General features: G+C 40.8%; 2 protein-coding genes across 2 annotated transcripts; both read right to left on the bottom strand.

Moving 5' to 3' along the window:
* Window positions 1-33,324: 33,324 nt before the first annotated feature.
* On the bottom strand, window positions 33,325-33,853 carry LOC129406764 (60S ribosomal protein L21-like). Its single transcript, XM_055145251.1, has one exon. The coding sequence runs from the start codon at window positions 33,812-33,814 to the stop codon at window positions 33,332-33,334; it is 483 nt and encodes a 160-aa protein (XP_055001226.1). The 5' UTR covers window positions 33,815-33,853; the 3' UTR covers window positions 33,325-33,331.
* Window positions 33,854-38,879: 5,026 nt separating this feature from the next.
* On the bottom strand, window positions 38,880-113,906 carry SLC28A3 (solute carrier family 28 member 3). Its single transcript, XM_055125893.1, has 18 exons — window positions 113,847-113,906; window positions 79,538-79,633; window positions 74,831-74,892; window positions 69,054-69,145; window positions 67,242-67,431; window positions 64,160-64,304; window positions 62,673-62,786; window positions 62,073-62,150; window positions 59,080-59,160; window positions 57,820-57,900; window positions 52,607-52,732; window positions 50,188-50,318; window positions 46,633-46,801; window positions 46,046-46,243; window positions 41,175-41,256; window positions 40,409-40,507; window positions 40,063-40,183; window positions 38,880-39,006 (listed from the first exon to the last, which is right to left on the bottom strand). Exons 1-18 carry the CDS (start codon window positions 113,904-113,906, stop codon window positions 38,880-38,882), a joined length of 2,052 nt encoding a protein of 683 aa, XP_054981868.1.
* Between the last annotated feature and the right edge of the window lie 30,273 nt (window positions 113,907-144,179).

Raw genomic sequence — 144,179 nt, 5'->3', positions numbered from 1 at the left:
CATCGTTGGGTGTGACCCAAAAAGCAAAAAAAAAGAAAAGAAAAGAAGAAATAAAGTATAGTCATAGAGGGAAGAAAGAAATGTGGTAGTTATAAATGTAGAGTATTTTCCCATGACACCTGGTACAAATAGTTATATATGAAATTATTTGCAATTGAATCACTGTGACTGACAAAGTTATTCATGATTGAGTTTCAGGCATAAAATGTCCAGGACCAATCCCTTTACCAATGTTCACTTTCCTCCCCCTATGATACTCTCCAGATCCATCCACATATCAGCAAGTTGCATAGATTTCATCTTTTCTAGTGGCTGTGTCGTATTCCATTGTGTATATGTATCATAGTTCTTTATCCAGTATCTGTAATCAGGCACTCAGGTCTTTTCCAGGTTCTGACTATTGTGAACTGTGCTGCAATGAACATAGGAGTGCAGATGGTATTTCTTCTGTGTGTTTGGGGGTTCTTGGGGTATATTCCCAAAAGTTGAATAGCTGAATCATATTGATGCTCAATTCCTAGGTTTTTGAGGAATGTCCATACTGTCTTCCAAAAAGGCTGGATTACTGATAATCCGAAGCACTGAATGAGAATCCCTCCTCCTCCCCCTTCCCATACACTGGTGGTGGTTGTTCTTGTAATGAGTGCCAGTTTTTTCTGGTGTAAGGTGATTTCCCATTCTTCTTTTGATTTGCATTTCTCTGATAATTACTGATATAAGGCATTTTTTCATATGCCTTTTGACCATTTGTATTTTTTCTTTAAGGAAGGTACTTTTCATTGTTTCTCCCCATTTTCTTTTTGTTTGTTTTTATTTTGGGCCACAACTGGAAGTGCTCAGGGCTACTTCTGTCACAATACTCAGGTATTACTCTGGTGGTGCTCAGGGGACCATGTGGGAAAATAGGGATTGACCCATTGTTGACTGTGTGCAAGGAAAGTGTCCTACTCACTGTACTGTCACTCTAACCCCATAGGAAACTACTTTGTTAGGATACATTCTATACGAGCTTTCATAAAAAGAGGTAGTGTAAATAAAATTTTGAGAGCCTATCTACAAAACATTTCCTCCATTTTGTTTTATGATTTAACATAGAGTTCTAGATGAACTTATACCTGAAATTTGTTTTTATTTAGAATTTTGAAATTGATGTTATTCTATGACTTAATCTTTGTATATGAATCATTATTTTTGTCTTTAGGTTTTGAAATTCCATTTTTATAATTGTTTCACTTATTATGTGGTGAATTTTTTATTAGTGAATCACCATGAGGTACAGTTACAGACTTACAAACTTTTGTGCCAGCATTTCACTCATACAATGGTCGAGTGCCCATCCCTCCACCAATGCCCATTTTCCATATGTGGTAAATTTTTAATTGGCAATATATTACCATTATTGTCATGATTATTCATAATTGTTTTCTGTTCTTTCTCCCATTGTTTTTGTAGAGTTTCAATTCACTGATTGTACTTTTTGTGTTGATTTCTTGAGCACTTATCTTTTCCTCTTAATAATTTGTATGTGTGTGTGTGTGTGTCTTTCTGGTTCTCTGGAAAAATTTCTTGACTCCAAATTATAACATTTCTAATCATTTATTTATATTTTTATGCTCTAGTTTTGTTAGTATGTGAGTGATGCGAAAGGCAGTCTATTGAATCTCCCATCAATAGACTATGTGTCCTATGGCTTGACTGTTTATAAGAAGGGATATAAGTTTAGCAAGATTTGACCAATTTAATTATGAGGCAGAGAGGCAGATGGGGTTGGGGGCTGGCAATGAATTCTTGGGAAGTATTAAAGCCAAGATGTGATTCAAAGAAATTATTCTCTCAAAAGCCCTAGAGTAATTATTAAAGCGTAATGGCCCAATCTCATTTATGGACACACGGTCATTAGAAACTCTGAGCTATAAAGTAGCAGCAACTGGGGAAAAAAACTGAAAAGTTCTAAGATAAGTTGGAGGAAACTTCTGGAAGGCAACAGAATATGGAAAAAATATCTAAAAAGAAGTGAACAGCAAACCATAGAAACATGTAATGAGCTCAAGGGTAACAGTGTAAGAATAGTTTGAGTCGGGCGGCCGGAGCGATAGCACAGCGGGTAGGGCGTTTGCCTTGCACGCGGCCGACCCGGGTTTGATCCCCGGCATCTCATATGGTCCCCCAAGCACCGCCAGGAGTAATTCCTGAGTGCAAAGCCAGAAGTAACCCCTGAGCATCGCTGGGTGTGACCCAAAAAAGCAAAAAAAAAAAAGAATAGTTTGAGTCTCTAAGGACCAGAAAGTCAAATTTGATGGCAATCCAATAGTTAAAGAAATCATATCAGAGTTTCCCAGGGTTGAAGAATATAAGCAACCACGTACAAGAGGTGAAGGGTCCCTGTGCAAATAGATTCAACTTGGACAACGTCAAGACACACTGTGCGCAGAATGACAAAAACAAAGTTAGAGACAGAATATGGAAAACAGCAAGATTTAATTAAAAAGTACAAAGGAAAGCTCATAAGATTCACAGTAAGATCAAACGAGACACTCCAAGTCAGAAGAAAAAGAAAGAGTATAGTACAAAAACGCATTGAAATGACCACCTCACTAAGAGTATATTCAGCTACTTAGATTTGGACATGGAAAAGAAATAACTTAGGGGATTCATAGCCTTGAAAGCAGTTTTGCAAGAAGTGTTAAAGGAGCTTCATAAAAAACAGGATAAACTTCCCAGCACATGGCATTGAGTGTTGCACTCACACATTGTATGTTTCTTCCTACTTCGTTACAGAATTTTGCACATTTTCTTTTTCTTTCTTTCTTTCTTTCTTTCTTTCTTTCTTTCTTTCTTTCTTTCTTTCTTTCTTTCTTTCTTTCTTTCTTTCTTTCTTTCTTTCTTTCTTTCTTTCTTTCTTTCTTTCTTTCTTTCTTTCTTTCTTTCTTTCTTTCTTTCTTTCTTTCTTTCTTTCTTTCTTTCTTTCTTTGCTTTTTTTTGTCACACCCAGCAATGCATAGGGTTACTCCTGGCTTTGCACTCAGGAATTACTCCTGGCCTTGCTTGGGGGTCCATATGGGATGCTGGGAATCAAACCCATGTAGCCTCATGCAAGGCAAACACCCTACTCTCTGTACTATTGCTCCAGCCCTGAATTTTATGCATTTTCAATAACAACTTAATGTCCCATTTATATGGAATGTTTTATATTTGCTAAGCTTTTTAAAATATCTAAAAATATTTTTTTACAATTTTTTACTTTATGCAGACACTTAAGAAGTATCTATAATAAAGTATTTCATAATATGAAACCAATATTTGCGGTTTTTTTTTTTTTGGCTTTTTGGGTCACACCTGGCGATGTACAGGGGTTATTCCTGGCTTTGCACTTAGGAATTACTCCTGGCGGTGCTCGGAGGACCATATGGGATGCTGGAAATCAAATCTGGGTCGGCCACGTGCCAGGCAAACACCTTACCGCTGTAAGAAGAATTGAATATATTTTTGAATATATTCAATTCAAAAATAATTGAAGCAAGTATTGTTCCAGCTTCAATACTTGCTTTCTTTTTTTTTTTTTTTTTGGTTTTTGGGTCACACCCGGCGATGCACAGGGGTTACTCCTGGCTCCTACACTCAGGAATTACCCCTGGCGGTGCTCAGGGGACCATATGGGATGCTGGGATTAGAACCGGGTCGGCCGCGTGCAAGGCAAATGCCCCACCCGCTGTGCTATCGCTCCAGCCCCAATACTTGCTTTCTTAAGGTAAAACACACTATACTTTTATATTCTTATTCAAATTTTCTTCTTAAGTTTTTTAAAATTCTCTTTACTCTTACTAAATTTTAGATTTGTAGAATTTACCTATTTTATGTAGACTCTAAAATGCATTAGCACAGAATTATCCACAATATTAACTCTTTAAATTTATATATCTATAAAAAAGATTTAGTTTTTGAAAAAAATATTATATCAACCTATCATTTATTTAGAATTTTGTAAAAGTTCAGGAAATTACTTCTATTAATCTATTTGTGTGTAGGTATCACCTACATGGACTTGTATTTGTATGTGATCACATACACACACACACACACACACCTCTATCCCCCCTCCCATATGTGGAAAAAGAAAAAAATATAATAAGAGAACAATATAATAAGAGTCCAAGTCATTGGAACTGAATATTTTGTCTATCAAGCAGATCTTCCAATGGTCAGAGGAGTTGGCAGGGCCTTGGACACTGGTGGAGAGATGTGAGCTCCTTGAGGGTGAGTTTGGTGTTGGAATGATGGATGCACAAAAAGTTTGATGAGCAGTACTGAAAATCCTGTTATCTCCATAAAAATGACATTTTAAAAAGAAAATTTTGGTGATTGAAAGACCCCCAGAAGAGAAATGTAATGTGAATCATGTATACAATTTTAAAATGTCATAGTAGTCAAAAGAAAAAAAAAACAGGAGACATTAATCCTGGTAATATGTTGCTTTTAACAGGATTTAACAATAACTATGTGGTAGGAAGAATAATGGCTTCTGCAAATATGCATGGACAATTTTAGCACCCGTGGTATGTTGCCCTTCTTGGCCAAAGGGACTTTGAAGATATATTAAGATAGGGAGATGGAGAAACAGTTCTGAATTATCAGGGCCCAATCTAATCACAAGGATCCCTAAAAGCAGAAAGCCTTTCCTGTCTATGACCAGAGTACAATATGAGTGGAAAGTTGAAATGATGGAACATTACCTGCTTTGAAGATGCAAGATGGGGCTATTAGTTGAGGAACATGAGCAACTTCTAGAAGCTTCCCCAAACAAGGAAACAGCTTGTCCCACTGAGCATTCATAAGGAACGCTGCCCTACTAACATCTTAATTTTAGCTCAGAGGGACACATTTTGATATTTTGAACTTCAGGGCTGTCAACTTCAGTAATAATTTGTTACACTTGCAATAAAAAGTTATACAACAAACCTCTCTCTCTCTCTCTCTCTCTCTCTCTCTCTCTCTCTCTCTCTCTCTCTCTCTCTCTCTCTCTCTCTCTCTGCCACACCTGCTCAGGGTTACTCCTGGCTCTGCACTCAGGGATCACTCCTGTCAGTGCTCTGGTGACCGTGTGGGATACCTGACATTGAATCTGGGTCAGCTATGTACAAGGCAAGTGCCCTATCCACTGTACTACCTCTTTGGCCCCACAACAAATATATTCTTATTTCAACATTTGATCATAGTTATTAAGAAGTAATTTTTTTATTTCTTACTTAGTCTCTCGAGTCTTGTGTAATTATGCTTAGTTAGACCATAGCTCAGTTCTCAATTCTAGTTAGCCCCATTTTAACTGCTCAGTAACTCCATGTAAAAAGTGGCAAACACAAAGGAACTTAAGCCTTTTGTGTCCCCGAATGCTGTGAAATCAAAGCATTCTTCTACGATAGTCCTGTTTGCAGAGCATAATTCCTGCTAGTGGCAGTTTGCAAAAGTTGATGTGTGTATGTGTGTGTGCACATGTCCATTTGTACTTGTGTGTATAAAAATTACTTCTGTGAGTATTTATGTTGCATCTGTGTGGGGTGGTACAGGACCAACAGCCTTGCATGCTTCAGATGAAAGGGATACTCTTTGCGGGTGTAAGGTGCCCTTTGAGCAGGAATCAGCTTGCAAGTAGAACTGTGCAAGATCCCTTGTCACTGCCCCTAGTCCTGTCAGTTGCATTAGCAGCTGTTTCTGATTCTTTGCAGAAGTCACTATTGACTTGTGGAGAATCAACAATACTTTCTAAAAGAACTGTGGCTTTGCGGTTGAGCAATAATATAGAGTACAGCAAGTAGGGGGCTTGCCTTGCATGTATGCAGGGCATTCTATATGGTCACCCTGAGCCTGCTAGGAGTGGTTCATGAGTACAGAGCCAGGAGTAGCCTCTGAGCACTGCCAGGTATGGCCCCAAAACAAACAAACAGAAATTCTCACTTTATGGTGATATAATTGACATATGTGTAAGTCACATATTATAGACATATTGTTGCAGAGTTAACATTGTGTGATTTAAAATGGTTTAGTCTATCTATCTTCTTACCACAATAGAATAGAACAGTCAACACTTCCTTTTGTTGGTGGTTGAAAATGTTTATGCGTTTGTTGGGGATCATGTTGTGCAGTGGGAACATTAAAGCTGTACTCTCACTGCAATCTTCAGGCACATCAATGGCATTGTTAACTTGACTCTCACATTCAGTTTTGCTCTGCCTCCTGTTACACCTGGGTCTGAACCCTTCCCAGAATAGCTTTGCCATGGCGGGTGGGGTGTGTGTGTGTGTGTGTGTGTGTGTGTGTGTGTGTGTGTGTGTGTGTGTGTGTGTGTGTGTGTGTGTGTGACAGCTTGTGAATAGCAAGGAAAGAGGAATGGCAAGAGGATTAGGTTTCACTGAGACAGGAAGGGTTCTAGGAACACATCTTTACTGCACCTGGGATTGAATTTTCTGGGTCTTTTCTTCTACTGTTTCCTTAGGTTCTAAGGCAGCACCACTTGTGGTTGAAACTGTAGAGGACAGAGATGGCTGTGTGCAAGCTCGATTTGATGTGTCAGTGCCTGTTTGAACTGAGCGTTCTTATCTGGTCTCCTGGCACCACTCAGAGAATGGTTTGCAAAATTCACAACGATCAGGTTCCAGTAGAAGGGGCCAACCCGGCTTGCGAATGCATCTCTTTGATTCACAGGCATATTCTCTCTGGCAGGAGTTAAGCTGAAAGGACAGTAGCCCCTGTGCTCTTAATTTCTCCTATGATGACTCTGTGTTGTCTGAGGTGTGCAGGAAGGTCACCAGGAATACTTGCTAACTCTTGTGCTGGAGTCACACAAAGAAGCAAATAAATAAATAAATACAAAACTGAAAAAACAACAACAAAAAAACCATCCACCCACCTTCGAAAAAGAATATGTTATTCTTGCCTCTGATTTGATTTCCTAATTGCCCATCACCTGGGCAAATAATCTTTGGCAAATATCACTATGTTCTATTTTTAGCTTGCCAGGAAAATATAGGTCAGTCTCCCCTAAATTTTGAGTGTGTGTGTGTGTGTGTGTGTGTGTATGATTGATTAGAGAGATAGAAGCTATGTTGATAGAATAAAAAAGTGAGATCATGCAGTGCTTTCACTATGTATTTTACCCCTCATTGTTTGTGAGTTTCCAGGAAAACCGTGGAGGCATGCAGGACGCGAGCATTGGGCAGCTGAGAACTGTTCCCCTAGCTGGCCCACGATGAAGGATGGACAAAGGACCAGAGGAATGGAGGACAGGGCCCCAGGCTGGTCACTAGTCTGTTTATTTCTCTCTTGTCCCTAGCATAGTTTTATCTCTCCCTTTACAGCACAATCATAATCGTAGCTTTGGTTGTAGTCCCAGTCATCATAGTTCCATCATCCTAGTCTCCTTCTAGACCTCAAAGTCCTCTACTCCTCCTACACCTTACAGCACAGTTATATAGAAATCATGAAGGGTGGGGGTACACACAGGAGGGGTTGAACATTATCATAACAACAAACAGATGTAAAGAACTTCAGAGGAAGTTCTAAGGGATTAACTCAAGGACAAAATCTCATTTGAGGGCCCAACACTCCAGATAACTAGGAGATATGCTCAAGAGATGAATTCTATCCAGGGTGTATTGCTTTTTCCTTTCTTCAGCTAGTAATCCATTTAAACAATCATAGTGAATTACGTTTTATAATATTTCTAGTCATTTTGTATGAACACTGTAAGATATATTAAGCTTAAAGTTTGGCTCTTCCTGGGGACATCTCACTATATATCGCAGACTACAGTCCTCAGGCCAGGTTAGTCTTTCCTAACCCCGGCAGGGTCCTTATTTAGTTACTTTTTTTGGTTTTGGGTCATGACAGAGTTTGTCCCATGATCATGATCTTAACTTATTAACTTATGGTGCTTATCTTGTTCCCTTTCAATGCCAGGTAGTTTACAGCTTGCCCTGGGTCCATCCAGTCCCTTCTTTGGGACCCTCTTTAGGGGGTGTTAGGAAGTAAGGGCACTGAGGCTTAATTCAGGTAAATATGATGAATGCCCAGGAGTAAATATTATCTGGAGTCAATAAACTCCCATGTTATAAAGTTGAGCATCAACTGTCTTCCTGTGTCTATACAAATAGGACACTGCTAAACTATGCAAATGACATGAAGGAAAGAGAAAAGCAATATAGCACTATTTGTGCCTGATGAAACTGGGTGTGCCTCGGGTGCACTGTGTTGGGAGTAGCTCAATAAATCTAAGCTCCCTACAGTAGGAGGAAAGACAATCGAATGTTATCCAACAATGTTAATCGGAAGAAGATGTTGTGGTGACAATATTTAGAGACAAAAACACCAGGCCTTTTCAAATACTGATGCGTGACTGTAAGGCGACAGGTGAGCTTCCTCTGAGAATGATGCTATGCTTGAGACTAGGATGACTGACGGGTGAGCCCTGTAAGGTGGGGTTGCTGTTGGTGGCCCCCATGAGTGACTTATGTGAAGTGGGGAGGAGAAAGACCGTCACTTTTTCCCCCAACCGCCTCTACCATCCAGGACCCAGGATTACTGGGTTCTTGTCTCACTTGCAGAAAAGAATTTCAGGAGTAGACAAGCATTGAAGTTAACAGATTTTATTTAGAAGTTTTTGAGGGAAGGAGGAAGGGATAAGTGGGCAAGTGAAGAGTAAGAGTAATGCGCTCAAGAGAACGCGGGTTTCTCCAAGGGTGGAGAGAGCCCCTACACACATCTGAGCTTTAGACACAAAAGCATGAAAGTTCACACCTCAAGAGGGGAGATGTGGGCGAAACATGTGCTCGGGCACCACATGTGCTCAGCCACGTGGGCACAAGCAGCACCAGGGTTCAGGCAGCATATGCCCTTCTTTGTTCAAGGTGTCTTTTACACAGTTTCTTCAACCTTTCCCCCACATGAGGCTTCTTTCCAGGTAAAAGTCCGTTGCTAAGGAGGTTACCAGGGAGGTTGGGAGTGGCAATGATCTTCTTCAGCCGAATTAATCAGATTAAGGGAGAGTTTGAGGAACTTCCTGGGGAGGGGTCCATTATCCTCAAGGTCTGCCAATGGTCTTATCTGGTCTTTTTGTTTTCTGAATTCACAATGTGGATCAGTCTTAAGATTCTCCTCCCCAGAGTCTTTGTTAATCTGTTTCATTGTCCAGGGCCTTTCCCCATCTATCTGCCTACATCAAGGTCAGTGAGTTTTCCAGCATGTGAACACATGCTCAGAACAGCGTGGGGCTGCTTGTAGGCCTACTAACAGTTCCGTCCCTCCCTGCCCCCTGACGCCTGTTATTTCAAGCTCTTCCTGTGACCCTACTCCTTGCCTTGCAGTCAGAATCCTACATAGAAGACTCTGGACCCACATTTTTTTCTATAAGCAATTTGCTGCTCTTCCTCTTCCTTTACCCAGTTCTTCAGACCAACTTGGAGCTTCTAATTGTATGGAGCTTCTTTCTGCACACAGACTGCACACTTCCCACCCATGCCTCGGCTCGCACGTGCTGTTTCACAATGCCTTTTCTTTTCTCTCTCCGAGGGATGGACATCTACATCCAGGTTTAATCCGTAGGTTACCTTCCTGTCATCTGAGTTACGCCTTTCTCTCTTACAATAAACCTCTTGCTTTCTTTGGTTATTTATTTATGTTCACATCTCATTTCTCCTGTTACATTTCCTTTTTTCTTTTCTTCCCTTCTCTTCTCTCTCTCTCTCTCTCTCTCTCTCTCTCTCTCTCTCTCTCTTTTTTTTTTTTTTTTTGTGGAGGGGAGGTGAGGCGCTATAGCCAGCAGTTCTCATGGGCTAGTCCTGGTACTAAGGAACTTGCCTAGTGGTGTTTAGAGAACTCTGTGGTACTGGGATTGAGTACGGGGATCCTGCATAAAGAAATGTGCTAGAGTCCTTTGAGATATCTCTCCAGCAACTAGACCATTTCTTGATAATAGTCCATATGAAATGCTTCTATTCATAAAGTGATGTTTTACACATAGTAGCTTGAATAATAATGTTGAGTAAATGAATGAAAAGTTACTAATATGAAGGCTACAGAGAGAGCACAGGAGTTAAACAGGTTGCCTTGCATGTGGGTGACCTTGGGTTGATACCCAATGCCAACCATGGTCTCCTAACCATTTCCAGGAATGACCCCTGAGCAGAGTCAGGACTAAGCTCTGAGCACCAATGGGTGTGGCTCTACACCCCTACACCATGGCTATTTACTGGACAGTGTTTGCCCAGATGAGCTCTAAGAACCATTAACCTGGGAGTGGGGATAGGAGGTTGTAGAAAATGCAGATTCCTGAAGGACGAGAGAGAGAGAGAGAGAGAGAGTAAATCAGGTAGTGTTTGCCTTGCAATATCATTCTATTTCAGTGATATAATGAAGAAGGTATCTGATTGTTTCCCAACTTGGAAGGGCTAGTGGATATGGATTTTGATATGATTTTTTTGGCATCTTGCAAGATAGTAAAGCAGGTAGAGTGCAATCTATTCAGGCTTGATCCCCAGTATCCCATACAGTCTCCCAAGAACTGCCTGAGTGCAGAGGCTGTAGTAACCCCTGAGCAGTGCTGGGGGAGGTCCAAGCCTCCGCTCTCCCCCGCCCAATGCAAATTCATGGACCTTACTAAGACTTCCTGTATTAGAGTTTGTGAATCAAAAGGTCTGGAATCTGCTTTAAATAAGATCCCCCAAGATGTTTGATTTACAAGAGGGATTTGTTCAGCTGAGTCAGGGGTAGTTCCCATTATGATAATATCTGCAAGCGTTGCCTAGTGATGTGGTAGAGAAGGTGTTTGACTGTTTTACAACTTAGAAAGGCTAGTAAAGGTGGATTTTTTAATGATTTGTTTGGCGTCCACCTTCTAATGCAGAGAATTCTCCTAACTCAGATGCAGAGCAGACAGCTGAATTTGTGTGTATGCTCTACAGTGAAAGAGTTGTAAAGGATTGGCTTCAACAGAGAAAGAGAAAAAATATTAAAGATAACTGGTTTGCTGAGCAAAACTGGGTGCTTATTAATTTTAAAAATCATTTTAAGTATGTAAAGCAACTGAGGGAAGTCAGCCAGACTCCAGGGTGAATATGACACTCAGTTGGGATAGAAAAGAAAAAGCATGATATTCAAGTGAATATTTTAAATGTGTATAAAATTTCAATAGAAATGGTGAAATAAATCTCTATGGATTTTAGTTGCCAAGGCTAGTAGGTAACAAAGGAAATACTCCATTCTTTTCTGTTGATTTTTCTAGGTGATTTTAACCAAGTATGGAAGTCATTAATTAAAAAAAAAGTGGCATCCCTTAGTTACACAGGGAGAAAAGTAAGTAAGTGGAAAACCACTTTACTTTTTACATAAAAAGCCTTTTCCAGAAGAAAATTACTGTAGAGGTTGGGGGTGTCAATATGGCAAAGAGGGACAAATAGTTTTAAAATGATGGTGCAACTGCGATGCTGCTAATATTGAGAAGGCCAGAGAATTATAGGGGTTAGGCTGCTGAGAAACCGGCTGAGGGGTGTGCAGGGGGTGTGTTCTATTCTCAGCTTTTCACAGGTCAGAGTCGGCTAATGAGCGCTGCGGGCAGGGTGCCACAGCTTCCCGCTGAACTGGCCAGACAAGCTTCTTGCACTAAGAGCGCAAAGCACAGTCTTTCCAGAGAAAGCAGCCCATGAAAAGCCTCTAGAGCCCATTTGTTGAAATATGGTGTTCTTTTTCCCTTTAATTTTCAACTTGCTGTCCATTAGGATAAAATGTACCTGGCTGGGTCATTTAGACAGAAGTTACCATGGTTCCATTTGGCCAAAGGCTGTTTATCTAACTGAGCACTCAGGAACTGCAGGCTGATGTTTGTCAGATGACCCAGGAAACCTTTCCATTCTTATTTCTTTATGGCAGGGAAGGTGGGATGGCTTAGGAGAAGTGCCTGAAGAGTCTCACTTGTTTGCTTAATCAAGACAAAACCTGGTATTTAAAAAGAAAAGAGTTTCACTGGGATTGCTGTGTCTATTGTTTGCTTGAGGTTCAACTGTGCATGTGTGAGTGTGCTTATGTGTATATGTGTGTGGAAGGAGTGTCTCTGGGGGTATTTGATATTTATTTTTATTCCTTCTGAAGAGACAAACATCTGAATTCTCTTCCATCCTCCAGTCCTGCTTGTTTATAAAATCGATAAGCTCAGGTTTTTCCTGCTGTCTTTTTTCTTTTTCTTTTATTTTTAGGAAGGGCTGTTGGGGTCATTTCAGGTTCCCATTCTGGGGATACTCAAGCTCAGTGTTTAGGAAGTCAGTCTCAAGCAATGCGTCAGGAACCACTCTATGTGCTCTGGCCCTTTAAGTCATCTCCCCGGCCCCTTCTCTGCTTACCGAAATATTGTGCCACTCTCAACTTGGAAAAAAAAGAAAAAAAAGTTATACAACATGCGCACATGTCATAAAACATGTGCATTCAATTCAACATGTGTGATGCATGACTAGTGGGATCACTGCTCCACCTCTGGGTCTCTGCCCCAGATGGAGGGAGCCTGAGGGTCCATTCATCAGGGAAGATCCTGTTTCTGTTTGATGTCCCCCGTCTACCAGCTTCTTTAGCTCAGCTAACAACAGCAGGGGGAGATTGTCACAGGGACAGAAATGAGAGTAGAGCAGGCAGGGGGGAAAGGAAATCTGTGTGTACTGTTGCCTCTCGTTGCTCTGACAGTGCTCAGCCCCTGGGGAGTGCTGTCCCTCAGCACAGGCCTGAGTGTGTTTGTGTGTGTGTGTGTGGGGGGAAGGGGTTAAAGTCAGTTTTGGAGGAATTTGCACGTTTGAGAGTGGAATTGTCACTTTGCCAATAAGTGTGAACAGAGAAATCAGAATCCAGGATGATCTCCTGGGAAGATCTCTCCAGGAAAAAAACAGACCCCAGTGCTGACTTTACAGGTTGTTTGATTTCACCCACATCCCTGGGGGATGTGAGCTTACTCCCAGCTCTCTTCAAGTCTGTTAGTGACTTTGGAGAGGGAAGGCTCTGTGAAGCCTAGGACTCTGTCCTCCTCCCCCTTCCAGGTCAAACACCAAACACACAGATCTCTCTTGTTCCCATGTACTTAGTTTTCTCCTGGCTCTTGGTCTCAAGCTTTGTTCTTTTCTATTTACTTATGTTCTTAAGATCTCTCTCTCTCTCTCTCTCTCTCTCTCTCTCTCTCTCTCCCCTACGCACTCATAGTTTCTGCATATAACACTGTAGCACTGTTGTCCCGTTGTTCATCGATTTGCTCGAGCAGGCACCAGTAACGTCTCCATTGTGAGACTTGTTACTGTTTTTGGCATATCGAATATGCCATGGGTAGCTTGCCAGGCTCTGCTGTGTGGGCGGGATACTCTCAGTAGCTTGCCGGGCTCTCTGAGAGGGACAGAGGAATTGAACCTGGATCGGTGCATGCAAGGTAATTGCCCTACCTGCTGTGCTATTGCTCCAGTCCAGTTTCTGCATATACACACATATATTTATATGCATACATATGTGTATATGCTTATTCATATGTATACTTACATGTTCATACATATGTCTATTCAGGGAAAATCACTGTAACTGTCATCCCATTGCTCATCTATTTGTTCGAGCGGGCACCAGTAACATCTCTCATTGTGAGACTCATTGTTACTGTGTTTGACATATCCAATACATCACGGGTAGCTTGCCAGGCTCTGCCGTGCGGGCGTGATACTCTCAGTAGCTTACTGGGCTCTCCGAGAGGGGCGGAAGAATCAAACACAGGTCTGCCTCATACGTGAACGCCCTACTGCTGCGCTATCGCTCCAGCCCTCAGAGAAAATATGAAGATATAAACATAATTGTTAACTGTGGTAACCTTTGAGTATAAGAATTTTAATTTATCTTTATTCCCCTTAATTGACATTTCCCAATTTTTCTAGCTCGATATATCAATAATTATAAACAGTTGACATATAATATTGGTGAACAAGATCATGATTTAATACACATATTTACTGAATTATTCTACTAAGTTATTTATTTTATCGAATCACTGTGAATTATGAAGTCACGAAGTTATTCATGATTGGGTTTCAGGCATACAGTGTTCCAATCCCCTCACCTGTGTCCCAGTCTCCCCCCTGTTCCCAGCCTGCTTCTATGGCAGGAAATTTTTTTTTTCCCCCTGTGTGCACTGTAGTTTATAATACTGTTCCTGATAGGGAACTGTGGACATAATTTTACCTGCTTTCAGCACCCAGTCCTTGTCCAGAGTGACCACTTCTTTCTGTCATGGTTCTAGTGGCTTCTTCCCTGACCTCTTCCACCTCCCCCAGTGGCAAGCTTCCTAGTAAGGACCAGTTCTCTTGTTCTTTGTTTCTATTGCCTTTGGATATTAGTTATTCCTCTACTATGTTTCTTTAGATCCCACATATGAGTGAGATAATTCTATGTCTGTCCTTTTCCTTCTGACCAATTTCACTCACCATAATACTTTCCAGATCCATCTATCAACAAATGGCATGACTTCATATTTTCTTACAATACACCTTTTTTTTTTTTGCTTTTTGGGTCACACCCAGCGATGCTCAGGGGTTATTCCTGGCTTTGCACTCAGGAATTACTCCTGGCGGTGCTTGGGGGACCATATGGGATGCCGGGGATCGAACCTGGGTCGGCCGCGTGCAAGGCAAACACCCTACCCACTGTGCTATCACTCCGGCCCCACAATACACATTTTTGTAAAGTATTATGATATCCCTTTTTTTTTTTTTTGCTGGGGATTGAACCCATGAGAGCCATCTGATCTAGCATCAAGCTACATCCCCAATCTAAAGCAGTTTCTTCTCCTTTGTTGTTCTTGCAAAGACTATGGGTTGCACACATGTGGTTGTGTTGCAAAGGATCACACAGTATTTTGGCTCCCAGGATTACTGACCACATCCCTGTGTCTCCAATGCAGTTCTTTAATATTGAAAAAATACTGCTTTTGTACTCACAAAAGGCTGCTTGTAAAAGAAACAGTCACCTTCCCAGCAACATAACAAAAGGGACCTGGAAGCTGTTTATGGACTAACACAAAAAGGCTGCAGAATACCTCCCTGCTGGCCTGGAACTTACCAGGAACACACAGCTGAAATCATGATCCTAGAGTTGGGTGAAGTAGAGTACGAAAGAGTAACTTGGTTGAAGCAAAACGATTAAGAACTAAAATGAAGAAGCTGTTAATTTGAAGTTACTAGCACTCAGTAGTGAGACATATATGTTTTTGACAGACTTCAGAAAGGTTTGTCTTTTTCACTAGATGAAGCATCTGGTTCAATTTAAAAGTCACAGGAGACATCGGCTCAATGATTATATGCAACTTGCTTTTATCCCCATATGTTATATACCTTAGTTCTCCATCTTATTTCCAAGAGTTGATTCTGGCAAGGTTTCCAAGAAATAACTACTTTCACATGACAAAGACTTACACCCATGATAGGTACTTGGCAGAACATTCTGCAGTTCTGAAAGCAAGTTGCCAATCAGTTAATATCTGAGCTCCTATAGCTACTCTGGCATAATCAAGCAGCTTCCAAAGTGATGGTTTTGGAAGACAGTGCTCACTTAGTAAATTCAGAGTGTGTCTCTTTTAAAATCAGGCACATTACTTCACAGGCACACATTGTGTGACAGGGCTCAGGATCTCCAGAGAACGGGGAGAGGCATTTTGTGATTCTGCCTGACATTGTATTTACTCTCAGGTCCCATATGAGTGGCTGTGCCTGACCTGGCAGGTTCTTCTTTCTTCTTCTTCCTTCTTCTCTTTCTTTCTTCTTCTTTTCGTTCTCTCTTTCTTTCCTGCTTTCTCTCTTTCTTTCCTTCCTTTTTTCTTTCTTTCTTTCTTTCTTTCTTTCTTTCTTTCTTTCTTTCTTTCTTTCTTTCTTTCTTTCTTTCTTTCTTTCTTTCTTTCTTTCTTTCTTTCTTTCTTCCTTCCTTCCTTCCTTCCTTCCTTCCTTCCTTCCTTTCTTTCTTTCTTTCTTTCTTTCTTTCTTTCTTTCTTTCTTTCTTTCTTTCTTTCTTTCTTTCCTTCCTTCCTTCCTTCCTTCCTTCCTTCCTTCCTTCTTTCTTTCTTTCTTTCTTTCTTTCTTTCTTTCTTTCTTTCTTTCTTTCTTTCTTCTTCTTCTTCTTCTTCTTCTTCTTCTTCTTCTTTCTCCTCTTCCTCCTCCTCCTCCTCCTTCTTCTTCCTTCTTCTTCTTCTTCTTCTTCTTCTTCTTCTTCTTCTTCTTCTTCTTCTTCTTCTTCTTCTTCTTCTTCTTCTTCTTCTTCTTCTTCTTCTTCTTTCTCCTCCTCCTCTTCCTCCTCCTCTTCCTCCTCCTCCTCCTCCTCCTCCTTCTTCTTCATTTTTATTTCTTTTTTTATTATTTCTTTTACAGTTACAAACTTATGAACTTTCATGTTTGCATTTGGTTTACATTCCTCCACCAGTGCCCATTCTCCCCCACCAATGTTTCCAGTATCCCTCCCACCACCCCCACCCCAACCCCCACCACCCCGGGCTGCCTCTGCGGTAGGGCATTCCCTTTTGTTCTCTCTCCTGTTCGGTTTGCAACAGAGGTATTGAGTGGCCATCATGTTCGGTCTATAGTCTACTTTTGGTATGCAGCTTTCAACCTGAGTGGGTCCTCCCAAAATTCTCTACTAGGTGTTCGCTTCTCTATCTGTGCTGCCTTTTCCCCAGCATGTGAGGCCAATTTTCAAGCTGTGGGGCAGACCTCCTGGTTCTTATCTCTACTACTCCTGGTGTTAATATCCCATTCTGCTACTTTATATTCCAAATATGACTGCGATCTTTCTATGTCTGTTTCTTTCTTTCTGACTCATTTCACTCAACATGATACTTTCCATGTTGATCCACTTATATGCAAATTTCATGACTTAGTCTTATTTTTTAATTTTAATTTTTTTATTATGAGTCACCGTGAGGGTACAGTTACAGAGTTTTGTGCCTGTGTTACAGTCATACAATACTCGAGTACCCATCCCTCCACCAGTGCCTGTTCTCCTCCATTGATGGCCCCAGGGTCCCTCCCTCCCCCCGTGCTATCCCCCCCATCCCCCCCTCTCTATGACAGAGAATTCCTTAGTGTTCTCTCTCTTCTTTTGAGTGTTATGGTTTGAATGGAGATACTGGGTAGCTATCACGTTCAACCTATAGTCTGCTTTCAACCCACCTCTCCTATCCTGAGTGGATCCTCCACTGCACTTTTTTTTTTAATTTAAATTTTATTGAATCACCATGTGGAGGGTTACATAGTTCTCAGGATTATGTCAGTTATACAATACTCAAACACTCTTCCCTTCACCCGTGCCCATATTCCATCACCAACCACCCCATTAAACCTCCCGCCCCCTCCCGCCCCCCCAGTCCCCGCCCTTGTAAATGATAAGTTTCACTTCGTTTATGCTTTATCTTGGTTACAGTCCATGTTTCAACACATAACTCACTATTGTTGCTAGGGTTTCCCCAAAAAAAGAAAAGACAGTCCCACTGTCAAGGAAGCATTTGATGGCTCTCCATTGCTGAGAATGTAGAGATATTAAGTCCCGCTGTTTGTTACATAACTTTTCAATTTTTTTCCCCCCTCGTCCCATGCCACCGAGATCACGCCTGTTTAGTAATCACCACGCTGCCTGACAAAGGGAAAACAAACCAAAAAAGATGGTTATTTCCCATCATCAGCCGGCGTGGGGCTCTGGCTTAGTTGATAGCCTGGTAGAATGTCTGCAAGCAGTTTCTGGAATCAAAGGTAATACGCTGGTATCGGCCCCGGCTCAAGATTCCACCAGCGTCCCACTGTTCCAAGTACATAATAATTTATTCCCTTGTATCCCATTCCCACACCACCAGGTCCGTGTCAGCTTAATGGAAATCATACTATGGTTAACGCCACGCCGCGTTTCTTTCCGAGAAAGAAGGATATTTCTTCTCAGCCAGCATGGGGATATGGCTTAGTTCAGTCTATAGAGATGGCTACCACTTTGGTAGCCTTCAATATTTCAGCAAAAGACATACTATTCTTGTTAGGATTTCCCACCAAAGTCCGACCCGTTAAGAAGGAACCATTTCAGATTGGTGATGATTAAATGACAATAGGTTGCGCGGCCATGGCAGCGGCCTCGCGGCTTTGAATTTCTGTATAAAGTCCAGGGAAAGTACAGCCAGAAATTACACGTCGCTACAAACTTTAACCCTATTATGGTCCTCCCAAAGTCCAACCCATTACAAAGGAACCATTTCATATTGCTGATGATTAGATGACATTAGGCTGCCGAGGCTGCGCGGTTTTGGGTTTCTATATAAAGACCAGGGAAAATGCTGCCTAAAATTCTATCGTTACAATCTTTTACCCTTCAACAAAAAACTCAGTACTATTGTTTGGGGTTTCCCCCCACGGTAAGCCCTGCCAAAAAGGAACATTTACACGTTGCTGACAATCAAAAGATATTAGCTACCGCAGCCGTGCGGTTTTGGATTTCTATATGAAGTCCAGGGAAAATTCTTTTGGTAATTGCATCACTCCGGGCACACAGTTTGGAGGCATTTTGGGGGCGCCGCTCGTGTCCAAAAGTGGTTCAGTTGCCTCCGGGGTCGATCTCGCGCAGGGCCGGAAAGGAGCGTCCCCACATGGCTCTGTGCTTAAATGTCGGCCGGCACAGGGTGGATCCGGAAGTCCCACCCCGTCGGCTTTCCCGGACTTCCTGCATAGTCTAAAAACCAGCTATTGCCTCGCTGCATTCCAAAAGAAAGAGTTGAGAGAGAAAAGAGCATACCCCGCTGGCAGCGCCTGGGCCAGAAGCTCCGGGCACACAGTTTGGAGGCATTTTGGGGGCGCCGCTCGTGTCCAAAGTGGTTCAGTTGCCTCCGGGGTCGATCTCGCGCAGGGCCGGAAAGGCTCCACTGCACTTTTGTTGTTGTTTCCTTCTCCGTCTGAGCTGCCCTCTCCCCCAGCATGTGAGGTCAGCTTCCAAGCTGTGGAACAGGCCACCCGGTACTATTGCTACTATTCTATTTTATATTCCACAAATGAGTGCGATTTTTCTGTGTCTGTCTCTTTCTTTCCGACTCATTTGATTTAGCATGATACTTTCCATGTTGATCCATTTATATGCAAAGTTCATGACTTCATCCTTTCTGACAGATGCATAGTATTCCATTATGTAGATGTACCAAAGTTTCTTTAACCATGACTTTATATTTTCTAACAGCTGCATAATATTCCATTGTGTAGATGTACCTTCTTTGTCTTTACTCTTCCTCCTCCTCCTCCTCCTCCTCCTCCTCCTTCTCCTTCTTCTTCTTCTATCTATTAGAGCTTTTATTGATTGGTATTTGGACTTTTTGACTTTAGTAATCACGAAGCTAAGCTTCTCAGATAGTTTTTGCCCTAACCGCTACTGAATTTCTAATACTGAACTGTCATAATCACACATTATGAAACTAGACTCATATTTTACGTTCTTGGTAGAGGTTTTCTATTCTGTAAAGTACAGGAAAAGCATGACATTTCTGACATTGTTAAATTAAAGGACAAAATGAATTCAATCTGCTCTGAAAGTCAGGTGATGAAGTTTAGTTCTCAGTTCTGAGATGACTTGCTATTGAGGCAAAAGAGTGAGCTCTGGCAGTACTTCTTTCTTCTTTGGGAAATTGAGGACATTCCAGTACATTCTGAATCTCTGAATCTAAAACATCTGAATCTAAAACAACATGAGTTCATGTGAACATAGGTTATTATTAAAATTATTCTGTTTTCCCTAAACATCTATTTTTTATAGAGTGAAAGGAAGAAGTTTACAAAAAAAGAAAGTTGGTAGGAAAATGCAGCTTTAAAATACTGCTTATGATAATTTGAGTTTTACACATGTAATTAGATGTGCTTACTTATTATACATGCTTTCACCTTTGTAAGAAAATATTGTATATAAAGGGATTATGGAGATTCTCAGAGTTTCCCCGCACATAAAGCGTCACAAATCCATTAAACATTTGAAAATTGGGATTTGAGCAATTGTTTGAATCAATTAATTCACGGCCACCCTGAGGTTACTTTTATTACGTGAAGAGAGATGAGCTGCCCGTTTGTCTCGAATAGGTGCAGAGCACCTAGGCAGGAAAGATCATTTCAGAATGTCAGGTGTTCCTTAGGTTTGGGGCTGATATTGAAGGGACTCTTAGTCTGCTGTCTGATACATCAGTGCCGGTCCTGGCCTGATGCTTCTGGGGGTGGGCGGAAGCCTCCTTCTGCCGACGCCCTGCCCCTAGTGGTCGCGAGCTGCTCCTCGCCCGGGTTTCGGGGTGCAGAAGGCTCTGGACTAGGCCTGAAAGCCCAAGAAATCGCCCGTGGATTATGGTTATCGGCGGTCGATTCTGCTGCTGATCACCGAACGCTGACGTGGCACCTCAGCCTCAAAGGAGAGTGTGGGCTCCTTTCACGCTTGCTGAGCACTCGCGCGACTGGGGAGCGCGGTCAGGGCTGGACCTGTCCGACCAGGGCTCGGCGCCTGGACCGGTTGTTGTCCAGGCGAGCCCAGTTCGGGCTCAGGGGCCAGATTCCTCATGGTTGTGCGAGGTTAACTGCTCGTTCTCGAGAAGGCTTCCTCATGGCTCTGTGCCCTGCTGTCCCTTACCCAAGCTGCCACGCCTGTCGCTGGGCATCACAGCAGCTCTGTGGAGGGTGATACCGGAGGTTTACTGAGTTTCCCAGCCGGAGGCACTGAACCAAAGGCCCTCGGGCGGTCCCTGATGGAGCTGAGATCTAATGCTCACAGGCACACAACTCTTCCCCTCTCCAGGCTCTGTTCTGTGCAATGAAACAAAAGCACTTTAGGCACACGGAGTAATTCTAAGACCAAAGGGGATTATTATACAAATGAAGGGATTATGCAATATGAATATCTACAATGTTGAATGAAAAAGACCTAAATCTTGATTGACATTTAAAAAATTGTCACTATTCCTGCAATGAATTCTATTGAGATCATTGTTAATAGCAGGTAAAAACTCCCATTTTATAAATGGAAGAGAAGGATGACTTCTTAGAGACAAATATCTAGGTTGTATTAGAATTATTTGCATGTGCTACTGATGATACATTTTAATCTTCTCATTTCCTCATGTGCTGCAGTTTTAAATAAAGTTGATCCTAATTAGAGGTTCCAAGTGTGGGACAGTGGATATGATTGTGGATTTAATATACAAATGAAAAGGTAGCTTTCCATCATTGGGGGAAGACAATACCAGTGTGATAAAGTTCCGAGTTTTTGGGTTCTTTTGCGTAGTGGATGTATCACTGTATCACTGTCACTGTCATCCCATTGTTCATCGATTTACTCGAGCGGGTGCCAGTAATGTCTTCATTCATCCCAGCCCTGAGATTTTAGCAGCCTCTCCTTATTCGTTTTTCCCAACGATTGGAGGCTCTTTCAGGGTCAGGGGAATGAGACCTATTATTGTTACTGTATTTGGCATATTGAATATGCCATGGGGAGCTTGCCAGGCTCTGCCATGCGGGTGGGATACTCTCGGTAGCTTGATGGCTCTTTGAGAGGTATATATACATATATATATATATATATATATATTTGAGAGGTATATATATATATATATATATTTCTCTTCATGATGATGTGTTGTGTGGCTGCATTGCGGCTGCACGTTCCAGGAATATGTTCACACATGCATGAGGCTCGGCCCAAGCATGCGGAATGAGGCCTAGAGCATGGCAGCAGTTGGGTAGTGGAGGTCGGCTGCCAGGGTTGGGTCCTTGGGGCAGGGAGGGCTCTCATCCGCCCCTCTCTGGGGAGCCCTGAGTGAAAACAGCCTGCGTGGAGTTTGATTCTAATAAATTACTAGTGATAAACCAGGGTATTTTACTTAGTCTATATCCGTATGAGCAAAACACCCACAAAATGCATCAAGAAGCACTGAAAAAAGAAATCCATCTTATTTAACATGCTGCAAATAAAATTTTAAAGTGTTTATAAAATCGTCAGATAAAGTTGATGGGTAGATATAAGTTTTCATCATCATCATCATCATCATCATCATCATCATCATCATCATCATCATCCCATTGATCGTCGAATTTCTCGAGCAGTCTCAGTAACGTCTCCATTCATTCTAGCCCTGAGATTTAGAAGCCTCTCCTTACTCGTCCTTCCCAATGATGCCTCATTGGAGGCTCTTTCAGGGTGAGGGGAATGAGACCCAGCATTGTTACTGGTTTTGGCATATTAATACACTATGGGGAGCTTGCCAGGCTCTCCCATATGGATGGGCAGGAAACTCTCGGTAGCTTGCAGGTTCTCCCAGAAGGAGAACTAGGCTACAAGATGTCTCAAGGTTACTTTGCATTCTGGGAGCTTGCTTTTAAGTCTCTGGATGTTGGTCGTTGATGGGATTACAGGGCGCTGGGGGGCAGTCCCTGGGTGTGACCACCTAGCTACTGGAAAATGGGAAATCTGGGTGGAAGAGGCCCAGTCCCGATCTGAGCAGGCTTGGAGGTCTCAGCCCTGGGTCCCACACACCTGGGTTCCTCTGCCGGTACCTTCATGCTTGAGGCTCGTCCAAACTTGTGGAGAGGGGCCTTGAGCATGGCTGTGGCCAAGGCTCTGGAGGTCTTTGGCCATGGGAGCGCTGCTCAGGGCGGGGAGGGAAGCTGGAGCCCATCCCCTCCGAGGGGCCCTGGGGAAGACAGCCAGGTGTGCGGGCCAGAGATTCTCTATAAGTTTTCATAGACTTAAGAAAATACCCTGTTGTTCTGGTGAAGTAGCTTTAGGAAATGGTGCCATCACTGTGCATCTTCCCATGTACTCCAGATTATATGTGAGACCTGGAGGTTCAGCTCCCCTGGGAATTGCTGCCAGTCATGGAGCACAGATACAGTGCAGGTGGGGTCAGATCTGAATGCTGGAATTAGAGTCTACACTCACATGACATAGACTGTGTCTAGGTTCCATGTATTTGGGCCAGAATTGGGCCTTACCTGACACTGCACAGGGTTTGCACACTGTATGCCTAATGTGTTTGTCTCTGCACTAGGATCAGAACTCTGGCCCAGTAGATTATGTGCTGGAGACTTTTCACTGGGTCTTTCTAAGCATCTAACAGGACTGGGATTCTTCCGTGATGACCACCAAGATCAAGGTCCTGAGGCTCATGGTCATCTTTTGGACACTGTTGTACACTGGGCAGATCAGGTTTAGTGGCTCCTGGCCAGGCCAACCATCCAGGAAGGTCACACAGGCAGAAGCATCTTCCTTGTCCCTATACAAACTCATCATAGTGAGAATCAACATTCTAACAACTACCTGTATACTTACGAATAAAGCTGCTACAGGTGAAGGAACATTCATCTTTGGTAAGTGTGTGAAAAAAATCTCGAAATTTGATTGACCTTGGATTGACCGAACCAAGTCAGAATTGATTGTGACAATTACACTTTTTGTTGGTCCCAGGCAAACAGTGGGAGAACAGGAGCACAGGGACATGGAGGGTCATGTGTCTACAGGGTAGAGGCCCTGTGGGGGTGGGTTGGTCATCAGAGACCCGGGGCATGGGGACTTTCCTCCCCAGCTGCTGTTTCTCCCTGAGCAATTCCTGTTTTCTGAGAGCTTCTCAGCATGTTTCCTGTGCTAGAGGAAGAGGCCGCCTCCCTTCCCCTCCCGGTTCTGACACAGCCTCTGGGAGAGGCCTGAGTGCTCTGAGCCACAGTCAGCACCTCAGCCCAGGGGAGCCCACACACCAGCCTTCTCTGGGTCCCTTCCTTTCTCTACAGAGGCTCCCCTCCATGCAAATCTGCACCGGGAACCAGAATCAAAATAATGTTCACACTCACCCCAACTCGGGTTCCCTCTCCCCCTGACACGGTGTCTGAGATCATGGACCTCGTGGGCAGAATGGATGAATAGTTAACTTATATTGAAGTGGGAGGGAGAATAGACGTTCAACCATTATCTTTAGAAAATAATGTTGTGTTCATTTTTAGTGGGATTTGACCTACTTGGCATGAATGGGCGTCCTGAAAATAGAAACTTATCTCTCTTCTGATACCAGGGCCACGTTTGCATCACAAAAAGAACTAATGCTGGGACTATTAAACGAATCAGACAGAAAGCAATGCATCACCTTTTTCTCAAGGCAAATGTTGGGATATGAAGAAATATATGTCAATCAAGTCGAATCATAAAGTATACAGGGAATAATGTATGCAAAATATATAACTGTTTTAGTAGCACATGCGACACTCATTCTCCTGCACGTTGAAGGAAACACAGGTGTGAGCAGCAAATCTTTGGAGGCAAGATCCTGCCAGAAATGATATGGAATCCCTGAACAACTATGAGGATTGATCAATCTTTAAGTGCCTCATTATAGGTTTTGAAAATGTATTCCAAAAGAAAAAAAAGTGTATTCCTATTCCTTCAGGGTTTCTGTGCTCGCTGCCTGTAGCAAAGAAATGATGTGTTGAAAGCCATTTTGTGGGGATCCTAAATGGTAAAAAATTTGGCTTCTACTGGTTACTTGTTGTTTTGTCATGAGTTTTTGACAGCATATAGCATCACAAGAGCAGGATATTTCAAACTTCAATCTGCCATTGATCTTAGGGATATATATATATATATGCATATATACACATTTGTATACATATGTGTGTGTGTATTACTCCACAGTTTAATATTTAAATGCTGTGGTTCACAATGTTGTTCATGATGCATTCGTTACAGGTATTCAATATTCCAACACCAGTCCGACCACTACTGTCACCTTCCCTATACACACTGTCCCATTTTCACCAACTACTCTTTAAGTCTGTTGCTATTGCAGAGACGTAGACAGATAGGGAAAGGTCCGTATGGCAATGGAATTCCTAAGAAGTAGTAAAACCAATAGGGCCAAGGCTGCAAACACTGGAACCAAGACCTGATAAGATACTCACCTGGTGCCAGCAACAGACCCAGAGAAGGCTGGATCTCTCTTTGAGAGAAGCCCCAGGAGAAACAAAAGGCCTGGAAAGGAATTTCATAGAAGGCCATCAACCACTCCCAACTCTGCTGCTCTTGGCAACCATCCTAGCAACAGACCTAGCTGAAAAGAACCACTAGGGGGCAGGTTGGAGAAACCCTATAGAAGCCTCCTTGAACAAAGGAAGGGTGCGCATATGCTGCTCCAGCCCATGTGCTGCTTGTGCCCGCATGGCCAAACACTTGTGGTGCCCACATCCCCCCTCTTGAGATGTGTACTCTCATGGCCTTCGTATTAATCCTGGGGTGTGTGTAGGGGTTCTTTCCAGCTCTGGAGAAACCTTTGTTCTTTCTTGAGTGTGTTACTCTGTCTCATTTTCTCTCCCTCCTTCCCCTTCCTAAAAACCCTTCAAATAAAGTCTGGTTTTACCTCACTGCTATTCTACTCCTAAAATTCTTTTCTGCGAGGCAAGAAAAGTACCCCATAACCCTGCGTAAGGCCTAGGACTGACTTTCCTTTCCTGCAAAGAACAAATCCTGGTTCCAACTGAGTCCGTGGCTCCCCAAGAAATTGGTGGTGGGGATCAACTCCTGTACTGAGAAGACCAAGCAGACATCAGGTGTGACTTGACGGTCTCCTGGTGGGGCTGACAGGGGCTCTGGTCCATGCTGTGCTGTGCAAGGGCTCAGTGCATATTTTAGAAGTCCTAGACTTCCTAGCCAGTCCCAGGATGGCAGAGGTGGATTGGGATAAAGTGACCGACTCTCTACTCTCTGCTTCATTTAAGTCATCTGTGGGGTCCTACTGATGTCAGCAGGCCCATATAAATGTCTAGTGGAATTATCAAAAAATATTTCAGTAAAAGAAAATTAGTGAAAATTGCTGTATCTCACCATGGGAACATTAAGTCCTTATCTGAAGGTTTACTGAGCTGTTTTTGGTTCTTATGTGTTAATATTTTTGTTAATTGAGCTTAGTTAGCTTCTATGTTACATTCCCTTCCAATCTGGTGTGCTCCTACTGGGATATTAGTATTGTAGAGTTTGTAGATGTTGCGTGGCTGCAAATGTGACTTTGTGCTATTAGGGAAATTGAAGTTGCAAATACCCAGGTTGTCTACCAGAGATTCTGATTTGACAGCACTTTGACAAATTCTGGACTAGAAGTTAAACAAATTCTGAAATCATTACCCAAAGTTAAATGTCTCTAAATGGAATGACTCAAGGAACAGGGATAAGATTTAACTATTAAAAAGGAACATTCTTGGGACCAGAGCGATAGTACAGCTGGTAGGGCGTTTGCTTTGCATGCGACCGACCAGGGTTGGATCCCTGGGATCCCGTATGGCCGCCCCAGCACTGCTAGGAGGAGGAGTTCCTGAGTGCAGAGCCAGAAGTAACCCCAGTGCATTGCTGGGTGTGACCCAAAAAGCAAAAACAAACAAACAAACAAAAACAAAACAAAAAAGAGGAACATTCTTTGAATATTTAACTGTCTTTTTTTTTTTCAAAGACTAAATGGTTCTTTTCCACTGCCTGATTTCTTTTCTGAAGCTTGGCACTCATATCAATTGTATGCAGTTGAGTGCTTGCCTCTATGTTAATGATTCCAAAGGATCTATTAGCTCTTTGACAACTTTGACCACCTGACACATCAGGCACCAATGGCTATCGAAATTCCTTTTCACCTGGCAACCAGAGCATTGGTCAATTCTGACAATTTCTTGGCAGGTGCCTCTAAAACGTTACCTGAGTTGTAGCAACCAGAGAAGGCAAAGTTGACTGGCTCTCCAAATGCCCTGATAACACGGTTTGAATTTTAGTTCTCAATTTTCCCTCTATATAGTTTCTTTGCTGAGAAGCAGTTTGGACTCTGGGAGTTGTCCCGGATAGAGAATGGGAGAGGGGGAATGAACAATACTGGTGGCATATGTGCATAAATTAGAGTGGACAACTGGACCAGCAGGAAATAAGAAGTATGAACAAATCTCAGGGAAAGGAGTGAGTCTCACAAGAAAAGTTCAAAAATTAGGCCAGAAATAAATTTCAAGTTGATGCTCAGGGGTTACTTCTGGCTCTGCACTCAGAAATTACTCCTGGAAAAGCCGTATATCACAAGCCTATGGCAAGCATCATCCTCAATGGGGAAAAACTAAGAGCCTTCCCTCTAAGAACAGGGATAAAACAAGGATGCCCACTCTCTCCACTTCTGTTCAATATTGTACTGGAAGTACTCGCAATAGTGATTAGGCAAGAAAAAGATATTAAGGGCATTCAGGTAGGAAAGGAAGAAATCAAGCTCTCACTATTCTCAGATGATATGATACTATACTTAGAGAACCCTAAAACCTCTACCAAGAAACTCCTAGAAACAATAGACTCATATAGTAAAGTTGCAGGCTATAAAATCAATACCCAAAAGTCCATGGCTTTCCTATATGCAAATAATGAGAGAGAAGAAAGTGACATGATAAAAGCAATCCCATTTACAATTGTGCCTTAAAAAAATCAAGTACCTCAGAATCAGCTTAACTAAGGAGGTAAGGGATTTATATAATGAAAACTACAAAATACTACTTCAGGAAGTAAAAGAGGACACGAGGAAATGGAAAGACATCCCCTGCTCATGGATTGGAAGAATTAATATTGTCAAAATGGCAATACTCCCCAAAGCATTGTACAAATTCAATGCGATCCCTATAGGGATATCCTTGACATTCTTCAAAGAAATGGAGTAAGCGCTCCTGAAATTCATATGAAACAATAAGCCCCCACGAATAGCTAAAGCAATTCTTGGGAAAAAGAAAATGGGAAGAATCAACCTCCCCAACTTCAAACTCTACTACGAAGCGGTAGTAATTAAAACAGCATGGTACTGGAACAAAGGCAGAGCCATAGACCAATGGAACAGGGTTGGATACTCTGACACACACCCCAAATATATGATCATCTAATCTTTGATAAGGGAGAAAGAAATGTGAAGTGGAGCAAGGAAAGCATGTTTAACAAATTGTGTTTGCAAAACTGGACAGCTACATGCTAAAAAAATGGGCTTAGGTCTCCACCTATGACCATGTACAAAAGTCAGATCAGAATGGATTAAAGACCTCAACATCAGACCAGAATCCCTAAGGTACATTGAAGACAAGGCCAGCAAAACCCTCCACGACATTGAAGCCAACGGTATCTTCAAAGATGACACGCCACTGGTCAAGCAAGTGAAAATGAGATAAATAAATGGGACTATCTCAAACTAAGAAGCTTCTGAACCTCAAAAGAAACAGTGACCAAAGACAATCTAGAGAATGGGAAAGAATATTTACCCAGTACCCATCCAATAAAGGGTTGATGATATCAAGGATATACAAGACACTGGTTGAACTCCACAAGAAGAAAACTGCCGACCCAATAAAAAAATGGTGTGATGAAATGAACAGAAACTTTCCCAAAGAAGAAATCTGAATGGCTGAGAGGCACATGAGAAAATGTTCAGCATCACTAATCATCAGGGGGATGCAGAACAAAGAAACAATGAGATATCATCTCACACCACAGAGACTGGCCCACATCCCCCAAAACAAAAGCAACTGGTGTTGGTGTGGATGTGGGGACAAAGGGACTCTCCTTCACTGCTGGTGGGAATGCCGAGTGGTTCAACCGATTTTTGGAAAACAATATGGACGATTCTCAAAAAATTAGAAACTGAGCTTCCATTTGACCCAGCAATACCACTCCTGGGAATATATTCTGGAGAGGCAAAAAGGTATAGTAGAGATGACATCTGCATTTCCATGTTCATTGCTGCTCTGTTTACAATAGCCACAATATGGAAAAAACCAGAGTGCTCAAAAACAGATGACTGGTTAAAGAAGCTCTGGTACATCTACAGAACGGAATACTATGTAGCTGTCAGAAAACATGAAGTCATGAAATTTGCATATAAGTGGATCAACATGGAAAGTATCATGTTGAGTGAAATGAGTCAGAAAGAAAGAGACATACATAGAAAGATTGCACTCATATATGAAACATAAAGTAGCTGAGAGGTACAAGCTTGCAATATGCAATTTCTTGCAGATATTTCTCTGGACTTAGTTACTAAAATACTAAAATATAGAAACCCAAAACCATGCGACCGCTATTGCGGCCGCTCAACCTCATATCTCTTTATTCTCAGCAATGGAAAACAAATTATCAAATTCTTCCTTTTCAGCAGGTCCAACTTTGGGGGAGAAACTCCAAACAATAATAGTGAGTTTTTTGTTGAAATATTGAATGTAATCAAAGTAAAGTGAAAGTGAAGTGAAATTTATCAGTTACACAAGTAGGGTGGGGGGCTGGGGAGGTGGGGGGGTGGGGGAGGTATACTGTGATTCTTGGTGGTGGAATATATGCACTGGTGAAGGGATGGATGTTTGAGCTTTGTATACCTGAGACTTAAACCTGAAAGCTTTGTAACTTTCCACATGGTGATTCAATAAAAGAATAAATTAAAAAGAAGAAATTACTACTGGCGATGCTCAGGGGACCATATGGGTTGCCAGGGATTGAACTTGGGTTGGCCACCTGCAAGGCAAACACCCTACCTGCTACACTATGGCTCTGGCCCATCATTCTGTTTCTTAATCACTTCTGCTTTTCCTAACTCAACAGTACCTTTATGTTGGACCACTAATAATAACTTGGCCTGGTTGTTTTTATTTTTCTTCTCTCCTCTCCCCTCCTCCTCTCTTCCCTTTCTCTCCCCTTCCCTCCTCTCTCATCTCTCTTCTCTTCCTTTTCTTTTCCACCAGGTAGTACTTAGGGCTTACACCTGGCTCTGTGTTCAGGGATCACTCCTTGTGGGGATTAGGGGAACATGTATGGTACTATGGATCGAATCTTGGTTGGCTACATGCAAGGCAAGCGACCAGCCTACTGTACTATTTCTTCAGCCCTAGCGTGGTTGTTTCTTTATCCAGGTAATTCAAGATGGTTTTGAAATACTACATCCCCACTTCTTTTCCTTTTAAAATTCTGGATCTTCCCACTGGACTGAATGCAGAGCTCGGGTACATAGGCTGCTGCTCCCTTGGCCCAGCTGACTCTGCCAGGCATCTTAATCAGGCTCTTCCTCCACAGCCTTTAAAGAGTGATGATCTTCTGTTTGTGAAGGATTACTGTGGGAAGCCTGAAGTTTCAAGGGTTTGCTCATCTCCCTAGGGTTAACAACACATTTCTGTCTACCACACTTTCTGGTTTGATCTTCACAGCCCTCTGGAAACCATGAAACATGGAACTCCATGAATATTATGCATGTACCATTGATTTTTTGGACTGGAGCAATAGCACAGCGGGTAGGGCCTTTGCCTTGCACACAGCCGATCCAGATTCGATTCCTCCGTCCCTCTCGGAGAGCCTAGTAAGCTCCCCGTGGTGTATTTGATATGCCAAAAACATTGTGAGACAAAAAGTCTGACAATGGAGACATTACTGGTACCTGCTCGAGCAAATCTATGAACAATGGGATGACAGGACAGACAGTGTTTGCTCTATGGGAAACATTAAGATCCAAGGAAAATCAACCATTCTTTGTATATCTGTGGTATTGTGGTAAAATAACCTAGAATGGGGAAGGATGGATGCCTTAAATTTCCTCCCAAATTTTATAATAAGCTTTAAAATTGGAAAGAATTACCTTTTTCTCCCACCTCTTTCCTTTCCTTTTTGTGCTGCTGCTGTCTCTGTGGTGACCAGGAGTCACACACTCTTAGTTGTGGTACTCACATTTGTGGTTGCAGTGTGACCTTGGGATTGCATGTGCTTCGTTGCAGTGCTCACAGATCAACCTTGTGCTCTCCAGGGGCTGCATACTTTAATCTAGTGCTTTCTGGGGCGGGGGTCTCTTCAGTCTGTTAGTTGTAGGGCCTGCACACACTCTGCTTGTAGAGCTGCAGAGCTTGTCATAGGCCACCCAGATGCTCACATGTGCAATGGCTGCAATGTGTTCATACACTCTAGTTGAGCTGCTCACTTACAGTGGCCGTGGTGTGGCCAGAATCTACTTGCAGGGGTCACAGAGCAGCAGACCTACTAGGCACAAAGAGTAAAGTAACCAGGATTGCCGTGGTGTTGGGGATTAAACTCCTTTCTTCATACTTGCAAGGAGTTGCAAAGGACACACACATGTCTGGATCCTGTATTTGGTGATTAAATTTATGTCTCTCCCTTGAGTGAATGAACTAACACAGGCCCTTAATAGAAGAGTTGGTGGGTATCTTACTTACATCTTGGTTCTTTGCGGACTACGATGTCTCTTCTCTCGGACGGTGTTAAGGGTGGTTGTGTGCTCACATTCAAATTTCTGTTTTACTCATACTCTATGACTGTGTTGGCAGTAACAGTTTACTTAATAAATTGAACTATCACTTTCAGTTTCACTTTGGAACTAGAAAAATTAATATGAAGTCATCTGAAGATGAATCTAAAGATGACCTGGCAAGACATTTTACTAAGGACTTTTACAGGGGCTAGAGCAATAGCACAACGGGTAGGGCATTTGCCTTTTACGCGGCCAATCCGGGTTTGATTCCCAGAATCCCATATGGTCACCCAAGCCAGGAGTGATTCCTGAGTGCAAAGCCAGGAGTGACACCTGAGCATTGCTGGGTGTGACACAAAAAGAAAAAAAAAGGACTTTTACAAAGCAGATGTGGCTGTTAAATAAAGGCCCTGTTAAATAAAGGCCCACATAAATCCAGACTTGCTGTCATCTTTTAATTACCTGCTTGATTTTCAGGACTGGAGAGATAGCACAGTGGCTAGGGTGTTTGCCTTGCACATGGGCAACCCGGGTTTGCTTCCTCTGTCCCTCTCGGAGAGCCCAGCAAGCTACCAAAAGTATTTTGCCTGCACAGCAGAGCCTGGCAAGCTACTCGTGGCGTATTCAATATGCCAAAAACAGTAACAGCAAGTCTCACAATGGAGATGTTACTAGTGCCCACGTGAGCAAATTGATGAACAACGGGATGACAGTGCTACAGTGCCACAGTGCTTGATTTTCAGAACAATTTAAGATTTTGATTCCAGATAGACTCACTTTGTACTGGAAAGATGTTGTTCATTCAACAATTGATCATTTGACTTTTCCCTGAAGCTCAGCATAAGATGGGAAACCTTTCTTGGGTGATAAATTTGCAAAGCTTTGACCAAAACTTTTAATTATTGGAGATGTGCTCATAATCACACAAAAGTGGTAAGATTCAGGGCTGGAGAGATAGTACAGTGAGTAGGGTATTTGCCTTGCATGCTGCTGACTATCTCCAGCACCCCAAATGGTCCCCTGAGCACCGTAAGGAGTAATTCTTGAGTGTATAGCCAGGAGTAATCTCTGAGCATTGCTAGATATGAACCCCCCTCCAAAAAGTGGTAAGATTCATAATGGCCAACAACAGGAGATAGATTAAATTGTGTTACAGATATACAATGTTCTGTAGTCATTTAAAATTGCTAATGTCAATGAATTCTAGCAACATGCAAAGTATTTATGACTCTAAGAGTGGGGGAGGGGCTGATATCAATACAGATCACTGTAGCTATCTCCTTGTAAGTGTCCACTAAGGAATGCATACCACAGATCATTAGCATTCACCATTATTTTTGGTCTGGTGGATGTGGATGTTACTTTCCTAAAATATATATATATATATTTTGCTTTTTGGGTCACACCTGGCGATGCACAGGGGTTACTCCTGGCTCTTCACTCAGGAATTATTACTGGTGGTGCTCAGGGGACCATATGGGATGCTGGGATTCGAACCCGGGTCAGCTGTGTGCAAGGCAAATGCCCTACCTGCTGTGCTATCACTCCAGCCCCAAATAAAAAATATTTTAAATCACAATTATGATTGCTTACTTATCAATAGAACACCTTATAAAAGTTATGAAGAGAAGGGTAGAGGTAATGCCTTTGAGTGTCCATCTCGATGCAGGCACAGGATCCAAGGCAAGAAACCAACGTGTGAACCACCTTCCTAGGGTCCAGGTCTCTATCTTGTCCTGATCCATGAAAACTCAACCATGTTCCTTGCTGTTGATATATGGGCAAGGTCTATGCTATCCACCTAAACAGTTGCTTTTGTAAAAGTATGTGACTTCAATAAAATTCACTCTCTTGACATATTTCTGTAAGAGGCAGGATAAAGCATTTAAAAATTTCATTTTATCTGTATGTTGTTTAGAAGACCACTCCCTACTAATTGTAGATAAAATTTGGATTGATTTTTTTCTGACTACTTCAGTATTATAGATTTTTTTTTTTATATCCAGGAGTCTCTTTATTTTTAAACACTTCTCATGCCATGAATTCATAGGGGATGGGCTCCAGCAGCTCAGGTTCCTTTCCATTGGTTCTTACAAAGTGGGCTTCTCTAGGTGGAGCAGGCTGGCGCTTCAGTTGAACCCAAGTCCCTTTCTCTTTGGCTTCCTTCTTTTTTTGATTATTTTCCTTCACCTGTTTCAGGAAGCTGTCTCGACTCTTAGAGTGCTTAATATGCTCAATGCGGACATTAATTCTCTTGGCAAGAATCTTGCCCTTGACTTGTTTGTTAACGACAATGCCAACAGCATGCTGGGTAACATTGTAGACTCTTCCAGTTTTGCCATGATAACACTTGTGGGGCATTCCTTTTTGGACTGTGCCCATTCCCTTTATGTCTACAATATCACCTTTCTTGTATATACGCATGTATGTGGCCAAAGGAACAACTCCATGTTTTCTGAAAGGTCTAGAGAACATATAGCGAGTCCCCCTCCGCTTTCCCTTTGTGTTGGTCATTTTGGCGATTTACTGGGCGCTGGCGGTTCCGGCCGAAAGGCTATAGATTTTTTTTTTAAAGAAAAACATTATTGAAATCTAGACTTCCTCTGAGCTCACTGTGCTGGTTTGAGAGCTCTGGAGTAGCTATGGAAATAGTAACATGTCAACAAGAGGACCACTTCTGAGGCCCCAAGAACATATTGTCCTTTTCTGTTTTGTTCTCTTGGGCTTGGAAACCCTGACTTTCTGAATAACCTGTTTTCCAAGGCAAGACATTGATGAATGAATGATCAAAAAACAACAAATAATTCTCAGCTACTTGAGACATTTAAGAAAGAGCAGGCTGAATTTTGAGGGGTGAATTTAAATGAGATTTAGAATCTTTTTAATTTTTTTCTGTTTTGCTTTTTGGGTCACACCCGGCAATGCAGAGGTACTCCTGCCTCTGCACTCAGTAATTACTCCTGGCAGTGCACCGGGGACCATATGGGATGCTGGGGATCTAATCTGGGTCAGTCGCATCCAAGGCAAATGCCCTGCCTGCTGTGCTACCTCTCCAGCCCCTAGAATTGTTGTTTCATACAGTTGTTTTTAGAAATGTCCAACCTGTTCTGTAAATAGTATTAAGTTTATTAGTACTCCCAACAAACAAGGGATTTTTACTTGAGGGATGCTTCAAGGCTAAATTTATTTGAATACCTTGGGAACAAATTTTTCAACTGAGGACCAAATGCATGTGCTGTTCATAAAGTAGCATGCACAAACATCAGGCATTCCTAAAACACTTTAAAATTACAACAACTTTTTCCTCATTTCTTATAGATTTAAAAAACACTGATGTTCTTCAACCACAGGGCAGATGCTAATGTAACTGACTTTTTACTGGAGACTTAGAAATGTTAGTTGATTTTCACAACATGCAGTACAGTGAAAGTATGATTATATGATGTGCAGGAGGTGGCTAATCAACATTCTATTCAACTAAGGCTCATCTCATGATGCTCTAGCGTCCTCGTGATTCCCTGATAAAGCTCTGTCATGACTGATTTTCCAATTTTTGACCAGAAGCTAAGAACCATGAATATCCCAGTGAGCAGGAAGATTGTAACAGAAAGGGAAGAAGCAAAGTTCTCTGTGGGTTAACCAAATATTTTTTAATTACCAATTTATACTTTTGAAATTTAAAATATTTCAAAAACCTAAATAAACTTTTAAAAATTAAAATTGCATTTGCCATTGGTTTATAATAATATATAAAGTTCGGAGTCATAGCTTCACACTTCTATATATATGCATATCATATTGCACCCGTCACCAAAGTGTCATTCCTATTATTTTATAACCTGTAAAAATAGATTTTTTAGTGCTATACGGTTCAATAACAACATATGGTACACATGAAGCAAATACTTTTCTTCTCTAGCTTCTAAACTACTGGATGTTTAGATTGAGAATAATAACTTACCCTTAGTCATTCTAGAACATTTATAATATTTTGATCCTTTGAAACACATTGTGTTTTCCTTTATAGTCATGCTTGATTTTAGAATTGTTCTGTAACTGGAAGTCAGCTTCTATGGACACATATTAGGTGATTAAAAGTACCACACAAGTCAAATTAAATGACAGAGATATAAATGCAATTAGGTCATTTGCAAAATAAGTGCCTGCTAGCAGTGAGTAAGGGTGTTTGCCTTGCATGCAGCCAACCCAAGGTTTGACTCTATGGCCTCTGAGCCTGTCAGAGGTGACCCTTGAGTGCAGAGCCAGGAGTAAAACCTGAGCACTGCTGGGTTTCCCCTACCCTGCAGCCCCCCCTCCCCATAGTGGCAGAGACCTTCTTACTCAGACCAAATTGCTTGGATGTACTGGATAGACTTCAGCTTAGGAAAAACCTTAGCAGCGTGGAGATGGGCGTAGAGAGAAGGCTGAGCACATTGCATTTAATGAGTCAAATATATTAAGTATAGAATTCTTCAAGATAGATGTCACAATTTGACTTGAATCAGGGTCAGGAGCACAGACTGTCAGTAGTCTGGAGTCAGCACCGAGTGAATGCAGACAAGTGAGCACAAGCAGGAAATGCAGATGGTCCATAAAGGTGATCTTCTAAGACACAGGTGGGCCTTCATTGACCACCATCCCAAAGATGAGATACCAATAATGGATACTTTTGGCTATCCAGTGGATAATGTATATTGGAATAGACTTGAGAGCCCAAAAATGAACTCATACATGTGGACAGTTAATTTACAATATAGGAGCAAAAAACATACAGTGGAAAAAGGGAGTCTCTCCCCCAAAAGGAGAGACTAGACAACCATAAGCAAAAGAAAATAAAGAGACCACTATTTTCATACTATGCACAAAAATATTTCAAAATGCATAAAGAATACAAGACTTGACATCATAACCTTATATGGAAGAAAGAGGCAATGTGCCTCCTGGCACTGTCTCAGTGATACCCTTGGAGACCTGACCCTCACAGCAAGGGAAACAGAAGCAAAGGAAAGCAAAAATAATGAGTGTTGTTGTATTTGGAGGTATAGTCAGTCAGAAGGAAATGGACAGATACAAAATGATCTCTCTCATATGTGGAACTTAAAAATACACAGCAAGGTAGTGACAAAGGGCCCAAGACAATATGATGGGAGAACTAATCCACACAGTTAAGTTGTGAGAGATTTGGAGGGAGGGATGTTGTGATATTGAGAGAGGTACGTTGGTGATGGGTGTGGTGTTGAAATTATGTGCATGGGAAACCATTATTGATAGCATTTTAAATTACAAAAATCTCAATTAAAAATTAAAAACTAGAAACAACCCTTACAGATATTGGGAATACATTGAACTAAAGAAACTACCTTTGTTTAATTTTATTACATTAGTTGAGGGAGCGAGAGAGAGAATGGGGTGAAGCACTTGCTTCACATGCAGCTGACCAGGATTCGATCCCCAGCAGCCTATATGGTCCTCTGAGATCCAACATGAGTGATCCCTGAGCACAGCTAGGTGGGCCCCACAAAACAAACAAACAAATAAGAGAAAATTTTATTTAAATTTCTTTATGAATATATAATAATTATTATAGTTTAGGTAATAAGGTTATAATAGCATTCAAGCTTTTGGGGTAATGATGCACACCATGCCCATTGTGTGCACACCATGTGCACATAATGTGCACACCATGCACACCACTGCACACCACCATGCCCCTCTCCCAACCCCTATGTCATCTGTGATCCAAAGTTTCTGTCCTCACCTGAGGTTTACTAGTTAATATTGTTCATAATGTGAATAAAAGTACAGAAAACTACACACCCATTTATTTAATTTGGGTTGCCAGTGTGTGGCTGCCTCAGTGCTGGGAGAGATGTGTTTACATCTCTATGTGTTTACATAGAGAATGAAATGTCTAACTTCCCTTTCCTCCAGAATATGCATATATGATCTCTTTCATATAGAATCACACAGAGTTCTACATATAGCTTAGTGAAAGAAATATGTTCCGAGAAATACATCATTAGGAAATTTGTTGCATAAACATTAGATTGTTATTATACAAACAAATGAAGAATATATAGCCTTTTCACTCTCTCTTTACTTTTGGGCATGGTGGTTTTCTATACAATTACCGAGAGGTCATCATGGTTGGTCCTTAGCCTACTTTCAGCACACCTCCCATCCTGAGAGATCCCTCCAACCATCACTGACTACGTGATCCCTTCTCTTTCCCAACTTCCTTCTCCCCCTACACATGAGACAGGCTTCCAACCATGGAACAATCCTCCTGACCCTTGTCTCTACTGCTCTTGGGTGTTAGTCTCACACTGTGTTATTGTATATTCCACAAATGAGAGCAGTCCTTCTATGTCTGTCCCGCTCTTTCTGACTCATTTCATTTAGCATGATACTCTCCATGTCCATCCACTTACAAGCAAATTTCATGACTTTATCTTTCCTAATAGCTGCATAGTATTCCATTGTGTAAACGTACCACAGTTTCTTTAACCAGCTGTCTGTTCTTGGGGAAATTGTTGCTTAAAGGCCTGAAAATCTCCATTCTTCCACCTGGGTCCCTTTTGGAGAATATCCCTAACACGTATTTCCCATGCACCAGCACAATCTCTCCCTGTGTTCCTGTGGCACTTAGGGAAGCCCGCTGCTCATCACTGCCCAGGGCAGACTGGTGAGCTCTGCCGAGCAGCACAGTGCAGGGGGTTATGATTGAAGGTTCCTGAGGGCACAGGAGAGGTGGGAACTCCAGAGCCATGCACCAGACCCCTAGCACTGGACCAAAGCAGAGGAAGGCAGTTGCAGTGTGCTTGGGTCCTCCCAGACTTTCTTTTCCCTCTCTCACAACCATCACACCTTGCATATGGGCTGCTCCTTAGTCTGGGTCCTAGAAATGAGGACAGCATGCAACGCATCCCAAACTGACCCTCTTGAAACATTTAATATAAGTGAAAAATAAGCATGCAAGTCACCAACGTTTTGAGGTACTCATTGATGCAGTTACCTGGCATGATTCTCCAAGCACAAGGAATATGAAATCTGGTTTGCAAGAACTCCTCTTGGTTTGTGTAGTACTTCCTCAGGATAGGCAGTGCGTGGGTGATTGATGACTGGCCCTTCCCCATAAGAGATTCAAGTGCAGGGTATATGGGGTCAGCTGAGATAAATGGAGAGTGACATGTTTTAAAATGAGATGTTTTTAACCAAGTGGTTCTGAATGATTAAGAGATTCATGCTAAGTGGGTGTGGTTCAGTCATAGCCATCACTGTTGTAAGTCATCATTTGTAACCTGTATTCTGGTTCAGTGTCCTGAAATGCTAAGGTCAGAAGACATTTTTAAGACTGAAAACATCTCATTTTGGCACTTTGCATAGTTCTTAGTTGGGCAAGGGTTGGGGAGTGGAGGAAGATGCAGTAGATGTCCAATGTTCACTACTGTTTTTCTTCTTTCCGATTAAAGCTGATTTAGTGATGAAATAACAACATAAGGAGAGTAGCTTTTGTTCTTTTCAGAAATCAGAAAATTTATTATTTGTACTTAAGGGCTCCATTGAGAAGCAAGAAAATTCAAAATACATTTGGAATCCAAGTGCAGTTCAGTGTTGAAGGATTCAACAAAGTGCAGCAGCCTTTCAGCGCATCCAGACTCTGGTTCCCTCCAAGGATGAGCTCACCAGGACCCTTGATAACAGTGCTGGAGAAAGCGGAATGAAATGGTTAGTTGGGTGTTGGAAGACTAAACAGTAGACAGTATGTTAAAAATAGCACGTGGCTTGAAGCTGGCTTCCTCCCTCCCATTCTGGTTAGAGTGAGGTAAGGACAGAGACAATAAGGAACTGGTTTTATTCTCAAATCTTCCATTATTTCCTTCAGAATAAACAAAAGACTTAACCCTTGAAAGGGATTAAGGTTAAGTCTTTTAACTTAACCTTGGGGTATCCCGAGGGTGACTAGCATGGTTTGCTGAACCCTTCGTACCCACAGTGCCCTTTAGCCATCACTAGGTTGTCAGGACAGCCTGCATTGTCCAGTGCCCTTGAAAGGGAGGTGGTTCCTAATCACCAGTAAAAATGTACTAGTGAAAAGCATGGGGGCCTCAGTGGGTGGGAAGTTCTCAAGCTTGTGCCTTATCTGTGCAATTTTGCTTGGGTGACAATTTCTCTTTGTCAACTTTATCAAATGACAAAAAAGTGGATAACTTATTCTGTTGATGTTTTAATGTTTAATAATGTACACAGAGTGCTTACATGTGGAGCTGAGAGACGGTAAATGCTTAGTGCAGCACTAGCTAATTATAGAGTTCCTAGTCTTAGCTGAGAAAAGTCAATATAAAAGGTGGTTGGAATGGCTTCATAAGTTCTTATTTTATTTGTTTATTTAGTTTTTTGTTTTTTGGATCACAGCAGGCAGTGCTCAGGGACTACTCCTGAGTGCAGAGAACTCACTCTGGGGACAATCTGAGACACCAGAGAGCAAACCCATGTAGACCACGTGCAAGGCAATCACACCTTTCCTACTGTACTATCTCTCTGGGCCCATGTGTTTCTATTTTAAATTAACCATTATAAAGTCACAAAATAAGGGCATAGGAACTGGAGAGCTAGTACAGCAGATAGGGCATTTTCCTTGAATGCGGCCAACCTGGGTTTGATCCCCTGAATCCCATATGGTCCCCTGAGCACTGCCAGGAGTAATTCTGATTTCTTTATTAACGGCAAGTATGTAAAAGTTATAATTGAGAACACAATACCTGCTCAAAAGACTTTGGCAGCACAACACCACACTGCTTGTGTTCCTAGATAAACTGGAGTTGAAAGCACGTTCGAAAATGTGATGGCAGTCGTTGTCTATAGGAGTGCTGGAGAGCATGCCTGGGAAAGGAGCAGGGTGCAATCAGTTTCACTAATAACAGAAACATTGGTCTTTATCGTTCTTCGCTTCTCTACCACGCCACACACATTTTATTCAACAATGCCCCACAGCAGTTCTGCCACTCAGCTTTCCATGGAAGCATGTGCTGTGCCTGCAAGTGGGAGGTTCTGCCTTCTGAGGGCCCCGACTCCTGTGGCACGGGACCCTACGGGGGCTCGAAGTACCTGCGATGCAGGCTGTCATGAAGCAGGCAATGGTGCCAGCAATCAGAGCTCGCATTGCTCCCGAGGCGATGTCACGCTTTCTGGAAGGAGCCATGGATGCTGGGAAATGGGCAAGCAAATATGAGACATTAATATTGAGGGTGTTGATTAGAATAGACCAAAGTGCTAGTTTCTGAGAATTGTTCTAGGACGGAAGTCTCAGGTCAGAGGATTAAACAACAACAACAACAGCAACAACAAAAAACAAATAGCTTGATCATTCAAGATTCAGAGGTTTCTGTTCTCTACAGAAGAAATTACTCCTAAGTTTCATCTAAAGGACCGATAGTATGTTACAGACTTGGCAAAGCAAATGGAAGGAAGGAGTTTTGCAAGGCAGGATTCCAAATATTTGCAAGTCATTTGTCACCATCAATTTTTATGCCATGGCAGACCTCATTAATGAGTCACAGCATATTGCCACTGGACTTCTGTCTCATTATCTGGTGGTTATTATAAATCTATTAGAGGTGTCAGACAAAAAAAAATTAGTGTGCTATCTTTGGGTGAAAGTGCACCTGTACAGTCATGCAAATTATTTTTGCAGTTACAGTGAGCATACATAGGAAAACTGTATTGCCGACCACGGGTCAAAAAAAGCAACGGATTTGCTGTTGTTTCAGGCCCTTTTTGCCTCTGCGACATGGATAACAGAGAAAGTTACAGAGATGGAGACCTAAAGCAAGTGTACATCACATCTGTTGTCAAATAGTAGTCTTCCACTTACAGAGTCCGCCGATCACCATTCCTAAGGAGCCAAAATTGGCAAAGCCACAGAGGGCATATGTGGCAATTGTCTCAGAACGAATCTGTAAATAAGCATAAACACACAGATGTATCCAGAGTGTGATCTCTCAGCAAATATGACTTCCTCACAGGGCTCACTGTTCTGATCATGGCATCAATTTGTGTGTGTGTGTGTGTGTGTGTGTGTGTGTGTATTGGGGTAGCTTTGTGGGGGAGCAGTTCTAGCAGTGCTAGATCCTAGCATGCTGAGGGTGACCAGGACTATACCTAGCAGTGCAGGGTGGGAAGAGAGCAAGAAGTGCTGGAGACTGAATCCAGGACCTCACTTGTGTGGGGGATATGCTGTACCACTTAAGCCACATCCCTGACTAAGAATTAATTTTGAGAAATAAATGTAAAGTGCATGGAAGCAAATACCCATTGTATCTGAGGCTTTCCCCCCATATCTCCCCTTAAACTGAGTAAAGGAAAGAGACTGTGTGGATTTAGAGACTCTCTACAAGTACTTAGAACAGACCACCTGGGCTTATACAGATACTAATTTCAGCTCAGTGATAAACTTTTTGCACTTGATCATAGCCAAAAGGCTGAAAAGTGATCAATAACTTCCAATAGCCAACGTGACTTGGCATCTGCTATGATGTACCAGGGATACACAATTTCCTAGGCATGCAACATTGGTCTCAGATAATAATCACATTCTAGTTATGTGAACTTGTTCAGAATGTCTAAATAATTGCTATGATTCAATGATAAGTCAGTTGCACAATAGACACTTCAAAAAGACAAACAAATGGCCAAAAAGTACAGGAGGAGGGCATTATTCACCACGAAAAGGCTGATGAAATAATGAGCTTCCAGTAAGTATATAAAATGACTTTAAAAAGATGGTTAGTATTAAGTTTACAAGGATGTAGAACAACTCAAACTCCTGTACTTTACTGGTGGGAAATATTAACTCACATAACCAGACACAAATATTAGATTCTTATCTAGTCCATATACTCCCCATATGTCCCAACAACTTTCCTCTAGAACTTTTTATAGGAGAAATGAAAACTATGCTCATAGTGAGATTGAATATAAATACTTATGGAAATTTCATTTATAATAAACTTAAGCTAGAAATAACCAAGCTGTTAAGCAGATAGATATTCATTCAATAGAATACTATTCTACAATAAAAAAGAAATAGTTAATAATACAAGGACATGAATGCTAAGTGGGGCTCATTTATATGAAAATTTAGAACAATAAATTATAAACTACAAAGATTATTGGTCGCCTTTGAATGAGTGGGCTGTGGGTTATTTTGTAGATGTGATTGAAATAAATGTTCTCTTTTCCTTTTAATTAGTTAGCAAATATTTGTTGAATGCTTCTTAAGAATAAAGAGCTATACAAAGTAGTGTTTTGTGCAAATGTTTAATAGCATGGTAATGTCCATGATATATTATTTAAAATGAAGCCATATGCATTTATTTACCCGACACACATTCTTAAAGAGGGTTCAGTGTCAGATACTAGGGAATATAATGAAAAGCCAAATTAATTTCTGACTGCCAACTTGGTTGTAGCCATGGTTAACTAGGAAGCACACTAGTCAAAACTCTTATGTAAACAAAATGGACCCTTTTGAAGACATGTGAATTATTCTTCAGTAAAAGGCAGCAATGAAAGAGGAATACAAAGTGAAAGAAAGCTAACACAGGCATTTCTTTCAATCTGACCTTGGTGTATGCTTGCTTTCCTGGATTCTTCAGCTCTGACTGTCCATGGGAACTTTAGGTGCACGTTTGAAAAAGGGAGGATGAATAGTCCTTTGAGAGGCCAGTAAGAAGATGGGAGGGGGATTTCTCCCACGGCCCGCTCGGCCCATCATCGCGGTCTCCACAGAGGAGCTTCAGACCAAGGGATGACTACAGAGGAGGCCCAGCTGACTCAGACTCAGAGGGGTTTTGTTGTTCACCAGAAGCAGAATCAATCTGGCAAAGCACCCAAACAACTGAGGCAGTGATTTCCTTTTATAAAATCTTAAAAAAGGAATTAAGAAAAGCACAGAGGAAAAAAAGAAAAAATTTGGTTCATAGAATAAACCAGGCAAACACTGCATTCCAAAGTGGTGATGCTTTTATTTTTCTTTTGCTAAGCTAACATTCAAGACTCAAGAGCTCTTGGCTGCTTTTTCATTTGCTGATTATAAGATCCCTCACCTTTTTTTTTGTTGTTGTTGTTTCCAAGAATGCCTTTGTTGATAATTTCAATTAGCCTGTGTATACTAGGCAAGAAAAATATATTTCAAGTATTTGAGCCGCGCACTCTTCCTGGAAAAAAGGCTCATGCTCATTCTCTACCTTCCTAGTGCTTTTCATTTAGCTAAACTGACTTAAAAAAAACAGAGAAAATTATTAAGAGACCATGAGGAAGAAAAGCATAGACATTCAAGATTCTTCCTTTGCTGTTCTGGACATCCATGCAAACAGGGTACATAGATGTGGCCAAGTGGGACTTTATAATAAGTGGAAAGGGAGGCCTGGGTTCCACTTGACCTTTGTCCACTCAGTCTACTTTGTCTACTCTTTGTGCAAGAGTAGGTTGATAGAAAAAGCTGGACCACTTTAGAAAACTGATCATACTTTATACAACTCTCCTTGCAGATGGAAAGAGATGCCATTTGTACAAAGAAAGTCACTGTGGTACTTATTTATTTTTTCCCTCTTGGGATTGCTCCCAGCAGCATTTGGAGGGTTTATTCTCAATAGTGTTTAGAGTACCACGTGGTGCTCTTGACTGACCTCACGCTGGGCTCCTGCAGACAGAGCACGCACTCCAGCCCTTGGAGTCCTGGCCGGTACAAATCATTTTTAGAAAAAAAAATAACGGAACCAAAGCTTCTCAACAAGGTACAGATTCAGATATCAGTAAATTACGATGTGCTCAGACAATGGAATACATTGTCACAGATATTGTTTCTGGGAACAAAATGCACTGCTGGCCGCCTGCACTTTCTGGCCTTTTATCCTTCGTGGCAGCCAACGATATGCATAATTCAATGGATAACATTGGATTTTTGGCCTCATGGATCCAGGTAATATTCCTTTTCTTTTCTTTTTTTTTTCATTTTGGTTTTGGGGCCACATGCGGCAGTGTTCAGGGTTTACTCCTGGCTCTGCACTCAGGGATAACTCCTGGAGGGGAACCAGATGGGATGCTAGGAATTGAACCCCAGTTGGTTGTATGCAAGGCAAGGGCCTACCCGCTCTACTCTTCCCCTTCAGGTCTTATTTTTTCAGTAGATGTTGGGAAACTTAAGGACATGTTAGGACCCCCGTTCCCAGATATTTTACTGATAAACAGAAATTATAAGGACTTGACATTTTGTTGATGGGAAATAAGAAATAAACACTAGCCAAATATTTTTCCTGTCATAATTTAATAGTAGTCAAAGCCAAGGAGCTCATATTTCCAAATGTCATTTGTGTACCTGCTTCTAGTTGTACTCACCACCCACCCACAAGCCAAATCAACTTTACCGTTCTCTCTCTACTTTCTTTATAACCTGTTAAAAAAAACCTGCTCAGTACTGCCAGAACTCTGAGTTTTTCATGCTTATTAACAACACTATTTTTTCTTGGCAATTGGCAGTTGGAAATGGAAAATATTTCAGTTAATTTAGCCTGCCATTTACTTTTGGCAGGGATGCAAGCTAGTTTGTGGTGGTATCCAAATAATGGGGATGCTTGGCCAAGTACCACTGCATGATCAGTTGAAGAATGAGTACTTGAGAAGCAGGAAGCTGGAGAACTAATGTTCAGATCAGACGTATGGGTCAGAATGACCGTAACTATACAATGTGAATCAGCAGTCTCCCGGGGTAAACTGTTATATTTGTGAGTGGTATGTGGGAGTAAATTAGAATGCCCTTGGAAAGCTGGATTAATGAAGGTGGTATCCAGGAGAGGGAAATCTAATTTAGAAATCTGGGGACTTTGCTTTCCCTCCCCTTCATTTTAAAGTCAAATATGTGCCTATAACATTTCTTCCTATGACATTGCTTTGTTAGAATGAATAATGGTGGTGGTCAGAAATGTTCACTGTTTTCCTAAGAGTTTCCATATGTGGAAATTATGCTCTATAGGAAAATAAGTTGGAAACTCAACTGCCAATATGGCTTCATTTATGACCTCACCTGATTTCCCTTATCCCATCCAAGGTAAGCATGTCATTGCAGGACCATTAGTACCTGAACTCCTAATATAGTTATCAAGTGCCTATTTCAAAGGCACTTACTAAGTCTTTTGTTCTCTTCTTTCATTCGCTTAGAGAACAGTTATCTTTGTTCTTGCTATTTTCTAAGTATCGAGACACTACATTTAGGAACTTTTTTATTTAGGCATTTAAGTCCTTAGAATACTTAAGGAGTGAGGCAGATGATCATTAATGAAATGACATGTCCCATGAAGGTAGCAGTCTCGATGATGCTTCAGTGCTATGCCCTCAAAATCACCACATTTCTCACAGAAGACAATAAATATTTTTATTGTTCTATATTGTAAAACAATATTCTGTATTGTAGTCTATACATCCTTGGGTTTGTGCCCATTGTGGTCAAAAGTAAGTAATCATATGATAAGTTTAGCTTTGTTTCTTTATACACACACACTCACACACACACACACTGATTAATTCAACATAAATGAAAATTAGAAGATGTTATGTACAAGAGATCTGGGATTCTGGATCTTTTTGTTCTCTGATATGAAATTCATGTTTCCTAACACACAGAGGCATCAATAACTGGTGAATGTATGTGATAAAGATATGTTTTGACTAACCAAAATTTTTACCTACCGACATATATTGCTGCACACCATTCACAAATTTGGGTCCAGCCTTTTTTCTTAAATTGATCAGTTTTGAGAGGTGCTCATATGCCACAAATTCATTGAAGAATGTCTTATAACCTATGAGTTTAGCGACCATAAAGCTGTCATGCCAGTCGACTCCCATCATGAATGAAAAGGGCATAAAAATGTAGGAGCATATTATCTACGAAAAAAAAAGGTTTTTACTGGATTAATGATTTTCTTTCTTGATGAGCAATCCTGATGAGATTGCCCCTGGCCCTCTGAGTTTTTCTAAGGTATAGAAAGTCTGTCTTGTCCCATTTTTTATTCATTAGGAGTCAAGTTTGGAACTGGGTCATTAGAAGTAACTTGAATTCTTGGGGTTAGGAGAGAATGATGGCATTTTTGGGTAAAGAGAACTACAGGAGTCAGAGGTGTGGTGGGCAGGGGGTGAGGGAAGACAGAGGGTCACGCTAGTAGAATGTGCAAACTGACATACCAGGCAGTTGGAAAAGGCTGCTGAGGAATCTGTTTAATTTTCAGGAAGAGGCTACCTGAACAAAATGTAGGAGAGATAGAATAGAGTTATACCTCAAAGCTCAGTTGTGGGTAGTCAAACATGTTTCCAAACCAGGATAGAGCTGAGTTCACAAATGACAACAGGGCCAGGAAGGCGATCAGATTCACAGCGATGTTTGCCACCAAGGAGATGGATGATGATGCTCCTTGGGAAGCTGCTTCAAGAATATTCCTAGAGTCACTTCAAAAATAGCAATAACAGAGTTATCAAGGAGAATTTAGGGAACTGAACATCACAGGTATTGAGAAAGCATAATCAGAGTTCATTCAAGAGAGATATAGGCCCATTTCTTGGTCAAGCTAATGACCTGAATTCATGAAACAATGGAATGTATGCTTGTTAACTATAGGTGGCAGACATATGGGTGTCTAAGTATTAAACTTTTCTAAATTTAAGAGCATTTTTTAAGAGAATTTTTAATGAAAGCATTTTTTTGTTTTAGTAATAAAAACCTTGAGAAAGATTAAAACTTAGGTTTGAAAGTTATATTAAAAATAGCTACCAGAAAGGGCTGGAGCGATAGCACAGCCGGTGGGGTTTTTGCCTTGTACACGGCCAACCCGGGTTCAAATCCCAGCATCCCATATGGTCCCCTGAGCACCGCCAGGGGTAATTCCTGAGTGCAGAGCCAGGAGTGACCCCTGAGCATCGTTGGGTGTGACCCAAAAAGCAAAAAAAAAAAAAGCTACCAGAAAATATTTATAAAATATTTATTGTGTAAGGATTATTCAGGTAAGGTCTGAATATACATCTCCTCATTTGAGAAATGGAATTCCACCATCATCTTTGCATCCCTTCCCTTCCTCCTGCTGTCCTTCATCTATTATTTCTTAGTTACTATTAACTTCATTTTCCTGAGTACCCAACTTCCTAGATGTTGTTTATCAGCATCCTTTTTATTTTCAATTTTTCTTCATATATGTATCCTTAAATAATATATTGTATAAATTTATACATTTGCTAACTTTATAAATAAAATCACATATATTCCATATGTAATCTTTGGTAACTTGTTTTTTTATTCATGGTTGTAACTAACTAGATACAAAAATGAATAATCCTCAGAAACATGCTGGTTGATGCATTATGTTATTTATGAAAATAAACATTTTCAATATTTGATCTCTTTGTTTCTTTCATATATATATATATATTTTCTGTTATTGTTATGTTTGGTGTTATTAGAATGATGTCATCAGCGAAGCAGAGGTGGTGTAGTTGCTGACTTCTATCTTCACTCCCATTCCTTCCTATTCCAGTCATCACATGACATTCTTGAGGATGGTACTTAAGAGTTTTGGTGAAATGGTATCACCCTGCCAAACCCCTCTCTTTACATTGATGATCACTTCCTTGTAGAATAGTGAGATCCTGGTGGTGAATCCACAACACAACTCATAGAGGATCCTGATGTCTGAGTTTGAACACCCAGTTTGGCTAGGGCTTTGATAACTGCTTCAACCACAACAGAATCAAAGGCCTTCTTTAAATTGATGAACATTAGACAGAGTGGCATCTTGAACTTTCGCGAAACCTCAATGAACTTGGTCACTGTGTGGATATGGTTGATAGTGCTGAATCTTTTCAGAACCCTGCTTGCTTGCATGGTTGTACTTCCTCTAGTGTTCTGCCAATCCTGTTCAGGATGACTCGAGTGAATAACTTGTAGACAACAGACAACAGGCAGATTGGGCTATCGTTGCCAATGTCATGGATGTCTCCCTTCTTGTACAACAGAACGGTTCTGCTGGTTTTCCATTGGGATGGAACCTTGCATTCAGACAGGTAGCATGTGAAGAGCTAAGCCAATGTATTAACAAGCACTGGCAGCAGATTCTTCAGGTGTTCAAGTCTGATCTTCTCTGGACCGGGTGCTGTACGTGGCTCCTGGCTCTGCACTCAGGAATTACTCCTGGTGGTGCCCGGGGTACCATATGAGATGCTGGGAATCAAACCTGGGTTGGCCACATGCAAGACAAACTCCCTACCCACTGTGCTATCACTCCAGCCCCATGGTTTAATCTTTATTAGAACTAATATGGGTATTTTCCCAGAAAATTATGAATATTTCCCCATAAAATTATGAATATTACCCAGAAATACAATCTATCGGCATCTTTACCCAATAACACAAAAACATTAATTCAAAAAGGACATATGTACACTAATGTGCATTGCAGTGTTTAGTATAATAGACAAGTACAATAGCCAAATGCCCAAGTATGGATGAATGGATCAAGAAATTGTGGTATGACTAAAAAGGGAGATACAGGGAGATTGGGTAAGGCACTTGTCTTGCACATAGCGACCTAGTCTGCATATTTTTATTGAAATAAAATAGAAGTACCACCCCAGCACTCCCCATTGATCCTCTGAGTACTGCCAGGAATGATCCTTGAGCACAGAGTGAGAAGCAATCCCTTTTCACCACTGGATGTGACCCACCCCCAAAGAAGTTGTGGTATACACAGTGGAATATCATTCATCTGTACGAAATAAATTTGCTGCTACATAGATGGAACTAGAGAGTTTCAACACGCTAGAGAGTGAAGTGAGTCAGAAGGAAAGGGATAGATACAGAATAATCTCCCTCAGATCTGAGATTTAAAAATAATGGTAAGGGAGCAACAAATAGCCAAAGGCAACATATGTAGAGAGTTCACGCACAGAACTGACTTTATGAGGGAGGGGGCATTATAATGGGAGGAACCATTGGAACTATTGTGGAGGGAAGTGGGTACTTTAGTGGCAAGTGTGATGTTGAAATGATGTAGACACGAAACTATCATTAGCAGTATTGTAAATCACAGTGCCTCAATAAAGATTTTTTAAAAAATAACTTTTGACATCTTCTCTTCCTTATAAGAGAAACATCCATAAATTGTTATCCTGTAATTTTCCAAATCTTAAACCAAGACTCAATGAAGAAATGCAGTTAGGATAGAGAAGGGACCACTATGACAATGGTAGTTGGAAATGATCACTCTGGACAAGAACTGAGTGCTGAAAGGTGAAGTTATGATAACCTTTCAGTATTTGTATTGAAGTACTTATATTGCAAAGGCAGGATTACCTTTCAGTACTTGTATTGCAAACCATAATGTCAAAAAGGGGGGGGGGGTTGAGAGAGAGAGAAAGAGAGAGAGAAAGTGCCTGCCATAGAGGCAGGCTGGGGTGGGGATTGGGAAACTGGGGATATTGGTGGTGGGAAATGTACACTGGTGAAGTGATGGGTGTTGAAACATTGTGTGACTGAAACTAAATCATGAATAACTGCGTATTTCACAGTGATTAAAAAAAAAAAGGACTCAATGAGGACTTTACCATATTTTAAAATGAAGTACCCATATAAAATAATCAAGGAAAGGTTTCTCACAAGTGTTTAAATAATATTATTTTTGGTGAAGTTTAAATAGTCACCAAGAAATTAAATTCACTTGAAAACCACAATGTACTGTATTTTGAATTTAAACTCCAGCTTCTGCCTTCACTGTGCCATCTCCTGCTACTGCCCCAGCTTGTACACGCACAGTCATCAACTCAGCAAATGTCGATGTAACACTTACCCATGTTCCATTTTCATGGCATTCTTGAGAGTTATTTTAGGTTTTTCTGTCTCAGGCCAAAAGAGTTTAGCCACAGCCAGTGAGGCAGGTGCAGACATAACTGAAGCAGTTAACAAGTGAGAGGAGGAGACCTGTAATTTTGGACAAAAAAAGGTCAATTTAGGGTCAGTGTCTTTGTAGTATTCAGAAGGAGTAGCCTTACAAAGGAAGAGATAGAAATTCATTCTAAGTCAGGAAAAAATAACCGCAGAGGCTTAGGAGAGTTCAATAAGTCACGTTGAGGCTGTCACCTTGAAAGGGGAAGAAAGGATGAATTTTGTTGATGATCATGTTTGGGAAGAGCACAAAACCAGAATGCAATCATTTCTGAAGACAGCTCTGTTTCAGGAACTTTCAAGGAGTTCTCTTTTACTGTTATATTGTTAAAATAGTTCCTAAAATTTCTATTCTGCTGCATAGTAAATTTAAATAAGAAATATCTGAAGCATACAGGTTTATACACAGCCCTCTCCACTTCCTTTTGCTCTCTTTAAGTCATTTGTGCCTTTATTTGATACTTCTTTATCCAGAGTGCCTTTAATCTACAAATAAGTCATTTCCTCAGCTGCAAGTCTTCTTAAATTTCTTCCTCATTTCCCCTAACATTTTTCTTTTGTTTCTGGATACTCTTTTTTACATTTTTACAATTTTGAACTCAGCTTTCCCCCCCTTTCACTAGCACACGGCTACCCATGATATGGTGGCCGATTGGATCACCTGGGAACTCAGATTGCAAAGGGTGGAAATACTATGCAGCTGTTAGGAGAGATGAAGTCATGAAATTTTCTTATAAATGGATAAACATAGAGAGTATCATGCTAAGTGAAATGAGTCAGAAAGAGAGGGACAGACATAGAGGGACTGCACTCATTTGTGGAGTGTAGGCTAGCATCACATGAGGCTGACACCCAAGGACGGTAGATACAACGGCCAGGGGAATTGCCCCATAGCTGGAAGACTGCTTCATGAGCAAAGGGGAGAAGGAAGATGGAATAGAGAAGGGATCACTAAGAAAATGATGGCTGGAGGAACCAGTTGGGATGGGAGATGCATGCCGACAGTAGATAATGGAACAAACATGATGACCTCTCAGTGTCTGTGTTGCAAGCTATAATGCCCAAAAGTAGAGAGAGAGTATGGGGAATATTGTCTGCCATGGAGGCAGGGGGAGGGTGGAAAAGGGGTGGTATACCCGGGATATTGGTGGATATTGGTGGTGGGGAATGTGCACTGGTGGTGTTTGATCATTGTGAGATTGTAACCCAAACATGAAAGCTTGTAACTATCTCACAGTGATTCAATAAAATTTAAAAAATTTTAAAAAAAAGATTACTAAGGGTTCCTTCACTTCTCTTTTCTCCCTTTTCCTACTGATAGATTTTTTGAGGCCCAGATAAGAGTCCTGGGATGAAAAGGTTAGGGGGCAGAAAGAAAATACTTCCTGCTTTTCAGGCACAACTAATCAACTAGTCAACTCTAATGTGAAAGCTGTTATACAGACAAAAAGGATAGCTGGTTTGTAAAAAAAAAAAAAAACCTTCTGTTATGTAAATAGGAAGGGAACTAGGAAGGGAGCTAGGTTTAGCTCATGGGCACTCCGCATTGATTCCTGGTCTGGACTGCATTTATTGAAGCTGGTAGGAGTAGGGCTGGAGAGATAGTTCAGGGCTTAACGTGCATCCTGTTGACCCTGGTTTGATTCTCTAGCACCACTTAGGATCTCCCTACCATATTCGGGCTTTGTTTCTGAGCCCCTAAACACTGTCAGGTCTGGCCCTAAAACAAAACAAAACAAAACAAAACAAAACAAAACAAAACAAAGCAAGACAAAACCAAAGAAAAACATGAGGTTTTTTTGGGTTTGTTTTGTTTTACATATTAAATTTATCAGCTAACTAACAAGTTATGATTTCATTCTGCTATACTTGGATATAACTCACATTTAGGTAATGGGGATATAAAGCAAAACCCTAAAACTTCCTGGATTTACACCATTCAGATTCCAAGAGAATTGTCACCAACCATCTACTAAGAAGTCCTCACTTTTTGCTACCTTAGTCAGTAGCAATAGTAAAGAGAGATAGCTCAATGGGTGAGCACATGCTCTGCGTAAGGGAAGACAGGGTTGAATGGTCTGATCACCAGCACCAAGTGGTTTCTTCCCTGCCCCCTCCCCCAAACACACCCAGAACTTACTGCCCAGATGAGCCCTAAGGAGAACAGAGTCAGGAGAAGCCCCTGGACACTGCCTCCCCACAAACAAACAAACAAACAAACAAACAAACAAACAAACAAAAAAACCCAACAAAGTAACCATAATAAACAAATAAATGAATAAAAAACTGTTTTTTTTCATAAATTAGTCCCAGAATATTCTCACCCCAAAAGAAATGTATGCGCCTAAGACGCTTCCAGCAATGGTTGAGAACCCGGCAGTCATGATCGCATGAAGTTCAGACTTGGTGATATGTGGTAAATACGGTCGGACCATAAGTGGAGATTCTGTCTGGAAATAAAGAGGGACCATATCAAGACTCTTTCGCAGTTTGCTGCCATATAGATAGAACTGGAGGACACTGTATTAAGTAGAATATGTCAGAGGGAGAAGGACAAATACTCCATGATCTCACTACTTTGTGGAATATAGAGAAAAATCAAAGGAAGAACAGAGCTGAACAATGACAAAGCCTTAGCTCTGCATTACAAAACTGATTAACAAATCAAGTGGGGAAGGCTGGGAAGTAAGAAAGATCAAACGACATGGGATGTAGGGAGAGATTGAAGGATCGGGCACTTGGTGGTGGAAGGCTGCTGTAACTTTGTGCATCAAAATCATCAATAGTAACATATTTTATTTTATATTTTGACTACAGGGGGCAGTGCTACGGCTTACTCCTGGCTCTGTGCCCAGGAATTACTCCTGGTGGTGCTTGGGAACCCATATGGACAGACACTTCTCTGAAGAAGATAGGCAGATGGCCAATAGGTAGATGAAAAAGTGCTCATAACTACTTATTATCAGGGAAATCCAAATAAAGATGACAGTAACACATCATTTAGCACCAGTGGGAACAGCACATTAAAACATAACAGGGCACAATCTTCACTGGGGGGGATGTAATGGAAAAGTGACTACCACTGCGGGTAATGCTGTCTAGTTCAACTCTGAAGGAAAGCAGCATGGAGATTTCTCAGAAGAGCAAGGACAGAGCTGCCATATGACGCAGCAATTATACTTATTGGCATTTACCTCTAGGACACAAAAACATTCAAAAGCACATATGTTCATTACAGCACAGGAGCTAGGATATGGAATGTGGTATATATCACTGTCACTGTCATCCTTTTCTCATTGATTTTCTCGAGGGGACACCAGCAATGTCTCCATTGTGAGACTTGTTGTTACTGTTTTTGGCATATTGAATATGCCACGAGTAGCTTGCCAGGCTCTGCCATATGGGCAAGATTATATTTATATATTTATGTATATATATGTATTACTGTGCCTCTGAAAGGAGCAATAAAACCATGGATTCTCTGTACTTAGATGGCACTACAACTGTTATGATAAGTGAAGTAAGTCAGAAGAAGGAAGAATATCAGGTGATCTCACTTATCTGTTTTATATAGAGTAACAGGATGAGGGAATATGAGGTATCAAGGGGGAGATGCCTAGATTACCCTTAACCCTGGATTATAGAAATGAGGACAGGTAAGGAGAGAAATTGAGGAGGGAAAGTAATAGATATTATTTTAACAAAATAATATAAAATATTAACAATAATTAATAAAATAATATATAATTTATAAAACATATTAATATTATATTTATCAAGTTAAAATACGATTGTCAAACTTAAACTTAACATAAAAATGTGCTTGTCAAGGGTCATTGAGGTAGTTCGGTGGATAAGGCTCTTGCTTTGAACCTGACCCAGCAGTAATCTCCAGCACTACATATGGTCCCCTGAGTCCAGCAGGAGTAAGCACGAAGCACCACCAAGTGTATTAAAAAAGAAATGTTTGCCAAGGAGGCAGACTGTGGATAGGTGAAGGGAGACTGGGTACACTGATGGAGGGAAGTTGATACTGGTGGTGAGGTTGGTGTTAGAACATTATACACCTGAAAATCAGCTTTGAGAAACTTTATAAACCATGGTGCCTTAATAAAAATTAATTAAAAATATTCTTTAAAAAAATTTACAAAAGTGCATGCCAATTTCTTCAACATTATATTCTTTATAGTAGTTTCATCTATGACTGGGCCCTCAAGAGGTCCAACAGCATCAGCCTGGATCTCCTGAAAAATTCTAATTCTCAGACTCACTAAATTAGATACTCTGACTTGGGACCAGAAATCTGTATTTATCTGAGTGGGGAATGCCCAGGCACACTCAAGGGACCCCTGCAATATCCAACCACAAGATGGGGTGATTAGTTTCTCAGGTAGGGATGTGGCACTTCTCAGGCTGGTGGCACTCACGGGCTCTCAGGCCACACCTGGTAATGCAGATCCACCAACCTGTGTTTTAATAAGTCTTCTGGGTCAAGAATCTTTGATTTCTGAGCAGTGAAGAATCCAGGCCAGCGGACACCACACACTGCACTGGAGAATGCTCCGGACCCCAAACTGGGCTGTTAACACCGGGTGCCCCAGATGGATTCTGCTTTCTCCAGATGGAATCCTGGTGACACTGAGCTTCTACTAAAATGGCTCCGGTATGTGGGGACCAGGACTATTTCTCCATATCAGGACCTTTCTTGACATACAAAAAAAGTTCAGTTGCAGCTCCTTCGCCCCTGAACGGCCATGATCCCAGAGGCACCCAAACTAATCTCGGAATGCAGCAGCTGTTGGCAGAAATGCTCCTGGATTGTGAACTAAATTATGGCCTGGTGCCGCCCTGGGAGGGGAAGGGTTTTTGTTCCTCGGCCTTTCCCCCTTGTGGCAGCATGGCGACCGCCACCTTCCAGAGCCAATTGGACAGAGAGGTAGGAGCTTGCAGTGATGGGGTGCTCGGGAAATTTCGCCATGGTGTGGGGGGGCATTGGGGGGGCGGAACCGGCCCTGCTCCCCGCCCAAACGGAACCCCAAGCAGCCGCCCATGAACGGCTTCTCTGCTCCTGAATAGCCATGATCCGGGAGGCACACAAACCAATCTCAAAATGCAGTGGCTGCTGGCATAAATACCTCTGGACTTAATTACTAAAATACCAGAATTCTGAAACTGGGTGGCCACTGTCACTGCTGTGCAACATACTATGCTCTTCATTATCAGCAATAGAAAACAAATGATTTAATGATGACTTTTCAGCAGGTCTGATTTTTGGGGGAATATCCCAAATAATAATAATGGGTTTTCTGTTGAAAATTGAATGTAAACAAAGCAAAGAGAGAGTAAAGTGAAAATCATCTGCCACACAGGCAAGGCGGGGGGGTGGTATACTGGGGTTCTTGGTGGTGGAACATGTGTACTGGTGAAGGGATGGGTGTTTGATTATTGTGTGACTGAGACTTAAACCTGAAAGCTTTGCAACTGCTCTCACAGTGATTCAATTAAAAAAAAAAAGACTTAAAAAAATAAAATAATCTTTGATTTCTTGATCAGTGTGCATGGAGGTCACATGGAAATTTTGCATTGTTTATAAGGCTGCTTTACGTAAGGTCCCCTGCCTCCCCTGGGGTAGTGCACTCTGCTCACACTCATGATCTCTAGCCAGTGGCCCACCCTGGAGAACTGGTGATTCTCAAACCCCTATAACTTAATCTGGACAGACCATAAACCACTCTGCTGCCTAAGATCAGAAATACAAGTTCAAACAATAGCAGCTGAAATAAGGCAGTATCCCTAGGCCCTTTCTTAATTGAGAGTCAGAACCCTTCTCGGGGAAGCAATCAGAGTGTGGTTATAAAGACTTGCACTTGTTCAGGAGCACAGGCAGACTGCAGTGTGGGATTCTATGTAAATAATAGCTGTACTTTGAGCAAATTAAGTATTAAATTGAGCACCACAGAAGCATGTGCGCAATTTTGCAATTTTCCCCTCATTATTTTTAATTGTTCTGTAAGATTGAATATATTGGGCTTCAATTTATAGACAAAGTAGAAGCTCAGTATAAGAGCCCTCCTACTCTGTAGCCCAGAGAAATCAACTCAAGATGGTGCCCTACTTAGTCCAAAGATATTTTATGACTATGATAATAAAAATTTCAACTTCTAGGGAAGGAAGCATGTGTCCTACTTCAAAGACTATGCTTCAGACCAGCCAGATTAGCCTATCAGTAGGAAAGCCTGCCTCTGGTATTTATAATCCTATAATATCTTTCTGAATAACTTGATTTTTGCTTCAGAAATTAATTTTTTTTGGGAAGCTGCGCCAATCAGTGTTCACTCTTGGCTTTCTTAGTGTGTGATACCATTCTGCCAAAAGCTATATATATATTGAGTGAGGATTAGGTTATCAGCATTCACCCACTCCTTAGGAGTGCATTTCTCTTATTTGGATTTTAGACCATACCGTATAGTGCTCAAGGGCTATTCTTGGCTCTGTGCTGGGAACCACTCTTGGTGCTAGAGATTGAACCAGGATCACATCCTTTCCTCCTTTGCTATCTCTCCGGCCTCAAGAAGTGCTGCCCTTTTGAGGGATGCCCCTTAGCTCATATTTATTTGCTAAAAAGAAAAGTATTTATTTATCCAGCGGTGCAAAGATTTATCCATTTATTGGAGAAGGTGAACGTTCATTAATGTTTTCCTCCAGGTTCAGCAAACACAGTTGACTACGTTTCTACTGCCAACTCAAAGAGTGAGTTCAAGCAAGGTTGTTGGTAGAGTATTTTTTTGGGTATCTTCCATTGCCACAAGCATTACACAGAAGAATGTGAATCTGCCTGTTACTTGTTTGTGGCAGCTTCTACAAAGGTGGTTGCACTTTATATGAGTCTTGTACTGTATGTCTCTGAGGGTGGGCTAGAGAAATCTACAATTCGATAAATTCAAGGATGGCAGAGAGAGCACAGGTGATAAAGTATTGCCTTGCATGTGGCAGAACAGTTGAATTCCTGGCATCACATATGGTTCCCTGAGCACTGCCAGAAGTGATGGCTGTGCACAGTGCCAGGAGCAAGCCTCCAGCACCACCAGGTGCAGTCCCCAAACTAATAATAATAATAATAAATGCCAACACAGTGAAAAAAAATTAAAATTGGACAAATTTAGAAAAAGTTTTTATATTTTATATATGCTATATGTGCTTTGTAGATATAAATATATATTTATAATATACATCTGTACTTTAGTAGCCCTGTGCTTTGATGAAATGATTCACTCTTTTTTCCTATGAACATTCAAATGCTCAAAATTCAGGCTAGTTCACTGAAACTCTGAAGGGATCCTCTCTGCTCCTCTCTGCCCATATCATCTCCCACCTCCCTACCTTCTGTGAAATGGGACACAGTCAAGATGGAAGGTTTCTTCTGACCTGTAGTCCCCATGATAGAAGAGACAATACCGTCTTTTTTGTTATGCTTTCTTGGAAGAATATCCATTTCAGGAGGTGCTTTATTTCATTTTGATTATACAATACAACTCACCTGTCCAATGAATATATTGCCAGCTGCAACAACAGACTCAACTGGGGATGACCCCATAGTAACAAGCATTAGCCACCCAACCTAAAAGGGTAAAAGGGACAATATCAGTAAAAAATTGTATATCCAAAGATTTAGAGTAAAGATAAATCTTTGTAAATAGAAGAAAACTGAGAAAATGGAGAAGACTTCACCAAATGTTGGCAGTCAGCTCTGGCACTACTAGGGAAGTCTCCTTTTCTAGCCCATAGAGCAGATGATTAAATCCTCCTATGGAAGATCTAGGTCCGGTACAATGTGTCTACTCTGAATATTACTTAAAATAATTTCTATTGTTGCATACAAATATAAATTGTTTTGCTAATGATCTCAGAGGACTTTATTGCAGTTCAGGCAGGCTTTTAAGCTTTGGGCTTGGGTAATACATCTAATGTTTACATTAGCGATTTCAGGAAGACCTATAATTATGCCAATTTTATAGAAGTAAAATCTGAGGCATCACTTGTATTACTTGATCTTCGATTTGCTCAAGCGGGATGTCAAGTAATACAAGTGATGCCTCAGTTTTTACTTCTGAGGCATAGACTACTTTTATCAATGATTATCAAGCTAATAAGTAGAATAAAGTAGTTGAGATTTGTCTTTTCATATCTACATAACTCTCAAACAAACATGTGTATGGTCTCCCTACGGTGGTCCTTTCAACTAGACTGTGGTAACGTCCCAGTATGAGAACTTTCTGTCCCTTTTTGCTAAAACACAAACACAGTAACACACCATGCTTAAATAAATGATGAGAAAACCATAGGCTCTATTTATCTTGAATTTCTATATATTGTGGTATTCTGGTCCTCCCTATTTCTATCTCTCTTACTTATCCTCTAAGTGGCTTTACCTGTATAAACTGTCCTGTGCACTCATACCATATTAGCTTACACAAAATGATCAATAAATTACTAGGTCTTGTGGACAGGTCAGATATCTGCCATCTGCTTGTTCTGCACAGTGAGGTTCTGGCCTGTCCTAGTACTTATTTGGCTAATTGCAAAGAATTCATAAAAATACATTCTAGCTTGTAAGTCTACATTCCTTTTATGGCTACATGTAGGAAACAGGTTTGAATCTAATAACTTAGATGGCACAGATGAATTTTGGAGCAGAGATAAAGGTACTTTGTAAGAACCTGAATTAAAGGGAGTTGAGAGTCTGTCGTTAAAATAACGAGCACTGTACTCTGTCACCTTGTTCATGACAGTCTCATACCTTCCTAATGACCCATTGCATCAACCCCAGGTAGTACAGCATCGACATCACAGTGCTGAAGAAAACCACGATGGGCAGGACCTGGATGTGGGGAGGGAGGAACCAAAATATTGTGTTACTGTTTTATTTCTTTCATTTTTTTTTTACTTGAGTTACTGTGAGATTTACAGCTACACAGTTATTTGTGATTGAGTTTCGATAATACAATGTTCCAACCCCAATACACACTTCCCACCACCAATCATTGTGTTATTGTTGGCCCAGTTATTAGTCGACCCCACCTGTGGTCTCCTTTTTCATCTGTTCCTCCATCCTAAACATTAATGCTTGAACTAAATAGCACTTGTTTTCACTAGGTAGCTTTCCACTTCAGTCTAATTCTAATTTGATCTGGATTAGCTTGCATACATATTTAGAAGAATAGACAGTGTTGGAGAGATAGTGAAGGAGGTAAAGCACTTGTCCAACATATGATCAACCCTAGTTTGATCCCTAGCAACATGTTTGGTCCTCCAAGCACTTCCAGGACTGATCCCTGAAAGAGAGCCAGAAGTAAGCCCTGACCACAGCTCTGTGGTCCCATAGCAATAAACAAACAAACAAACAAACAAATAAATAAATTGTTGGGAGTAGACCCAGTGGGATCTGGGGGTTGTCAGGGTCACACCCAGAAGTTGTTGGCGGGGGATGGGGGGTGGTGGAAGGCAGCACCCAGGAGACACACATGGAAATATGTTCATATCTATTCAAATCCTGGCCTCCTGACATTTAAAACGTGTTAGGATGAGCTCTTTTTTAATTTCTCAGAGATTGCATGAAGCTTGGGGAACTTATAATGAGTAGATCCACTCTGTGAAGGCTAGGAGCAAATTCTCTCGTTGTTCTAATATTGAGCATGCATGAGCCTCAGGACTCACCAGCACAAGAACCTGGATCTGTGAGAAACAGCACTTCTCTATTGCTCGCATCTCCTGCAGAAACGCAGCTACACAGGCATGTGCTAACACATGTTACCGCTACATTGTAAATCCTTGTTCATCTAGCTTGTAAGTCATGATTTATAGATTTTCTTATTTTTATTAATAAAAGATTTCCTAATATATCTAACATTAAAATTTGGATTGAAGTGGTATAATGGTTTCTACCATTATGAAGTAGGTGACCTTATCAATCAGCTTCTCTATCTGCATTTGATCCCAGTACAAGTTGGAGGTGAGGCGTTGCCTCTGCAGCGCTGCGCAGCTGGTCTGGCTCATAGCGTCCCTCTATTGTGGAGCTCAGCCTGTGAATGCAGAACCCTGGATGACGGGACCGGGATATGTGACTTTAAGTGGACCCAGCCCTGCAAGTCCATGTTCTCTAAAACAACTCCATTACATATGCTCACTGCCAGTCTGTTTTCCTTTCAGGGCCTCTTTCACTCTTTTACCCACCCCACTCTCCACTTGCTTTCTGGAAACTACTAGTTCACTATTCACAGGAACTGTCTATTTCCAGATAATATCTTTCAGATATTCTTTGGGAGCTTTCAGCACAACCTATACATCTACAGGGGGAAGTTCCAACCCTGGGTACCTCCCTCCCTTACTCCTCTCCACTCTTTCCCTCTGGCCAGAACAGTCAGGAACAAACCTGATGAGAGGGATGACTGATGGTAATAATTTGTGTAGTATCTAAATAAAAAACAGCTATTCATATATTATAAAAGACATTTTGTGCCATCATTTATGTGTAAGCATTTGTTGACTTTAATGATCAGGTAAAGCGCCTTAAGGCTGTTTGAAGTTAAAGGGGCTCATCTCTTGAATGTTCCCAGGGAAATTCTACTCTGACAGAAAGGATGGAGATAGCAGGGTTGATGACACTGGTACAATCTGGGCAATAAGTTACATATCTTCCTTGTGACTTGATTTCCTTCCATTTGGAATTTATCATAGGAACATACCGCTTTCTCCATTTTGTATGTCCTGGGCCTTTCAGAGAAGGCTTAGTTATTTCAGCACCAAATCAGCAACTGAAACATTCATCAGGGGCCAGAGAAATGATGCAAGGAGCTGTGAGCATGCGCCACATGCCCGAGAATCAGGTTCAACTCCTGGCACTGATTGGTCCCCTGAGTCAGGAGTGGCAAGTGAGTAACTTCAGCTATGACCCCCCCGCCCCACCACCACAAACAAAATACAAACAAAAAAAAAATCACCAATCAGTTTTAAAAAGGATTCAATGTAATACTTGATCTAACTGAAGCCAGGGTAATTTGGAGGTAAATTTGAAGTCTTTACATGAGAAAATTACTTAAAAGTGTAGTAAAGAAGATACTTTAAGCAAAAGCCCAGAGCACCTTTCCATAACAACGGTATGTGTGGGCAATTCCCAGAGGAAGCTGCACTTGGGGCTCCAAGAAGGAACCTATAGAGCCAGCTAGACCTGTGGCCAGGTTGTCTTGCCTGTAAATGACGTTCCCCTCATTTGATCAGAAGGCTCCCCCTACTGGCCTGCTGAGGCATCGGTGGTGCTGAAGAGAAAAAAAAGGTTTAAATACGGGGTTGGCTCTGGAAGGGCAAGGTTTGGTGTGAGAGAACAGCTGCTCCTGCCGACCTGAACGCAGGGGCTCCCGCAACGCAGAGCTGCCCCAGCCCAGGACCTGGAAGCGACTCCTGGACACGTGTCTCTCTTCATTGCCAAATCCCCAGTCTTTCCCCTTAAGTCTCAGATACTGTTACCACATATGATTTTCTAAGTACAGTTTCTTAGGCAACGTTGCAAGCCCTTCCCAACTGCTTGAAAATTTATAATTTTCTCTAGATGTCTCCCTTAATGCTCTAAAGTTACAAAATAAAGTGTTGGTGTATATAAAATTATATTGAACAAGGATAGTGCTGTGTGTTGCTCCAGTAGCATATCTGGTCAGTTTGGCTTTAGTTGAATATTTGCAAAGACCAAGAAGTTATTGAAAAGAAAGTGATCATCTATAAAAAGTAGTCTGGTTTTACCTTAAATGCGAAGAAGTGGTCTGTGTATTTCTCACCAAAGACGAAAGAAGAGCCTGCATTAGTATACTCCAAGAACGTCTGAGTTAAAGAAAGGACAAGAATAAATGATGACAGTGACTCTGGGCCACGGGACCCACCAGGCTCTGCAGTGTGCGGGAGCCCAACAGACTTGTTTCATAGACTTGGAAAATTGGTTTGTTCCCCGCCTCCGCTCCCCTCACCCTCGTTTTTTTTCTTCTTCTCCAGTAGATGGCATCAAGTCTATTTTTGAACTCTATCTTCATATAGATATCCTCTCATTCCTCAGAGTGTGACTCGAGGATGCTAAATAATGAAACATGGTCATCAATAGATGCAAAGAAAGCCTATTTCTCCATGAGAACATCTTAGAAGTGTGACCCTCCCTAGGCATGAGGAGAGGACAAAATCTCATAGAGGAGTGACTTAAGAGATGAAATAGGAAAGGGACAACCACAGTTGGAGTAAAACATTTGGGGTAATTAATGCAGAACAAAAACAGCCTATTTGTTACATCCTGAGTTTAATATCTTGACATTAACAATATCACAAAAATAAGGTGTTCTTTTGAACCAAACATACCTGGACCTGTGTGCCCAACCAATCAAAAGCCATAAATCCAGGGTTTGTCCTTAGAATTAAGAGTCCAAGAAAAAACTGTAACCCAATTCCCCAAAAGACAGGCCTCCAGTACACCTAGAAAGATGAAAAAAAAACTTACTAGAAATAAATGGTGACTCAGCATAAATACCCAGAGCCTCTCCGTTGCCTTAGATACATCTTAAGTATAGCCAAATATTTTCTTTTTCTTTTAAGTTTAGTTTACTGAATCATTGTAAGATACAGTTACAAGCTTCCATGTTTGAGTTACAATCATACAACTTCAAACACCCATCCCTCCACAAGTGGCCAAATTTTCTTTAGGTGGCCAAAATAGTCTTTGGTAGATAATCTCCTGATAGGATTATATTAAAAATCTCAACTTTGTATTTCCTCTTCTTAAACCTGAGATGATAAAGCATTTTTCAAGGGGTTATATTATTATGTCATGACAAAATAATTTAGACACAAAGGGTCTTTTTCATGACCTTAAGTGGATTAATAGAAAAGGGAGAATCTATCTGACTTTTGTAGTCATGCTGCCAATATTAGATACCCCAAACTATTTCCCGTCTGGAAAATAAAAAGTAGAAAACAACCACTTGGTGTGGTCAAGGTTTGTTGATTTGATAATCAACAAAGGTTTGTTGTAATTGGATTAAGTAAAATTCCACCCTCTTCAGGGGCTCGCATTTCACTGTAAAAGGAACCAATGAACTCTAACAAAGACCCAGGAATGCAGCAATAGTGGACAATAATCTAGATTCCTTTATGGCCTTCAAAAAGCCATAAGATTGTAAGTATAGAAAAGGCAGAAATGTTCAAACCACAGAAACAAACAAACAAAAAAGGATCTTATTAGGTTGGTGGCTTTGGTTTCTGATGATTGTTTTTTCTGAGTCACCTTTGATATGGTTTTTTATGAAGTTCAGACAAACTTCTAGAGTTTATCACCTTGGGACAAGTGTGAAAACTTTGATATCTCAGTATTGCCAATGTAATAGAGGATGGTAGAATAAGGATGAGAATTGAATTCAAAATAAACAAAACTCTTTAAGGGAAAATAACTGGAATGAAATAGCCAAAATTGTGAATTATCAAACAGAATTTGATAAATTACAGAATACAATGGCAGAAAGAATGAGATTATTAACTGGTCAGAAGAAATATATATCAAAATGACTTTTCTTTGTGTGTGGTGATTTGGGGTCAGTAATTGCATGTATAAGATAGAAAACGAACAATACAAAAAAGACGTCTCACTGGTTATGTACATGGAAAATTACAGAGTGAAAAATGAGAGAGTAACGTACAAGAAAAGCTCACGAAGATGGTACGTCAGTCTTTTGAAATATCATAGTAAGGTAAGATAAACATTAAATAACAGTTCAGTTCTCTTCTCACTAAGTTTGTACTTTACATGTGAGAAAAAAGAGAGAAAACTCCAAAATGTTTGATTCCATACTTACTTTGGTTGGGTGCTTGGAAAATAGAAATACCAGAACAATATACATTATAAGTCCCCCAAATGACACCAGCTGCTGTTGGCCCAATTTGGCAGTGTCCAAGGCTAGCCATAAAATAACAACAAGGATCAGTGCACTCCAAATAATCCTAAAAGAATGAAAAAGAAGGCATTGGCACCATTTGCTGTGCTAAATTAAAAATCATAATTAGACTTAAATAAGTAAAACTATTAATAAGAATAACACACACTGGCACCAGTAAGTTGTGCTTCTAGAAATTTCAACAGATTGGAGAAACTTTGGCCACAAGAATAATAAATAAGCCATGTGTTTTCATTCTTTTACAACTTTAGGGCTTTTATATCCTTCTGGTTTAAGGGTCAAAGAAGAAAAATCATGACTGAAGAGGGAAGTTTAGTGATTTCCTTATGAGATCCATAATTTGTTATCTCTGTTTTTAGAGATGAGTAAGGTATTTGGTACCTGGTTCTTAACGTGTTCATTGCAGTGGAGACACTTGCTGGTGCCTATAGAGTTAAAATAGACTTTATATTGAGTCTTGACTCCCTGAGGAAACTAGGGAGTCTGACAGGCTAACTTGTGATTTGAATGAACTGAAAAAGGTATCGTGCTGAGATTGAATGATCTTGGTTTATAAGGTCAAGTTTCTGTGATGGTTTCTGGTGGGTCTCCTGAAGGTTATGGTAGTATGAACTGGTCCTGAGTCCTACCTAGGGGGACCACCTGGAGGGAGAAGAGGACCCATGGAGAGACTGAGAGAAAAGCTTTTAATGGTCACATGTAGAACAAACCATTTATAGTAAATTCTTCCACATGATGTGTGATCATGATATAATTTTGTTCTTTTGCAAAGAGCTGTCCGGTTTCCTAATACTTTTTATTTAAGACACTTTCTTTTCTTGACTCCTTTGTTGTATTTATGGCTATCAATTGTATTTTATTCATCTATCCACTTTTACTCCAACATCACATTATTGAATACTATAGCTTTGTAGTATGGTTTAAAGTCAGGGAGCATCATGTTTCCATATTAGAATTGTTTTGATTATTTGGGATATTTTATGGTTTCATACTAATTTCAACAATATTTCTGCTAATTCTTTGAGCTTACATGGGGGTTGTGGGGTGAGTGATTGATAGAGGTTCTTGGGACACTGGAGGAGGGATGTGGGCTCTCTGATGGTGGGTGTGGTGTTGGAATGAAGTAGCCATGAAAAGTATAAATTGTAACTATATTTTGTAAACCTCAGTACCAAAATGAAAATGGGTTTAAAAATTTAAAATTGGCTTGCTCTTTGACCCCATTCCTCTCTTGCTATGTTTCTTTGCTCTCTTATTTCTACTCTGAGCAAGTCTGTGTTCTTTCTACAACACATACTTTTCTCTTTCCCTTCACATCTTTCTAAATAAGTTTCAATAAAAACTACCTTCTTTCACCAATAAAGTAAAAACTGAATATATTTCTTCTAACTCCTTGAAGAATGAAAATGTAATTTCTTTGTCCTGATTTTGCTTTTGGACCATACCCATCCCTGACTAGGGGCTAGTCTGGCTAGGTGCTCATGAACCACACCTATTATTGCTCACAGGACCATATGTGATACAGGGATTCAAACTGCCTTAGTCACATACAAAGCATTAGCTCAGCCCAGTGAATTATCTCCCTGGCCCTGACAGTGAGATTTTGATAGGGACTGCACTGAATCTATAAAATGCTTTAGATAGCACGAGCATTTTAACACTGTAAATTCTTTCATTCTATGAACATGAACTATTTCAACTATAACATGAACATGAACATGACTCTATTTCTCAATTTCCTGATGTCTTCTAGATCTTTTAACAGTATCTTATTATTGTCAACATATGATGTGCAAATCTTTCACTTCTATTGTTAAATTGATTATTAGGTACTTAATTTATTTTTGTGTGATTGTAAATACAATTGCTTTCTTTATTTATCCAGGTGAGTCATGATTTTTAAAAATATACTTATTTTTAAGCACTAAAAATTAATTCAACACAAGATCTCACATATATAAGGCACATGCTCTACTGCTCAGCCACATACATGGCCTCCACAAATCATGATTTGAACATGTTGGTTATAAAAAAAGGTGTTCGCTGATCTTTAAAATCAAAGAAAAATTTAAAACCCAGTGTTTTTAGCAAGTAAAAGAATGAAGAGGAATTAGGGGAAAATAAATTTTAAAAGTATTTGACCTCACTAGTCAATAATGATGAATTGTCAACTGGCATAATTTAATAAGAGATGGATATAATGATTTATCTTCAAATTAATACTTAGAATGACAGAAATTTGTAAGTAAATTAAGTGGTCAACAAGAGAGGTCAAATGCAAAATAAGATCGTATTCTGTTATCTTTATTTTGCAAACAATGGTTTATGATATACAATTTACAACTCTCACAAATATAAGTTAGGGAGGAAAATTAAGCCAAAACATTTTCTCTTTTGAAGATTTTTAAGAAATTTCAATAATTTTGCACATATAAATAACTTTTCACAAATAAATATGGATATTAGGTGACATAAGTGCTGCTGTTTTCTCCTGTGCTAAGCTCAACATTAGTGATCTATCATGGTGCCAAGAGAGTTAAATTCATGCTAACACAATGACTAGACTCTTGTGTATCTCACTGAGTCAATAAAAACATCAACATCAACAAAACAAAATAAAAAACTATGACTAAGTCCTCACACTATCCCATATTCCTGTGTCTTAATATGTAGCTATAAAGGTATCTCTCTAATGAAGCACGTAAAAATGCTACCTAGTCAGTATTTTTTGGACAGTATTTCACAATTTAAGGGTATTTGAAATTAAGGCAATTTGTAGAGACACTAGGATACATTGTGAATGAGCTATTGCCTTAGTTAGACTTTGATTTTTTTCTTTGTAAAATGAAGGGATTTTAGTAGATTATTACCCAAGTTGTTTCTAACTTCAACATCCCATTAAATGAAGAGACAACCTCAGAGTCAATTTTTGGGACAGTGCAGGAAAAGACTTCAATTGCAATGAAAGAAGCAACTACATCACCACTTCAGCCAGAACCAGTGGTTGTCCACCAATCTTCGCCCAGGGGATAGGCACTCAATAACTCGCGGTTCATATTTGGCCATAAAGTGATCCCAGGTTACAAAGAAGATGACAGCCACAGTTAACACAAAGAGAGGGAGGGCTCTGTGAAAGTTGATCACACATGCTGCAATCACCGCAGCAAGATAACCTGTACAGGAAGCAAACACAGCAAGCGTCACCATTACCTTTGGTGGTGATCACCAATCTGGCCCAGTGAAGCTCAGGCTTAATAAAAAACTTCAGATGATATGACCATTGCCCCACCCCTGACTGTAACAACCATCACCGAATCAGAAAAAAAATCTTCCTTATGGTCTGGAAGTGAGAGACAGTTTTCAACCCCTGTCTATGTAGGGGTTGCAGGGTCTGTTTTCAATGTGTATGTAGACAGTCATGCACAATTCTTCTTTTCATCATGCAAATTTCTTTGTTTTGTCTTTTCCTTCCAGATTTATTACTCTTTTATTTTTATTTCCCCGAGATAGCACAGCGGTTGGGCTTTCGCCTTTCACACAGCTGACCTGAGTTCGATTCTTCCACCCCTCTCGGAGAGCCCGGCAAGCTACCGAGAGTATCGAGCCCTCATGGCAGAGCCTGGCAAGCTACCTGTGTGTATTGCATATGCCAAAAACAGTAACAATAAGTCTCTCAATGAGAGACGTTACTGGTGCCTGCTCGAACAAATCGATGAGCAATGGGATGACAGTATAAAAACAACATAACCTTATTGGAACGACCAGATTATAAGGCCTTTATTCTCTGTATGGGCTTCTGTGCATACATGGTATTGATCTTTTCTATAGTTAATGTTTTTTGTATTAATTTAACTATTTTTCCAGTTAGAGGGATACAGAAAGGTAGAGAATGTGTATCCTCATTCCCAACTGGGTGATTACCAACGTTGCTAATTAGGAAGAAAAGATTTTAGTAATGACAACATTTCCTAGAGAAAGGCCAGCTTGCATGGGCTGTTTTAGAAGGTGATAACTACAATTGTGTTGTATCTCAACTTTTGCAATTTGTGGGTTAACTTTTGTAGGAACACAGCCATGTCCATCTGTTAGCTTTCATACTGCAATGGTAGAGATATATGGTTTCATCATGTAGTCTGTAGTCTAAAATGGCAGAGAGGAGACTATAGTCCTGCTCTGGCTGTCTGAGCACCTTCTGAACACTAATTCTATGGAAATGACAGTCTTGGACCTCAGTGGGGGAGTTTTCACATTTTATAGACTGTACTGTTTGTTAAAATGAATCACAGAGATTCTTGCTTTGGAGGGATTAAAATTAGGAAACACCTCAATTATGTGGACCTAACACCTTGCCCTGCCTTCACGGAAGAGGAGTGGGCTGTGACTTAGGTTCCACTTGTGTTTTTGCATACGAATGAAGTTGGTACATAAACACAGGAAGAGTTTTCATAAAGCGAAATTTTTGCATGTCATTAATTGCTTATGTTGCTCCCTGCAGTGAGGCTTCTGCCTGTTTTTTTTTTGTGATTGTTTTCTAGTTATTTGTATTTGTGTTGCCCATTCCTCAGATCTATGGCTCAATAGCAAAGACTACAAGAGTAAGTGACCTTAAAAATGAGCTACTTGTCTACATGAACCAGCCATATGGAGAAACAAATTGAGTCACGGGCTTCTTGCTTTACCTCTCTGGATAACTAGTGCAGTACTGGGAAGGAGGTTTATTTTCTTTCCAAAAAAAGATTAATATTTGAGGGATCCTTAAAGAGACACTGGTATCCCATTCTTTTTTACTACTTACCTGCTAATAAAACACCCCAGAAGATGTAGTGAAAAATGATTTTGTGTCTCTTACAAAAATTACAAATTCTGCTACATTTCTTTTCCAGAAACCTATAGCAATACAAAAACAAAAATGTAGGCAGAGGTGAACATATGTTGAAAAGAAAGTGAAAATTCCAAAAAGGAGATGATTGTGTTAAGCCCACCAGATAAGACTCACCCAGCTGCAGTTTCCCTTTCCAGTCTTACTTGGTTAGGGTGGGATCTTACGGTCAGTACCAGTAAAGCAGTGACTTTCCCTGTTTTCCAAAGGCCTTTTTATTCCACAGAGGTGGGCTACTTTAGCCTAAAATAATTCCCTCTTGGTGTGGGTGAGAGTCCTCCCTGCCCCAAGGAATCCAGACCTGGCAGCCGACCTCCACAATCCAACCATTGCCACGCTCTGGGCTGCTCTCCACCCGCTCGGGCTGAGCCTTACATATGAGTGAACATACTCCTGGACACATCATAAGACACTCCCTACCCATTCTCCACAATTATCACACCATATTTGATGGGTTTCAGACAATAGGCAGCAAGTAATAGAGGGAATATAAATATATATGCATATATATGCATTATACTTATTTTCAGATGTATATACCAAAGCTCACATCACCCAAACTTTTACAGCATGTTAGTGATATCCTATAGAATGTCTTAATGGCTCCTGCCAAAATAGAACAGTCTTCGCACTGTTTCCTAGATGGACACATTTTTGTAAGCATGTTCAGCAGTTCATCATAACAGACAATACAAAATATATTCTTTTGGTTGTGTTTGGAAAGGGATTGGGGTTTGTGATGGAAACATCTCAAATTTGGTGGTGGGAAGGTGTAATGGTGGTAGGATTGGAGTTTGAATTTTAAATGTAATCAAATATTGTGAACTGACTTATAAAATAAAAAAATAAAATAATTCCCTCTTACTTTGTCTTGGCTTCGTTCTGCTTATATCATCCCTCATATTGTATAACTTTTTGGAGATTTCTTCTACTTGCTAGATAGGATGTTGCCTGATTCACCTATCATTTAATAAAGTTTATTAAGTATTTAAAACAATTTGATTTGTTTTGTGTTATTTAGCACATGAAATTGGCATTCTCAGGCAAGATGAGGCTTCCTAAAACAAACAAACAAAAATGTATAAAGGTATATGTCCTACAATATAGAACTGGAAAGTTCATTTAATTTTACACTAAATTAAGTTATATCTTGGCTAACTTGCTGACTACACTAGAGGGATTATAAAGCTACAGAAAACTTCTTAGAAGCTGAACAAGAAAAATGAGAAAAAATATCAAAAGCTGAAAATACATCACTGGGAAAGAGTGTTTTTCACTTGCCCAAGGAGGTCTACTATCATTAGCTTTTTAGCCATAATGTGTAATTTTGATTGAAAAAATAATCCAGGGCTAAAGAGATATTACAGGAGGTAAGGCATTTGCTTTGCATGCAGCCAGCCCTTGTGACATTCCCAGTGCTGCAGTTCTAAGTACTACCCGGAGGGACCCCTGAACACAGCAAGAAGTAGCACCTACGCACTGCTGGGTGTAGCTAAAATATGCCAAGTGAAATAAAATAAGCAGGTATTTTTTAAAAATCCAGTAAACTCTAATCTCTTCTGGTTCCACAGTTTTGAGTAAGTCTGGGTTCTCTGTCTGCCATCAATTTTACCTTTAAAGTGAGACTGACCAAGTTCACTAGGGATGGAAACAGGAGAAAGGACAACAGAGTTTTTGGGTCTTTTAACCAGTGGGTGGTAAGAAACCTATACCAGAAACATCTTGGATTGTTGCGCATGTCTCTTTTTGTTCAGACCATTGTCATGGGGTGTGGATAGCCAGTGCACAATTAGTGCTTCTGGTCACTACTTCAGGGAAAATGATGTCCACCTGTGAGTGAGATACAGAGGCCGCAGGACTGACGCCTATAAGGACTGCCCTTTACTTCTAGGGTCCCCAGGCTGCCCCTTCAACCAGCTCTGAGAACATAATAGTTGCCACGATTAGGCTATTGGAAAGCATTTCTAAAACCACAGCCTCTCTCCTAGTTAAGGATGATTTCATTTTCTTCAAGACCTCCAGGGCCTTAGAGGATTTATCCCCTCCAGGCACCACCCCTCTACTTGTTGACTCTTCCACGTCCCTTCCTCGTAGCAGTCACTCTGCGTCTCCAAGTCTTAGCTACTCTGCAAGTTTCTTAGCACAGCACACAGCTCCCGGGCCTCCTCTGGCCAACCCTTCTCGCATAGCTTCAGAAGTTTCCTCTGCATTTTACTCCTGCTGGCTTTGTTCTCTGTGTGTTCCCCCCTCCCCACCATGAAGTGAGTGTATATTGCCTAACAGGAATGGTCTTTTACCACTGTGTATGGGGGGCCTATGAGAGGGTTATGCAGCTAGACTGTGCATGGGAACAATCTTTATTTTTTTTAATTTATTTTTATTTTTTTTTTGCTTTTTGGGTCACACCCAGCAATGCTTAGGGGTTACTCCTGGCTTTGCACTCAGGAATTACTCCTGGCAATGCTTGGGGGACCATATGGGATGCCGGGGATCGAACCCGGGTCGGCCGCGTGCAAGGCAAACGCCCTACCCGCTGTGCTATCGCTCCAGCCCCGGGAACAATCTTTAAAACAAAAGAAAGAGTGCCCCATATGGTGCTTGCCTTGCATGTGACCCACCCTTGTCCCATCCCCAGCATTCCCTATGGTCTCCTGACACTACCAGGAACAATTTCTGAGCACAGAGCCAGGAGTTACCCCGACTATCACTAGGTGTGGTCGCAAACCAAAACCAACCAAAAAAAAATTAAAACAAAAGGTCAGCTTAGAGTATATCACACATAAGAATATAATCTCTGTCACTGTCACTGTCACCCCGTTGCTCATCTATTTGCTCAAGAGGGCACCAATAACATCTCCATTGTGAGACTTGTTGTTACTGTTTTTGGCATATCGAATATGCCACAGGTAGCTTGCCAGGCTCTGCCGTGTGGGCCTGGATAGCTCAGTCAGTAGAGCATCAGACTTTTAATCTGAGGGTCCAGCCTTCAAGTCCCTGTTCAGGAGTCTAAGAATATAGTCTCATACACAAGAAATGCAGATCACACATAGCTTTATTTCATGAAACTTTTGTTCTTCCACGTGTCTTTGTATACGTGTGTGAATAGTACCAAGATTTAAGACTATTGCTCTAGAGATATTGAGGAAATAAGAGTGTGGTAAAGATGACAAGTTTATATGGTTAATTTTACGAACAGCTGCTAATGCATTTTTTTTTCTGCTGTGAATGAAGAGCTAAGAAGTAGTAATGATACAGAGTGACACTGAATAGGGAACATACATCTGCCCGGTAGAGTAAGTTTATCACATTTCAAATACAGGGAATATGTGGAGTCCATTACCAACTTCTGCATGGCATAAAATAAAACAGCTAAAAACAGATGCTTTGCTCGCTTAATTATTTTGATGGGACAACACCCAAACTCTTGCTGGTTATTTTTGCATTAGTAAAACCTGAGCATCTCTTTTTGGGGGGTATTTGGGCCACACCTGGAGGTTCCAGGGGCCTGTTTCTGGTGATGAGCTCAGGAGTGAGTCCTGGAAGTACTCAAAGACCATGTAGGATGCCAGGGATAGAACTGAGGTTGGCCATATGCAAGGCAAGCACTTTGCCTCCTGTACTGTTTCTCTGCAACAGCCTGAATGACTCTCACTACCCCAAAGAGTCTCAGTCCCCAGGAGTAGAGATTCAGAACTAAACTAAGCTCAATGTAAATAATTCAAAGCAAATATACTTTTTGATGTATATGTGACAGGAGCTTTCAATCCTAATTCAGACCAACTTCAAATATATCTTATGATACGTAAAAAATAATGTTCCTGAGAGATGTAGTGACTTAAATACAATTTAGTAGGAATTTAGAAAATAGACAAATGCTTAATTTTTATGATAGAAGCAGACAATCTTACAATAAGAGTTAGAAGCGGAAACTGTAAGCTAGTTTTGTTCTTATGACTAATCTTGTGTAACTCATTTCTTTGAGCTTTGTGTTTTTCTTATTCAAAAATTAAAATTGCTATTTCTACTTCATGGGGTGATAAGGACTTGGAATACATTCAGGATAATACAAGGTAAGAACATATTTGTTGTAATTTTAATTGGATTGGACTTTGGGAGATCAGTTGATTATTGATTGTTGTTAAGATGATGAATTAATGACTTTGCACAGACTGGAGCAATTATTTAATAATTTATGTTTAATTAAAAAGTCTGTCCTGGATATTGGGTTACCAGGAAACAAGCAGTTTGAATTTATCACATTAATTTTATTAGAGCTCCATTAACTTTTTAAAAAATGTTATTGGCTGGATTGTGAGGGAGAGAAATTGGTGGTGAGAAACTTAATATTTTTTTTAAGTCATAATGAATATTTATAGTCAACATCCAGAGACTTAAAAGCAAGCTCCCAGAAGAGAGCGATGCAGAGAGTCTCTTGCCCGTATGCCTGGCTATCTTCCCCGGGGCCCCTCAGAGGGGATGGGCTCCAGCTTCCCTCCCCACCCTGAGCAGAGCTCCCTGCAGCTGAAGACCACCGGAACCTAGCCACAGCCATGCTCAAGGCCCCTCTCCACATGTTCGGACAAGCCTCACGCATGAAGGTACCAGCAGAAGAACCCAGGTGTGTGTAATTCCATCAACGGCCAACATCCAGAAACTTAAAAGCAAGCTCCCAGAAGCACGAGGCCGATATCTTATATCCTGCTTCTCTCTCTGGGAGAAACTAGCAAGCTACTGAGAGTTTCCTGCCCACATGGGACAGCCTTGCAAGCTTCCAATGGTGTATTAATATGCTAAATCCAGTAACAAACTGGATCTCATTCCCCTGACCCTGAAAGAGCCTCCAATGCGGCATCATTGGGAAGGCCGAGTGGAGAGAGGCTTCTAAAATCTCAGGGATAGGACAAATGGAGAGGTTACTGAGCTCGCTCAAGAAATTGACAATCAATGGGATTTCGTGATTCGTGAATAAATGTTTAAAGTTAATAATCACAAATGTAATGATAAATGTTGAAAATTAGTAATTTCTCATACAAGGACTTAATGTCTCCATGATGAGATGCAACAATTTATTGGTTTGCGGTTGGAGGCCTGCCTCAAGTGCTGGGGGTAGTTGAGATAGAGAAGGGACCTCTATAATGATAGAAATGATCACTTTGCATAAGAACTGTATGTTGAAAGTAGGTAAAGGAAAAAACACGATGGCCTCTCAGTACCTGTATTGCAAACCATAATGCCTAAAAGGAAAGAGAAAGAACAAAAGTGTCTGTCATAGAGGCAGGCTGGGGGAGGAGGTGGGCTGTCAGGAGGGAAACTGAGGACATTGATGGTAGGAAAATACACTGGTGGAGTGATGGGTGTTGGAACATTGTCTGACTGAAACCCAATCATGAACAGCTTTGTAATGGTGTCTCATGGTGATTCAATAAAAGGAATTTAGCTAAAAATAGATGAAGGGTCTGGGGGTATAGTATAGTGTGCAGGGTACTTACACATGGCTGACCCAGGTACAACCCCCAGCACCCCGTGTGGTCTCCTAAGCCCTGCCAGAAGTTATTTCTGAGGGCAGAGCAAGGAATAAGCCTGGATCATGGCCAGGCTTGCCCCCAAAACAAAAATTAAACAAAATAAAACTAGATAAAGTGGCAAAACCAAATAAAAATAGATGTGGTTATTTTTCTGGGTTAAAATCATACCCTTCTTCATGTATCTCTTGATCATCCTCCAAGTTGTCTTCAATTGTTACCTGTTCTTCATCCTGGAGATCATACATTGATGAAACAATTAGAATTCTTCACAGACTAAACCCTAATATCTTTTGATCAGAATTTTGGCAAAGAACTCTCAAAGTATCTGTTCAAGTTATTATGCAAAAGAGGGCTTCAAGTGCCTTTTGCATAAACATTATTTTTATTTGTTATTACCAAAAAAATCCAGAGTTTTCCTTCTATCTCTTCACTTCCAAAGAAGCTGTTAGATTTTCTTTTTCTTTAGGGAGCAGACTCAATTCTTTTTTTTTTTTTTTTTTTGCTTTTTGGGTCACACCTGACGAGATGCACAGGGGTTGCTCCTGGCTCTGACCTCAGGAATTACTCCCGGCGATGCTTAGGGGACCATATGGGATGTGGGATGTTGGGAATCGAATCTGGGTTGGCTGTGTGCAAGGCAAACACCCTACCTGCTGTGTTATCGCTCCAGCCCCTCAACTCTATTTTTAATTCCTGTTTCTACTTGTAATTATTCAACCTCTATTCTGAAATAAATGAAATTAATACCAGAGGCTACATGAATCACTCCCTTTAGACTCTACCAGCTCCATTTTCCAAAGGACAGAGATTAAGACTCCTTTCATCTTCTGGCAAACAAGGTTTCATATATAGATTTTTTTTCCCTTTTTGGGTCACACAGGAGTTACTTCTGGCTCATGCACTCAGTAATTACTCCTGGCGGTGCTGGGGAGACCATATGGGATGCCGGGGATTGAACCCAGGTCGGCCGCGTGCAAGGCAAACGCCCAACCCGCTGTGCTATCGCTCTGGCCCTCATATATAGATTTGAACATTAGCTCATCTTCAAGAGTTGATAAAACTTCCCTCAGGAACTAAGGTTCTTCTTTTCCTTGGGTTAAAGAAAAATATTCTCCTTACTTAGCTAATCCTTGATCTAATTAATTGAGAGAAATAAATACCTGGACAATCTTTCTAGGTACTGTTTATGTTTTTAAATATCCACAAGAAATTTTAATGTCAGGATCCTCTTTCTGTCATTCTGCAACAATATTTTAAGTAAGCAATGGCAGGGGAATAGAAGAATTAGGCAGTGGAGTTATTTGGAACAAGCTCTGGGAGGCTGAATATAAAACAGGACTGGAAACATACCAGATTAATTTAGATTCTCTTTACATTTACTAACCAATCATTAATATGATTCTGAGCCAAAGTATCCTCAAAGTCTTTTCATATCCAATTCCATGGGCTTATAGACCCTCCATGCTCACCTCCATGATACTTTTAACTAAGATTTCTTTCATTTTCTGGGTCTCAGGAACCAATAAGGCAGGGGGAAAATTCTAAGTGAGAATGAACTAAATCTAAAGTTGTTGCTGTCAGGCTCCTAGAGACTTTGATCGAGAGGTCTTCTAACCCATTTTGGCACCCAGAGCGTCTTCTTGCAGAAATGCATCTAGACTGTGAACTGAGCTAAAATATCAGAAACCCAAAACCGCATGACCACGAACTCAGAGTCTTCACTCTCAGCAATGAAAAGAAATTATTAAATGATGCATTTTCAGTAGGCCTGATTGTTGTGGGAAAATTCCAAACAATAATAGTGAGTTCTCTATTGAAATATTGAATGTATTCAAAGTATAGAGAGAATTAAGTGAAGATCATTAGCTACTTAGGTGGGGGGGGTGGGTAGGAGGTATATTGGGGTTCTTGGTGGAACATGTGCGCTGGTGAAGGGATGAAGGTTTAATCAGTATATGACAGACTTAAACCTGAAAGCTTTGTAATTTTTTTCACGGTGATTCAATAAAATAAAAACTTAAAAAAAAAAAGTTGTTGCTGTCAGCAGACCCAGCAATACCACTTCTGGGAAAATACCACAGAGATAAAAAAAAAAGTATAGTAGAAATGACATCTGCACTCGTATGTTTATTGCAGCAGTGTTTACAATAGCCAGAATCTGGGATATACACCCGAGTGCCCAAGAACATATGACTGGCTAAAGAACTTTCATACTTCTACACAATGGAATACTATGCAGCTGTTAGAAAAGATGAAGTCATGAAGTTTGCATATAAGTGGATCAACATGGAGAGTATCCTGCTAAGTGAAATCAGTCAGAAAGAGAGGGACAGACAAAGAAGGACTGCACTCATTTGTGGAATATAAAGTAACAGAATGGAAGACTACCACCCAAGAACAGCATAGATAACTACCAGGAGGATTACTCCATGGCTTGGAAGCCGGCCTCACATGCTGGGAGAAAAGGCCGCTCAGATAGAGAAGGGACCACCTCCCGCTCGATATGGGAGATGTATGTTGAAAGTAGACTATAGACCAAACATGATGGCCACTTAATACCTGCATTGCAGACCATAAGAAGGAGAGAGAGAGACATAGAGAGACAGAGAGAGAGAGAGAGAGAGAGAAAGAGAGAGAGAGAGAGAGAGAGAGAGAGAGAGAGAGAGAGAGAGAGAGCAAAAGGCAATGTGCCTGTGCCTGCCGCCTGCCACAGAGGCAGGGGTATGGGGGGATGTGGGAGGGATACTGGGAACATTGGTGGTGGAGAAAGGGCACTGGTGGAGGGATGGGTACTCAATCATTGTATAACGGAAATGTAAGCACGAAAGTTTATAAGTCTGTAACTGTATCTCATGGTGATTCATTAAAAAATTAAAAAAAAAAAGAAAATAAGGTTGTTGCTGAGAACAGGAATTCTCCAGGATGTTTTTTGTTTTTTTTAAATTTTCCTTCCCCTATCTAATACCTTGCCTGGCCAATCATCAACGTTTGCTATATTTTTAATTTAAATGCTTATAATTATTTTCAGTAAAATTTCCCCATATTACCAACCTTATGTGGAATGTTGGTATTATTATTATTGTTTTCCTAGTCCCTCTTCAACCCTTTTTCACCTTCAAAATAATAAAACAACAAAAGCCTTTCTGGCTCCAAATCCATGAATATATGGCTTCCCTCCTTATCTTCATAGTCAACCCTCTTGTCTGGGGTGCCCCCTTCTTATATCCTTTTCTCAATCCTCTGTGAACAGAGAGACAGGCACACATCAAAGAGCACAAAAACAGTCATTGTTGTGTATATGCTGGGACAAAGGCACCCTTATCCACTGGGTATGAATGCCAACTGGTTAAACCCTTTCAGAAAACAAAATAAACACTCCTGAAAAAACTAGGAATTGAACTTCCATAAGACCCAGCAATTCCACTTCTTTGCATTGACTTCAAGGATCTATGAACTCTAGTCAGAAAAGCTGTCTGCACTACTATGTTTATTGCAGCACTATTAACAATTGACAAAATCTGAAACAACCCAAGTGTCCAAGAACAGAGGAGTGAATAAAGAAACTATGGTACATATATGTAATGGAATACTACCCAACTATAAGAAAAGCCTAAACTATGCAATTTACTATTACAGGGATGAAACTGGAGGGATCATGCTAAGTGATGCCAGCCAGGAGAAAGACAAATATGGAATGATCTATATCATATGTGAGTTGGCCTCAGATCAAAAGCAACAGAATCCAACATGGAGGATGATACAGTGGGTAAAGTGTTGGCCTTGCATGCAGCCTACCTGTGTTTGATCCCTGGCATCCTATTGTCTCCTGAGCCTGCAAGGAGTGATCCCTGTGTGCAGAGCCGAGAATAGGCCTTGAGCACTGCTGGGTGTGGCCTCCAAACAAAAATACAAACACCCCCTTCCCCCAAAGAAAAATACGAACAGCCCCCCTCTCCCAAAGCAACAGAATCTAAGAGTCCACAAAACTGAGCTTACCCTGGCAGTGAGATGTGGGGGTAAGGGAGAGAGCAGGAGAGGGAAGAAATGGGGACCCTGAGACCATGGAGAGAGACACACACACACGGGTGAAGGGTGTGATATCAAAATACTTCATTCATGAAATCCTGTCATTGACAACATTTTAAATGACAACTATTAAAACAAAAAAGTAAAAAGAAAATGCACCCCTATAAGGTTGCAAAAGACACTGATTTTAGGAACGGATTTTCTTATGAAATTAGAGGTAATTTTCTTGTCTCCAATTTTTGCTGCAATAATTTCCCAAATTTTCTTCTTCAAAGGAGTTATTCTTTTATCATGAGTAAGCTCACCCTAATAAATGGCTCAATGGTATGCCCCTAGAATTACTTCTTAAAGGATAATCTATGTAATTTGCTCACTTTGTAGCAGAAAGCTTCCTTTAAATGATGCCCTACTCAGAATACTCAATATAAAAAAAAATGAAGGTGGCACTGTGGTAGAATGTCTCAGCTTGCTGTGAACACCTGGATGCCATTGAAGAATGCTCGGGCACAAAGGACACAGCTTTAGAATTCTTAGAGCTGTCTCCTGTGTGTCTTATAAGGGACTTGCTTTTGTTCATGGGGTTTTTCTGCCTTAGTATAGAACTTGTAAAATATGATAGTGAAGTGCCAGGGAAAGCCTGGTCCCTTCTCTTTCAGGGAGCCCGACACAGGTGTATAAACATAAACTCTATGCTTGGCAGTGTGTATTTCCTTTCTGCCCTTCACGTTCTAAGGGAGTTCTTAATTCATCCTTAAGCATCCCGCCTAGCTGCCATGCTTTCTGTCCTGCTCTCAGGGCACTGGGGCACAGTTGCCATGGGGACGGATTCCCACAACACTCCAGCCATACCTGATTGCTATTTCCCGGCGCTTTGTTTTGCACAACTCTGCCTCTTAGCGAGCTGTATCTTGATGTATTCTGGTTTTCATGAACGTCTTCTTCAGTCTAAGAAAAAAAATACAAATTACAGAAATAAAATTTCAAAACAAAAAAAATCAATTGTTTTTTCAGTGAATGATTCCACCCAGTGAAGGTATAGCAGTCAGTCAGGTGATGAGTGGCTGAATCTTGGGTTCTTAAAGAAACATTTTTATTTTGATGTTATAGAAAAGCTTAGTGTGGTCTGACTTGATGGAGAGCCAGGCCAGTTGCTGTTGCTGGGGCTGTATAACATTCTAAGTGGGCCTGAAACGAGGCCAGAGGGTTCCAGACGTCTTGCCATCATATCATTCATTTTTTTAACTTAAGAAACAAAACAGTATGAGCTACATGACAGATCTGGTGATTTCGTTCTTCAATATTATATTTATGAGATGTTAAAATGTGTTTTGTTTTGCTGGAAGCAATAACTGGCGGTAAAGAGCATGCACAGGGCCTTTTCGGGTGAGGCTGTCAGACTTGACTCTCAGGAGAGAGCAGCTGGCTCTGGGAGGGCTGTATTGACTCCTTAGTTGCAATTTCCAGATGGGACAACCACTTGGCTGGCTTCCCTTTCTTTCACCTCATTCCGATTTGCCCTTTAAATGAGGCAGCTTATTGCAAGAAAGGCAATGGATAAGTAGGTAGTGCAGAATGCCCCCCCTCCCCTCCCCCTTAACCCTATTAGCGGTGATCTCTGGAAAAGACCAAATGCATCACTTTTTAAAAATTGAATCACCCTCATATATACAGCTACAAAGCTTCTCATGATTGAGTTTTAGCAATACAATATTCTAACACTATGTCTTCACCCATGCACAGTTCCCTCCGCTAATGGCCCCAGTTTCCCTCCTGCCTGCTTGCCCCCATCCAGCCTGCCTTTATGGCAGACACTTTCCTTCTCTCTCTCTCTCTCTCTCTCTCTCTCTCTCTCTCTCTCTCTCTCTCTCTCTCTTTCATTTTCCTTTAGGCCAAGTGCATCACTTTATTTTTAACATTAGATCTAGGAAAAATTCCAATTGCAATTTGTACTTCATTTTTTATTTGTTGAAATACACATGTATACACATACATGATTAGAATTTAATTTCTAGAACACATGATATATGCACAAAAGTTCTTATTGCCGCACTTTTTCTCTATTGAAGTTGTTTTTATTTTACTTTACCAGAATTTCTTATATCTTACTAGAACAGAAGCTGCTAATAATTATTTGGTTTTTTTTTTCTTAAAGAAATATTTTATTGAACCACCGTGAAAACAAAAAAAAATACAAAGCTTTCAGGTTTAAGTCACAGTCAAATACTGATTAAACCACCATCCCTTCACCAGTGCACCCGTTCCACCACCAAGAACCCCAATACACCCCCCTCCCACCCCACCCCCCATCTAAGAAGCTAATGATATTCCCATTATTCCCTATATATATTGAGTACATTTCATATTTCCATACAGAACTCACTATTATTGATTGGAAATTTTCCCCAACAATCAGGCCTGCTGAATAGGCATCATCTAATAGTTTCTCTTCATTGGTAAGAGTGAAGACTTTGAGTCCGCGCGGCCGCTATTGCGGCAGCACGTTTTTGGGTTTCTAATATTTTAGCTCAGATCACAGTCAAAATGGATGGCTGCAAGAATCTGCTCTGGTGCCAAAATGGGTTAGGAGACCTCAAGATCACAGTCAATAGGCGCGGAGGCTCTGCTTCTCATGCCGCGGCTCTCGGTTCATCTCTGGGCGGAAGGCGCGCCGGGAACGCCCCCACTCCCAGGACCACCTACAGGCTACGTCACTAAAGAGAGTCCTACCTCCTGGTGGAGGGGTCTTAGAGGGTGGCTCTCACCGTGTGGCTGCTGCCGCTGCCGCCATTTTTGCTCAGAAAAATGGGGTGGAGAAGGAAAAAAATCCCTCCCCGGGCTGCACGAGGTTGTAGCTCAGTTCACAGTCAAAATGCATGGCTCAAGCAGCTAATAATTATTTGTTGAATTAATGCCTCAGTCAGTAATTAATATATCAGTGTGGTACCACTGATTACTCTGTATAAAATACAGAATCTATTCTTGGCATGTATCCCCCAAACACAAAAGCATTGATTTGAAAGGATATATGTACACCTATGTTCATTGTAGCATCAAGATATGGAAACAATCCAAATGAGTAACTACAGTTAAATGAATCAAGAAGTTGTGATTTATATACACATCGGAATACTATGCAGTTCTAAGAAAGAACAATATCATGTAATTTATGGAAACATGGATGGAACTAGGGGATATTATGCTGTTTAGTCAGTCAGAAGGAAAGGAATAGACACAGAATAATCTCTATCACACGTGGGATTTAGAAATACAATGCGAGTTAGCAACAAAAGGCTAAAGGTAACATAATGGGAGAACTGACCACATGACTGAGTTTGGGCGGGCAGCATTGAGGGGGGTGGGATTATGGGGTGGGGGGGATGAGGATACTGGTGATGGGTGTAGTATAATTATGAGAAACCAATATCAGTAGTATCTGTAAATCACAGAATCTTTTTAAAAAATAGTGTGTGTGAATCTATGTTCTATGGAGAGATGACAAAGAATTGTTAATTGCTGGAGTTAGCTAATGGTACTTAGAGATTTTCTTTTTTCTTCCTTTCCTGGATACTGAGATTTTCCTTAATACACAGTTAAAAATAAAACACAAATACAGATAGATCACATAGACGATAAGGCAGTTGTCCTGCACATTGCCAACCTTGGTTCGAGTCCCTGGCACCACTTATGGTCCCCTAAGTACTGCCAGGGATCATTCTTAGGACAGAGCTAGGAATAACTCTTGAGCATTGCTAAGTGTGATCTCTCCAAACGAAGACAAAAACAAATTTTCCCTTGTTCAAAAATTCAAAATTCAAGAAACAAAACAGCATGAATCATTAAAAATGTCACATCTTTGTTCTTCCTCAACCTTTTTAAATCATGGTTATGTTGTAAATACCTTCCAGAACCCTCTGAAATTCTTGTTCTCTGGTTTCTTGCAGTGCTTCTTGATACTGTGTATTCCTGCCACCTAGTGGCAGAATGAAAAATTACTTGTGTAAGCCAGGATGGAGTCGGTGGGGGCGGGGGGGGGGGGGAGGGGAGGCGGAGAGGCAGGCAGAGAGAGAGAGAGAGAGAGAGAGACAGACAGACAGACAGGCAGGCAGGCAGGCAGGCAGACAGACAGAGACAGAGATAGATGTTATTGGGTGTGAATGGCACCCATAGATTATGTCATATATGTTGCACTATGTAACGAGATTGTTTTGTACCTAGTGGAGTATATGTTTTACATCTTTAAACATTTTAGGAAGGGCAACCTTTCTCTTGAGGATTTCCAACAAAATTAATGGATTCATTAATTAATGAACAAAATTAATGGATTCAAAATTAATGAATTCATGGGGCATTGTGGGTGTTGATTGAAATGCTTACAATTAATTTTTCCTTCGGTGCTAATTGGTGATATTTGAGCCCAATGCTCTTTCTATCTATGTAGATATTCGAATGATTAGATGCCTTAGTACACTGAACTTTTTTGACTCTGTGCTTCTAAGCAACTTGTAGCACATTTTATTTTAACAATTTTTATTGAATCACTGTGAGATAGACCCTTACAAAGTTGTTTATGATTGTATTTTAGTCATACAGTATTCCAACACCCATCCCTTCACCAGTGTACATTTCCCAGGTTACCTCCCACCACTCCCAACCTCCACCCCTGCTTTTCTTCTCTTCCTCCTCCTCCTCCTCCTCCTCCTCCTCTTCTTCCTCCTCCTTCTCCTCCTCCTCCTCCTCCTCCTCCTCCTCCTCCTTTTTCTCCTTCTCTTTCTCTCCTTCTCCTTATCCTCTCCTTCTCCTTCTCCTTCTTCTTCTCCTTCTCCTTCTCCTTCTCCTTTTCCTTCTCCTTTGCTTACTTCGTCTCTCTCTCTCTCTCTCTCTCTCTCTCTCTCTCTCTCCTTTTGGGTATTGTGATTTGCAAAAGATACTGAAAGTTTATAAAGAATATCCCTTTACCTACTTTTAACCCTCACATATTATCCAGTGTGATCATTCCCTGCTATTATTGTCATACAGTCTCTTTTATATTTTACCTACCCTCAGCCTCACACACGCTTGTGGTTAGTTCCAACCATTGACCAGACCTCCTAACCCCTGTTTCACAGCACATTTTAATTTCTGTAGCTATCATCACTTGCTGGGTGCACAAAGGGTAATTATTCAAAATTGAACCCCTTTAAAGGGCAGGTCCTTGAGCCAGAAACTGTACCAGAGCATTTTTCTGATCTGTCCCATGGGTCTTGTACTTTCATGCTGGTTGAGGGAGCACAAGTTTAAAGTGAATATTATACAAAGTTTAATAGAGCATGTGCAAGTCTTTTGATTAACGTATTCCTTTAATTCCATTTCTAAACTGTATTATAACTTCTAGAACACAACTTCCCATATTTTTATTGTAAGCCCTTCTATAGGATCTTAGCTGAGCACACAGAGGCTCCCTTTCCTGAGCTTATTTTATAACAAGTTTCAGGTTAATGGAACATAAGCAGCAGTGGCGTCCTGCAGGGGAGGAGAGCTCAGATGTTTAAGAGCGGTAGGTGGGGGCTGGAGCCATAGTACAGCAGTTAGGGAGCTTGTCTTGCAACCTACCCGGTTCAATCTTTGGCACCTCATATGGTCCCTTGAGTGCCACCAAGAGTAATTCCTGAGAGCAAAGCCAGGAGTAATCCCTGAGCATCGCTGGATTTAATCCCCAAACAAAAACAAAAAAAGAGGCAGTAGACAGGTCGTCTTCTCTCTCTTGCCCTTCCTCCATGACTGCTGTGTGCACAAATCCAGTAAGCCATGAACACCAGGGCCCCGCCTTAGTGCTGTCCTAGTGCTGCCAACGGTGAGTGGGTGTGAACTTGGTTCCTGAGATGCCTGCCAACAGCTCTCCTGAAGTTCTCTGTAACGAGACAGCTCTTTCAACTCTCACCTGTGGCAAACTTCTTTGCTGTTTTTTCGTTTTGCTTTTATTTGTACCAGGACTGATGTCATATCTGGTTGACATAGGGCACTGCCCTGAATTCTTTATAACATTCTGTGCAGATGTTTCTCAACTTAAGATGAGGTTATGTTTATTCCCTTAAAAATCCATTGCAAATATTTTAAGTTGAAAATGCATTTCACACACAGAGTGTACCAAACTTATTTTAACTGAGTCCACTTTTTAAAAAATTTTTTTTGCTTTTCGGGTCAGGGGTTACTTCTGGCTTTGCACTCAGGAATTAGTCTTGGTGGTGCTCAGGGGACCATATGGGATTCTGGGAATCGAACCTGGGTCGGCAACGTGCAAGGCATGCTGTACTATCGTTCCAGCTCCCCCCCTCGCCAGTCCACTTTAAATGGGCTCAGACCACTGATTCTGACCTTCATCTGGGCAAAATCGTGTAACACAAGGCCTTTCGATAAGCAAATGTTGAGTATTTCATGTGCCAATGCATGCCATGCTGGAAGAGGAAAGCAGCGTGTGCAGATTGTCGTTTGCTTTGTGAGCCCCTGGCTTCCTATGACTTGTGACTCACTATCCCTGCAGAGTCACAAGAATAATCCAACCATGTCACTAGCCCTAGAAGAATTGATTTATTTATCATTTTATTGTTATTTGGGGTGAGACACAACTGCACTGCGCTGGAGCTACTCCCGCCTTTGTATTCAGATGTCACTGCAATTCTCGGGATACCCTGTGGTGACAGGGCGGTGGTGTTGGGGGAGGAGAATGAGGATGGGCTGCATGTAAGGCAAGTGCCCTAACCCCTGTGCTGTCTCTCCAGCCTCAAAATATAAAATTTAAAGTTTGGTTTCCATTGAAGGAGTATCACCTTTGCGTGAGAGTAATGTCCCCCAAATCTCAAGTAGTGAGTTGTAAGGTGTCAGGCCAGTATTCAGTGTTGTGCACTGAGCACAACTTGGTGACTGGCTGGAGGCACAGGCAGTTCCTGGAGGCACTGCAAGCAGCTGTGTGCCAGCTGGGAAGCTACAGGATGAGACTGCCCACAGCACCACAGGCGAGATGGTGTGGGAGCACTGTGGGCTGGGTGTGAGAGACAGCAAGCATGTGTGTGCCCCACTGGCAGGCAGGCAAGTAGCCCTGGTCATTCGTACAAGAGCAGAAAGAACGAGAAAAGAACATCTGTTTCTTATGCAGGGGCCAAGTGGAGCCACTGAGTCAGGGACCACAGGCCTTTGACCCTGTGTGATGGGCGCTGAGATGCTCCTTTCAGAAAAAGGCCAAGGGGTGAATTGATTGACTCCGTATGGGCAGCATAACCGGAACAGTGAGCTGGACTCTGAACCTACATCATCCAAGCTCAGGCCGCTCATTGCTTGTTGAGTTTATTCCTCAGGCCGAGACCCTTTATCCTTGGAGTGTCTGAAGACTTTGTGCATCTAAGTTCAATTCCCTTCCATTAAGAAAGCCTGACTTGGGGCTGGAGTAGTAGTATAGCTGGAAGGTGCTTGCCTTGCACGTGGCCAACCAGGATCATCCCCCAGCACCCCATGTGGCCCCTTAACTCCACCAGAGGTGATTCGTGAGCTCAGAGCAGGAGTAACCCCTGATCACAGCTGGATGTGCCCCCAAACCAAACAAAAACAAAAGAAAGTCTGAGTTGAGACCAGGGAGATGCCGCGAGTGGTAGAGCATATGGCTAGTTTTTGTGGGGGCCCGAGTTCTATTCTTGGCAGTGCGTACCTCACCCCCTGTCCCCAGCACCAAGGGGGGAGCACCGAATTATCAGGCCCTCACTGCTAAACCAAGCACTGCAGGGAGTGACCCTGGGCCCCCCAACATTGCTGGGTGTGACCTCTATTTTACATGACTCTAGTGATGATTATCTGGTCTAGATATGGAAAGCCATGAACTGAAATGGCAGAGGATCTTAAGAATCCCAGGAGTGCTGGTGGCCACTCTTGAACATACATAGAGGGCTCGGGAAACAGTACAGGAAGGCAGGCACTTGCCTTGCATGTGACTGACCTCAGTTTACTTCTGGCACACATTTGTTTCCCCGAGCACCAACAGGAAAGACTCCTGAGCACAGAGTCAGAAGTAACCCTTGAGCACTGCCAATGTGACTCAGCCCCCTCCAGGACTCCCCCTAAATGAAAGACTAACAGTCTTCCTCAAGCCAGAGTGATGGTTTACTACCCTGTTGGTGGGTGCTAAGTAGGCAGAAGCATTTGAGTGACCAGTGGCTGACCTGTATTTGTGGACGTGTCCTATTGCCATGACAATATGTTTTCTCACCACAGTATTTTTACCTGCTCTGTCCTCCCAGTCTCTCCCTCAATGTGGGACCAGGGTTGCATAATGTAGCTCCCTATTCTGTTTCTTTCTTTCTTTCTTTCTTTCTTTTTTAAATTGGATCACTGTGAGCTGCAGTTAAAAAGTTTTCATGTTTGAGTTTCAGTCATACAATGATCAAATATCCATCCCTCCACCAATGCACATTTTCCACCATGGATGTCTCCACTATGTCTCCCCCTGCACCCATCCCAACCCTCCCCCTGCCTTTGTGGCAAGCAATTTCTCCCATATTGTCTACTTTGAGAGTCTTCCCCGCACGCCTGGCTATCTTCCCCAGGGTCCCTTGGAGGGGATGGGCTCCAGTTTCCCTCCCCACCCCGAGCAGAGCTCCCGGCGGCCGAAGACCACTGGAACCTAGCTACAGCCATACTGGAGGCCCCTCTCCACACGTTCAGACAGGCCTCATGCATGAAGGTACCAGCATCCAGAGACTTAAAAGCGAGCTCCCAGAAGTGATATCTTGTAGCCTACTTCTCCCTCTGGGAGAAACTGGCAAGTTTCCGAGAGAGTTTCCTGCCCACATGGGACAGCCTTGCAAGCTTCCCATGGTGCATTCATATGCTAAATCCAGTAACAAGCTGGATCTCATGCCCCTGACCCTGAAAGGGCCTCCAGTGCGACATCATTGGGAGGGCCAAGCCGAGAGAAACTTCTAAGATCTCAGGGAAAGGACGAATGGAGAGGTTACTGAGCCCGCTCGAGAAATCAACGATTAATGGGGATTTCATGATTCATGATTCTCTACTTTCTCATACTTTTAGGCATTAGAGTTTACAATATAGATACTGAGAGGCTATCACGTTTGGTCCTTTATCTACTTTCAGCACACATCTCTCATCTTGAACAATTCATCCAATCATCACTAGCAGCCTATTCTTTTTCTGTGGCCAGAATTTTCTGCCATAGCCTGCTCATCACTGTGCCTGAAGATGCTTCCTTACACCTTTTTTACAGAAATTGCTGTCCAGATGTGCTTTCACTGCATGGTCTTGCTCAAGAGACAGACTGAGTCTGTGATCTGTGGTGACGATGCACATTTCCATCCCAGGCACTTTAATCCTGAAACTTGGTGACATGTTATTCATATCAGACTATGAAAGATGAGAATTGCATGATGAAATCACCATAAAGATATTGAACTGGTTTTAGAACTTGACACTTTATGGTGAGTTAACTGAGGTCTTTGATTATATGTCTTTGCTGACAGACCAGAGCACCAGAGTAGATACATGTTGGTGTGATAAAATTACTTATTTTATATAACTATGTATATGATAGCATATTTACATCCACCTGTCAGACTACAGGTATCATTTTCATACATCCATACACCTTTAATGAAGTGTTCCTAGAAGTGTGGGAATGTTGAGGAGGGTTGCCTTAAATATTGCCATCAATGTCAAAGCCCCAACATCTGTTACAATGGTAATATGAGGCCAGTTACAATTGATATAGTATAAATCAGTGTAAATTCTTATATTTACTCATTGAACTCTAAGCAGAGAAATCAGATTTTCTGTCGGTTGTTTGTCATGGAATATCATATGCATAGCAGAGGCAGAGAAGTGCTTGCTGACTGTTTTTGAATAAGTGGAAATGATATGCTAAGGAATTGTTGAATTCCTTAGCATCTAAACCAGTATCATCATAACTAGCTAGAAATCAAATGGTACAGGATCACTATCTCTGCTACTCTAAGATGGTTATCTTATGTTCTAATATTCCATACTTTCCATGCCTGAACAAAGGTGTTGAGAACAGAAATTCAGTTTCTGAGATTCTTCAAGATACTGACTTTTCTGTATACATTTTTCTGAATGCAGAATTGGGCTAAACTAGAGCAACTGCCTTGTATAATAGCATTGTAGCACTGTTGTAGCACTGTCATCCAGTTATTCATCTATTTGCTCGAGCGGGCACCAGTAATGTCTCCATTGTGGGACTTGTTACTGTTTTTGGCATATCAAATATGCCACGGGGGAGCTTGACAGACTCTGCCGTGTGGGAGGGATACTCTCGGGAAATTGCTGGGTTCTCCGAGAGGGATGGAGGAATGGAACCCGAGTTGGCCATGTGCAAGGCAACGCCCTACCGCTGTGTTATCGATCCAGTCCTGCCTTGTATAATAACATTAAAAAAAAAAATTGAATCACCGTGAGGTTTGTATAATAACTTAAGATACCAAAATAAGGTACAAATAGATCATAGGAAGTAATTCAACATAAATTTTATGTCAATTGGTTGGAAAAAAAAAACCAACCAACCCACAAACAAAAGTATATATTGATTTATAAGTTTTGGATTATACTGGTGGTGCTCAGGAATTATACCTGGCTCTGTTCTCAGAGATCATTCCTGGCGGTACTTGGTAGACCATATGTGGTACCAGGTATTGAACTGGGTCAGTCACCTCAAGGTGACTTATCTCCTGAAGTACCCCTCAGGCCCCTAAATTATCTATATTAATTCAAGCTGTATTGTAATCAAGAATTGGGGTTCCATGGTCCTGGTTTCAAAGCCACCTGAAGTCTCATGCTGGACTATCAGGATGTAGTCGCTGTTATTTACTTAGTGGGTCTGTGTGGCCACAACACTATCACACGTGAGTGCTTATTGACCTTGAGGTTAAATTTATGGTTTATTGTTGAAATCTGGCTTGTAGAAGTCAACATTTGTTTTATGGTCTGATCTCCTTAATTGCTTGAGGTTATACCTCCTCCTCCTTGTTTTAAAAATCTACACATTTCAAGTATTTTAGGCCCATATAATTTTTTTCTCACATTAGACATTATATTCATAAATATTCATATGATTTTACTTTTAAACCATGAGTCATACATTTTTTGGCATGGACTTTATACCCTATTTATTGACAAAGATATGCCAGCCCCATTTATCAGATGCAGTTAGGGGAATTGTTGCCCTAAATAATTTCATACAATTTCTGTGAACCACAGATGCTTAAGTCTAGCTGCATGAATAATTTTATAATTCATAATTGATTAATTTATTGCAGGTTACCACTTCCAGCTGTTTTATAAGTCAAAGTGTTGTTTAGGCCCATATTTGTCCACAATGTTTTCCTCCAAATTACAAGGGTTGCCATTTCAAATTCGATATTCCAGGAGCCTTTGATCTATTCCTCCAAACCCTCTTGGCTAATAGAGCAGTCTGCTGGGTTTAAACTCTTTTTCCCTGATATGTTTCTGTTTTCTTGAAGGCCTGTTAAGTTTCATTGACTGGACATGGTGAAGCAGTAACCTCTGAGAGAAGCTAGCTGGCCAGAATGGGTTTCTAGTGCACATCTCTGGGATATCCATGTCACTTCTGAGTGCTTAGAGTGATTTGGGTGCAATAAATTGAGGCTACACAAGGGTAATATTCTTCTTTCTAATCTCTGTAAGCCTGAGGGCAAATAAGTCATCCAATTATAAGGCACAAGAAAGGGGGAAAGAAGCAGACTTAAAATAAAATAAATTTTAAAATAAAATATTTAAAATAAGATATATTTAAGCACGCAAGTCCTCATGGAATATGATTACTGTGAGTTTTCTTAAAGCTGGCACTAGAGGAAGAACTTCAGCCAAACAAAAAAGTAAATGAGGAAAAGCGACTAATGGACAGGCAACATGTTTGGAATGTTTAGTAAATTAAAACCTAAAGCATTTCCAGGAACTATAATTTCAGAACACATTTCACATTCATTTATTCTGAATAAATTTTAAACCTTCAAAGCACGTAGAAAGAATTTTCAGAAGGGAAAGAAAAAAGAATGACAGTCTGCTAGTTTTCATGTCTTTTACTTCTGAGAGCTGAAAAAGATGGTAAGAAACAGTAGTGTTTACCATAGAAAGATAAACACTGAAAGACACATACTCAACTAAAAGAAATTGGTGGAAAAGCAGAACAAAAATCAGAAGATGGAAAATAGATTAATTTTATGGTTACAAATAATTTTAAATTGGTTTCATAAGGAACCATCAACACAAACACACACATTTTCAGAAGACAAATAGAAATAAGGAACAGAATTTTCAAACCATAGAGCAAAGAGGTTTCTCAAAAGGCCAAAATTAAATATGATTAGAGGAGCTAAGAACATGCAAACATCTGGGAACGGGATCAAAAGGTTTGACTGAATCAGACAGAAAAACAAAGCAAACCATATACTGAAAATGACTTTGTGACTCAGACAGGGAAAGCAACTCAGTGGGCATGGGCACAGTTATAATCAAACCTGAAACTAGGACCCAACAACAACACTGCCTGCAACACTTAATGTTCTCTTGTGTATATGTGTGTCCAAAGAGAAGCAATGGTTAGGGTGTAATCTCACACTTTGAGAAAAATAAGAACCAGTATACAAGGGGCATAGGTGAACATGAGGAAAGACAAGGAGAAATGTCTACAAACACTTTAGAATGGGGGTGAAATAATCTCTTTATGTCTTTGACTGATCTAGGGGGCAAATGTAAGACTAAGAAAGCCTGAGCAACAATGAATAATAGGAATCTAATGAACTCTATTGAGCTCTATGACCCGAATAGACCATACACAGTGGCCAAGATTGCTGGTTGCCTTCAATATTGATTCTTCCTCCTTTAGAAATAGGATAATGAATTTTAGGCAGGAAAGCCGATTTCTCAGAACAGAGGCACATTTCCTGACCTCGCTGTGGCTCCGAGTAAGCTGGGTTCGGGGAGCAAGGCTGCGTGCAGCTTCTGAGAAAGGCCTGAAAGTGGAGCCATCAGGAAAGGTCAGAATTTGTGGTAGGAAAATGCAGATGCATTCTTTTAAAAAAAATTTATTTTTTTAATTAGTGAGTAACAGTGAGGGTACAGTTACAGATTCAAACATTTCGTGCTTGTTTTTCCCTCATGCAGTGTTCGGGAGCCCATCCCTCCACCAGTGTCCATTCTCCACCACCAATGAACCCAGTATCCCTCCCACCCCCCCAATCCCATCCCCTCCCACCCCACTCCGCCTCTGTAGCGGGGCATTCCAATTTGTTCTCTCTCTCTCTCTCTCTCTCTCTCTCTCTCTCTCTCTCTCTCTCTCTCTCTCTCTCTCTCTCTCTCCTTTTGGGTGTTGTGGTCTGCAATAGGGGTATTGAGTGGCCAGCAGACGCATTCTTAGTGAAGCATTGAAACCAAGAAAAAAGAACGAATAAGATTCAATAACAAAGGTAATAATTGTCTTAATTTCAGTGCCATTGATGTAAATTTAATTTTAAGGTATTTGCAATAGATAAAAATTCTTTCTACCACTTGTTTTTATTAACTCCACATGGTGAGGACCCTCTTGCATCTTTCACATCCATTTCAAGAGTGATCTTACACTTATTAGTCTTTAGCATGGACTAGGCCATTTTCACCCCCTCTTTGCACCTACACTGACACAGTTTTACTTAGGAAGTGACCATAGTGGCTACATTAGGGAGAGGATGTAGCCTTTCCTCCCTTTCCATCATTTTTCTTGTTTGTAATTAGATAGCTTGGTTTCACACCCCCCTCTACCCTTCCACTTCTGTCTGTCTATCTGTCTGTCTGTCTGTCTGTCTGTCTGTCTCCTCTCTCTCCTTGCTTTTTGCGTCACACCTCGTGGTGCTCAGGGCTTACTCCTGGCTCTTAGGAATTGCCCTTGATATGCTTAAGAGACCCTATGGGATGCTGGCAATCAAACCCGGGTCTGCTGCACACAAGGCAAAGGCCCTACCTACTGTACAATTCTTCTGGCCAGGCATTAGTCCTTATAGGTGAAATAAGCAGCAATATATGACATTTGAGTATTTTTTTCAGTTGTCACTGATAATGTGGCTTTTCTTAAAGTAGCTGACTTTTTCTCATCAGAATTCATCAGACTCCTGGGCTATATTTAGATGAAATTCAGAAATACAAACTATTTCTGGTGCCAGAGGGTTGTTGTTACATGCAATGTCCACTTGATGGTGTACTTCACTGAGGTTGTAAAATAAACCTGTCAAGAAGGTCAAAAATTAGCTCCATCCATTTCTTCTAGATTCTCTTGTTTCGTGGTATACAGACTTTCAAAGTAGTCTCTGATCATCTTTGGTTTCTGTTGTGATATCCCCCTTTTCATTTCAGATTTGGTTTATTAGAGTTCTCTCTCTCTCTCTCTCTCTCTCTCTCTCTCTCTCTATCTCTCTCTCTCTCTCTCTCTCTCTCTGTGAGTCTTGCTAGTGGTTTATCAATTTTGTTTATTTTCTAAAAGAACCGGTTCTTAGATTCATTGGTCTTTCGGATCGTTTTTTGGATTTCCATGTCATTGATTTCTGCTCCAAGTTTTATTATTTCTTTCCTTCTGCCTGGTTTGTGCTCCTTTTGTTGGTTCTTTTCTAAGGTCTTGAGCTGTGAGGTCAAGTTATTTATTTATGTGTGTTCTTTCTTTCTTCCTGAGATATGCTTGCTAGATGTGAATTTCCCCCTTAACAGTGCTTTAGCTGCGTCCCACAGGTTCTGGTAGCTCGTGTCTCCATTCTCATTTGCTTCCAGGTACCTTTTGATTTCTTCCTTGATTTCTTCCCTGACCCACTCATTGTTCAACATTGAGCTGTTTAATTTCCAGGTGTATGATTTGGTTCTCTGCGTCTGTACATGATTAACTATCTTCAGTGCATCATGGTCTGAGAAGATACTTGATACAATTTTTATCTTCCTGATTTTATTGAGGTATGCTTTGTGGCCCAGAGTATAATCTATTTTGGGGAATGTTCTGTGTGCACTGGAAAAGAATGTGTATTCTTTTTCATGGGGATGCAAAGCCCTGTATAGATCTATCAGCCCTCTCTCTTCTATTTCTTCCTTCAAGGCCAGTGTTTCCTTGCTGAATTTTGATCTTGTTGATCTATCCAGAGGTGACAAGGCGGTGTTGAAGTCTTCAACTACTATTGTGTTGCTAGCAATGTCCTCCCTAAAATCTGTTAGAAGTTGTTTTAAGTATTTAGCTGGTCCCTCATTAGGTGCATATATGTTTAGGAGTGTGAGTTCCTCCTGCTGTACATATCCCTTGATTAATAAAAAATGGCCTTTGCTGTCTCTTCTAATCTTTTTTCAACCTGAAATCTATGTTGTGGGATACTAGTATGGCCTCCCTGGCTTTTTTGTGGGAGTTGTTTGCTTGAAGGATTGTTTTCCACCTTTTTATTTTGAGTGTATGTTTGCTCTGATCATTCAGATGTGTTTCTTGTAAGCAGCAGAATGCTGAGTTCAGTTTCCAAATCCACTTTGCCACTCTGTGTCTCTTGATGGGTGCATTTACGCCATTTATGTTGAGAGAGATTATTGTCGTGGAATTTTGTGCCATCTTTATGTAGGGATTTGTTGTGCTTGTAGGGGTTTTTCTAGTCTTACAGAAGCCCCTTTAGTCCTTCTTTTAAGTTTGGTTTTGAGTCTATGAAGTTCCTGAGCTGTTGTTTATCCATGAAATTGTATATAGTTCCTTTGAGTTTGAGTGAGAGCTTAGCTGGATAGAGCTCTTGGTGAGCTCTATCTGTTCTTGGTGAGACGTTCATTTCATTTCATTGCAATGCCACTTCTGGGAATATATTCCAGAGAAGCAAAAAATATAGTAAAAATGACATCTGCACCTATATGTTCATTGCAGCACTGTTTATAATAGCCAGAATATGGAAAAAACCTGGGTGCCTGAGAACAGATGACTGGTTAAAGAAACTTTGGTATATCTACACAATGGAACACTATGCAGCTATTAGAAAAGATGAAGTAATGAAATTTGCACATAGGTGGATCTGCATGGAAAGTATCATATTAAGTGAAATGAGTCAGAAAGAGAGGACAGATATAGAAAGATTGCACTCATTTGTGGAATACAAAGTAACAGAACGGGAGACTAACACCCAATAATAGTAGAGATAAGGACCAGGAGGATTACTCCACAGCTTGGAAGCCAGCCTCAAATGCTAGGGGAAAGGTCAGCTCAGATAGAGAAGGGGACACTAAGTAAAGGGTGTTTGGAGGACCTGCTTGGGTTAGGAGATATGCACGAATGTAGACTATAGATTGAACACAATGGTTACTCAATGCCTCTATTTCAAACTACCACAGAGCGAACAAAAGGGAATGCCCTGCCACAGAGGTGGGTTGGGGAGTGGGGGATAAGTTTGGGATGGGGGAGGGATACTGGGATCGTTGATGGCGGAAAATGGGCACTGGTGGAGGGATGGGTATTCGATCATTGTATGACTGAAACGCAAGCACGACAGTTTGTAATTATGTAACTGTACCTCACGGTGATTCACTAATAATAATTAAAAAAATGAGACTCGGAAACAAGAACAAAAAAAGAATTTTCAAGGGATGAAATCAACAAGAGTGGGGCTGGACAGATAGCACAGTGGGTAGGGTGCTTGCCTGACATGCTAATGATTCAGTTGCATCCCTAGCATCCCATTTGGTCCCCTGAACACTGCCAGGAATGATTTCTGAGTGTAGAGCCAGGAGTAATCCCTGAGCATCTTCAGTTATGGCCCCCCGCCAAAACAAACAAAGGAAAAAAAACCCAGCAGGTGAAATGTACTAGGGAAGTGAATTTATATTAATCTTGAAGTATCAGTTTTCAAATTATGTACTCATTGTAGCACCTGCTCTGTAGCACTGTCCTCCCATTGTTCATCAATATGCATTTGACACTTGTTACTGTTTTTGGCATATAGAATATGTCACATGTTTATAATGGAGTGGTCTGCTCATCACCACCCCAACCAAATCATAACCAAGAGTGAAGTAAAATTTTCCAAGTACACTTAATGTCTATTTAAATTTTCTTTTTACAAGTAGTTTTCAAAAGTTTGTGACTAGTGAAAAAAAAGGTCGTACCATGTAGAACTGTATCTTGCAAAAATGGCTACCCTATTAGGTTGACTTTGAGATTGATTGCTGTTTTTAATATTCAGGTTGAAAATTTTTACTTAATATTAAGAAACAAAATCATGTAATTTGCTAATTTGTGGATGGAACTGGGGGATGTTATGCTGAGTGAAGTTAGTCAGAAGGAGAGGGACAGATGCAGAATAATCTCTCTCATACATGGGATAGAAAGAAATGTAGTAAGGGAACATGTTGCTACAAATGGGCAAAGGCAACAGAACCTGAACACTGGTCTACAGAACTGAGATTAACAACACAGGAATGGGCAGGAGGTGGGGTGGGAAGGGGTGGGGAGGGAGTACCCCCCTGAGACAATGTTGGAGGGAAGCAGACACTCTGGTAAGGCATCAGAATTATGTATGCGGGAAGCCCCATCATTAACAGTATTACAGATCACAGAACTTCTCCCCAAAATAAAAAAATTAAAGTTGAAATAAAATTTAAAGAGCGACTATATCAGCTGGACTCTAATTTCCTATTACTATTTTGTTTCTGTTTCTTCTTGATGTAGACAGATTGTTTAAATAGAAGAAGATACTCCCAGAAGAATTTCTTCTAGGTGTCCAGAGTGACAGTGGAGTGGGCAGGGTGCTTGCCTTGCACCTGGACAACCGAGATTCAACCTGGATTCTTAAACTCACATGACTGAAATTATGAAAAATCAAAGTAGCATGCTGGTATTTTACATAGTTTTTCAGCCAGTGGATTATAGTATTTTCTGTAAGAAGAGGAAGCATTTGCATCTGCATTTCAGTTTCTAGTTTAGCTTGTACCAAAGTCACTGTAGCCCACTCAACTATGTGATTTACTAGCTGCTGGTGCTTGAGCATTGATTGGCTACCTGCGCTTTATAGAATCTCCCAACAGATCCGTGATGTGGAGTACCAGTACTGGTTTTTGGATGATGAAATAGGTACAGAACCCCCCCACCCCCAGGTCATTTTCCTGAGTGGCATGCCTGACAACATGGCTCTGAGCTTCAACTTCACCCAAAAGAACTTTTGTTTTTCTCCTGATAATGATCAGTATATAACCTCCCTGGCCGTGCCCTGTGGTCACACACATGCCCATCCCCTCCTTGTCACCTGATTTTTCAGAAATGTACTCCCTTCTATCTCTCCCACTTCCTTCTGAATAAAAGGTGCCCTGTGTTCTCTAGCCAAAGTCTTGGTCACGTCCAGTACAGTCAGCCCTTGGACTGTGCAGACTTCTGCTTACTACACCTGTGTTGTCTAAATTCTTTCTCTACTTTCTTCCCTCTTTTCTGCCCTACATGCTCTACAGAACAAGGAAGTGATGAGGGGGGTCATCAGGAAGTCTAAGTCCCTGGCTCCTAGAAACAGTTTTTGTTGACTTTGTGTGCATCTTTGTTTCTTCTTGCTTTGCTCAGGTTACCCTGTAACTAGAACTTTAAGTCACACCTGTGTGCTTGAGTCTGGCTCTCCATTAAGCAACTGCATGTTCCAAACCTCTCTAGCTACACAAGTTAGACGAGTATTCTCTAGCCAGCTTCCTCCTTGGAAAGATTCATGAATCAATGGGTGGATGATATATTTAGAATGTAGAAATTTGAACTAGAAAAATAAGAATCCTTGAAGAACTAAAAAAGTTGTACCAGGATATAATTTAAAGTACAGGTACTGATAGAGAAGTAGGTGCAAAGCATCAGGCCTCACATCATCGGACAGCTTTCTGATGGTATCTTAGAGGGATTTATACCATTGCTTTAATTACAACCCCCAATATCTGACTGACCAGTTTATTTAAGAATATTGGAATGAAAAAAATCTTAAAAAGCAGCTTTTGGCCTTAAAATGAACATTGGTTTTGGATTCTATGGACCAGGAATTTGAAATAAGCAAAGATCCTGAAGGCAAAACAAAAATGGACTCATTCCTGGCTAACCCTCTCAGCTACACAGTATGTGTTCTGGTTGGACCTTCCCATTCAAGGCCTTTCCACATACTTTCATATGGAAAAAACTTTGTTCTGGACATGATATCTGGAAATGACATCCTAGATATCCTCCTGAATATGTTACTTCTACCTACCATCAAGTATGTGCTCAGCAAATATTGTGAATATAAGAGCATAAAAGCCTGTATTCTTTCTGAATATTTGAGAATTGTCTTCCAACTTCTAGTCTAGCTGAGATCACTTTTTTCATGTTGTGAATAAACTTTGTTGTGCCAGTTTTCAATTTGTAACAAGTTTAATCAAACAATAGCTCTCTGTTTCCAGTACCTAGCATAATGCTTGGCATAATGTCAGAGCTCAATAAATTTTTGTTGATGCAATAATGTCATGCTTTTGGCAAAAGGAACATGGGATAAAACTAAAAGACTGAATGGAGAAAATATTTGCAATCAACACATCAGATAAAGGGTTGATATCCAGCATATATAAAATACTCATAATGATCAATAACAAAAAATCCAAAAACCCCATCAAAAAATGGGGAGAGTAAAAGAACAGGGACTTCTCTGAGAGAGACCAATGGTTGGCTAACGGGCACATGAAGAAATGCTCTTCATCACTTATTATAAGGGAAATCCAAATAAAGACAATGAGATAACAGTGAGAGTGTTACATTTCAAAAATAATGGCAACAATTTGTGTTGGCATTAATGTGGTGATTAATCCACTGCTGGTGGGAATGTTGCCTGGTTCACCTCCACTGGAAATCGATATGAAAAGTTCTCAGTAAACTTAAAATTGAGTTTCTGGTGGGAGAGGGAACCTGTGAACAATGGTCAAGGGAAGATGAACCTGGTATCTGAATCAGTGATGGAATATTGTATGTCTATGAATAACTTTGTAAATCAATGCTTTCACAAAATAAAATGAAGAGAAAAAGTAGCTTGAATATTGAATATTTAAATCTTGTTTCTGTTCTTTTTATTGTCATATTGTGTAAATAAAGTTGAATAAAAATAATGTCATTTTTTTATGTTGGCATTCTGGTGCTCAGAAGAAAGCAAACAAACCCTTTTTTGTTTAAAAAAACCCTTTTTTGTATAAAAAAATTTATAGAATCAGGACCTTGGAAGGGAAGTTGATAGATAAGTCTTTAGCTATGTACTTCCTCCTTAGTTCCTGACTGAACCATTCCTGGTAATTGACTATTTTGTTCCTAAATACCTACGGAGGGTCCCACATGAATACAGAATTTGCCAAAGAAATGAACTTTTAAATTTATCTTTGAAGGACACAAGACAAGCAAGCATATGAATTTTCCCTCTCCTTACACAGCACACGCCCCTCAGACACACAGACACAGACACAGACACACACAGACACACACACACTTTTTACTTTCACTCTCCCTCCTCCAACTAAATATCCTTTACAAAAGTATTTTCAAAAGAAAAACAATGAGAAAATTGATATCTTAAAACTGTAAGTGACTTTGGTTCAAATATCTTAGAAAAGAGAATGAGAAAAAATGGAGAGAATGTAATGGAAGTTATTGATAATGTGAAGAGGAACAATTTCAGAATCAGAAAATTCAGGATAAAGGTAATTGAGGGAGATTTCCCCAATCTGAAGAGTGATATGGGGGTACAAATACAAGAGACACAAAGAGTAACAACAAGAGTAAACCTGAACAAAACTAAACCATTCATAATCAGAATGACAAGAACCAAAGGCAAAGACAGACTCCTTACAGCTGCAAGACAGAAACAAAAACTCACACACAAAGTGGGAATCATCAGATTCACAGTAGATTTCTCTACTGAAACAATAGATTTCTCTATTGAAACTTTACAAGCAAGAAGGGAACGGAACAATATATGCAAACTATTGAATGAAAAGAACTTTTTTAAAATTTATTTTTATTTTTTAATTAGTGAGTCACAGTGAGGGTACAGTTACAGATTCAAACATTTCGTGCTTGTTTTTCCCTCATGCAGTGTTTGGGAGCCCATCCCTCCACCAGTGTCCATTCTCCATCACCAATGAACCGAGTATCCTTCCTACCCCCCAATCCCATCCCTCCCACCCCACCCCACCTCTGTGGCAGGGCATTCCAATTTGTTCTCTTTCTCTCTCTCCTTTTGGGTGTTGTGGTCTGCAATAGGGGTATTCAGTGGCCATCAATATGGGGTATGTTCGGACACTAGTCCACTTTCAGCGCACATATGAAAAGAACTTCTAACCAAGAATCTTCGACTGAACAAGATTTGTCACTCACAATGAAAAAGTGATAGGAATATTCTCACACAAAGAATAGTGAAGACATATTCAGAATCTAATCCATCCCTGCCAAGGACACTGAAAGATCACGTATAAAGGGAAGATCATGTAGGGCAAGCAACCAGATTGCATGTATAGACATGCAACAAATACCTTCATATTAATAATTTCCCTAAATTTCAGTGTACCTCACTTTCCCATAAAATGACACAGTGATGGGGTGGAAGAGATAGTACAGCAATTAGGGCACTTGTTTTGCATCAACAAACCTGGATTCAATCCCTGGCACCCCTATATGGTCCCCTGAGTCCCACCAGTAATGGGTCCTGAGCACAGAGCCAGGAGTAATTCCTAAAAATGGGTGTGGCCCCAAACCCAATAAATAAACAAGAAAAACAACACAGCAGGATAGATCTGGAAATAAAACACAACCTTCTGTTGGTACAGAAGATAAACTCCTATAATAAGCATAGGTTTAGCTTCAATGGTTGAAAGATAGTTATAGTTATACAGGTTAGTGGAAGACAGAAGAAATCAAAGATAGTCATACTGATTTCAGACCAAAGAGCTTTTGAACTAAAGAAGATAATATAAGATAGGGAAGGTCAGTACATATTGGTTAAAGGGTCAATAGAGGATTACGATTTAATTCTCATTAACACATATGTACTAAATGTAAACTTTGGCAGCAAAGTTTACAAAATAACTGATAAAAGACCTGAGGAAATACATCAATGGTAATACAATTGTGGTGAGAGACTTCAGCACATCACTCTCAGCACTGGGCAGATCAACCAGGCAAAAAACTATGAAACAGACAAGAGACAAATGAGAAACTGGAAGCATTGGATCTAATAGACATATTCAATACTCTCCACCCTCAAAAAACTGAATATATATTCTTCTGCACCGCACATGAGACATTCTCCAATGTAGATTACATGTATCTGAACATTCACAGAATTGCAAAAACAGAAATTATACCAAGTATCTTCTCAGATCACAAAGTCACAAAGTAGAAATCAATCATAAAAAATTAGTGGCATGTGTGGGTAAAGAAAGTGGCAAAAAACTCGGGGGCTGGAGCAATAGCACAGCGGGTAGGGCGTTTGCCTTGCACTCGGCCGACCCGGGTTCGATCCCCGGCATCCCATATGGTCCCCCAAGCACCGCCAGGAGTAATTCCTGAGTGCAAAGCCAGGAGTAACCCCTGAGCATCGCTGGGTGTGACCCAAAAAGCAAAAAAAAAAAAGTGGCAAAAAGATTAAATACCTGGAAACTAAACAGTATACTGCAAACAATTGAATCAAAGAAGAAATCAAAGAGCAAATCAAAGATTCCTTTAATAAATAAGAATGAAGACATTAACTAACAGAATCTATAGAACACAGCAAAAGCAAAAGAGCAAAGTTTATAGTTATTCAAGCACATATTAAAGGAAGAAAGAAAGGACTCAAATCAGCAATCTAGTCCCTAAAGTATAGAAACTAGGAGGAGAACCTGGGGGGGACAGGGAAGCTCACATTAAATAAAAGGCAGGATACAATAAAAACTAGAGTGGAAACAAACAATATAGAAAACAAGTAAAGAATCCAGAGGATCAATGAAAACAGGAGTTGGTTCTTTGAAAGAGTAATAAAAGTTGTATTCACTAGAAAAAGCAGAAATAAGCCAAATAAGTTGGATCAAAAATGACAGGGAAGAAATTACAACAGACACCTCAGAAGTACAAAACATTATAGCAAAGTGAATCCAGTAGTATATCAAAGTATTTATACAGCATGACCAAGTAGGGTTCATTCCAGGGATGCAATGATGTTTCAATATCATCATCATCATCATCATCATCATCATCATCATCATCATCATCATCATCCCCTTAATCATCGAATTTCTCGAGTGGTCTCAGTAACATCTCCATTCGTCCAAGCCCTGAGATTTTAGAAGCCTCTCTCTACTTGTCCTTTCCAACGATGCTGTACTGGAGGCTCTTTCAGGGTCAGAAGAATGAGACCCAGCTTGTTAATAGTTTTGGCATATTAATACACCATGGGGACCTTGCCACACTCTCCCATGTAGGCAGGAAGCACTCAGTAGCTAGCCAGGTTCTCCCAGAGGGAGAAGTAGGCTATAAGTTATTGCGCGGCTGCAAAGTGGCTGAGTGCTTCCGGGAGCTGACTTTTAAGTCTCTGGATGCTATATTTAAGTCTCAATATACATAAGTTAGTGTAGTGTAACCATATCAACAGAAAAGAAAAATAAAAACCAAATGGTCATATCAGTTGATGTAGAGAAGACTTTGACAAGATCCAGGATTTATTCATGATAAACCCCCTTAAAAATACAGCTCATGAAACATACCACCAGATAGGAGGGGCCATTCATAAAAGTTCCATAGACAATAAATATGATAAATGGTGAAATACTGAAAGTCTTTCCTGTGATAAATCATCCTGTTAATAAAAGCTCAAGGTCAAGGATAGTCCTCTGGGTAAAACAAGCTTAGCTTAGTTTAGATAATGAAGGCTGAAAATGTGTGCTCAACCAAGAGGAGTATTAAGCAGTTTGTTTAGCTTAGACAATGGGGCTGCAAATGTGTTCCCAGTAAGGAGTAGAATGCCATGACTTTAATAGTATACTTTAAAGGTACATGCTTATTGTTTATGACAATCTGGTCACAGCTGTATAAATATTCTAACCTTTGCTCTTAATGTACCTGTTGACTTTTGATGTACCTGTTAACACTTAATGTACCTGTTAAGTGTGTTTAATGTATATATCAACTTAAACAATGGCTCACGTTTTGGGAGCCAGCGTGGAGAAGTGGGTATTGTACTGAATAAATGACCAGCCTGTTAGATTACTCCTGATGTTCAGGCAGCCCTACTGATTAGACAAACATTGCACGTTGTTTTGATTAATGAATTCTCTGCTAGGACTGGAATGATAGCACAGCGGGTAGGGCGTTTGCCTGGCATGCAGCTGACTGGGGTTCAATTCCTCCGTCCCTCTCAGAGAGTCCGGAAAGCTACCGAGAGTATCCCACCCGCATGGCAGTGACATATTCGGTATGCCAAAAACAGTAACAGCAAGCCTCACAATGGAGACATTACTGGTGCTCGCTTGAGCAAATTGATGAACAGTGAGATGACAGTGCTACAATTGTGTTACAATTCTTTGCTACCAGCTGCTAGTCAGGGCTTCAGAACTTTGTTGGTTGTCAGCAAAGATTAGGCACAAGACAAGAGTTCATTGCCACTCTTATTCAGTACAGTTTTGGAAATATTTACCACAGAAAAAGACTTTCACACAAGAAAAAGGTTTGAAAGGTATTCAAATTGGAAAATAAGTGAAACTGTCACTATCTGCATATTGAATACATTGAAAACCCTAAACACTCACCAAAAAACTTTTTGAAATAATAGTAATTCATTATAGTATGGTACCTGGTTAAAAATTAATACTCAAAAATTTGTCACACTGACATTTTCAAAGACATAGAACAACGCTATTAAAATTTGTATGGAACTGGGGCTGAAGAGATAGCACAGCAGGTAGGGGGTTTGCCTTGCACTCGGCCAACCCGGGTTCGATTCCCAGCATCCCATATGGTCCCCCAAGCACCCCCAAGAGTAATTCATGAGTGCAAAGCCAGGAGTAACCCTTGAGAATTGCTGGGTGTAACCCAAAAAGAAAAAAAAATTGTATGGAACTATGAATCTTCTCAAAGAGCCAAAGAGTCTTAAGAAAAAAAGAATAAGATGAGAGATATTACATCTTCCAACTTTGAACTAAGTCACAAAGCTACAGTAGTCAAAACTGCATGCTACTAGACTAAAGACAGACCTGAAGACCAATGGAACAGAAGTTCTGAATTAACCTCTCAGACTTATAGACAAAGAAGCTTAATAAGTGAAGCAAATAAAGTCTCTTCAATAAATGGTGCTGAGAAAATTGGGAAATGACACGTTAAAAATGAAATTAGAATCTTATTTCACACCATTCACAAAAGCAAATTTGAAATGAATTAAATACTTCGAGACTAGATCTAAAACCATAAAATACATGGAATAAAACATCAACAGAACTCTCCAGGAAATTGGTACCAGATGTATCTTCAAGAAGATGACCACAGAGGCAATGATAACAAAAACATAAAACAAACAAATAGGACTACATCAAATAAAAAAACAAATGAAACTAAAGCCATAATTAAACGACACCCTACTGATGGGAGGAAATATTTGCATACAATACATTAGATAAAAAGGTAATATTCAAGATTTATAAAGCAGTCACAAAACCCAATAACAAAAAATCCAATGACCCCAAGGACAAATAGAGTGAGAACAGATACTTCCCCAAAGAAGATATATATATGTGTACAGTAGGCATATGAAAGCACATTCATCATCACTCATAATTAGGGAAATGAAAATCAAGACAACATTAAGATATCATCTCAGGTCCATGAGAATGGCACATATCAAAAAATCTGAAAACAACCACTGTTGGCGTAGGTGAGTAACCCACATCCACTCTTGGTTGGAATGTCAACTGATTCAACCTCTATGGAAAGCAATATGGGAGATGCATGCCGAAAGTAGATACTAGACCAAGCATGATGACTTCTCAGTGTCTGTGTTGCAAGCTATAATGCCCAAAAGTAGAGAGTATGGGGAATATTGTCTGCCACGGAGGCAGGGAGAGGGTGGGAAAGGGGGGTGTATACCTGGTATATTGGTGGTGGGAAATGTGCACTGGTGGAGGGATGGGTGTTTGATCATTGTGAGATTGTAACCCAAACATAAAAGCTTGTAACTATCTTACGATGATTCAATAAAATTTAAAAAATTTTAAAAATAAAAAATAAAAAAAGAAAGCAATATGGAGATATTTCAAAAACACAGCAAAAGAATTCTCACATCACCAGTGATACCACATCTTGGCATCTATTACCCAAATCAAAAACATTAATTTGAAAGGATATATACGCATCTACGTTCATTGCTGAGCCTACACAGTAGCCAAGGTATAAAGATCCCCTTCCAAACACCAACCTGTCGCCGTGACACCTTTTTTCCCCAGTTTTGAAGTAACACCAAGTAATTCCCAGGGATTACTCCTGGCTTTGCATTCAGGGATCACTTTTTGTAGGGCTCAGGGACCACATTTAGTGCCAGTGATCAAATTCTGGCTGGCTGTGTTCAGGGCTAACTCCCTAACCTCAGTACTATATCTGCTCAGACATATTTTTAAATTTAACTGTTTTATTTTGGAACCCATGCTTATAGTAAAGTTGAATCTAATGGTTGAATATATACAGATGCTTCACCTCTACATCAGAGAGGAGGCCAAGGCTCTTGCCCCTCCCCTGCTATGCCAAACATCCCTTCATGCTTCCTTTCTCCATCTCCTCATTTATTGGCATTTTTGTTTCTGTTATCTAAAGCCACTGTTTTGCCCTCCTTTGCTACCCATTCCCTAGACATATTATTTTTTATACCAACATATTAGTGAGAATATCTGGCATTTGGGCTGAAGCGATAGCACAGCGGTTGGGCATGCGCCTTTCACGCGGAGGACCCAAGTTCGATTCCTCCACCCCTCTTGGAGAGCCCAGCAAGCTACTGAGAGTATCGAGCCCGCGCCCACGCGGCAAAACCTGGCAAGCTACCCGTGCGTACTGGCTATGCCAAAAACAGTAACAATAAATCTCTTAATGAGAGACATTAGTGGTGCCCGCTTGAACAAATCGATGAGCAACGGGATGGCAGTGACAGTGGCAGATCTGGCATTTTTCCTTGTTCTTCTAACTTACTTCACTCAACATGTTATCCTCCAGTTTCATCTGAGTTGTAGAATGCCTGATTTCATTATTTCTTATAGTGGCACAGGATTATATTGTGTGTGTGCATATGAGTGCATATATATATATATATATATATGCAAAACCTCATTAATTGCTCTCCTGTGATTGGACATCTGCATTGCTTTAATACCCTGGCTATTGTACTAAATGCTGCAATGGACATAGGTATGCACATATCTTTTCTAGTGGGTTAGTACATATAGATACTTCAAAAGCTGATATTATTATTATCATTATTGTTATTTTTGTAGCACTGTAGCACTGTCCTCCTGTTGTTCATCAATTTGCTCAAGCAGGCACCAGTAATGTCTCCATTGTGAGACTTGTTGTTACTGTTTTTGGCATACTGAATACACATGGGTAACTTGCCAGGCTCTGCCGTGTGGGTGGGATACTTTCGGTAGCTTGCCAGACACTCCGAGAGGGATAGAGGAATCAAACCCAGGTTGGCCGCATGCAAGGCAAATGCCCTCCCCACTGTGCTATTGCTCCAGCCCCAATATTATTATTATTATTATTATTTTATTTATCACTGAAGATAACTTTGAGATCCAAATCCTGAAACAGTCTGCTTACATATTCTTCAGTGTATCTTATGAAATCTGGTTCTAATTTCAAAATATTTTCTTTCTTATTTTACTTGTTTCCTTTTACTTATTTGAGTGTAGCTACTAAAGAATTTAAAATTACACCAAGGCTCAGGTGACATTTTTCTGTTGGATAGAGCAGTTTTAGTCCTTTACAACTAAAATTCTCCAAGGAGTAGCTACATATTTAAATGTTTCTAAATTACATTTAAAAAATATTTATTTTTTAAAGTTAAGGTACCATGATTTACATGACTTTTTTCATGAAGTGCAAGATACAAATCCAGTTGTGTTTTCTTTGCCTATAACTATCCAGTTTTCCCAGCACCATTTGTTGAAGAGACTATCTTTATGTTAGTATGGACCCGGTTCCATTGCTGTAAATTAGCTGTCAATATAAACAATATTTTATCACTGAGTATTCATTCTAACCTGTTAGTTTGAAGTCTATCCTTATTCTAATTCCTTGCTTTTTAATTGCTACAGCTTCATAGTATAGAATGAAGGAAACACAATATATCTCATTTTCTTATTTTTAGAATGAATTTGGCTATTTGGGCCATATAACAGTTCCATATGGATTTTTTTTTTAAATTTTATTTATTTATTTTTGCTTTTTTGGGTCACACCCGGCAATGCACAGGGGTTACTCCTGGCTCTGCACTCAGGAATCACCCCTGGCGGTGCTCAGGGGACCATACGGGATGCTGGGAATCGAACCCGGGTCGGCCGCGTGCAAGGCAAACGCCCTACCCGCTGTGCTATTGCTCCAGCCCTCCATATAGATTTTTTATCAGTGGTCATTTTAAGTCCTTGAGTAATGTCACAAGAATTTTGATGGAAATTGCATTGATTCTATATAATAATTTAGGTAAGATGGTCATATCGACAAAATTAATTCTTCCAATTCATGAACATTATACCAGGCATTGACTCTGCATAATTTAGGTAGTATAGTCATTTTGACAAAATTGATTCTTCCAATTAATGAACATGAAATAGTTTTCCATATCTTGATGACTTCTTTTTTGTGGATTTTCTTTCTTTTCTTTTTTCTTTTTTTCCTTTTTGGGTCACACCTGGCAATGCACAGGGGTTACTCCCGGCTGTGTACTCAGGAATTATCCCTGGCGGTGCTCAGGGGACCATATGGGATGCTGGGAATCAAACCTGGGTCAGCCGTGTGCAAGGCAAACACCCTACCCGCTGTGCTATCACTCCAGCCCCTCTTTTCTTTTTTTAGAGTAGAAAAATTTATTGGAAAGTAGAAGAGAAAGTAAAAGGGACTCCCCACGTGGAGAGGAACTTAGTATAGAACTAAGCTCTCTTCTATTTCCTCATTAAGTCATGTATAAAAATAAAAAGAAAAGGCGTGGGCGAGGAAAGGGATGCCTCACCGCACCGAGCCAGGCACAGGGCCTAGGGCAGCAGCTCTCTCTCCCGCCACCCGAGTTCGGTAGCCTCCAGCCACTTCCCCCACCCCGGGGAGGTTGATGGCGAAGATGTGGCAGGCGAAGGAAGGAACGGAGCCATGATGGTTGGTCTCACTTGCAGTTTATTCCAGTCTTCCTTCTATACACTCTTCGTCCTCTATACACTTTCCACCCTCTATACACTTTCTGCGCCTATCCACTTTCCACCCCCTCACCTTCTCTCTGACCCCCTTTTATTGATCATGGCCCTTCCAAAGGGCGCAATACATTGACGTCACCAAAAGCACCAAAAGATCTTACTGGAAGAACATTGAGGCAACATAATTCTCTTGTATCTGCAGGCCCTTAATCTAGGCCCCCCCCCCCCCCAAGAAGATACAAAAACAAAACCAAAGACTTCTTTGGGCTGAAAGCACTCAGATTTACATCCCAAAGACCAGGCTGGGCTGCAGCAAGAAATCTACATGTCAATTACAAACTAGATAGCACCTGAAATTTACATCCCAAAGACTAGGCTGGGCCAGAGCCTGGAATCTACAAAGTCAAATCATGCCTGGCTAGCACCTTAGATCTGCGGGTCAAAGATCAGCTAGGTTTCTGTGACAAAAGGTTTCTGTGACAAAACTCCAGAAGGCAGCTGGAAAAGGGGAAATATTCCAACAAGTCACATGTGGTTTTCCAGGTAACCTTTTTTATTGATTGATTTTGTTTTTGGAGTTATTATTGTTGAATTGATTCCTTGGTACTTTGGGCACATTGAATGAAGTAGTTTTTTTGATCTCTTCTTTTCTAAATCACTATTTGCATATAGGAATGCAACAGAACAGATTTTGTGTATTGATTTTGCAGCCTACTACTTTGCTGCACTGGTGTATTGCTTCTAACAGATTTTTAGTGGGATCCTTAGGGTCTTCTACATATATTGTCATGTTATCTGCAAATATGACAGTTCACCTTCTTTCTCCAGTTGGATCCTTTTGATTTGTTTTTCTTGCTAACTACTACCACTAGGTCTTCCAGTACTACATTGAATAAAAATGGGAAAAGTGGGATCCTTGTCTTGCTCTACAGCACAATAGCAAACTGTGTTTTATTTTCTTCTAATTAGCTTGCAGCCAAAGGAATCTAGGATGTTCCAGCCAATCTTGTTCCAGACTATTTTAAAAAACCTACTCAAGGGATTAAGGTGCATCCTGATGACCTGGTTTGATCTCTGGCTCTGAATAGTTTCTGGAGCACTGCAAGGTGCAAACCTGAAGGCCCTCCCCACCCTAAACACCTGGTGGGGGTGGATGATCTGGGTAAGTCCTGGCACTCCAGAGATAATCTGAGAATACTTGGACCCTGGCATTGAATTGTTAGTTCTGATAGTTTAGCCTTTTTGGAAAACAATATGGGCATTCCTCAAAAAAACTGGAAATTGAGATTCCATACAACCCAGCAATACCACTTCTGGGAATGTATTTTGGCCCCCTCCCCCCACCAAAACATGGAGCAGAAGTGCCATCTGCATGTCTATGTTCATTGCAGCACCATTCACAGTAATCAGACTCTGGAAACAATCTGAGTGTCTGAGCACAGATGGCTGGATAGAGAAACAATGGTGCAACTACACAATAGAACACTACACAGCTGCCAGGAAAAATGAAGTTATGAAATTTGCTTATAAATGAATGGACATGGAGAGTATCATGTTGAGTGAAATAAGTCAGAAGGAGAGGGACAGATATTGTATGATTGCATTCATTTGTGGAATATAAAAATCATGGTGTGAGACTATTACCCAAGAACAATAGAAATAAGAGCCAGAGGACTGGTCCATTGTTAGAAGCTTGCCCTCAGTGGGGGAGAGAATAGAGAAGTGACCCCTATGACAATGATAGTTGGAAATGAAAACTCTGAACAAGAATTAAGTGCTGATAGTAGGCAAAGGTATGTACACGATAACCATTCCGTACCTGTATTACAAACCATAATGCCCCAAAGGAAAGAGAGAGAGAGAGTGCAAGAGAGAGAGCATGAAAGAGAATGAGAGAGGGAAACAGAGAGACAGAGCTGGCCCTTCTGCCATGTAGGGTAACAGAAGGTTGTTGTCTATGAAGAAGTACATCTAGACCAGACCTCAGATCTGCTGAGGTGCTTGATCTTGGACTTCCCTAGACTTAGGGACAGGAGACAGGATTCTGTTATCAGCTATACAGTTTGTAGTGTATTACTGTATCACTGTCATCCTATTGTTCGTCGATTTACTTGAGTGGGCACCAGTAACATCTCTATTACACTCAGCCCTGAGATTTTAGCAGCCTCTCCTTACTCATCTTTCCCAAAGACTGGAGGCTCTTTCAGGGTTAGGAGAATGACACCTATTGTTACTGTTTTTGGCATATTAAAAAATGCCATGGAATACGCCATGGGTAGCTTGCCAGGCTCTGCCATGCAGGCGGGATACTCTCGGTAGCTTTCCGGGCTCTCTGAGAGTTATGTATATATCTGTTACTTTATTTGGTTTTATTTATTTATTTATTTATTGCTTTTTGGGTCACACCTGGCATGCACAGGGGTTACTCCTGGCTTATGCACTCAGGAATTACCCCTGGTGGTGCTCAGGGGACCATATGGGGTGCTGGGAATGGAACCCAGGTTGGCCGCGTGCAAGGCAAATGCCCTACCCACTGTGCTATCACTCCAGCCCTGTTACTGTATTTGGGATATGAATACATCACGGGAGCTTGCCAGGCTCTCCCAAGTGGACAATAGACTCTTGGTAGCTTGTCAGGATCTCCAAGATGGAAAACCAGGCTATTAGATGTTGCACGGCCCCAGTGCTTCTGGGAACTTGATTTTATAGTCTCTGGTGGATGTTGGCTGTTGATGGGATTACACAGTGCCAGGAGCAGTTTCTTGTTGTGACTGCCTAGCTACTGGAAAATCGGAGATCTGGGTGGAAGAGGCCCAGCCCTGATCCGAGCACCCTTGGCAATCTTGGCCCCAGGTCCCATACACCTGGGTTCCTCTGCCGGTTCCTTCATGCGTGAGGCTTATTCAAACATGTGGAGAGTGGCTTTGAGCATGGCTGTGGCTGGGTTCTGGAGGTCTTCAACTGTTGAGGCTCTGCTCGAGGTGGGGAGGGAAACACAACCCGTCCCCTCCGAGGGGCCTCGGTGAAGACAGCCAGGCGCGGGGCAAGAGATTCTGCGTTGCTCTCTTTCGGGAGCTTGGATTTATAGTCGCTGGATGTTGGCCGTTGATGGGACTATACAGCACCGGGAGCAGTTTCTGGGTGTGACTGCCTAGCTAGTGGAAAATGGGCAATTGGTGGGAAATAGTGTATCTTTTAAATACTGTCTAAAGACAGTATCTTTTAAGAGCATGTATTAAATTTGGGTAATAGGGGGAGATTGGGCCAGACCTGGTGGTGCTCAGGGCTTACTCCTGGCTCTGCACCCAGGGATCACTTCTGGTGGGACTCTGGAGACCATATAGGGTGTGGAGATTAAACCCAGGTTGGCTACATGTGAGGCAAGTATCCACTGTACTATCTCTCCAGCTCCACATATGTTTTAAAACATTCATTCACTTAGTTCTTTCAGCAACACCAACATAGGATAGATTTGTGGGTTTGGAGTCCTTGGACTCAACCAATATGGGATTGAAAAGCCACACTATGTAGTTAGACCAGAAAAATGGTAGCATCTTTACTGAATACATGCAGTTGATTTCTTTGTTGTCATTATTTCCTAGACAATGGAGTATAAGAATGATTTACATACCATTTTTGTATTATAACCTAGAGATAACAGGAGCAAGGAGGAATAAGGAGGTTACATGCAAATATTGAGCAATTCCACTTTATTAATTTGGGGGGGGGGCTGTGCAGGGACTGAACCCAGGGCCTCCTCCTTGAAGGTGTGCTCTCTAATCCTGGGCTATACCCTCCATGTACTTCTATATCAGGGACTTGCACATCTATGGACAGCTGAGTTTTGAAGGCCTCCCGGAACCCCATGGATTCTGAGGACGCTGAACTCTTTAAAATGAACAGTTTGAGAGTGTAAACATTATCAATACCTTCTCAAAGGCACTATAGCCCTACTGATGTGGGTATGTTTTCCCCAGCCCCAGGAATACACCATCTCTCTCCAAACAGATCCACACTTTCAGGTCCCAGATCTCTATACACTCTTTTCTTGCAGTCCTTGGTTGACACTGCTTCTATCCCACTGACAAGTCCTTGCCCAAACTTTGAGCCCTAAGTGATGGTATCTCTCCCTTGCTAATGCTATCAAACACTCCAGTTGGCACAACTCCACTTACATTTATTTACTCTGTACTTGGCCCCAACTTTTGACATTACTTTTTGTTTTTACTTTGCATCACTTTACACACTTTATAACTTTGCTGTTGTTGTTGTTTGTTCCTACATGCCCTTCTCAAGGACAAGAATAGTGTCAGTCCTTCTTGAATTGATATATTCTCTTAGCTATGGGCCACATATAGGGGTAGTTAATGATTTTCCAAAGTAAATACTAATATTTACAAATTCCCATCGAAATCAAGCACTGGTCTGGACAGCGACTTTTGGTGTTGGTGGTGTTCCCTGTTGGACCTGAACTACCCTGCTCCACCCTCGGGATCATAGAGATGCTCTGTCTTGATAGAAGAGAGTGAGGGATGAAATATAGGGCCAAGATTGGTATGTGTGTGTCCTCACCACTGATTATGATAAAAAATTAACATTTTTCTGTTAATCTGTCATTTTTCTGGGTACTGAATCTAAGAGGGTAGTGAAAAAGTTTTCTCCTCTTCTGTTTGTGAACAGTTTAGACAACTGAACTGTGGTTTGGCAAGGGTAGTTGAGTAAGAGTCGGACTTTGACTCCAGTTCAGGAGGATAGTACAGTGGGTTGGGAGCTTGCCTTGCACACAGCCCGCCTGGGCTTGATCCCTGGCATCCCATATGGTCCCTCATGTACCACCAAGAGTAATTCTGGACCAGGAGCAATGCCAAATGTGCTACCCCCTCCCCAAAGACTCAAATTCAGTTACCTTCCTTATTCCTCATTATTTCTCATTAATACCTAAGTTCCTGTTTCATGATTCTGAAGTCTGACAGATCATTGGCATCTGCTTACATGGGTGCCTATGTTGAAATGGCACTCAACAGGAAAGCACACCAGATAAGAAAAGAATTTCTCTGAAAAATTCTGATCTCAGGCTCAGTCAGAACGACGTGCTGTTTTCCGGTACATGACTCGTGTGCCACCCAGCTAAGTCAGCTGCATTAATCACTCAGCCAGTTTTGGTGATGACACTGCTTTGCATAAGCCAGTGACTGGGCGAGACACCCAGCCATATTTGCCGGTGGGGCTGGGATCTGGGTGAGAGGAAGAAATCCTCAGGTATTAACTATGCCCAGGATCGGGATTCCTCTCATTGTTTCCCCCTCAGAAAAATGTCTGTAGGTATACCCCTGCAGTGAGTCTGAAATAGAAGCAGAAGATAAAGGGATCAAGACAAGTTCCATGAAAAGAGGTTTTTCAGGTTTGTCAGCTCAAGAAGAAACCAAGAAAGAAAAACTAATAAGCTTTAAGTGTGCCATTAAACATCAGATCACAACATAAACAAGCCTACTGCTCTACTTAAGATTTTTTTTTTTACTTAAGGACAGTGATGGAAAATCTTGGGTATTTTGCTGGTTGTGACATGCAGTAACTGTGCACCAAAACCATAAGGGTTAACACTATTGTATACATGTCACCCTAACTACAAAAATAGTTCTAGCTACTGATAAAGACACAAGAGATTTACCAAGAGGGAGAGAGCATAGTACTTCCATATACTTGGTCTTAAACCTCAGATGAAAATCGACCTTACCTGGAAACCAGTGTTGCTGTAGCCCTTTGCTCTGGGGGCTGGCACCTTGCCCAGCTCCATGCACTCGCCACTTCTCAGGGAATTTTTTGCACTCAAACTCTTCTCCAGGTCAGGGCTGGAGGTCTTCTGGACCTATAGAGTGAGCACAGCCTCTGCTGATGTCAGAATGACAGCTGACTGCTTCCTAGAAACCTGTACTGTACTTCAGTTGGGAAAGTCCATTAATAAATCCCTGGCTGGGGTGGAGCAGGAGATGTGGGTGAGGTTAAGGCTTCCAGTTCAGGCCCGCCCTCCCCTGTAGTCCCTCCCTTTCCCCATGCCACCCCACCCCCTCCGGGCTTGCCTACTTGGAGAAAACTGTGGAGCACAAAACAGAAAAGGACACATTTGCTACAATCATGCAAGAAGCAGTTACTACCTAAGGACGGTTGTTGTGGGTAGGTACAGTCACAGAGGCAGGAAGAGCTGCCTGCTACCAACCACTCGGAACCACCTACTTCCCACTTCATATTTCATGTTCTTGGCTTATTTTAAAGAACTGTGGAAAACCGAGATGTAGGAATAGCATATTTCTCAGATGACTAGTAAAGACACAAAGAGAAATAAAATTCAAGCCTGGTAGATTTCAAAGATGTTTCCTTTATCTGTTTCTAGAGACTTTCTTTTAAAAATCTGACTAATCAGAAGTGCAAGTGGCAAATAAATGCAAGATGACCAGATGCTGTTTATAAAATAACTTTTTGCTTTTGAAATTATTAGCTACAGAATTCTTTCAAAATAGCTACATTCTCTAGTATATGAAAATAAACGGATGCATCTACTAATTTCTAAAATGGCGAGACCTGTGTAGAAAATGTTCATGATAAGTGATAAACAAGACTTAATAAACTGAACACTGCTAGCAGTGGAAAGATTAATGGGACAAAAAGTATTTCAATCTTATTAGTGCACAAAATGAGGGAAAAAAAGACTAAATATAATTGGCAGTAAATAATGGGTTTTAGTTTTTTGGCAATTATTATTTTCTTTTTTATGCTTTGCTGAGTTTTCTATAAATATCATTCATACAAACTACAAAGTACTTACTTGCTTGAAACTTGCTTGGGTTCAAATCCTGGTTCTACCACTTAGATCAACAAACTATAGCTAAAGTGCCAAGTTTAATCTGTGGCCCACTTTTAAGGTGACTAAGAGTTAAGTATTGGTTTAGTTTTAAAATCTTTAAATCCATTTTTATTTACTTTTAACATTTAAATTATTATATTATATTATTTATTTATTTGTTAATTTTTATTGAGTTACCGTGAGAGACACAGTTATAAAGTGGGTTTGAGTCATATGAATGGGTTTCAGTCATACAATGTTCCAACACCCATCCTTCCACCAGTGTACATTTCCCACCACCAATATTCCCAGTTTCTCTCCCACAACCCTCCCCTGCCCCCCCTCAAGTCCTCCCAGCTCAGTCAGTCTCCATGGCAGGCAATTTTCTCCTTTCTCTCTCTCCTTTCAGGCAGTATGGTTTGCAATACAGATACTAAGAGGTTATCATGTTTTTTCCCCTTTACCTACTTTTAGTACACAGTTTTTGCTCAGTGTTGATTTCCAATTATCTTTGTCACAGTGGTCCTTTCTTTATCCCAGTTGCCTTCTCCCCTAGCACTTGAGTCAGACTTCCAATCGTGGACCAATCCTCTTGGTCCTTGTTTCTACTGCCCTTGGGTATTAATCTCATATTATGCTTTTCTATATCCCACAATTGAGTGTAATCACTGTACATCTGTCCTTCTCTTTCTGACTCATTTCACTCAGCATGTCTAGCTATTTATAAGTGAATTTCATGATTTCATTTTTCCTAATAGCTGCATAGTATTCCATTATGTATATGTACCATGGTTTCTTTAACCATTGTCTGCTCTTGGGCACTTGGTTTGTTTCCAGATTCTGACTATTATAAATAGTGCTGCGATGAACTATTAGAAGTGTAGATGACACTTCTGCTGTGTGTTTTTGTGTTCCTGGGGTATACTTCCAGAAGTGATATTGGGTCATATGGAAGCTCAATTTCTAGTTTTCTGAGGAATACCCATATGGTTTTCCAAAAAGGCTGGATTAGTTGGCATTCCCTCCAACAGTGAATGAGAGTCCTTTTCCTGTTGCATCTGTGCCAGCACTGGTTGTTCTTGTTCTTTTTGATGTGTGCCAGTCTCTGTGGTGTGAGATGAGATCTCATTGTTTTGATTTACATTTCTCTGATTCGTAATGTTGAGCATTTTTAAAATGTGTCTTTTGGCCATTTGTATTTCTTCTTTCTGTTGATTTCTTCTCTCCATTTTTTTTGGATGGGGTTTATTTATTTTAATGTAAAATAAATTGTATCAAATAATAATTGATGCAATTCTAGAACTAAAATTGATTAGATAACAAAGCTGCAATATTAAAATTAAAGAAGGGCTGGGAGATAGCACAGAAGTAGGGCATTTGCCTTGCACATAGCCAAGCTGGGTTCGAGTCCTCTGCCCCTCTTGAAGAGCCTGGCAAGCTACCGAGAGTATCTCACCCACTCGGCAGAGCCTGTCAAGTTCCCCGTGGCATATTCGATATGCCAAACACAGTAACAAATCTCATACTGGAGATGTTACTGGTGCCCGCTCAAGCAAATCAATGAGCAACGGGGTGACAGTGACAGGTAAAGAAAATAAAATAAATTTACGTGAAAATTGTTACATCTGATTCCAGGGTTGTTAAGTCCTTGTTTAAGAAGTTTTTAAGCTCTTAGTTACTTTAGGAAGTGTCCTAAAATCCCACAGTCCAGAGACTTCAGGATCTATGATCTGGGCCAATGAGTTCGTGTGGCAGAGGTTGTGGGACGTAGTTGTGGCTGCTGCAATTTCTGAAATGGGGGGCTTGTGGGGAGGCTGCTCACCCTGGCTCCAGAAAAAAAAACCCACCATCAAAGTTCTCAGCCTTGGCACCAGGTACCTGAAATTATTCACAGATTCACAGATTGGCGTCTCCGCAGAGAGTATCTGTGAAGTGATGGGCTGAGCCCTTGGTGATGCTGTGGGGGGAGCGTGGGTGCTGCTCGAGTCAGATATGGCTCTTACGGTTTTAAATGGCTGGAAAAAATTCCAAAGGATAAGTGTCTCATAATACACATAGACTAAAATATTCAAATTTATATGTCCACAGATAAAATTTCTTTGAAACATGCACCTGTTCCCAGATGTATCTTGTGTGCTTACTCTATGACTCCATAAAAGGAGGCTGGAAAGTTGCTGTAGATACAGCCAGGCTCAGAGGCTGAACTATTCGATTGGTTCTTTATGGAAAATATGTGCCAAGCTCCGGCAAGTTGACCATGTGAATTTGGGCATGATACTGTGTTCCCCTTGCCTTGGATTCCTCGTCTGAGATACAGAATCCATTTTGCACTATTATCAGGATAATACAATGTTATTATATTTAAAAACATTTAGAATAGTGTATAGTCTGTAATAGATATTTTATATGATAACTATCTTAAAGTGTAAAGCAAAAACAACATAAAATGATCTCTAAACAATGGCTTGTGTATCTTTTAAGATAGGTGTATCCTTTCTACCTGATAAGCTTAATGGTTGAGTCAGTGATAAGCTATGTGTACACAGGAAAACGGACTGGCCGACTCATATTAGTGTCTTTCTAAATCTCTTATCTCTGACTTCTCACTTACTTTGTGTTTATGAATTCCTACTCCAAATTGGCATTATTTATCAACAGTATCAGAACTGTTTTAGCTCTCCATTCATTTTCATTGATGAATAAAGATTGGAGATTTTTTTTTTTGAAGTGAAATAAGTTTTTCCAGGAAGAAAAGGGAGGGAAGGAGAAAAGTAGGTAAAGAGATGTGCTCAAGAGAAAACAGGTTCTCAGGGCTGGAGTGATAGCACAGCAGGTAGGGCATTTGCCTTGCACGTGGCCGACCCGGGTTCAATTCCCAGAATCCCATATGGTCGCCCGAGCACCGCCAGGAGTAATTCCTGAGTGCATAAGCCAGGAGTAACCCCTGTGCATCTCTGGGTGTGACCCAAAAAAAGCAAAAAAATAAAATTAAATTAAATTAAAAAAAGAGAGAGAGAGAAAACAGGTTGTCAAAAGTGGGAACAAAACCAAGCACACGGGGCCGGAGCGATAGCACAGCGGGTAGGGCGTTTGCCTTGCACGCGGCCGACCCGGGTTCGATCCCCGGCATCCCATATGGTCCCCCAAGCACCAACAGGAGTGATTCCTGAGTGCAAAGCCAGGAGTAACCCCTGAGCATCGCTGGGTGTGACCCAAAAAGCAAAAAAAAAAAAAAAAAAAAAAAAAAAAAAACCAAGCACACTTCCCAAGCAGGGATGGGCAGGCTGTTGTCCCAGAAGGGCACCCTCAAGCAAGAAATTTCACATTTCAGGCAGATTCAGAGCAAAGAGGCGAGGCAGGGTTAAGAAACGACACATCTCAAGAGGGAAAGTGTTTCTGGAGATTAAAAAAAAAAATCTCTTCCATAATTGAAGAGAAGCCTGAAAAAGAAGTTATTGTTAACAAACAAAAATGTGGTTAGAGGTGATCAAGACTGGGGTAGTTAAATAGAAAGAGAAAAACCTAAGAAAATGTCACTCTAAAATTGCTGGAGGAAGCTAGTTGTTGTAACTAGATATATAACTTTCAGGAACTCAAGACTCAATCTAGGAAAAAGTTTTGAAGGATTACCCACTTCTGTAGGGAAGGAAATGATTATTCTACCATTTATAATTGCAGAAAATGAACTAAAGTGCCTAATGCTTTTTCAGATTCTATTATAATAGTAGCTTTTCAAAAGTAGCTTTTCTTACCCTGGGTTGTGGAGAGTAAGTTTGAAGAGTGCAAGCATGTTTGAGACCATGTCACAGTGCCTAGTGTTGATGGGAAGACTCATTCTCCTGCCCCTTCTACCACATCAATTAAAAGAAAACTGAGATTTAGTTAGAGCAAATATGCATACAACTATGACAGTAAAATTTAAAAGTAATGGCCACATAAGAGAAAATTTAACTTAAAGTGCTTTCTATCTGAAGTCTACTTTTGAGCCTTTAGAATTAATGAAAATTCAGACTCTTCTTTGCAGCCTGAATAATAAATTTGATTTATGGTGTTCTCACTTAAAATGATGGCACTTTAAGAGAAGCTACAGCTCATTTTATCCAGTTTGGAAATAGAAATGGTAATCAGAATATAAGACAAAAGACCTTTAACCTTTTACCTTAGCAGATGATATTAAAAATCACTTAAATATACTATTTAATATATATTTCTATAAATATATATTTAATGATAAGATTATATTAAAATTATATTAAAAATCTGTCACAGAACCACTATTTGTTTGGATCAAAATTGTGAAAAGATCTAAGCAACAATCTGAAACCCTTTTTGGTCTCAGCTATTTTCATTGTAGAACTTTTAAAACTGAATTTTAAACTTTGAAACTACTATAAGTTTGTGTGGCAAAAAAATCACTGCACTTTCTTAGCAGAGTGATTTCTAGATCCTAGTTCATTTTTCATTTCCCAATAAATTGGCTTATAAAGACTGAGAGCGCATGTGCTGTGTTTGTAAAGCTCATGAAAAAAAAGGCCCAAACCTTTCCAAAATGTATTAAAAAAATAAAAAAATATTAAACACATGGCAACAGATGTTGCCTTATGCATATAGTTCTATTTTTTCTAGGCTTTTGGGTCACATACCCAGGTTATTCCTAGCTCTGTGCTCAGGGCTTAATTTTGACTGTGATCTGGGATCAAACTCAGGCTGTCTGTATACAAGCGCCGTACTTTCTTTCTAGGCTCCATGTATATATGTAGTTCTATATAGCAAAGTCTTTTTGTGATTTTTGTTTCTTTTGGTAACAGTGTTTTCAAAAAGAAAAAATAAAGTATTGAAAACCCTACGTAATACTTCTACCATGCTGAGAGCAATGTTAAATGAGTTTTAAAAAATTATCTTATTAATGAATCACTGTGAGGTACAGTTACAGATTTAAAAACTTTCGTGCTTGCATTTCAGTTACACAGTGGTCGAGTGCTCATCCCTTCACCTTCACCAGTGCCCATTTTTCACCACCAATGGTCCCAGCATCCATCCCACCACCCTCACCCCGTCTCTGTGGCAGGGCATTCCCTTTTGTTCTCTCTCTCTCTCTCTCTCTCTCTCTCTCTCTCTCTCTCTCTCTCTCTCTCTCTCTCTCTCTCTCTCTCTCTCTCTCTCTCTCTCCTTTTGGGTGTTGTGGTTTGCAGTAGAAGTATTAAGTGGTCATCATGTTCAGTCCATAGTCTACTTTCAGCCCGCATCTCCCAACCTGAGTGGGCCCTCCTAGCACTCTTTACTTGGTGGTCCCTTTTCTATATGAGCTGCCATTTCCCCCAGCATGCAAGGTTGGCTTCTAAGCTGTGGAGTAATCCTCCTGGTCTTATCTATACTGTTCTTGAATTTTAGTCTCCCATTCTGTTACTTAATATTCCACAAATGAGTGCAATCTTTCTATGTCTATCCCTCTCTTTCTGACTCATTTCACTTAACATGATACTTTCCATGTTGATCCAAATATATGCAAATTTCATGACTTCATCTTTTCTAATGGCTGCATAGTATTCCATTGTGTAGACGTCCCAGATTTTCTTTAACTAGCCATTTGTTCTTGGGCACTCAGGATTTTTCCAGATTCTGGCTACTGTAAACCGTGCTGCAATGAACATATAAGTGTGGATGTCATTTCTACTATACTTTTTTGCATCTTTGGGAAATATTCCCAGAAATGGTATTGCTGGGTCAAATGGAGCTCAATTTCTAATTTTTTAAAAAATTTTTTATTAAAAAATCACTGCGATGTACAGTTACAAACTTATGAACTTTTGTGTTTGCATTTCACTCATACAGTAATCGTTTACTCATCCCTTCACCAGTGCCCATTCATCTCCACCAATGATCTCAGTATCCCTCTCACCACCCCCACCCCATCCCCTACCACCCCACCCTGCCTCTGCGGCAGGGCATTCCCTTTTGTTCTCTCTCCTTTTGGATGTTGTAGTTTGCAATAGAGGTATTGAGTGCCCTTCATGTTCAGTCTATAGTCAATTTCTAATTTTTTGAGAAGCATTCATACTTTTTCCAAAAGGGCTAAACCAGTCGACATTCCCACCAGCAGTGAAGGAGAGTCTTTTTCTCGCCACATCCGCATCAACACCAGCAGATCGACTTTAGGGGGGAGAAACTCCAAATCAATAATAGTGAATTTTTTAATTGAAATATTGAATGTAATCAAAGTAAAGTGAAAGTAAAGTGAAATTTACCAGTTACACATGCGGGGTGGGGGGCTGGGGAAGTGGGGGGAAGGAGGGAGGTATATTATGATTCTTGGTGGTGGAATATGTGCACTGGTGAAGGGACGGGTGTTTGAGCATTGTATAACTGAGACTTAAACCTGAAAGCTTTGTAACTTTCCACATGGTGAACTAATAAAAGAAAAAAAATAAATAAAGATAACTTTAGCTTCAATATCGTGGAGGGTTTTGCCAACCTTGTCTTCAATGTACCTGATGCATTCTGGTCTGATGTTGAGGTCTTTTTCTTGCCTAACCGCTATTGCAAGTACTTCTAGTATTATATTAAACAGAAGTGGTGAGAGTGGGCGTCCTTGTCTCGTCCATGATCTTAGAGAGAAGGCTCTTAGTTTTTTCCCCATTGAGGATGATAACTTGCCATAGGCTTGTGGTAGATGGCTTTGATTATATTGAGGAAAGTTCCTTATATACCTATTTTGGCGAGAGTTTTCATCATAAACATGCTGGATCTTGTCAAATGCTTTCTCTGCATCTAATGATATGATTATATGGTTTTTATCTTTTCTTTTTGACATGATGGATTATGCTGATTGTTTTTCAAATGTCAAACCATCTTTGCATCCCGGGATGAATCCCACTTGTTCGTGGTGTATGAACTTTTTGATGAGTTGTTGGATTCTATTGTTTGCTGCAGAGCAAACAATAAAACGTTGCCTGCAAAGGGAACCCAGAGTGGAATTCTATGAATTCAGAAAATATCTAAAAGCACGTCACCTCAATTAGACAAAATAAACTAAGGGAGTGAAGAAAAACTATTTCTATCTGGCAAATTTATGGAGATGCCAACATACTGTGTGTGAACTAAGATTTTTCAGAAATCTTATTTTTTTAACAATAAATTCTTTCCTTTATTTCACAATAATATACTTCCCATTCCCACACATTTCCAATTTGCCCCTAGATCCAGTCCAGAGACCATCCTGGGGGACCTCTGAGCCCCTCATCCCAGAATCCTGATGAAGCTGCTGTGCTGATGTGTTTCCTTGGGAAACTTGTTTGCAGGAAGTCACTCCAGGCACAGCTGGCTCCTCAGAGTTCCCATCAGCTTCCACAGAATGCTTGCTGGTTGGGGTCAGCTGAGCCATGGAGGTAGAACATTCTGATGCCCCCCACAGCAACATCCTAGAGGGTCACTCCTCTCTCCACGTGCCTCTCACCTTCCCCCGAAGAACCTGATTAGCCCCAGAGTGGGATCTGAGCCCAGGTTCCTGTTCTCTCCTCACCTCCTAGCGGTGAGGTCTTTGATTCTCTCCCTCTTCCCCTGGCTTCAGCTTCCTCATGTGCATGCAGATGAGCCTTTTGAGTAGATCAGATGGTCTTCAGGTCTTGGCCTCCCAGCACAGAGTTCATTCTGGAACGGAGGCCCAGGTCCCTACCTTAGTTTTCCCTCCTGTGAGTGAGGGCGAATGGCTAGATGTGGAGTGCTGAATAAACATCTCAGAGATCTCAGGCTCTGAGACACACTAGGGAAAGTGAGAGAGCTTATTCTTGACTTGAAAATATGCAATTTTTAGAGACAAAAATCTTTCATTTGATAACACATAGTTTTAAAGTTATAATTTCTCCAAAGAATCACTGCTGATCTTTCTAACTTTACTAATAGATATGCCAGATAATAGTTCTCTTAGGCAGCTTTTGGGACAGTTACGGTGGCTAATCATATCTCTGCTTTATGGCATTGGTATTCAATGTTCATGTCAATCTTATATTTCTTAGTAACTATAATTTTGATAAAGTATTCCTATGAAAATTGAATGATCAATAGTCAATATTTCTTATTGTTTATTATTTTGCTTAATGTAACTTTCTAGATGCAATAAATTGGAAGTAAATTTATTCTGAGGAATGAAGCCCTGTAGATTTTCCTTATTAAGTCTTTAGGAAATTGAGCAAGACTCTTTTATTTTTTATTAATTTTTTAAAATTTATTTATTTTTAATTAGTGAATCACCATGAGGGTATAGTTACAGATTTATACATTTTTGTGCTCATGTTTCCCCCATACAAAGTTTGAGAACCCATCCCTTCACCAGTGCCCATTCTCCACCACCGGTACACCCAACATCCCTCCTACTCTCCCCAATCCCATCTCCCCCCTTCCCACCCTGCCACTGTGGCAGGGCATTTCCTTTTGTTCTCTCTCTCATTAGGTGTTGTGGTTCACAATAGAGGTCTTGAGTGGCCACTGTGTTCAGTCTCTAGACCACATTCAGCCCGCATCACCCTTCCCCCGCATGGCCTCCTACCGCATTATACTTGGTGATCCCTTCTCTGAGTTGCCCTCTCCCCAGAATGTGAGGCCAGCTTCCAAGCCATGGAGTCAACCTCCTGGTACTTATTTCTACTATTCTTCTATTCTTGGGTGTTAGTCTCCTACTCTGTTATTCTATATTCCACAGATGAGTGCAATCTTTCTATGTCTGTCTCTCTCTTTCTGACTCATTTCACTTAGCATGATACTTTCCATGCCGATCCACTTATACGCAAATTTCATGACCTCCTTTTTTCTAACAGCTGCATAGTATTCCATTGTATAGGTGTACCAAAGTTTCTTCAACCAGTCATCTGTTCTAGGCACTCAGGTTTTTTCCAGATTCTGGCTATTGTAAACAGTGCTGCAATGAACATATAAGTGCAGATGTCATTTCGACTATACTTTTTAGCTTCTCTGGGATATATTCCCAGCAGTGGTATTGCTGGGTCAAATGGGAGCTCAATGTCTAATTTTTTGAGAATCGTCCATATTGTTTTCCCAAAGGGCTGAACCAGTCGGCATTCCCACCAGCAGGGTAGAAGGGTCCCTTTCTCCCCACATCCTCTCCAACAGTGGTTGCTTTTGTTCTTTTGGATGTGTGCTAGTCTCTGTGGTGTGAGGTGGTATCTCATGGTTGTTTTGATCTGCATCTCCCTGATGATTAGTGATGTAGAGCACTTTTTCATGTGCCTTTTGGCCATTCGTATCTCTTCCTTGGTAAAGTTTCTGTTCATTTCTTCACCCCATTTTATGATGGGGTTGGATGTTTTCTTCTTGTAGAGTTCAACCAGTGCTTTATATACCATTGATATCAACCCCTTATCCGATGGGTATTGTGTGAATATCCTTTCCCATTCTTAGATAGTCTTTGTATTCTGGTCACTGTATCTTTTGTGGTGCAGAAGCTTTTTAGTTTAATGTAGTCCCATCTGTTGATCTCTGCTTCTACTAGATTGCTTAATTCCGTGTCATCTTTGAAGATACCTTTATCTTCAATATCGTGGAGGGTTTTGCCGACCTTGTCTTCGATGTACCTTATGGTTTGTGGTCTGATGTTGAGGTCTTTAATCCATTTTGATCTGACTTTTGTGCATGGTGACAGGTTGAGGTCTAAGCCCATTCTTTTGCATGTGGTTGTCCAGTTGTGCCAGCACCATTTGTTAAAGAGGCTTTCCTTGCTCCACTTCACATCTCTAAGCAAGACTCTTTTAGACTTGTTGAAGACCCTATATTTGCAGTCCCATTCTTTAGATTCCACAACATTTGATAACAAAAAAATACACTATCTCAATAAAATTGAGGCACAATTTGCTTTCATTAAAAATAGTAATGTATAATATTCCAGGAATTATACTTTCAGTAGAGTAAGTAAAGTAGAGAAGTATTATTAGGATTCACTAGGTTTGTTTTGTGTTAGGACATTGCATATAGAAATGAAGGTGACCGTATTTACCTGGAAGAGAGATAGTAGTGAGAACATGAAGCTTTTGGGTTTCCTGGTGTTGCATTTCATGGTTCTATATCTATTTTACACCTTTACATGCTCTTACTTTCAGCTGTTTATCACCCTTTGTTTGAATTCTGGTTTACAGTTAAGTCAATAGTTTATCATTAAAGATAGATTTTGTATAACCTAAAACAAAACAAAACAAAACAAAAGCAAAACAATCTTTCATTTGAAATAATTACTGTCTGCATGTTCAGAGAAAACTTAGTCCTTAAGCAGGCAACAGAGAACAGCTTCATACTGGGCTGAGTCTATCTATAATTTCCCTCCAATATGCCTACCACCGGTATTAGCAGTTTGTTATCTCTCATCAATGAGTTCTTCTGCATGACTGAAAGGTTCATGGATTCAGCTCAACACTTGGGAATTATGTCTAAGCTCCACTGTGTTGTATTATTTTGTTATGAAAAAGACACCTATTTTCAATTTTTGTTCCTTTTTATTGATGAGAAAATAAAGCACAGTTTGTCAAAGAATGGTGGGTGGTTTTGGATGGTCAATTAAATAAGGCTACTAAAAACATCATTGCAATCTCTGGAAAAGAACACTCAGAAATAATTACAGATTGAATAATGACAGAATTATGTTCTGAGGAGTGCTTGGTTAGGTGAGTTTGTCATTGGGTGAACACATAAACCTACATGGTATTTTTCAATTAGGGGCTATATGACCCCCTGTAGGGTCCCAAGATATTGCAAGGGACCTCAGGTAGAAATTGCATAGATGGGAGTGCACTGCATGAGATTGCATGGGGACAGACAGTAGAAGTGAGGTGGCCACAGGAAGGAAATAAAATCAGAAAAGACCATGGTTGGGTAAAAACTGAGAAACACTGTTATAGCCTACAAATCGCATATTTTGTAGGTACACATATATGGTAGTGCTCGTGTTACCGTCAAACTGATGAGACACGTCAATTCCGTGCTATGGTTGAGATGTCAAGCAACCTGAATGTGAATGAGGATTGCATTAAGGAGCCCCTGGAACTGTGGGACAAAATATGAGTTGTATGATTATGTTTTCTTCACCTTTGTGTGATAGAAATTATGAATAAACACTAAAAATGACAAATTGGAATGAAAAGAACATCTATATAGTCTCTCAATGCTTCCCCACAAACCAAATATTAATCAGTAAAACAAAATAAAAAACTTTATAATGGGGAAAACTAAAAGACACCATCTTAACCAAATGGTCACAAAATTGGGACAATGTGACATCATATGCCTCCAATACAACTTAAGGAAGATTCTTTCTTTCTTTCTTTCTTTCTTTCTTTCTTTCTTTCTTTCTTTCTTTCTTTCTTTCTTTCTTTCTTTCTTTCTTTCTTTCTTTCTTTCTTTCTTTCTTTCTTTCTTTCTTTCTTTCTTTCTTTTCTTTCTTTCTTTCTTTTTTCTTCTTTTATTTTTTTTAAACTTTTTATTAAATCACCATGTGGAAAGTTACAAAGTTCTCAGGTTTATATGTCAGTTATACAATATTCAAACACCCATCCCTTCACCAGTGCCCATATTCCACCACCAGAAACCCCAGTATACCCCCCCGCCCCCCACCCCTACCCCCCTATTGTATAACTAATGAATTTCACTTCATTTTTTCTTTACCTTGATTACATTCCATAATTCAACACAAAACTCACTATAGTTGTTGGAATTTCCAACCAAGAGAGACAGACCTACTACATTTGATAATTAGTTTTTCATTGCTGGAAATGAAGAGATAGGTAGCCCCACTGCTACAAGTACATAACTCTCTCTCTCTCTCTTTTTTTCCTTTTTCCTTTCCCCTTTTTTTTTTTCTTTTTCCCCCTCATCCCCCTTCCTGCACCTCATAGTATGGTGTACGCCACGCCACGTCGGCCAGCGTGGGGCTTTTGCTTAGTTCACAGTCCAGAGAGGTGGCTGCTACATTAAAAACCTTCAATATTTCAACAAAAACTTACTGTTATTATTTGGAGTTTCCCCCCCAAGTCAGACCTGTTCAAATGGAACCGTTTCACATTGCTGACAATTATAAAAGTTAAGTCGCGCGGACACTGCCGCGTCCGCGCGGTTTTTGGATTTCTGTATAAAGTCCAGGGAAAATTCTGCCAGAAATTACATAGCCCAGCTCACAGTCCCAGTGCATTGCTGTAAGAAGTCTCTGAATTCAAAATCTTTAGGCGCAGAGTGTCCGATTCGTGCTCAGCGGCTCCGGATTTATCTGGGCCGAGGGCGTGCCGGTTACGCCCCCTTCCCATGAGTTCCTGGGAGCCCCAAAAGTAAAAACCGAATACCTGTGGGTTTGGAGTCACAGAAGATGGTGCCTGCCACGTGGGTGCCGCCAGGCCGCTGCTTTCCGTGCAGGAAGACAGGGTGGGGAGGAAAAAAATCCACCCCCGGCAGCACAGAGTTGTAGCCCAGTTCGGTGTTCCAGTGCATCGCTATCGGATGCTGCGCTGGATGCCTGAATGTGTTACATCTCTGGAATCAAAGTCTCTTAAGGAAGATTCTTAAGATTCTTCCTCCCTCTTTTTTTCCTTCCTTCCTCCCTCCCTCCCTCCCTCTCTCCCTTCCTTCCTTCCTTCCTTCCTTCCTTCCTTCCTTCCTTCCTTCCTTCCTTCCTTCCTTCCTTCCTTCCTTCCTTCCTTCCTTCCTTCCTTCCTTCCTTCCTCCCTCCCTCCCTTTCTCTCTCCCTCCCTTCTCTCTCTCTCCCTCTTTCTCTCTTTCTCTCTTTCTTTCTTTCTTTCTTTCTTTCTTTCTTTCTTTCTTTCTTTCTTCTTTCTTTCTTTCTTTCTTTCTTTCTTTCTTTCTTTCTTTCTTTCTTTCTTTCTTTCTTTCTTTTTTTCTCTCTTCCTCCCTCCCTCCCTCCCTCCCCTCCCTCCCTCCGTCCTTCCCTCTCTCTCTCCCTCTTTCTTTCTTTCTTTCTTTCTTTCTTTCTTTCTTTCTTTCTTTCTTTCTTTCTTTCTTTCTTTCTTTCTTTCTTTCTTTCTTTCTTTCTTTCTTTCTTTCTTTCTTTCTTTCTTTCATCTTTCTTTTCTTTTCCTTTCCCTCTCCCCCTCCTCTTCTCTTCCTCTTTTTACTCCTTCTTGTCCTTCTTCTTCTCTTTCTTTACCTTCTCCTCCTCCTTCTTCCTCCACACCTGAAAGTACTAAGGGTTTACTTCTGTCTGGCTATGCAGTCAGGGATTCTTCCTGTCAGCCTTAGGGACCATATGTGGTGTCAGGGGTTGAACCTGTGAGGCAAGCACTTTATTCACTGAAATATATATATATATATATACACACACACACACACACACACACACACACACACACACACACACACACATATATATATATATATATATTGTTTGTTTTGATTTTTGGACTACACTGGGCAAAAAAACCACGCTTTTGTTCCTGGATCTGTGCTTAAGAATCACTCTTGGCAGGTCTTGGGGGATCATTTACAATGCTAAGGATCAAACCTGGGTGAAGTGCATGGAAGGTAAGTGCCTTACCTGCTATATTACCTCTCTGGCCCAGCTGAACTGTATATATGACCTGATACATTATTTATAGGACATTCCTGCTCCAAATTCCAAATGTGAGTGTAATTTAAAAAAGACACAGACTCAAAAGAAGAACAACGTAATTAACTTGTATTCTCAAAATTGTTAAGGCATGGATGACAAAGAGAAGACTGTTTCAGGTTGCAGGATAGCAAAGATACATGTTTTTAAAAAGAATTTATCATCCTGTAATAGTTCCTGAGTCAAATGACATATAACTTTTTAAATAAAGAACTTTGCACAAACAATCAACCAAATTTGAATTTGGTCATAGAATTTGTCAGTGTATTCTCAGTGAATAATCACAGAATCAATGAGACATCCATAGACTGTATTAATCTGAAGAATGTTTCAGTTACACAAGAGTTGCATTAAGAAGATTGGCAATAAGTCAATCTGGAGTAGCTGTGCATGACACGGCCCCTCTGCTCCGTAAAGACTATGATCCGGGAGGTCTACTAACCCATTTTGGCAACCAGCGGCTTCTTATAGAAATGCATCTAGACTATGAACTGAGCTAAAGTATCAGAAATCCAAAACCAAATGATATAATCTTCATTCTCAGCAATGGAAAACAAATTATCAAATGATGCGTTTTCAACAGGTTTGATTGTTGGGGGGGAAATTTTAAATAATAATAGTGAGTTATCTGTTGAAATATTGAATGTATTCAAAGTATAGAGAGAATAAAGTGACAATAATTAGCCACTCGGGGGGGGTGGGTATGGGAGGGGGGTATATTGGGGTTCTTGGTGTTGAAATATGTGCACTGGTGAAGGGATAGGGGTTTGATCATTATATGACTGAGACTTAAACCTGAAAGCTTTGTAACTTTTTTTCATGGTGATTCAATAAAATAAAAATTAAAAAAAAGAAGATTGGCAATATGAAAGGGTGTGTGAACAGAAGAATAATGCCAAATTCCAAAATCAGAAAGAACCCACAGTGATTAGGAAACCCAGAAATTATTACCAAATGAGATCTAAGTATAAAATAAAATTTAATGTAATATGTTTTAGATTCCAGAGTTAACAAATTTATATAAACTGAGAATACAGTTTGTTATATTGTATTAAATGATTTTAATTTTCTTATTTTCATAGGTCAACATTATAAGTAATCACAAATTTGCTTGTACTGATTTATTTTGTAATCTTTCTATTCGCTATTTCTTAAAGTTTTGTTGGAATAAGCTATATAAAGTAAATTAATTATGTGTCTAAGGGGGTAGATTAGGATTTGGAGGGAAACTGGGGATCCTAGTGGAGGAAAAGTCAAACTGGTGGTGGTGGAACACTAAATGCTTGAAACTACTATAGAATAAACAACTTTGCAAATCACAGTGTTTTTAATAAAAATTAATTAAAAAATATATGAGTGTTTAAGTCAGCACATAGGTTGTCTTTATGCAAAAAACTCTGTAGATTTACTTTCTGACTACATGATGATGGGCTTGGATGATGATGATGCAACTAAGATAGACTGCCAGATTGCTTGAGTGAAAAAAATGTGGAAATTGTCCTTTTGTCTAAGTGAATTATCTTGGTGACTGCCTTTTACCCAAGTCTAGCAACTGATTTCTCCTATGTTACTGAAAGTATCTCCTTAAATTTGAAAGAAAAAGGCAAGTTTCGAGATGAAAGAGACCAGGCTGTCCTGAAAGTCTGGGAGTTCGAGACACATGCAATACTCTCACAATGGCTTGACCTGGGTTAGTCCTAAAAAGCAAAGGTTGGTTCTTTTCCAAGTTCGATGACTATTATCCTTTTAGAACAGTATGACAAAGTGAGTTCTTCAAAAATGCACAGGTCTGAACTGTCTGTGCATTTAATAAACAGTATTGTTTTGGGGGCTGAGCTGGTTCTTCCACCATAGAATCAGCAGGTCACCATGTTCCACTCAACTGTGACTGAGTGGAGACTTGTGCTAACATCAAGGGAGGGAATATGGAGTATAATTCTGCACATTGGAGCTTGTTGGCTGTTAGTGGCCTACTGATGAAGAGTCTGGGGTCCCCATGGGTGGGAGGAAGGCTGGGATAGTGAGGAAGGAAAAATTGTAGATTCATACTACAGGACTTGTTGAATTCATACTGTCAAGCTCCAGAGTTGGGCAAGATGGCATTTTCTTCCATGCTTGGTGTAGTCCGAGGCCTCTACCAGATGCAACTCTGATTGTTAGTAGATGAGACATGCATGTGGTGGGTTAAGAAGGGGTTACTGTCTCATAGGGGACTGCAGTCTAGCTTGCTTGCCTCTGACATATATCATAATCAGTAAAGTCTATTGCTTCCTGAAAATGTCAGGAATGAATAACCTGACTGTCTTTTGTAAGGATCCCTTTATTGTATGGGAGGCTAATGTCACTCATTATCTGGGAGTTCCACTTGTAGGGTCAGCAGGCTGGGAGGCAAAGGAACCTGGACCAGGTACTCTTCAGAGTTGTGAGGATGTGTAGGTTGTGTGCAACTTGTGCTTGGAAGCGTGATTGGCACTTTCAAAATAGAGGAATGGAAGGATTCCTGGGGCCAAGCTGCTCAGGAGTCAGCTTGTAACCAGTGTTTTGCACAGGCTGACTACACTGACTGATGAGAGTGTGTAGGATAACACTGGTTTATCCCTCCTCCCTTGCCACAAGGCGTCTAGGTTTAAGTACTCTGGGGACACTCCCATTCTTTTGTTTATCTGTAAACTCTTCTCTGCATCCTCCTTCCCAACCAGCTAATCACCTTTTCCTAACCAGATTCTGTAAGATTAGATTCTTCTAAGGATCCTGAACTTGTATTGTAAGTTAGTACCTTTTGCATAGTTTACCTTAAAGCAATGTCCTTTCGTATGGACACAAGAAGATAATATTGTGCTTGTAACTTGGGAGTTGATTGACTCCAATAATATTTACTCCTGGGCATCTGCTTTCTTAACTCAGTTGCCCTCAGTTCCTAACACCCCAAAAGCAGGATCCCTATGACAGACAGGATGGATCCAGGGCAAGCGGTGAGTTATGTGCTACCCTGGCATGGAGATAGGCCAGGCCAAAGCACCACAATACTCAACTATATGTTGAGGGCATGATCATGGACAATGCTGTCATGATCCAAAGGTAATGATGAGACTAGGACCCTGCTGGGGTTAGGAAGATTAACCTAGCCTGAGGACTGTATAGTGAGATGTCCTCGGGAAGAACCAAACTTTATATCTCTTACTGTGCTCATATAGCATGACATTGCTAGAAATATTAGAAATATTAGAAGTAGATTTACTGTAATTATTTAAGCAGATTACTAGCTCACACCCTGACACTCCCTTGAGTGGATCTCCTTAGATGAGATTTCCCTAGATGAGATTTTGTTAATCTCCTCAAGAAATGGTCTTAGCCTTCTTTGTTTATTTGTTGATGTTAAACCCACCTTTGTACCACCGCCCTATGTAATTTGCTATATAAACTAAGACTGTGGGGCAAAGGGGGGGCAGATTCAGAAGAAGCAGAGAGAACGAAATAAACTGATCAAGCAACCAGTTTGGCCTTCTTCCTTCCGTCGCCTTCCCTCGACCGACAGCACACACAGCAGTTCCGGAGCACCGGACGTGGGCGGTGAGACAGAGCTGCCCAGAGAGCCCGAGAGTACACGCGCCCCTCGGCAAGCATTAGTTTTTTACAAGAGTGCTCATGCTTTCAATCTCCTCTTACAGAATCCACAAATAGGATATTCCAAACCGGAATGCGTTCCCCTATCCCTTGGGGAAAAGTAGGTGTTGGCAAAATTTACCCCCTTACAGTTGAGTAGTATTCCATTGTGTATCTGAACAAAAATTTATTTATCCAGGGTTGGAGCAATAGCACAGCAGGTAGGACGTTTGCCTTGCATGCGGTCAACCCGGGTTCGATTCCCAGTATCCCATATGGTCCCCCGAGCACCGCCAGGAGTAATTCCTGAGTGCATGACCGAGGATGAATGCATCGCCGGGTGTGACCAAAAAAAAGGCAAAAAAAATTTCTTTATTTAATCATTTTTTTCTTAGACACTTAGACTATTTTCAGATTTTGGCTATTGTGAATAATGCAATTAACACAGGAACGCAAATGTCTTTTCTAAATTGAATTTTTCGACCCTTTGGGTAGATACCCAGAAATGGATTTGTTGGGTCATATGGAAGTTCAATTCCTAGTTTGTTGAGTTGTGTCCATAATAGTTTTCCAAAAAGGTTTAACCAGCTGACATTCCCACCAGCAGTGAATAAGGGTCCCTGCCTCTCTCTCTCCTGCTCCATCCACACCAACACTAGTTGTTTTTGTTCTTCGTTATATGTGCCTGTCTCATTGGTGTGAGGTGATATATCATTGTATGACTTGCATTTCCCTGATGATATGTGATGCAAAACATTTATTTTATATATCTGTTGGCTGCTTGTATGTCCTCATCTGTTCAATCCTCAGATAAACAGAGTGGATTTCTGTTAATCTCTTCCCTACATTTATTGATGGGACTGTTTCTTTTGTTTGTTTTGGTAAAATACTACTAATCCCTTATATATTTGGGGTATCAGTCCTTGATCCAGTGAGTGGCGGACAAGTATCTTCTTCCAGTCTATGGGGAGTATTTTTATTCTGACAAGTGTCCTCTAAGGTGCCTAAGCTTCTCAGTTTGATATAATTCCCATTTGCTTTGCTTTGTTTCAGTTTGCTTGGCCAGTGGTTTTGAACCTTTAAAGATACCTCTAGATTAAATGTTATAAAGGGCTCTCCCTATATTTTCTTCAGAGTAATTTCCTCGGGTCTGATATCAATGTCTTTAATCCATTTTTTTTCAATCCTGGATTTTGTTTATTTTTTAATTTTAATTTTTTATTAGTGAATCACCGTGAAGTACAGTTACAGATTTACAAATTTTCGTACTTGCGTTTCAGTCATACAATGGTCGAGTACCCATCCCTCCACCAGTGACCATTTTCCACCACCAATGATCCCAGTATCCCTCCAACCACCTCCAACACTTCCCCCTACCTCACTTCACTTCCCTTTTGCTCTCTCTCTCCTTTTGGGGGTTGTGGTTTGCAGTAAAGGTATTAAGTGGCCATAATGTTCAATCTATAGTCTACTTTCAGCACGTATCTCCCATCCTGAGCGGGCCCTCCAAGCACCCTTTACTTGGTAGTCCCTTCTCTATCTGAGCTGCCTTTTCCCCCAGCATGTGAGGCCGGCTTCTAAGCTGTGTAGTAATCCTCCTGGTGCTTATCTCTACTATTCTTGGTGTTGGTCTCCTATTAATCCATTTTTTTATTTGGTTTTTGTTCATAGTGATAGAAACGGATCTAAGTTGGTTTTTTTGCATTCACCCATTTTTAAAAGTTTTCTTTGTTCTACTTGATATATATTTTTCTCTTTCATAAAAGATGAACTGTCTATGTACATTCAGATCTATCTCAGGAATTTCAACTATATTCCATTTGTCTGAAAATATATCATGAACTTTGCTTTCATGTTTATGAACAAGAAGGAGAGGAACAAATACAGAATGATCTCTCTCATAAGCAAAATATGAAATAGCAGAACATGGGAGTAACAAATGCCCAAAGACAACAGAAGCTGTGAAATTGCCATGAGTAGGAAACTTACTATGGGGAGGATGAGGATAAGGAACACTGGGACAGTGGTGGAAGGAAGCAGACACTGGAATGGAGGCTCTGGTTCTGGAAGAGTTCATGAATGAAACCCTACTAATAACAATTTGTAAACCATGGTGCCCAAAGGGAAATAATATATAGTCCTTGACCTTCTCCTCAATCCCAGGCCAGTGCATGAGACTGCAAACCTCCACAGAGGAAGCCCAGGGAGAGGCCAGGATTAGGGCCCCTCCCCACCCCAGGATTCATGTCTGAGCTCTGACTCAGTTTCCTCCTCCTGAATCTAGAAGAAAAGTAGGCAGATATGTGGTATATGGGGAAGAAGGATGCTGTAGATCTAGGTAGGAAACTCTTATTCAGTATAACTATATTTTAAGCCCCAGGACACAAAATGGATATCAGATAAGATGTGATGGCTCCCTTACCACTACATAGACCCTATTTTTCTTAAAATTTCTAAAATAAACTGAAAATCATTTTTAATGAAACTTTCTTTCCAAAACCGGTGTGTGCGTGTGTTTGTGTGTGTGTGTGTGTGTGTGTGTGTGTGTGTAATTGAAACCAGAGCTTCAGACATTTGTCATAGGTATTCTACCACTGAGCCGATTATAATTTAAAAAATTTATTCCAGAATCTGCAGCACTCCGGCCCTTCTAAAACAGTTGTGAACTTATTGACTAGATATTGCCTGTTTCTCCAGCTAGGTGGCAGCTCCAGGAAGTAGAGATCTTAGGTTCATTGAGACACTCCAGGATGTCTATCTCTCATAGTTGTTAAGTAAATGGCATAATTGTTCAGAAGTACATTTTATTTTTATTTTTTTATTTTTATTTTATTGGACCACCGTGAAAAAAGTTACAAAGTTTTCAGGTTTAAGTCTCAGTCATATAATGATCAAACCCCTATCCCTTCACCAGTGCACATGTTCCACCACCAAGAACCCCTGGTATACCCCCTCTCCCACAACCCCCTCACCTGAGTGGCTAATGATCTTAACTTTATTCTCTCTATACTTTGAGTACATTCAATATTTCAACAGAGGACTCACTTTTATTATTTAGAATTTTCTCCCAACAATCAAACCTGCTGAAAAGGCATCATTTGATAATTTGTTTTCCATTGCTGAGAGTGAAGAATATATGAGCTTTTGGATTTCTGATATTTTAGTAATTAAGTCCAGAGAGATTTCGGCCAGAAGTCACTGAAAAACAAGGCCGAGAGAGAAAAACCTTTCCCCTCCCCGGGAGTCCTGGGGTTGTAGCTCAGTTCACACTCTAGATGCATTTCTGTAAAAAGCCGCTGGGTGCCAAAAGTGATTAGTAGCCCTCCAGGATCATAGTCTTTAAGGAGTAGAGGAGCCCTTTCGTGTGTGTGGCTGCTCCGGTTCTCCTCAGAAATACATTTTAAAGCATGGAAACCGATGTTCTAAGATTCTTATGTGGGACTCATATCTGCACTTCATAAAGTATTATGTTCACTTGTCTCCATGCTAGACTTGCTTTCTGCTATACAAAGGAAAGCACCAAAGCTGTAGGTAAGAGGCCTGATGTAAGTATGGATGATATGGGTCACTTTTTTGGGGTGTGATTTGCTTTCCGCATCACACCTGGCAATGCACAGGGGTTACTTATGGATCTGCACTCAGAAATTACTCCTGGTGGTGCTCAGGGTACCATATAAGATGCTGGGAATCGAACCCAGGTTGGCCGCATACAAGGCAAATGCCCTACCTGCTGTGCTACCATTCCAGCCCTAAATGGGACACTTTTTAAACAGAACCCATGGGACCATCTGTTCCATCCAGGCTCAGAAACCAAACCTTATGCCCTGGGTCAAAGCAGTGCATCCTTTTGGAGCCAAATACACCAACCTAAGCTATCTGCCTTAAGACTGGGCTTTTCCTATCCCTACCTCTTCTCTTTTGGTCTTCTAGGGCCTCTTTTGCTTTCAAACAGATACCCAGAAGTCATCAGGAAATAAAATAAAGAAATATCCTGGCCTAATTTATGGGTCTGAGAATGCAAGAGAAAAAGCCAAAAGTTACAATAAATTTACCTTGAGCTTCTGGATGCCGCTGTTGGAAGTGACTGGTGGTTTTAGCCTGGAAGTCAGTGATGGGAATCTCTCTTTTTTTTTTTTTGTTTCTGTTTTAATGAAGATAATTAGCTGCAACAAATATGGGAAGCTAAGCCCCTAAAATTTTATAATATTAAAAGCCAGCAATATTTTTCAAAGAAATTGTTTAATAGGTACTGAGTTTTAATTTGCAAGATGAAAAATTTCTGTAATAGATTATACAATAATTAACATTCATTTAATATATAATGACCTACTTGTTTTAAATGGTTAAGATGGGGGCAGGATATATAGTAGAGCAGGTAATGAACTTACCTTGCATACAGTTCACCCTGGTTGAACCCCAGCACCAAATTTGGTTCCGCAAGAACCTCCAGGGAACCTTGTTTTTTCTCAAAGTCCAGCTTAGCATCAAACCTGTTCCCCAGGTGCCTTCCTTGTACCAGCACAAAAAGGCTCATTTCAGTCTCATCTCATCTTCAATCTGATTTCCATTCTTGGCTCCAGGATAGTTTTGGCTGGTGTTTCATGCATTATAACAAGCATAGGTTTTTTCAGGATAGGAGTAAGTTTGAAATTAGTGTGGTCCAAACAGGAAACAGGAAACAAGTGCAATAATAAAAAGGGCCCTCTTTTTTCTAAGTGGCCACAACCTCAATAGAAATGATTTAATTTGGAAGAACTCAAATTAGATTTGTAGCAGTGATTGCCTTTTCAGGACAGGGAACATAAAGGTGGGGTGGAAGTCGAGTGCTCTTTGATAACATAGGTCATCAAAACAGTTGACTGTGTATACTGTTTTGACTTCTGGAGGAAAGAGGACTCTGGTAAAGGGTTTGGTGTTTGACATTGTAAACCTAAAATCCAATCATGGGAATCTCTGTAATTCACAGTGACCGAGGAAAAGCAAATAAATTTAAAAAACTACATAGGCTGTAGAGCTAACATAGCAGGTAAGAAACTTGTATTGCATGTGGTTGACCCAGGTTGCTCTCCAGCATCATGTGTGGTCCTACGAGAACTGCCAAGAATGAACCCTATGAACCAAAATTAAGCAGAGAGCAGCCCCTCACCCTCCAAAAAAGAAAAAAATAAACAATATAACACAAATTGGATTTCATCTTAATTGTCAGTTCTGATCTATGTGAGGACAGTTGTTCCTATTTTCCTCTTGTGCTGGAAATGTGTTGCAGGTATGCAGATTAGAACAAGAGCATGGTTACCTGGATTTGGTTTGGGCATTACCCTTTAGCCCTGTGTACCTGGGAAATGACAGTCATCTTCTCTTTTCTCATATTATAGAGAGTTTGTGAAGTTATTTGAAAAACATTTAGTCTAATGCTTGGCAATAGTACAAACTATTGAAGTGTTAACTACTATTGTTCTTATGCAATAATGAATAATTGTAATTTTACCAACAATGACTCACAAAAAGTTCTAAGGTTCCCTTGAAGCAGACCTGGTTTGAGGTTTGTATTTGGAGACCAAGTTTCAATGTATTTGTTTGGACACGGTGATGCCAAGAAGAGATAAATCTTTCCTTGTGTCTACTAATATGTGGACATGAATTCTAAGAAGGAGACACAAGGCTATTTATTGCACTCTGCTGTACAGTAGGTTTCTGTCATTTTTACCATTTCCTTGCTACCTGTCTCTACAGTATTGTCATTGTCATCACTGCAGAGGTGGATTATTTCTACAGGGATTACATCTGCAAAGATTATATCTATAGGGATTATATCTACAGGGAGTGTCATCATTACAGGTGTGGATTATTTAAATGTATCTATATATTTAAAGCTGAACAACAAGGACCCTATTCAACATATATTTTGTCTCAAGTGCTAAACTCCATGAGCTATCTAGAATTCAGCTTTCCCACTGCTTTGTATATGCAGTTTTTCTAAATAAAACATTTTCCCCACATTCTTGCTCCTAGGATCTACCTGCTTTTCTGGGGTGTCAAGCCAGCTGACACCAAAATTAAAACTTCCCAACCAGATGCACCAAAGGGAATAGGGAAACAGCCCTTTCTTTATTTTTAATTTTTTTTTAAATTTTATTGAATAACTGTGAGAACAGTTACAAGGCTTTCAGGATCAAGTCTCAGTCATACAGTGATCAAACACCCATCCCTTCACCAGTGCACATGTTCCACCACCAAGAACCCCAGCATACCCCCTCTCCCACTCCCCCTGTGTGACAAATGATTTTCACTTTACTCTCTCTTTACTTTGATTGCATTCAATTTTCAACAAAAAACCCACTATTATTATTTGGAGTTTGTCCTCCAACAATCAGACATGTCAAAATGGCATCATTAGATCATATGTTTTCTATTGCTGATAACAAAGAGCATATGATATTGCATGGTCGCGAAAGTGGCCACCAAGTTTTGGGATTCTGCTGTTTTAGTAATTAAGTCCAGAGGTATTTCTGCCAGCAGCTGTTGCATTCCGAGATTGGTGTATGTGCCTCCGGGATCATGGTGGTTCAAGGTCAGAGGAGCTGTTCATGGACAGCCATTCGGGGTCTCATTTGTATGGAGAGCAGGGCTGGTTCTGCCCCTCCCCACCGCAAGATTCCCAATGCATCCCATCACTGCAGGCTCCTATGTCTCTGTCCAATTGGCTCTGAAAGATGGCGGTCACCATGCTGCCACAAAGGGGAAAAGGCTGAGGGACAAAAACCCTTGCCCTCCCGGGACCGCGTGGGGCTGAGCTTAGTTCACAGTCAAGGAGTATATCTGCCAGCAGCCACTACATTCCAAGATTGGTTACTGTGTCTCTGGAGTAATGGATGCTCAGGGGTGGTAGAGCCATTCCTGGGTGGCTTTTTGCATATCTGGAAAGGTCGAGCAGCCTCATAAGTGGCCGCACAGTTTGCAGAAATTGTCCCAGTCCCACATACTGGAGCCATGTGGGACTTCTACTAAGAAGCTCAGTGTTGCCAGGGCTCCATCTGGAGAAGGAGGGGAGACGGCACCTTCTCCGTCTGGCATCCTGGTGTTGTTGTTGTTGGCCCAGTCTGGGGTCCGGAGCATTCTCTGGCTTGCAGTGCCCACCAGCACGGATTCTTTGCTTCTAGGTGCGGCAAGATGGAGCTGACCGCCCCTCCTTCACCTTGACCCTGCCACCTGATACATTGGATGATACATCAATCCAACTTTCAAACATTTTCTACTGCAGTTTCACTTTATAGTAAAGTTAGACTCAACAGCATATTTGATATTAGAAAAAACAAAAAGAAAGCCTTTGTAGAGGTTTTGGGCAGCCAAATCTTTCCAAGCTAAAAGCGGTGAAGGGAAAGTTCTAAGAATTTTAGAACTCACATTGGGATTCATTCCATCTAATCGCTTTTGCATTATTCATTCTCCTCTTATGTGTGAGATTTATGGCTATAGGAATATTGTGGTCGCAAGGATTAAACAAGATAGTAAGATGACATTCTACCTACTAATTATTTAATTTTTTATTTTGCTGCTTGTCTATGAAATCCTTAGATGCAAGGCTGTTTTTTTTTTTTTAATGTTTCTCTTTACCCCTCCTCCCAGCCAGGCACCTTTACACAGCAAATCCTGGGGCCTGCTCTCATCTGTGTTGCTTCTGCCATTCCCTGGCCTAGGAATTCAAGCCAGCTGACACCAAAATTAAAACTTCCCAACCAGGTGCACCAAAGGGAATAGGGAAACTGCCTCTTTATCTTGACCCTGCCACCTGGGACACCTTCCCTGCCCAAGTAGTCCCACTGAAGCCCATAAGGGGTCTAGCCTCCACCACCCCTCCCACCCCCACCCGTAAACCTCTACACACAGAGAAGAGGAACCAAGTCCTAAATAGGTGACCCCCCCAAATCCCCTGGTAACTAAACAGAATGAACTAGAGCTACACCTCATTGCCCACTCAAATACTCTTACATTATAATGAAAATAGTCTGAATTACAGAGGCATAGTAGCAGTTCACTGGTACAAATAACTGATCATACCAGTACTTAGGTATCCAAAAATCTAAAGCTTCAATGCCAGAATGCTTAAACTCTAAGAACAACGGAGAAACAAAAACTGGGGGAACTCAGAGACATTGGAGACAGGGACAGAAGTCAAGGCAAATCCTCAAGTGCAAATTCTGCATTTTTGGTTTTTGGATCATACCCGGTGATGCACAGGGGTTACTCCTGGCTTTGCACTCAGGAATTACTCCTTGTGGTGCTCAGGGGACCATATGGGATGCTGGAACTTGAGCCCGGGTCGGCTGTGTGCAAGGCAAACGCCCTAGCTGCTGTACTAGCACTCCAGCCCCTCAAGTACAAAATTCTTGAGCCTGGTAAAGAAGGATCTCAAACAAACAGTGTTCATAAAGGCAGTGTAAACAATAACCAGCAAGGGAAATAACCAGAAGAGAAATTTAATTTACTGAAAGAAGAATTGGCTCTGTGTATAAAATAATGCACACAAACAAAATTGAAGAAGAGGTCAGAGAGATCGTACAATGGGTAAGGCACTTATCTTGCATGTGACTAACCTGAGTTTTATTTCTGGCACCCCCTATGGACTCTGAGCCCACCAGAAGTGATCCATGAACATGGAGGCAGGAGTAAGTCCTCAGTACGACTGGGTATAGCCGCCAAACCAAACCCATTTCACAAAACAACAATAACAGCAAACAAACAAGTTGAATTGAAGGGTACAATAGCAAGTCACAATAACAGAATGTTGAATGTGGAATACCATATCAGCTATTATCGATAATGAAATGCCAAAAGAAGATATAAGGAGAAAAATGGAACAGTTATGTAAGGTACTTAATGAATAGCAGCAAGAGGAATAATCTCTGGGTTATAGGAATTTCAGAAGAGAAGAAAAATTAAGGGGAAGAATGATTCCAGGAAGAGATAATAGCGCAGAACTGCTCCAGTCTCAGGAGGGAGGCTTCTGCACAAATTCAACAGACATAGGGAGAGCGAAACAAAATAGACTCAAAACAGAACAAGACAATGTAATCAAAATCTTAAAATCCAAAGAATAAGGCATACTATTTTAAGTATCAGGAGAGAAGAAAAACCTCAAATAAAAGGGAAATAACACAAAAATTATGACATATTTCTCATATGAAACCATATTAGAAAGAAAAGAGTGGAATGATGTGCACAATGCAAAAAACTTTCTTTACCTTGCAAAGCTGTCATTCATGTGAAAAGGAGGCATCCTCTGCCTGCTTCCCCCAGTCTCGGGCCACCCAGGGTTCACACTCATAATCCACCTCCTGCCAGCGCCATATAGTCTCCTCATCAGCACTGTCCAGAACTCATGGCTGCTTCTCCCGGAAGTGAGCATAAATTGAGGCTCCCATAGCCATGCCACTGGACTCCGCGCCAGGCTGTTTTCACTCGGGGCACCCCAAGGAACCCAGCCCCAGCAGCCGACCGCTGCCACACTCCAGGCCGCTTTCCACACACTCTTGCTGAACCTCACGCATGAGTGAACATATTCCTGGACTGTGCAGCCGTGACAAATCATCATAAAAGTAAATACATATATATATATGCACACACACACACACACACACACATATATATATATATATATATATATATATATATATATCGGAGAGCCCGGCAAGCTACCAAGAGTATCCCACCTGCACAGAAGAGCCTGGCAAGCTCCCCATGGCATATTCGATATGCTAAATACAGTAACAATAACAGTCTCATTCCCCTGACACTGAAAGAGCCTCCAATCGTTGGGAAAAACGAGTAAGGAGAGGCTGCTAAAATCTCAGTGCTGGGATGAATGGAGACGTTATTGGCGCCTGCTCGAGTAACTTTATGAACAACGGGATGACAGTGATACAGTGATACCCTGCAAAGCTGTCATTCATGTGGGAAGGAGGCATAAAAACATTCTCAGACAAACAGGAGCTGGTGAGTTTTGCTAAAATAAACCAAATTTGCAAGTATTACTGAAAGGTTACCTATAAAATGCAAATAGACAATGGTAGAAACAACTTTACACACACACAATGGTAACACAGTCTCAGAGTCTCTCACATACAGGATATGTGCCCTACCAACTGAGCCACACCCCAGGCCCCTGAGTAACCTGTTTTGCTTTATTTATTAACATTTCCACCCCTTATTAATTATATTTAATAGGGCCTCACCTGTGGTGTTGGGTTCTAGAGACCATTCCCAGTGATACTTGAGCCCACAGGTCTGGGCTTGATGGTTGGACCCAGTGGTGCTGGGGGTCCAGCTGGGGATTAAAGTTGGCGTTTTGTGCCCATAGTTGTGCTCTACTGCTTTATATTATCTTCCTGGACCCCAAACCCATTTTATGGATCTGTTTGTTTCTTTCCTTCACTCGCCCAGTCTACCCTGAGCTGTCCGTTAGGGTTGGCATCAGAAGGGTAGGCAATAAGAACAGCAGATGAGGGTGGTGGAGTGTGGGCTTGGGGGTGAGTAATGAAGTAACCGATAAAGGAAAATTCTGGCTTGGAAACTTGCTGAATTGCATTCTTGCTATTCTTATCCCAAGGTGTCCCCTTTCCTCAGTTCTATGCATCAATTAGACTTTTCAGGGGCACACTCAGCTTATTTTTGTGTTTCTGAAGTTTATTGACTAGAGGGCTTCAGATGCTGTTTGGAGAGAAGTGAATGCGGAGTCATTTACTGGGTCCTGAGTGCAGGAGCTTCTGGGAGGACTCTGCTTGGGGAGCAGGTGTGGGGATGAGAGGTGCTTCTGCAGTGTAGCATTAAGATTCCTACTGAACCCGGTGGGAAGGGGCAAGGGGTAACAGAATCTATGAGGCAGTCAGAGCTAAAGTTAAAAAAATGTGAGTCTTAAAATCATTTACATCAAGAGTGATTGACTGTTTTGCTCACCCAAATACCTGGAACACTTGGCATTTGTTATCTGTTGTTTTTTAAATAAAAGTAATCAGGTATGAGGTAGTATCTTATTCTGGTTTAATTTTTGTTATTCTTATAATTCATGTTGTTGAGTTTGTTCTCCTGTATCTGTTGGTTTATTTGCTTTTGAAATAATGTTTACTTAATTTCTTCACCCATTTTCGCATTGTTTGTAAAGTGGCCTTTCATTGGGACATTTCCCATTTCTATTTCTTAACTACTGGCTCTGCCACTCCACCATAGTTGATGTTACCAGCATTGTGTCCACTATCATCGAAGCCCACATGCTGAGCAGTTCCTGGATCTCTCTAGACTTCCATAGAGAATTCTCTAATCTAAGACTTACAAAATGTTGACAAATTGTCAGGCAGTGGATGTACAAAGTGGTATTTCCACTGTGTCTACTATTTGGCTCTTTCTGTTTTTCAGTGGTTCTTTGAGGACTTTTATGATGTGATGGAGGCAGACAGATAGCTCCCTCTCAATTTGGGCCTGCTTGTTTTCTGTCTCCATAATAATACTTAGACCTTTCCGATAACTGGTTGTTTGGAAATGTCATTAAGAACTAGGTGTTTTGTTTTTTTTTTTTTTGAGATGGCTGAACCAATCTTGGGAGTCAGAGCAAAACAGCCTTGACCTCCTCTGTATCATGCATCTCAGGAATACAACTTATCTCCTTGGGGTTGAATTTAGGTGACATTTTGATCACATGGTTAGTGTGCCATGAACTCAGACTAAGGACATTTTCACTCTGGGTTTCCCCAAGCCACTCTTTGCCCATTCCTCTCCCACATCTTCCACCTGCTCCCCCCACTCCTGTTTTTCCTTTATTGTTTTTGTTGTTGTGTGAACACTTAACTGAGTGCTTATACACTTAGTTTTAAGGAATTAAAACATTTTTAGTTGTGGTGCTAGCACACACTTGACCAGGCACTGGATATCACAGTTTTGTGGTGCAGGGAATCCCGAATGGCAGTACCACTGCATCCACACTCCACTGGGACCCACTTTGTGAATGCATGCCTGCAGGTGGTCAC

The sequence above is a fragment of the Sorex araneus genome, chromosome 1 (assembly GCF_027595985.1).
Source record: "Sorex araneus isolate mSorAra2 chromosome 1, mSorAra2.pri, whole genome shotgun sequence".
NCBI lineage: Eukaryota > Metazoa > Chordata > Mammalia > Eulipotyphla > Soricidae > Sorex > Sorex araneus.
Note: the sequence above shows the minus strand (reverse complement) of the source record. Positions and strands in the feature narration are given on the sequence as shown.

Bases quoted from the DNA above. Each gene is read 5' to 3' on its own strand.
- LOC129406764 (XM_055145251.1), bottom strand. From the start codon at position 33,814: ATGACCAACACAAAGGGAAAGCGGAGGGGGACTCGCTATATGTTCTCT.
- SLC28A3 (XM_055125893.1), bottom strand. From the start codon at position 113,906: ATGGAGCTGGGCAAGGTGCCAGCCCCCAGAGCAAAGGGCTACAGCAAC. The intron at 46,802-50,187 runs GTAAGTGTTACA...CTATTTTTGAAG, and splicing joins GCCATGAAAATGGAACATGG to TGACTCTAGGAATATTCTTG. The intron at 40,184-40,408 runs GTACTTCGAGCC...CTCCTTTCCCAG, and splicing joins CATGACAGCCTGCATCGCAG to GCATGCTCTCCAGCACTCCT.